This window comes from Lepidochelys olivacea, assembly GCF_965140295.1.
Source record: "Lepidochelys olivacea isolate rLepOli2 genome assembly, chromosome: 4".
In the NCBI taxonomy this organism is placed as follows: Eukaryota; Metazoa; Chordata; order Testudines; family Cheloniidae; genus Lepidochelys; species Lepidochelys olivacea.
Window position 1 is genome coordinate 136,077,269 of NC_140414.1, and position 119,053 is coordinate 136,196,321.

Sequence of the window (119,053 nt, forward strand, 5' to 3'; positions counted from 1 at the left end):
GATACTTGTCTGGTTTTAGTACATATATAGGAACACCACTGTGTCCATAGGAGTTCCCTAAGATGTGCCAAGAGTACTGGTTATTGTCTTACATCAACATTTTCCTCTCCCAGCTGCACGGAGTTTCTTAATTTGCACAAAACTCATGTATGCTGTCCCTGTTTCACGGGTGGCATTCCCTCTGATATCAGATGTTTTGTTTGTGGAACACATGCAGACTAAGGCATAAAAATGCACAGAGCAGTAAACAGAAGAGGATTTTGCTCTTATTCTGAATGTCAATAAAATGTTAAATTTGAGGGCAGCCATGTTGTACTGTGATCCTTTGAGATTCCCCACACTAAGCAAAGTTGGGCCAGGGTAGCACTTAGGAGATCTTGAATGTGCTAGAGAATTTGATGTGGCTTGGCAGTGGCATTCCCCACTCTAAATCAACATTGAACCAATTGTCAGGATCCCACCTAGGGCAGTCATGGCCAAGGGTGAGAGCAGGGGCAAACCTGAGGCTAGGAGTAGCCAAAGTGTTCATAGCCAGGTCCAGGCCAGGGTCAATATCAAGGGTCCAAATCAGAGTCAGGTTTCAGGGTCTGATCACGAGGAGAAGTCCAGGAATTCAAATGCAAGGAGCAGGACTGGTTGTAACAGCTACAGAAAATCCACACTTTCCCAAACACTTCTTGGCATGGCCCTTGGTTTTACATAGGGCAGGGTGCTAATCAGGAGCCATGGCACTCTGTCCAACCCTTGAGGTGGAACGTCTCCTGGGCTGTGTCCACAGCAGGTTATGGGAGGTGGAGTGCAAGCTAGTTGCAAGTGCTGCTGTGTGGCAGCCTGGTGACATCAGCTACCTGGGAACTCTAAGGTCTGGGTTCTAGACCTGCGGGGCCTTATCCCAATGCCTTGATATGATGCTAGGGGACACTGAGTTGCTGACTGCTAATCTTCCATAAACATCTCATGACACTTATTGTGTTAACCCTTGTGCCCTGAGCGAATTCCAGCTTACGGTTTTTCTCCCTGCAGTTCTGATTGTACATGGTATTTCCCTGCATATCCTGAAGTAAAGTGTTGTAGGTGATGCTAAACATCGGATGCACTTACCCAAAACGTAGCTCCACTAATCTCTGTGGTCTTCTCCTACTTCAGAGAGGGACGCTGATTTTCATCTGTGCCTCAATCTGGTTTCTGGCTTCTATTTTGTTTTCCACCTGCCAACAGTTGTGCTCCTATTTTTGTGCTGGCATTGAGTTGCCTGTGCAAACAGGTGGTTAGATGGCTAACGACCATTACTATCAGTACCCTGAGAGTATGCATCTGCAGGTGCAGTTGTTTGGAGGTTCAAAATTGCTCCCACAAAAACAAAGGCCATTGCTGAAAATCAGACCCTAAGTGTGCACAGTCAGTTAAACATGTCATTGCAGAATGCTGAGGGAAAACGTCTGACAGGGAAAATATACGCTGGTGACTGAAGGTGGAGGAGAAAATAGTGTTAATCACAAATACGAAAGGCGTCATGACACAGATATCACTTCATTATAAGTGGAGCTGGTCGCACCACCTACCATTAAGGTGCCTCAACACTTCCCATTGTAAGACCCTGTTTTCAGTTGCTTATAACTTTGGTAAACTTCAATCCTCTGGGCTGAAGTTTTCCAAGCTGGGTGTCTCTCTGAGACTAAATTTTTTGGAAAATTTCAGCCAAAATAGTCCACCCATTTCTGAACATGATGCAAAGGAAAAATGTTTTAAAATGTTTTTCAATATTAAAAAAATTGGCAACTTTTTCTTTGGCATTTCCTAACTGTCGAGTTCTTGACTTTGCCAACTTCAGATAGTTATTTTAAACTTACTGTTTTTTTGTGTTTATAATGTATATATTTAAACAGAACACTAAGTATGACAAATCTCAGCAGGTTTCACATCTCAAAGAAATCTAATTTTTAGTCCTGATGAATAACATTACATTGTTTGAACAGAAACTGAGTGATGTTGCAAATAGACATGAGCTGACAGGATGCAGCATCTTAGAACAAAATATGTTTCTTCCTTTTGTAACAGAGCAAAAAATAATGTAATCGGTGGGTGTATCTTTTGTGGATTCCAGTCAGAAGCTCTGTTTACTACCCAGCTCTCCTCAGATTTTAATAGGCCTCTATCTCAGGACAGGTATGAGTGGAACTGCTGTCTCTCATTTCTTCCCTCTTATTCTTCTGCTGCTGCCACCCTGTGAATAGCTTAGTGTTAAGAGATGGGATAGTAACATCAGAGGCAATTCACCACCTCAGGAATAAAAGAGAAAAGCTGGGAGAAACTTACTGGGAACACAAAACACCCGCTGGCTAGGGGATGGGTGGGCTCTGCTGCAAAATGACCACCTAAGGCCTGCAGCTACTTGTCTCTCCTGGATTTAATGGATCAGTTTAGTAGAAGAGCACATCGGAAAAGGCTCCTATAAGAAGGTTAATCCCCAGTAAAGAGTCCATTAGTGACCAGGCAGTTCCAGAGAAAGCATTACCCAGGCAATGACATTCACTGGCAAATTAAACGTTGTAGTGAGGGGAGGGGAGTATTTCTTTTTCTTTTAACTTTGTTGCTTTTCAATTTCATTCTTCTTACGTCATGAGACTGAGTCAATGGGAGCATCCAATTTACTAGCATTGTGCTATTCAGTATTCTGTATACCTCAGCCAGATCCCTGTGGTGACTGATGATGCAGAACTACGAAGCACTATTGTTACTCTAAGCATTGTGCACGTCAGTGTGAGAGTCTGTCTACATTATGCTAGGCCAGAGCAAATCACAGCGATCGCACAACAATCATACCAGCCTGAAACCAGACTGAAAATTCTCCACACAGGTGCCACAAGTCTCCCTTTTTTTCTCTTTTTTGATACAGACTAACATGGCTGCTACTCTGAAACCACACAGGACTGTATGTTGCCATTCAGACTTCAGTACCATGGACAGGTAATTGAGCACGTTACCAGACAGAATAAAGTCCGAAGGGTGTTATAGCCCTGATCCAGCAAAGCACTTAATCATAGATCTCAATGGGACTACTCACATGGTTAAAATTAAGCCTGAGGGCTATGTTGGATAGGAGCCTATATTATTAGCAGCAGAAATCTGAATGGGGTACTAACAGAGTTTAATTGCCTGGCTTTTAACTGTCCCTGTGTTGTATAGGTCTTGGAAATGAGACCAGGGGAGGAAAAAGATATAAAATATAGAAAGGCTCTGATAGTTATATGAGGCAAACTAGCTATTATTTAAATATCAAGTTATTTGTTGCTTCTATACCTTGATTTGAGTTTCTGTTTTATTGATGGCTCCATGTATTAGAGTTAAGAGCTTGTTTTAGGCCATTTTAAGAAGTTAATTCCTTAAATGAATTTCAGTACAGTGGGCTAAAGTTTGTTTGCCTTAATCACACATTTAGTCTCATTTCATTCAGTGGGACTACCTGCATGAGTATGGAGGTCAAGATTTGGCCAGATGAAGTCAACTAAAGGAGAGGGAAGTCTGGTCTACTGGCCAGAGCACAAAACTGGGAGCCAGGAACTTCTGAGTACTAATTCTGGATCTGAAAAATGATCTCCAATATTCTACTGTTGTCTAGAAAATAGTTTGTAACCTACTGGAAAAGTGGGTGTTTTAGTCCTTCTAGTAGCTGGTCCACACTGACAATAACAATTACTCTTGTAGCTCAAGTGGTAGAGTTCTGTGCTGGGGGTGGTAAGGTCTGCAGATGAGCCATGCGAGAGGACCTTAGGGTTGGATGTGATAGGACATGTTTTTCCAGTTTTATTTTTTTCAAAAAACATATGGTTATTTCATTCACACAATGAGAAAGCATCCTTAAAAACAGATTGATAGTTCAACACATTATAACCTGTCACTTATGGGGCAATAAGCAACCAGTTACAAGTATTCCATATTTTGGTCATTTGTCACACATTTTGATTGCTGGTGTCAAATGCAGGTTTGAAGACTGAGAGAGGCACTGGGTCCAACAAACAATTAAGCAATAACAAAGATGGTATAGTAAGTCTGGCTTCCTTCATTTTCTGGCAGTACGCAAAGCTGCTGCTTCCTGAGACTGAGTGTAAAGGTTGCCATGCAGTCCAGCAAACAAATTATTATAGCAGCTGATTCTCTTGGGGTGAGAAAAGCATGAGTCAGATGGAGTGCAATCTGCTAAGATTATGAGATGCGTTACCGCTCAGTGTTATGCAAGCAGCAAAAGGGAACATTAAATATTTCAAACAATGAGCTTGCAGAGACAGGCAGGATCAAAAAGGACATTGAGATTTCAGATTTCAGATGAGGGCTTCATCTAATGGCCAAAGGGCTCTCCCTAGCAGGAACCTTCTGGGAAATCTGTTTTGAGAGCCCAGTGTCAGGCTGCGTGTGTCTAGCTTTTTAATGGAAATAACAATGGAGTGCTTGAGAATGGTGCTGAATGTTTACAGGTCAGTCACAGGACAGGCAGCCCCAGTGTAAACCGCGCCACAGGAGCCTACTTTGGTGCCTCAGTCCTGACTTGCCTCTAGCTGTACGTCTACACTAAGCGGTAGGGGTGTGATTCCCAGCTGCCATACATATACTTGGACTAGCTGTCATCAAGCCAGCACTAGGATAAATAGCAGGGTAGCCTCATTAGCTCAGGCGGCAGCGAGCAGCAGCGCAGGCTAGCCGCCCCGAGTACAAACCGGTCTGAAACTGGTGGGAAACTTGACACTTTCTCAGGGTGCCCAGGACTGTGAGTCACCTGGTGACCTACCTGCCTTCGTCAAGAGAGAGATTTGCTGGTGCTAAACCGAGTGTCAGCTCCCTGACAACTCCAGTCTGCTACCCACCCAAACAATCTCCTCTGGGCTATCTAGCCCTTATTTTACCTTGTGGGTCTAATAATAGCTGCCCCCCTGCCCCAAGCCCCCTTTGAAGTGTTCTGCTTTAGTGTCCAGCCCCTTATCCTCTGGACACTCACAGAAGTACCAGGTCTTCTGTCCCTCCCCCCCTCTCCCTGCCTCCCCAGGGACAGCATACGCACCATCTTGAATGGTTCAGCCCAAGATCAGCTCTTTGTATAATACCACAGCACTGAGTTACATTTATAGTGAAAACAATCATATGTTTTTTTATCAAAGGTTACGATTTAAGAGCTAGCGAGTAAGGATAATGGAAACAGAAAGGTTACGTATAAAATATTTCATAACATGCTGTCTAGAGATTAAATTTAACAGACTAATCTCCTGTCTGAGGAAATTTATCTCACCCCAATGTGCTTTCCAGCACTTCCAACCAGGGCAAGTTGGGATCCCTTTTTCACGAGTTTAATCGCATTGCTCAATTTCACCCTCAGGTGCAGGATAAAGAAGTGTCTTTTTGCCTTCCTCTTTTATTTCCCAAAGTTCATTGTTTGCCCCCAGAGAAAGGGCAACCTTCTGTGGTTTGTTCTCAGGTGTGCTCCTTTCCTGTTGATTCAGGGGCTATGTAAATGGGGCTTCCACTGTGTTGGCTTACAATACTTCATTTACATTTCAGCAGAGCTAGACCTCTTACCACTTGTCTGAAAGAAACCTGTTTTTTTCTTTGGTGCCAGACTTTAAAAACATATTTTCAGTACCTATACACAACTCCTTAAATGTCGTCCATACCTACAGTTCTGAGGATGAGGATGACACAAGCTTTCATTGGATACCTCACAAGACATCATTTGTGGATGAATACCATGCAAGGGGTGTGCTAGATGTAGTGAGTTTGTCAGGCCTGTTCGGAGTTACTGTTACACAACCGTGAACCCTTTGAGAGTTGGCACTGAGGGGTTCTTCGCACCACAGAATGTAGTTGGCATGGCTAAGCTGGGCCTCCACTGCCACCACTCACGGCTACTTATACTCATGCTAGCTTGATGTGTACACAAGCTGGGAGTCATGCCCCTGGCTCATAGCGCAGATAGAGCCTAAGGGTATGGGTCACAGTCATTGTGTGGTTTTGTGCATTGTCCATCCCCTATTGTCCACAGTAAAACCCCTGAAGCATGTTTCTCACATTGAGTAGAGGATGAGCAGCCCTAAATGTCTGAGTGAGGGGGGTAACTAAACACCTAAGGCTGCAGCATGCCTCTGTAACCATGCCGGTTTGCAGTGTGGACAGTGTTAAGGAGCTTGGATCTGGACTCGATTCTCAGTAGTTCTCCACTTCCGTTCCTGCAATGCGCTGAACTCTTTTCTTCCTGACCCCCTAACCTGATCTATAAAGGTCCCTGTCCCCCGCATGCACCCGGAGTAGCATGCTGCACTGACCACCTCCGAACAGCTTCCTGCTACACACTATTTTTTTCACAGCAATACCCGCTTGCCATGGAGGAATTTCTGAGCGCAGCCGATTGGCCCACAGATGATATCTGGGTGCTTGTCAACATCTGGGCAGAGAACACTGGGACGTGTCACTCCACATTCTTTATGAAAATATGCTTATGATATGAATGTGACATAACTGAGATATACATTATGCAAGATGGCTCGTGTGAGATATCATTGGAAAAGTTATGATTTACTGAAAGCAATTATCCAATGTGTATGCCTGTATCATTTCTGTATCTGAAGTTAGGAATATTGACTATGTATCTGTATTTCAACTATGCTACTTTGAGTGACGCCCACCGCTAACACGACAGGTACAACAATGGAAAAGCCAGACAGGGTGGATGGCCCATCAGCGAGGAAAATAGACTGAAAAGCTTGGCCTTCCTGTGGACGCTCCATACTGCCACTGACTTATGGTCGCTGTAATCCTACAGAGTCAGGTGGTCTTGTCACCTGACACTAATTACCTGGGACTTCTTGTAACTTTCCACTGTAAGGGGAGTGGGGTCAAGTTTGGGAAACAAAGGATTCCTGCCTTATGTAAATCCTATTTAGGGGTGGGGAGTAAGGCAAACAGCACTCCTCCTCTCCATGGCCTGTCTGCCCAAGAAGAAGGAGTGCAAAAGGGAAGGCAAGGGGGGAGTCCAGACTGAGACAGGGGTCCAGTCTGAAAAGGAATATAACTGGAACTCTGAACCACAGAAACTTTGCAAACTGCCTGCAGCAATATCTAGGGTGAGAAATAATATTTATAACCAAATTCTTTAGAGAAACTAGCTTAGTTTGCATGTTTGATTTCATTTGCTTAGTAATCTGCTTTGTTCTCTTTGTTACCCCTTTTACCACTTAAAATCTGCCTTTTATAGTTAATACAATTTGTTTTGTTTATTATTAGACCCAGTTTCTGTAATTTTAAACTAGGGGAGGGGGTAAGAAGTGTGCAAACCTGCGTCCACATTGAGGGAGGGGCAAATTTCATAATGTATCTTTGGGTCTGCACTCCGAGGGAGGTGGACATTTGAGTGCTGGAGCAAGTCCCTGAAGCTGAGTCTTCCCAGAGCTGATCTGCAGCTGGGTGTGGCCCTGCCTGTGTGTGTGTTAGAGGAGGTTTTAAGAGCCTGGCTCAGCAAGACAGGTTAAAGGGGGCCCATGCTGGCAGAACAGGTAGACTCAGTGGTATCTCAGCACATCAGGTGGCTTCCCAAGGGGTCCAACCCCTTACAAACACCACTGTGATGACTCTGGGCAATGGAAGTAAGAGGAAAATCTGACACTTTCCTACTTCCATCTCCCAGAGGCATCACCACCATACTCCATTATTGGAGCAGTAGGAATATTCATATTTCCAGTGATATTTCAGAGAGGCTGGTGTGGGCGGGCAACTACCATGCAGCAAAGCAGTTCAGGGAATGAAGGAAGCATCTGAAGTTCCTACACAGGAGGTCCAGGGCTCCAGCAATCTCTACTGGCAGGGGATATTGTATGTCAGTACAGTCTGGCAGGGGATATTGTATGTCACCCTTCTATAAGGAACTGGATCAGGTGCTGTCCAACACCCTTTTGTTGAGCCTGAAGTGGTTCATGATGTCCTTGTAAAAGCAACAGTATTTGCAGTATTTTCATTCCTCTCTGCACTGTCCCTGTAGAGATCCATGCAGCAAACCCTGGCCGGAGCAGGGGAGTGAAACCGTCCCTTCCCTCTGACTTAGAACCGCAGTGCAGAGTCTCTTTGAAGTTGCCTAAACCAAAAGCTTCAGGTGCTGAGCTTTCTCCCTGTAACTTTCCCAAAGAAAGACTATCTCCACACTTTGCTCTGTCCCAGCTGAAACCCATGCCAGCTAAGCCTGGTGTGTGGGGTGGTTCAGTGTCCAGTTTTGTGGACACTGAAAATCATTACAGTACCCCTGTTCGGTTGCTTGAGTCAAAAGCATGTGTTGCTGCATGGGATTTTCAAGGAAAGCTAATGCGTGTCTTTCTCCATCCCTCTCCATTCCCCTGAAGTTTGGCAGGCACCGGGGGTGCAGGGCATTCTGGGTCAGCCAGGGTGTTGTGTGTGCTGGAGTCATAGTTTGGGCCCCCTTTCCCCATCATAGCAGGGAATATAAGCTATTTCCGTGTTTGTGTTTTCCCAGTCCTCCAAGCATATTTCAGCAAATGTATCATGCAGTAGAAACTCCAGCTAGTTCTTGTGATTCACCAGCAGTGGAAATCTACTTGGGCTACCATCATAGCTTACCAAACCCCACCATTCGGAAATATGTAGAGGGGTGATCATTAGCAGAAACATCTCTCTGGATCCCCAGCACAGTACTGGAAAGCCACCTGCCTTTTCCATTTTGGTACTTTGAAAACTGCAATGTTCTCAAGATGTTGGCCAGGCTTTAAAGGAACAAAATAGAAAATGGCAACGTGGCCCCTAGAACTAATTTCCCTACTTCACTACAAACCCTTCAGAAGTTACTAACATTGAAAATTCATAAAATCCACTTGATACAGTAGTAAGATTTTTAATAGTTAAAAACAGTAATAATTTTTTCTCACCATTATTTGTAACTGCTGCTTCCTCGTGGGAATGTAAAAGTTGGTTGAGAACGAAGGCTGTGGAGACAAATTATATACCTGGAATGCTCAACAGAATCAACATTATGGCCTTCTCCAGCAAAATCATGTTATGTGGAAGGATTTCTCAGCTATTTCCCGAGGACTTTTTAGCTTTTGACATGGTCTCCCACAGTATTCTTGCCAGCAAGTTAAAGACGTATGGGCTGGATGAATGGACTATAAGGTGAATAGAAAGTTGGCTAGATAGTCGGGCTTAACGGGTAGTGATCAATGGCTCCATGTCTAGCTGGCAGCCGGTATCAAGTGGAGTGCCCCAAGGGTTGGTCCTCGGGCCGGTTTTGTTCAATATCTTCATAAATGATCTGGAGGATGGTGTGGATTGCACCCTCAGCAAGTTTGCAGATGACACTAAACTGGGAGGAGAGGTAGATACGCTGGAGGGTAGGGATAGGATACAGAGGGCCCTAGACAAAGTAGAGGACTGGGCCAAAAGAAATCTGATGAGGTTCAACAAGGACAAGTGCAGAGTCCCATGCACCGCTACAGGCTAGGGACTGAATGGCTAGGCAGCAGTTCTGCAGAAAAGGACCTAGGGGTTACAGTGGACGAGAAGCTGGATATGAGTCAACAGTGTGCCCTTGTTGCCAAGAAGGCCAATGGCATTTTGGGATGTATAAGTAGGGGCATTGCCAGCAGATCAAGGGACGTGATCGTTCCCCTCTATTCAACATTGGTGAGGCCTCATCTGGAGTACTGTGTCCAGTTTTGGGCCCCGTACTACAAGAAGGATGTGGAAAAATTGGAAAGAGTCCAGCGGAGGGCAACAAAAATGATTAGGGGACTAGAACACAAGACTTATGAGGAGAGGCTGAGGGAACTGGGATTGTTTAGTCTGCGGAAGAGAAGAATGAGGGGGGATTTGATAGCTGCTTTCAGCTAACTGAAAGGGGGTTCCAAAGATGATAGATCTAGACTGCTCTCAGTGGTAGCTGATGACAGAATGAGTAGTGGTCTCAAGTTGCAGTGGGGGAGGTTTAGGTTGGATATTAGGAAAAACTTTTTCACTAGGAGGGTGGTGAAACACTGGAATGCGTTACCTAAGGAGGTGGTGGAATCTCCTTCCTTAGATATTTTTAAGGTCAGGCTTGACAAAGACCTGGCTGGGATGATTTAGTTGGGGATTGGTCCTGCTTTGAGCAGGGGGTTGCACTAGATGACCTCCTGAGGTCCCTTCCAACCCTGATATTCTATGATTCTATGACTAAAATATAATAATTTTTCTCTTTGAATTAACAGGACCTGCAGCTCCCAACAGCAAGCCCATTCCAACAGGAGGGCTGAAGCAGAACCCCAGAGAGGAGGGCATGGGCAGAAATAGGAGCAGGGCTATAGAAGACCTGACTGCTGAGATGGAGAAGAGGAGCCAGAAGCACTTGGATTTCTTCTGGGCAAGACAGGACCATTCCCTTGCCCAGGAGAAGACTGGCTGGCTGATTTTTGGAGGAGGAAAGGCATAATAAGTAATGGGCGCATTCTCTTAATGGAGTGATTAGTAAGGCTGGTGGCTGACAGAGTACAGCACCCATCTGTTGCCAAAGCCCCAGCTCTAACCTATCAAGTGCCTTCTCATGCTCCTCTGCCATTGGCTGCCACTATGGAACACGTACGTCCTCCTACAGAATCCCCTCTGACTGGAAAGAAGGACAATGCTGGGTCTTCTGGAATCCAGGAACAACAGCTTGTACCAGACCCCAAAACTCCTTGGAGGAGATGTACCTGCATTTCCCCAAGAGACATTTTCACCCAGTATTCACCCCTTCTGAGGAGGAGGAGAAGGGGAAGGGGACCAAAGGCAATAAATGGTGGGTGGTGTTCATTGTGCTCAAGTCATTTTTACAAAATACATTGTTCTGTTTTGCATGATATTGCAGTGACAATGTTTTTCTAATAATTTTACTTTTGCAGTTTTGTTACTGCTTTATACATTGCCCCTATTTACTGTAATTCAAAGGTGTTTTCCTCTGACAATAAAGAACCATCTGCTATCTCTTAGTATTAAAGTTTACAGTTTGTCTGTTTCCCCTCTCATGAGTATGACCTTCCTTGTTGTTTGGGCTCCACATATGGACAGTAAAAGGTGGAATCAATGTCTTTCTTTGTTAACGTGTTTATTGATCATCTAGACAAAACAAGAGAGAGAGCGAGCAGTGAGCGTATAAACAATACAGCCGCTAGCATCAACAGCAGCTAACCAACACCAACCCGATAACACAAAGTGGTTGCCCAGAAATAATTGCCTTACTTAATGTGTGCACTCTGACACGTGGGGACGGATAGCAAACATCATTAACAGCATCTCAAAATGGAACAAAACAATCATAACGCTACATAGGTCCCTAAATATTGCCCCTCATTTAGACGTACAACAGACACAAGGATAGGATGGTAGGGCATCCCATGGCATAAGCAAAAGGCTGCTATCATCTTCTCTCTTCCTGCTGTGCCATGATGCGTGCACATATGGTGTCCCTAATTTCCTTTGCCTACTAAGACCCAAGACCTGTATGCATATATTTTGGATTTGGCTGCCTGGTAAACAGTTCTCAAACCAGATCTGTCCTGAGCTCACTCGGGACAGAAACACTCTGCTGGGTGCTCACAAATGTTATGGAGCATGCAGCACGGCACTATTATTATAACTAAGCTTTTCACATTAGCATCAAAACATATCTGTAAGTATCTCCAACGAGCTTTCAGCTTACCAAAAGCTCATTCCATGACCATTCTGCAGCTACTTAGTTTGAACATGAAATTCCTTTTCCCAGGGTCATTGTCGCAGGGCAGAGGTATAAAACCTTTGAGTGCCCTGCTAAAGAGCCTGCTCCCCCCTGTTTCCACATAGGGTGGCTGGGTATATGGGCCCGGACCCTTAGCAGGGAGCCCAGCTGCAGGCCCTAATGAGGGCAGGCTCTGTGTGATCTGCTGAGCCTAGTGGAACCAGCTGGGTTGATGACTGGGAAGGCATATAAACCCAGGGAAGATCTCAGGACGGGGGCGAGCCAGGCAGGAAGATAGGAGGGTTGAGGCTCTGTCTCTGCGGGCTGACACAAGCCTCAAAGACCAGAGGACGCAGTGAGGGATCGGAGCAGGGACAGGCGTTGGGGGAATTGGGACTGTACAGCCACTGTAAATAAAAGAATACAGATGAAGCACCTGCAAGAGGCATCTGAGACCCTTTCTTTGGCCAGCCCAAGCACAGGGCACAGCAACAAGGGGAAAGAAACTTGTGCCTCCCTGTGACAGACATAGACAACAGGGAATGGTTTCATAAGCCAAGTCATGAGCAGGTATGCAAAGTCCCCCAAAATAACAGTTGGAGCAGATACACTATACAGGACAATTTTGTTTGTGGGAAATGAAGTCCCCATTTCCACTTTAATTTACAATCCTGATCTCCTCAGCACACTTGTGTCATGAACCTTACCAGTGCACCCCACTTCAGTGTTCATAAATCTGCCTCTGTGGTCCACAAGACCTTGCAGAACAATGGAATAGAGTAGAACCTCAGAGTTATGAACACCTCAGGAATGGAGGTTGTTCGTAACTCTGAAATATTCATAACCCTGAATGAAATGTTATGGTTGTTCTTTCAGATGTTTACAACTGAACATTGGCTTAATACAGCTTTGCAACTTTACTGTGCAGAAGAAATTTCTGCTTTTAACCATCTTAATTTAAATTAAATAAGCACAGAAACAGTTTCCTTACTTTGTCAAATCTTTTTTTAAACTTTCCCTGTATTTTTTTAGCCATTTATATTTAACACAGTTCTGTACTGTATTTTTTTTTTTTTTTTTGGTCTCTGCTGCGGCCTGATTACGTACTTCCAGTTCCAAATGCGGAGTTTGGTTGACCGGTCAGTTCATAACCCTGGTGTTCGTAACTCTGAGGTTCTACAGTAGTACCCTTTGCTGTTCACGTATTCACTTGCCCCTTATGGTGGGGCAAACTACTGGGACATGAGTTCCATCAATGAGTTCCATCAAACCCAAAACTAGCTATTTTTTCGGGAATGTTACTTACACCAACCACCCATGGGTTAACCACAGTGTTATTTGCCTCACAAACCACGACCACTACAGTGGACCTCCCACCCCCAGATTGGTTGGACATGGACCTATAGCTGTCCGAGATACTTAGCACCACAGGGCAATACCAACCCACTTCTCAAAAGGTATGGCTCCCTTGAATTGAGTGTTCTGGTGCTCAAGGGTTGGTGCAAGTTCCTCTCACACCTCCAGGAAGGTCCTGTTTCTCATGAGTAAGGCTATGATTCAGTCTTGGGTATTTTTAGTAAAAGTCATGGACAGGTTATGGGCAATAAACAAAAATTCATGAACTTTGACCTGTCCATTACTTATATGAAAAATACCCATGATTAAATCTTGGGGGAGAGGTGCTGGGGAAATGGGGGGAAGAAGGGGGCTGCTGCTGGCGGGGGCACCCGGTGCCAATGGCACCAGTTGCTTGGGGCTGTGGACCGTGGCTGCTCCGGCTGGCCACCCAGGGACCACAGCCAGTGGGCCGGGAACTGCTGCACAGGGCCACAGACTGCGGCTGCTCCGGCTGGCCCGGGACTGCTGCCGGGCATCACCAGAGCAGTGGCTGGTCTGGCTGTCCCTGGGGCCACTCCAGCCGTGGAGATTGTGGAATCTCCATCACTGAAGATCTTTACGAGCAGGTTAGACAAACACCTGTCAGGGATGGTCTAGCTAATACTTAGTCCTGCCATGAGAGCAGGGGACTGGAGTAGATGACCTATCAGTGTCCCTCCCAGTCCTGTGATCCTATGATTCTATGATTCCTGTGGGCTGGCCAGTGACTGAAAAGGGCCAGGGAATGGAGGTGGGAGTGGGGATTCCCTGGGGCTGGCCAGTGACTGACAGGGGGCAGGGAATGGATGGGGGTAGGGGGATTCCCTGGGGCTGCTCAGTGTCTGGCCTGGGGGCAGGGAATGGATGGGGGAAGAGGGATTCCCTGGGGCTGGTCAGTGACTGACAGGGGCCAGGGAATGGATGGGGGGGGGGATTCCCTGGGGCTGCTCAGTGACTGACAGGGGCCAGGGAATGGATGGGAGTAGGGGGATTCCCTGGGGCTGCTCAGTGACTGACAGGGGCCAGGGAATGGATGGGGGAAGGGGGATTCCCTGGGGCTGCTCAGTGACTGACAGGGGCCAGGGAATGGATGGGGGAAGGGGGATTCCCTGGGGCTGCTCAGTGACTGACAGGGGCCAGGGAATGGATGGGGGGGGGATTCCCTGGGGCTGGTCAGTGACTGAGGGGCCGGGGAATGGATGGGGGGGTGGATTCCCTGGGGCTGGTCAGTGACTGACAGGGGCCAGGGAATGGATGGGGGAAGCGGGATTCCCTGGGGCTGGTCAGTGACTGACAGGGGCCAGGGAATGGATGGGGGGGGGGGATTCCCTGGGGCTGCTCAGTGACTGACAGGGGCCAGGGAATGGATGGGGGAAGGGGGATTCCCTGGGGCTGCTCAGTGACTGACAGGGGCCAGGGAATGGATGGGGGGTGGGATTCCCTGGGGCTGGTCAGTGACTGACAGGGGCCAGGGAATGGATGGGGGCGGGGGGATTCCCTGGGGCTGGTCAGTGACTGACAGGGGCCAGGGAATGGATGGGGGGGGGATTCCCTGGGGCTGGTCAGTGACTGACAGGGGCCAGGGAATGGATGGTGGGGGGGGGATTTCCTGGGGCTGGTCAGTGACTGACAGGGGCCAGGGAATGGATGGGGGGGGGATTCCCTGGGGCTGGTCAGTGACTGACAGGGGCCAGGGAATGGATGGGGGGGGGATTCCCTGGGGCTGGTCAGTGACTGACAGGGGCCAGGGAATGGATGGGGGGTGGGATTCCCTGGGGCTGGTCAGTGACTGACAGGGGCCAGGGAATGGATGGGGGGTGGGATTCCCTGGGGCTGGTCAGTGACTGACAGGGGCCAGGGAATGGATGGGGGGTGGGATTCCCTGGGGCTGGTCAGTGACTGACAGGGGCCAGGGAATGGATGGGGGGGGGGGATTCCCTGGGGCTGGTCAGTGACTGAGGGGCCGGGGAATGGATGGGGGTAGGGGGATTCCCTGGGGCTGGTCAGTGACTGACAGGGGCCAGGGAATGGATGCGGGGGGGATTCCCTGGGGCTGGTCAGTGACTGACAGGGGCCAGGGAATGGATGGGAGTAGGGGGATTCCCTGGGGCTGCTCAGTGACTGACAGGGGCCAGGGAATGGATGGGGGGGGGGATTCCCTGGGGCTGGTCAGTGACTGACAGGGGCCAGGGAATGGATGGGGTTGAGGAGAGAATTGCCTGGCTTCCCGGCCACGAAGAAATCCCTGTTTCTTGCCAGCACTGAAGCCAGTTGCAATGGCCTCCCGCACCGGACCACACTGAGCAGCGAAGGGCAAGAAGCCCCAGCCCAGCCAGCGGCAGGAGACCGAAGCGTTTGGTGCTTTGGAGAAGAGGCGCCCCCGGGTGGCCTTAGATGTTAATGCTGCCACTTGGAGCAGGTGAGTGGGCGAGTCTCGCAGCCTCTCCGTTTCTGCAGCCGGCCCAGGATGCGTAGGCAGAGCTGGTGGGTTTTTAAAAGTAGGATCTGCTGAATCAGAGCCTGAGAGCTGTCCAGGGCTGTGTGTGGCCATGTGCTGCAGAAGGGAGGCACCCCCTGGCCGCACACTCGCTGATGGAGAAGGAGATGCTGCTATTCCGCCTGGCACACTCTCCAGGAAACAACACTGACATAACTTCAAGCCAGGAGACTTGGGGAAGGAAAGGTGAGTCACATGCTCTGACCCCCTTCATCGCCCGCCCGTTTCACCAGTCAGGGGCATTGCATTTCCTCTGTGTCTCCTGCTCTGATGTGTGTCTATCCATCCATTCATTCACTGAACCATTCCCCCCCCAAATCCAATTGCATCAACTGGGGTAACACATTTTACATTAACCTCAACGCTTTATTTGTCACCACATGAGGAGGAACGAGGAGTTTATAATCTAGCCGTGTCAATATTGCCTGGTTATTTGAGGTGTTAATTATACAGCATCTAGAAGCTGGATTACTACTGTTGTTTTTGAAAACTTGGAAGGTGAAATGGGGGTGGAGGGAAAGGATGTTAGCAACGGGCAAAGCAGATGTTTTTTCGCCAGTCTAAAAGGTACCCTAGTTACCAAAAGCCAGCCACACATGGTTAGTTCCACTGTGTTTGATGTAGCAGAGGTATTAATTGGCAGCCAACTTGCAGTTAGTACAAAGTTCAGTATGGCGAGAATACGGAACGTGATATACACATAGATATAGATGTGTGTGTGTGTGGTCCATATGTACCCAAGCACACATATTGAAAATGCAAATAGAAGTGTCTGTTTCTTACGCATTTATTTTAACTATACAGTTGTGTTCCTATCCAGATAAAACACATGTGCACACTGTGCAGCTACACTCATCCAAGCAAAAATATAACATGGACACAGCAGTACAGTTAACAATAAATGTCTGAAGTTTAGCCTCTTGCATTTGAAGGTGTAAATTAGAATATGCATATTTCTACCTTTGGCTCTGGATTTGAAACCCACTATATTGACACAGACATATTTCAGTGAGTGAGACTTCCTGGGAGCTGGTTATGTCTGAACATATTAAATATAAAATGCTGCATGCTTCACGGATCTGAAAAGTGTGCTGCTGATAGAAGATTGCCTGGTTTTTTTTTCCCACAAAAGGAAAAATATGGATTATGTGGGAAGCAAGCAAGCAAACAAAAGCTGGGAGTTGTGTTAAGTACTGATAGCAAGGAAGGCACTGATAATGGGGAGAGGGGAAGGAGGGGGCGCTGTGGGAAACCAGCTCCGAGGAAGTTTCACGCACTGAAATACATCTGTGTCAATAAAGTGGATTCCAAATCAAGAGCCAAAAGCAGGACTATGCATATGCTAATTTACACCTTCACGTTCCAGTTGCTAAATTTCAGAGCTTAACCTGCCCAGGGTATAGTATGAAGGATGTTTGAATGCCTGTGTGAACAGGGAATGTTTGGCTGTGTGTATGAACAGTCACACATGACCCCCTGCTAGACTAGAAGCTGAAGGCTGTGCTATCTATGGAAAAGTAATTTTCCCATGAGGTCTTGGATTTTGACGTACGAGTTCAGTTAACCTTGAGCTCCTCCTAGACTATTAGGAATTGAAGAGCATGAAACTGGAAAGAATATCCACTCTTATAGTTGCCATAAGAACTGAAAAATTGACTTAAATCTCAACGCCACGGTTATTTGGAGGTTCTTAATTCCTCAGAGAGACTCTTCCAGTAGCTATCAGTAGATAGAATCATAGAATATCATAGAATATCAGGGTTGGAAGGGACCTCAGGAGGTCATCTAGTCCAACCCCCTGCTCGAAGCAGGACCAATTCCCAGTTAAATCATCCCAGCCAGGGCTTTGTCAAGCCTGACCTTAAAAACCTCTAAGGAAGGAGATTCTACCACCTCCCTAGGTAACGCATTCCAGTGTTTCACCACCCTCTTAGTGAAAAAGTTTTTCCTAATATCCAACCTAAACCTCCCCCACTGCAACTTGATACACTGGCACAAGTTCCTTGTGACTTGCACTGACTGTCACTTGATTTGCAGATGAGCTTTAAAGCCTTGGCTTGAAACGAAAAAGCCATATATGGGTGGAGTCCTGGCTATCCAAGGGACTGTCTTGCTTACCCAGCATGTGATACTGTGGCAGCAGTAATCGCATGAGGCAGTCAAGCTAACAGCCCCCTAGTTTGATAGAGAGGGTGCTTGGGACAGGGTATTCTCAGTGTAGGAGCCTAGGTTTTCAAGAGTAATTAGTGATTTTGGGTGCAAAATTTGAGACATCTTAAAAGAGGCTGATTTTCACAAAGTGCTTTTCATTTGCCCTTTCAAAAATCAAGCCCCTTTGAAGTGTCTCAAACTGGACACCTAAAGTCAATAGTCACTTTAGAAAATATGGGCTTCAGGATCTGGAAGTTGCTTCCCCATGCGGGTTTGCCAGAACATCAAAAGTGCTAGGCTTTGGAGTGTTTGATGGGAGGTATCCTGGGGCGGGTGTCGGGAAGGAATTGACTTTGCTTTGTGGCTGGAGCGTTGTTCTGGCAGGTGGGCGAGGAAGCATTTCTGAGGGCTAAGTTTGATATTTTGCAGATGGGTTACTATCTTGGCTGGTGTTAGGAGGGCTTCATTTTGATTTAATGTATCACATTTTAGCATGTGTCTAGTGTGACGTGCCAGGGTATAATCCAGACTAATGAGCAGCTGTGTCACCCCTTCCCTGCAACTTGGGTGCCTTACTATGCCTTGCTACAGTAGCTCCCAGCTGCGCCACTCACAAACAACCTCCAGTATGCAAGTCACACCCTGAGTGTCTGTGTGTAACTGCAGCCTGCCAGACACACCTAGTCACAGTCTGGCTCTCACCAGCCTCGGTTATACTGCAGGGTGACCCCAACATACCCTCAGCCCTGAATTTCCCTCCAGAAATGTATGTCCTGTACTGCTCAGCCCTCTCTTAGACAGTACAAAATATTGTAAATCAATTTATTCCTTAAACGGAATAATATGCCATCTTATTATCTCAAATAGTTATTCAGGCACTTCAGTATAAACACACTGGATTAGAAAAAAACAGTAAAACAGGTTTGTTAACTACAAAAAGAGATTTTGAGTACAAATAATGAGGCATAAAAGTCAGAAATGGTTATAAGAAAAACAAAGATAAGATGTTTACTATTACCTAACTTAACAAACAATATCAGATTCAAGCAAAGTTTCTCACCACATGATTTCAGCGTCTTACTGAGCAAACCCTGTAGGTCAGGACCTGTATGCCAGAGTCCAACGAATGCTTCCTTGGTCACTTCAGGTGCAGTGAATGTGATGGGAAGGAAGGGGTGGGGGGTGCTTTGGGTATTTGTTGCTCCTTTTTATAGTTTCAGCCCCCCTCTTGAAAAACATTTCCAGCTGGGCACTAGGACATAAAGTGTCTATGTGGAAGGATGTTCCCTGATGGCTTTTTCCTCACCTGATTGAACTTTCTTTTTTTCCCTTCCAGCTTGATGACTCTCTTTACTGGTTATATGCAAATTAAGCAAAGCACATATTCCTTTGTTTAGAAGAGACCTGTTTGCCAACCTCAGTTTGGTCAGGGCTGTGGGGTTTGGAACATGTGTTAATAACTTCATGCAGTGAAATCTTATTATGTCACATGGAACGTTGCCTCATTTATTTTATCAGGACAATATCATAGAATCATAGAATCATAGAATATCAGGGTTGGAAGGGACCCCAGAAGGTCATCTAGTCCAACCCCCTGCTCCAAGCAGGACCAATAATCGACCAGCAAATTATGAGTTTTCAAACAATACTTTACAAGACATGCCTTGTACAAAAATTATTACAATAGTGTGGAGGGGGTGAACCCAGGGGTGCATTCTGTCACACCTAGAGATTCTCCAATAGTTCGGGAGGTTGGGTTTGGCTAGTTGGGTTTATGGAACTGAATTCTAGTTGCTGTGACATATGTGTGCTATTAGCTTGTGACTTCAATGTCAGCTATGGATCAGCAGTACGTTTCTACTGACCCTCTTTAAATTTGTGTGCACTAACACTTCGACATGGAAATGGAGCAATTCAACATTATCAAACTGAAACAGTTTGATGTCTCCAAAATCGAAATTTGTGGGAATTTCCATTCTGTGGTAAATTTCAAAATTTCAGTTTTTCATTCTGATTCAGAATAAAAATAAATGCCAAAATGTCAGAAATTTCCCCCAAATGGAAATTCCATTTTCCAACTCTCTAGCCATGAATATATATTACACCACCATTCTGATCACGACTGGGAGTCGAACTAGGGAACCTCTAGAGATAAGAGCATAAGCCTCTCTAGCTTGACCTCAAGGACCAAATTCCATGACTAGGAGCTGTAACAGACCCATATCATCAGAGTATCGGGCACAGAGGGGGGCACCTAGAACATACTGAACAATGGGTTACGTATGTATCCAGACTAAGCAGAAAAATCTTCTCATCCACCTTGACAAGGACCAAGATGATAATGAGAAAATTTTTTACTTGCCCATCAAATCAGATTACTCACCCCAGGTGAGTGGAATTTAGCAAGGCTGCTTTAATTCTAGATTCTCATTGCTTCTTTTTCCAGTGCTCAGTGCTTTTCCCCTGTATCAAGCTTCCCCTAATTTTGTGCTTTTCATTCACAGGAAGGCTTTTAATTTTCATGATGCCTTTCAGCCAGTGTGGCACATATATAACACTATCATTGGGATTACAAGCTCCCCCCAGTGAATCAGTAACAATGACACAGCGAGGGCAGATTGCTCAGGAGGGTGCGTGGGACTTTTTAAGTGAATGAGACATAATTATGGTTTTTATCTTTTCTTCCATAGACCTGGAATTAATTTGCTTCAAAGCCTGTGTTTTTTTCTTCTCTGCTTCAGGTCTGAACACCGGTGGAAGATGCTGATGGACAAAAATACATCGTCGCTCTCCAACATCTCCTCCACTGCCCTGTCCTGGGTAAGAGGAGATGGCAACTGGACAGGGGCAGGAATGGGTCCCCGGGAGGTGGCTGTTGGACTGATACTAACCTTCATAGACTTGATCACTCTGTTTGGGAATACAGTGGTTTTTATCTGCCCTGTGGTGGAGAAGAGGCTGCGTACTGCAACTTACATGTTTATTATGTCCTTAGCCATGGCAGATCTCCTCGTTGCTTGTCTGGTCATGCCATTTAGGTAAGAACTGCTTGTAAGGTAAGACCTGCTGGTAATACACTTATTTGATGGCATTCAGTAGCGCTTAGCTCAGTGGCTACTATGTAGAAGGCAAGTCTAATGGTCGAGTAGATGGTGCATAGGAAACAGGACGCCTGGGCTCCAGTCCCAGCACTGCTACAGACTCACCATGGGTCAATCACTTCACCTCCCTGTATCTCAGTTTCTCTACCTGTAAAATGGGAATAATGATGCATACACTCAGGGTATGTCTACACTGCAGCTAGGAGCCTGCTTCCCAGCCTGAGTAGATAGACCCGTGCTAGGTCTGCTTGAGCTAGTGCACTAAAACCAGCAGTGTAGCTGTGGGTAGCACCAGCAGCTGCCTGAATACATACCCCCAGGGTCCGGACAGGTTTGCGCTCAGCTAGCTTGCAGTGTAGATGTGCTCTCCCTCCCTCAGAGACTAGTCTGGCATTCCTTGTGAGCCTACGAAAACCACTGGAGGCAATGGGAGTTTTGTGGGCTCAAGGAATACAAGATCAGGCCCTCAGTTAGTTCCAGTCTTCAATTTAATAATTATGTTTCCATTAAGATAATATCTTGGACCAGATTGTTCTCTCATTTACACTTGTAGAAACCAGGGGCAACTCCACTGAAGTCAATGGAGTTAAACCAGAATAAAACCAGAGTGAGAAAAAATCTGAGCTCATATATTCAGAAAAATGTCCTACCTGTGTAGCACATAACACTTGTATTAGTAACCTGACATATTTTTAAAGATTAGATTATTCATCCTATTTTTATCCTAGTAATACCCTCTTTAATATTTCTTCGAGCCCCGTCCAAACACCAGTGGAGGAGGGGAGTGGTGTTCTTGCAAAATAAATGTTTTACCTACATAAACAGGACAGAACAATTGCTATCATTTTCAGCTGTCTGGATCTGCTTGTGATTTATAAATGGACGACTAAAAATTTTGTTTTGTTTAAAGCTGTCTCCAGGATGGTTTTCCTTTATTATTGTACTCTGACTGCACTTTCACTGGTGAAAACAAATTCACGGCTCTAATGATTGACATAAGGCTAAAAAGACTAAGGAGGGATTAGACAAATTGCTTTAGACCTTTTAGGCCAGATTCACCACTATGATCTGACTGCATTGCTCTCCTTTGGTGATGAAAAATGGCCATAAACCCAGTTTAACCAGCTGGTTAAACAGAGTTTGCATCTGCTTTCAGACATCAGCAATGCAAAGCAGCCAAAGTCTACAAATGAATTTGGCCCTTTTATTTAAATTTAAACCCTGATGTGTAAGAAATAAGACAAAAATGTTAAAATAATGTGGAGAATGGATTTCCCAGCAAGGAGAGAGTTACAGATTGAGCGGAAGCCTATTAAATAGTCTCAGAGGAAAACAAAAATGGTGTTAGAAGAGAGTTAAAATTATCCTTTCCAACCACATTAATAGACAGTCATAGTTTCAAACTCAGGAAAATCTCAGTTCAGTTCCCAACTAGAGCTGCTTGAAGTATTTTCTATATACTGTTTAACCATAGCTGAGATGTTTAACAGAGATGCATCAGTTGGTACAAAACTTTCATCAGGAAGATTTTTGGGCACGGGGGAAGAGTGAGTGTGATTCTATACCTGGGAGGTTAGCATACCTGGGAATGGGAGATGGGAGACCAATGGTCAAGCCCCTGCTCAAACTGATGTAGCGTGCTCTGGGCTGAAAACCTGTGCTCTAAATCAGGTAGAAGAGGGACATGAACTCGTGGTTCCCACATCCCAGGCCAATAACAGGATCCACAGGCTTCTGTTTTCATGCAAATGTTCAACAGTTTGGGTTTCCTTCCAAAGCAGAACATAATCAAATTTCAAACCATTGAATATTGCCACAAAATGCAACGGTCATCCTCCGGTCAGCTCTTGTTCCAGCCTCATCGTTGGCACCACCCTTCTATCTCTTCCCACTCTCACCTGTTGCTACACAAACTTATGTCTGCTTTGTTGGGTGTATGAATTCCAATAGCTCCAGCTTTGGTTGCATGATGAAATAACCCACTCCCCTCCTTCAGGCCCATGGGAAGTCATTGGGAATATTGGAAGTGACTTCACTGGGAGTAAGGTTAGGGACTCTGCATCATTTACATTGGGGTCCTCATTATGTGCTGTGGGGGGGGGTAGGGGGAGCGTGTCAGAGCCCATGTTTGGTATACAGGCTCTGTACTGAAAAGGGCCCCCCAGATTTGTCAGCAGGCAGTTCGTCGTAGGTGGAGGCTGGCCCAGTGCACATGGCTAGTACATGACTCAGGATCAAGTCAAAATGGAACAAGAGCAGGAAGTGAGGGGAGTGGGATCATGATTTGCTGCCCGGCCTGAGATGCTGATTGGGTGGTGTCAGCCAGTAGCTGGCAGTTAAATACTTGCTGCAGCGCGAGGAGGCTGCCAAGCTGGGCCTACACACCTGAGGGCTCCCTCCACAGAAGGGACTGGCTGTGATGAGTGCTCTGCTGTTGCAAGCTCCCCCTAGCAGTGGGAACACAAGTTAACTGAGGAACCCCTATGGCCAGAGCTGAGCTGGTGCTTTCCTGATGGTGACCATGACAAAAGGAGCCATGTTAATGCCAGCTGGCTGGAGCAGGGAAAGCAGTGTCACAAATAAAGGATAACTAATAACCGTAACCAACAGGGGTGTGCTTCCAGCAGTCTGTCTGCCAACCCCCATTTCCTCAGGCTTGTTGGTACCTCCATGTCCCTGTTGAAGCCCAGAGCGGAGAATCTGCTACTTCTGCCAGTTTAGTCTCCCTCTCTCAAGACTCTGCACTGGAAGTAGAGGGCACTGCCTCCCCCTACCTTCTGCTCTGTGCTGAGGGCCTTTCTCCAGCAAGTCTTCCTGCCAGTTTGCTGTAGGGACAAGTCACCAGGGCTGGAAGTGGAACCTGGGTCTCCCATGGTGGGGGGTTAACAAGCCCCACCTCCCCCCACAGATACCTCAGGCTCCTTGCTCCCACCCGATTGACATGTTCTTCCTCTTAATCTAGCCCTTCCTCTCCAGCAGATTTTCTTCCTCTCATTCTATGCATGACCCTTAAACACACTGTGGTTCTCTAGAGTTCCCACATTCTTCCTGTGGCCACGGGGATCCCCTCCTGGACCTTCAGGGAACTAAGAGCTCTCCCTGCAAGAGCTTCCCACTTACCCAACTACCCACATGTCCCCTCTGCCATCCATATACTGACACAGCCTTCCTGGTTAGGGTGAGAGGAAATGCTAGGGCCAGCACTGTGGACTGGGGGAGCATTTCCCAAGCAAAACGCTCACCTCCCCGAACTGGGAGGGAGCATCCCTCACCAGCAGCGGGAGAGGCTTTCTTCCCAGTAAAGGAGGAGTGGAGAATCTGATGCCACATTTCCTTGTGGATCAGCAGCAGAACTGAGAAGGGAGGGGATGGGGTGGTTCTTACCTCCAAGGAAATGGAGGTAACAAAAAGGGCTGAGGAAACTGGTGCTCAGCAAAGAGTAATCTGTCTATGCTTATGTCTTGTAGGGAAGAGGAGCAGTGCTTGTAGGCTGAGAAAACAACAAAGAAAAAACGGGGGGTGCGGGTTGTTGGTAGATAGCATTTCAAGAGGGGAAGTATTTCCATGACAACCAATGGCTTAATTATACAGTTAGAGAGAAAATAACCCATTAAGGAGAGAGACACCATATTTATCAGGAAAACTACGAGGGGAACCATATGCAGGCAAGGGTGCCATTTTAAGCACCGCAGGGGTCCAGCAGTAAGATCTTTATGTCACAGGACCACAGAATTACTGCGAGCCTCGGGGAGTTAAGAGGCTGCAAGTGCTCTGACATAGCACATCAAAGTGCTGCAGAGAATAGGCAGCACTGTTGTCAGCCAGCACAGAATCCAGCAGCTTTTGCCTCTAAAATCCCATTTCAGCTAATAGAGACTCTCCATTAGCTCTCCGCAGTAGAAGGGCTCTTGTACTATGCAAGCCAGCCACTAGGGGGAGAAGGAGTCAGCACAACACTTCTAACTGGAAAAGGGGACGGTGAAAACAAACATCAGGCCGAAAAATGTGCTCCTGAGTGGAGGAGCTGATCCGAGACTGAAGGATTCAAATCTGTTGTTTTAGCATTGAGCAGTATTACCCCTGCATTGTTAGCTGATGCTTTACGGTGCTCAAATACCACGGTGAGCTGAGTCATAGACGGAGCTTGATGGACATCTTGATTACAGGCAATGAGCACTCCAAGCATGGTAAAATAAAATGCTCCAGTTTATCATTCTAAGTGTGGTGCAATGCGTAGGGTTTCAGTGGCTTGCCATTGGCCCTGATGGGTTCCCATTGAACGTCTTAGTATTGTGCAAGGCTAAACAATTGAGCCTGGTCTTGTATCACCAACCAAGCAGGGCGGGGTGATGACTCCCCCTTGCCCACATGGGCCATCACCACAGCATGTTACCTCCTGGCGGTTAATTTCTCCGCCAAGTTCATAGAGCATACGTTCAATATAAATACATGATTCCGCATATATTACCTGTACATTGATCTCGCAATGATTGCGAAGCTTGACAGGTTGTGAGCATTCTTGTAGATCCTCACATGCTACTCTTTATGGATAAATATTCTGTAAGACGTGTTTGGTGTAGTGACTTTGTCAGGTCTGAGGTGAGAGTTGCTTGCAAAGAGCAGGGGAACCTTTGCCAAAGAGTCTCTGTGTCACAGACTCCCAGAATGGGGAAGTTCTCAGTATGCACTTAGCTCAGGTACTATGGACATCACATATGGGGCCTTAAAGGTTATAGAGACCCCCTATCAAGCTGCATGACATCTTTGGGGCAGAACCAAGACCGCCATAGACTAGCTAGCTGGCTAGCATATGCCACAAGTACAATAGGGGTGGATTTAGGTTCACAACTTCCCAGCATGGCTATTTCAGCTTTTACGCTGAATTGCAGCAAATCAGATGTGCTGCACTGTTTTGTTCATTAACACGTGCCAGAAAGAACAAGCCTATGTGATTCAGTGGAAGGAACATTCAGTCCCTCCTTCGCCAGCTTTAGTGAAAGAAAAGAGGTTTAGTTATAGAGACAAAGGGACCCTCATACAATGCTTCACTTGATTTCAGATTAATGATGCAGCAAGAAGGTAAAAAAAAGTATGGTTCTCATGTTGAAATTTCTCTGATTTTTTCAGGATCTATATTTTCCAAGCATTACAAAATAGTACTAAATATCACCACTAAGAAGGTATCAGGTCAGCTGGCAGTGTGTTCTCAGATTGGCATCTATACTATGCCTCCAACTCTTTGGCTTTCCTACAGGGCTCTGCTAACTAAGACCCCTGTTGCTCCAAAGACTTACACAGGTGATTAATTGTACACACTCTGAGTAGTTGCATCAGCTTCAGTGGTTGACTAGAGCTGCTCGCAGTGCCTGGAGTTAAGCATGTGTATAAGTCTTTGCCGTATTGGGGCTTAAAAGACAGGTTCTGCCATCTAGTACCTTGTTTCACAAATTCTACTGAAATCAATGAAGCTACTTGTGAAGTAAGGTACTACTCTGTGAGCAAAGTTGGCAATCAGCCCCTAATTCCTCTGTCCATGTCCACAAGTGCCTACTAGGACTGACTAGAAAGTGGAATTTCTATTCTGTGGGAAATTCTGAGATTTCAACATTTGTTTTTGTTCCAAATCAGATTGAAAAGGACAAATTTCTCAGGGAATGAAAATTCCCAAATATCCCAATAATCAAAATGGTCTGTTTTAATAAGGTAAAATGTTTCATTCTGGTCATGTGGAAACATTATATATATATATATAAAATGTACAAGTTAAACAAAATTAATTCAAATGATAGTAAAAATGAAGCATTTTATCTTAATGGAGCGAAACGTTTCAACGTTATCAAAATGATTCGTTTTGACTTTTTTCCCCGATCAGAAATGTCAAAATTGACATGTTCCAGTAAAACATTTCAATTTCAACAAAATTGCATTTTCAGGGGGGAAAACTGTTACATCGAAAAATGTTCAACCAGCACTAACATCTACCCCTGTCTGGATGCTTCTCCTCTTGTTAATTGGAACATTTCAGGGAATGTTAACAACATATGTGTAGCATAGAGACTGGATACTCTCACTCTCATATTATTCCTTCATTAATGGCACCTAAGATTTGGTGCTCAGTAGTGAATGGACAGGCTGTGCTCATGTCACTGAGGATATCATCATAACACCCTTTATTCTTTAGAAATAAGTGAAATTAGAGAGAAATCACAATTGGGTCAGCTAATCCATCACCCTGCCAGTACAGGATTGTTCCTGAGACCCTGAGCTCTTTGTCCAGTTTAAACATCTCAAGAGAGGGGGCTTTATAGCACTTCTCATAAGGTTGGGGAGTTTGTCATGATGTCTTTAGTCAAAATGTAATCTCCCCAACTCTTGTGTGGTTTGTATGGCGCTTGCCTGCTGCCCTCCACCCCAGACGTGGCTAGATCTCAGGGGTGATGTATAGGTGTACTTTGCAGAGCACTTTGGCATGAAGCACACTTGATTTCTTCTAAAAACTCTGGCTTGCCACGTCACTTAATTTTAAGCCCATTGTATGAGCCTGAATGCATCTATTTTAAATCAGAATAGTTCCTCCTGTGTAAAACCTGGAGGAGATTCTTGGTGTCTAGAGAATGTGCACGTTATCCAGTCTGCTGAAGGGCCGGCTGACTGGTTGGGGCACTCTGTTTGCCTGTGGGAGATGCAGGTTCTAATCCCTGCTCCGATACAAAGTAGAACATATCCAGCAGGAAAGACCTGAGGTTGAGAGCACACCTTCAGGAGTTGGGCCCCTGGGGCAAGGTAGGCAGGGGAAGGCCTAGTTAAAAAATCCTGCTTCAGGGCCACCAGGGAACTGGCTTGCACTAGGGCTCTGAGCAGGTCATTAGTGGTGGGGAGGAATCGCGACACAAGCAGCTTTGCAAATGCTGATTGGCAGCAGCTCAGAGAATCCGGAGCTAAGTGGCAGCTGAGCAGTGATGTTGAGAATGTCACCAGAACATTGGATTCAGGCCCCCAATACCTTTGTGAATCCATCCCATCATCTGTAAAAAGGGGATAACAGCCCTTCCCTACCTCACAGGGGTGTTGTGAGGATAAATGTTATACACTGTGAGGTGCTCAGATACTACTGTAATGGGGCCATATGAGACAACACACAGAGCTCCTCCTAACTCCTCAGATAAATGTTTGTACAACATCCCCTATAACAAGGCTCTGGTACTGCCTGGGGCCTCTAGCTCGTACCGTAGCACAGATGCCAATACATTGAGTGCCATTACCATTCTGAAGAGGCAGAGCAATTGTAACCTGTAAAAGTAGTTTTAATTAATACTAATTAAATTAATTAAACCAAACCCAAGCATTTAAAAAGAGCATTCTATATAGATTGCATTCCTTTCCCCTTTCTAGCCAGCAGAGCTGAAAGAACTCCACTAGGGTTAGAGCAACTGCTGTGGTTTTAGTGGTAAGAAACTACGAAGCTATATAGTTGCAGGGAAGGAGACGGGAATTAATTCTCACAAAGGCAGTGAGCTGTTCACTGTGTCACATAACATAAGTCCAATAGAAAGTTTTTGCAGGAGAAGTCAAGGTCTTATATAAAGCTGGTAAAAGTAGGAAGAAACATATTGCAGCCAGGTAAATTGCAGACCACGCAGCCCGTTGTACTCCTGCCTCAAGCTTCCTGACTGGTTACTCATTTGTTACGGGTTTCAGAGTGGCAGCTGTGTTAGTCTGTATCAGCAAAAAGAACAGGAGTACTTGTGGCACCGTAGAGACTAGCAAATTTATTTGAGCATAAGCTTCCGTGGGCTAAAACCCACTTCATCGGATGCATGCAATGGAAAATACAGGAGGAAGATATATATATATAGATACAGATATACAGAGAACATGAAAAAATGGGTGTTGCCATACACACTATAAGGAGAGTGATCAATTAAGGTGATCACTTAATTGATCACCTTAACTGATCACTCTCATCATAGTGTATATGGCAACACCCATTTTTTCATGTTCTCTGTGTGGGTATATATATCTTCCTCCTGTATTTTCCATTGCATGCATCCGATGAAGTGGGTTTTAGCCCACGGAAGCTTATGCTCAAATAAATGTTAGTTTCTAAGGTGCCACAAGTACTCTTCTTTCATTTGTTATGGTTTCTCTGACTTTGTTGGTAATATTTTGGTGCAGGTGAGTGATTTTCACTGGCTTACTTGCCTCAGTGAGGCATTTATAGGCTAAACAACATGAGAACTGGGGTTCTCATATGAATCCCATTATCCAGAAGCTAAAATGCATGAAATCTGAAGTAGCAGACCAGATGGGAAGTACCAAAGCTGCTTGGAACGTTGGAGGAGGGAAGCTATTCCAAGCCCAGGAATTGAAATATCATGAGAAGACTATGCAGTTCAATTTTATTAAATCACATATGACATCTCTTCGTCAAATACAAAAAGAAAAACACAGTCTAAAACAGCACCATCCAGATAATACATCAAAATGTCAGTTAGAACCTAATATAAGCTCTCTTCTTCAGCACAGTGCAAAAAGGGCAAAAATTGCCACTGAATTGATTACTGAAGGTGGCTGAGAAAAAACGTAAGACCTTATCTTTTGGGATGGTGATAAAAAAATCTTTTTTTTTTTTTTTATACAAAAGAGGCAAAATCCAGCATGCTGAAAAATTCTACAGTGCAAAAGATGAGGTTGATCTTCCAGTGCTCCAGTATGAGCTGTTGTGGAGAATAGCTCTCTCGTTTTGGTTCCATAAGTGTCTTCTTGTGGCACGGAAAAAGCCTGTGACAAATATAACCATATATGAAAATAAAAATAAATTAGAGATGATCTGCACTAAAACTGCAACCATGCCAAGGGATTCCATTAAAACAGCATTCCATCTTGTAGCATAAGTGGGACCTTAACTATGTCCCATATCAGGCTAAAGTCTTGGGCATCAAACTTGGGGATTACTCCAATTTGCCTCCTAACAAAATTTCAATGTGTCTCAATAGCAGTCGCCATATTTTCACTAATCTTGCCAACAGGGTGAGACATAAACTTGGGTCTTGGGTAAATAGGCTTCTACATAGCAGAAAAATAATCACTCTTCAATTGTAACAATATATTGTGCTCTCTCTCTCTCTCTCTCTCTCACCATCCCACAGCATAATTTATGAGGTGACAGGGATGTGGCTATTTGGGAAGCTGTTCTGTAAAGTGTGGATTTCTTTTGATGTCATGTTCTGCACGGCGTCCATTGTCACATTGTGCTTTATCAGTCTGGATAGATATTGCTCCGTGGTGACCCCCTATCATTATTCAATGAGGATGTCACGTCGAAGGCGAGTATACTTCTCAAAAGATCGTGGAGATGGAGGAAGGTTTTAGGATCTGTCAGATGTTCCATCATCAGTCCCAATTCCAGGGTTTAACAATTATCATAAACATCCCCGGAGGGCTAATTTGGACAGATTGCCATCTCTGCTCTTACACCTCAAATTCAAATGGGAGCTAAGAACTGCACCCATTAAGAAAGAATAATTTAAGATCAAGAATTGAGAGGAAGAATTGTCCAGTGGGCTAGCAAGGGACTTGGGAAAGCTTGACTTCATTTCCTGATCTGCCACAGACTTCCTGTGTGACCTTGGGCAAGTCACTTAGTCTCTATGTCACAGGTCCCCCATCTATAAAATGGAGATCATAGCACTGCCCTGCCTCACAGATGTGTGTTGTGAGGCTAAATAAAGAGTGTGAGGCAGTCAAATACTCTAGTAATGGAGATCATACAAGTACCTAGACACAGGCAATCAAGTCTCATATTCTAAAATAGTATCTATGTAATAAGATCCCAGGATGGTCACTCTGAAGTCTAGAATGTCTATACAGTGTGAAGTGATGGAAACAGCTACAAGCATGGCTGAGAGCTCTTTTTGTTTAGAATAGCACCAGGTTCAGTCACCACTGGGGGACGCTGTCCATCACTGTCCAATTTTTAAGTTCTCAGCCATTTTGATTTTATGAAGTACACCCAGTGGTCCTTTATGAAGTGGATTAGTTGGCCCAAATGCCACACCTGTGTGACAGGACAGGCTTTCAGCTACTAGTTTATTTATATTTAACTCCCCATAGTGCTAATTTTTGAGTCCCCAAATCCTTCAGAGTTTTTACTCAGATGTGGAACACACCCTTACTATGGGCCATGACAATTCCAGATGTGCCATTTGCAGCCACCACCCAAAATCTGATCTGTATTTGATAAGCAGCCCTTTGCACCATTTAAAGACCCCTACTTTGTAAAGAACCCCATGGCTGACCTGGCCTGGATGCACTTCTATGAATGCCCCTTTTGAATTAGGAACATGTTGCAAAATTATTTGGCTAGTAATGAGTTTTAGGCAGTGCTACAGACTTGATACATAGCTGAAGGCACAAGGGAGTCAGTGTGCCCACCTACATGTTTCAGGAAGTAGTGATGCCCGGGAAAATGTAAGTAGTGGGACCCTCCAAAAAAACGTAAGAAGGGCCACACTGGGTCAGCCCAATGGTCCATTAAGCCCAATGTCCTGTCTTCTGACAGTGGCCAGTACCAGACATTTCAGAGGGAATGAACAGAACAGGGCAATTTAGAATGATCCATCCCCCATCATGGAGTCCCTGTGTCTGGCAATCACAGGTTTAGGGACACCTGGAACATGAAGTTTCCATCCCTGACCATCTTGGAGGATAGGTCCATCAATGGCTATTAGGCATGAAATTATCTAAGTCTTCTTTGAACTCAGTTATACTTTTGGTCTTCACAACATCCCCTGGCAACGAGTTCCACAGGTTAACTGTGCATTGTGTGAGGAAGTACTTCCTTATGTTTGTTGTAGACCTACTGCCTATAAATTTCATTGGGTGACCCCTGGTTCTGGTGTTATGTGAAAGAGTAAATAATACTTCCTTATTCACTTTCTTCAATTCAGTCACAATTTTGTAGGCCTCTGTCATATCCCCCCTTTAATAATTTTTTCCAAGTTGAACTGGCCCAGTCTTTTAAATCTCTCCTCATATGGAAGCTGTTCCATTCCTCTAATCATTTTCATGGCCCTGCTCAGTACCTTTTGCAATTCTAACGTGTCTTTTCTGAGATGAGAGGGACTAGAACTGGATGCAGTATTCAAGGTGTGGGCAGGGCATGTCATGGATTTACCCTCACCATCCTAACCCAGGAGTTCCCGTGGTGAGGGCAGGTTTAAGCTCCTACCAGTATTCCATAGGAAACCTACAGTAGAGGGCTGCTGCGTGCTGGGACACTTTATGTAAGTGTGACTTTCCCCATGCCCTGGCCTTGCCCTCTGCAGCCAGCAATCTAGTTGTATTCTAGCAAGATAAGAACTCTAATAGTATGGCTGCATGTGTCCATTTTTTAAAAAGTTCATAAATCTAGATGGGAAATAGGGAGTTGTCCTGAGGGCCCTGCTAAGCTGTGTCAAAGGGTTGCAAAATTTGGGCACCATGTCTTAGAAGCGTAAAATGATGATCACCTCCTGACCCTACAACTGGTTGGAAAATTTCAGTGTGTCAATATTCTAATAGAAAAGAAAATATTCCCTGAAACAATGTTTCCCGCTATTTTTCCAACCAGTTCTATGGGTCCCTGATACACAGACTGGCCTAAATCTAAGCCTAATCCAAATAATCCAGACTTTGGAAATGTTCAAATTTGGACCCAAACAGTGTGTCTCAGGCTTCTCTATACTTACCTCTTCAGAGCACTTCAGAAGCATTGACTAATCTCCACAACACACCTGTGGAGTATCATTAGTGTCAGCTGTTTTCAAGGAAGATCTCAGAATAACTTGTACTCCCAAGTTTTTACCCTCCTGATCTTCCATTTGCAGGTGCATCGTAATGACCTGTATGGTCTGGGTATACTCCTCCCTCATTTCCTTCCTACCAGTCATGCAAGGCTGGAATGAGATACCTGGTGTAGATTTTGATGCTGGCAAAGAGTGCATCTTTGTCACCAACTGGACTTTTGCCATCGTAGCTTCTGCCCTGGCATTTTTTGTCCCCTTCATGATTATGTGCAGCATGTATTTCTTCATCTACCGAGCATCACGACTCAAGGCCACTCGCATCATGTCTCAGTCCCTTGAAATTCACTACCATCCCAACAGCAAGAGGCAGAACAACCTGCAGCTGGAAAGCAAAGCCACTCGGACAATTAGCATCATCATCTCAGTCTTCATATTGTGCTGGTTACCATACTTTGTTCTGAATATATGGCTAGCTGCCAAAGGTACCAGTTCCACCAGCCCAGTCCTGGTTGATGCCTTCAAGATCATAACTTGGTTAGGTTATTGCAATTCTACTATCAACCCCATGCTCTACGCCTTTCTGAATCGGGACTTCCAACGGGTTCTGAAGAACCTGTTCACTTGCAGGCGCAGGTCCCAGGTGGGTATTGGAGAAGATATGGTTTCAATAGCCACCTTTTCCAAGACCGCTCAAGACCCAGAATACAGCATTAAAGTCCCAATGCCTACTGGAGCGCTGAAGAGCAAGCACAAACAATAAAGTTCTGGGTTACTTGTTGCAGGATGTGACAGATGCAGAGTGTATGGGGACTGATGTGTATTTTTTTTGGGAGGGGGGGTGTCTATTAATTGAATTTTTTTGGGAAGAGATTGGGTGCAAGATTACAAATGCATTTTTATTTTGGCTGTAATCTGTGTGAAATGTGAGCAACAGGATGATGCCATATTGTCCTTTCATCTTCCTTTATGCTGTGAACAAAATTAGTAGCACTTTCTGAAAGAACAGCAAGGGACCTTGATCTTGCAGCTGAGTTGTCATAACCAATTGACTAGTTTTCCACTAAAAAAAATTACACTATATATAAATAGCAGAAAAGTTTCCTGTGAATGATTCAGTCTTTATGTTGAAAAAGTAGCCATGAAAAATGAATTGTGCTCACTGAGCGCCTTTTAGCCTGGGTGTAATCTACAACTGAGTATATGTGCACTCTCTCAGGGCAATTCAATACAGCCCTGGTCCTGCAAAAGCTTATGTTACAAGCTCAACATTACTTGCACATTTTCAATGGGACTACTTGTGAATAAAGTTCATCATGCACAGAGGTGTTGGTAGGCTCTAGCCTATGAATGAAAGTCACTCATGTGCAGAGAGACAGCACAAGACCCAGCCACCAGTGACCTCAGCGGTGCCTAGGTCTTGTGCTGGCTCTCTGCACCGTGGTAGATCCCACGCCAATTTTCTTCAGAAATAAGTGTGTAGTTGCAAAGCTTATAAACTTTCCAAACTAAGTCTGAGAGATTTAAAATAAGTGATTCATCAACAGCAAGTGCAGACAGATAGGAGAGGTGTTCATTTACATGAATTGTGTCCCAGACCTTTGGAAGGCTGCCCAACCAAATACGACTGTTGGCTGAAACAAGTATGGAGACCTTTATCATTCTATAGAACTTATACAGCCCCTGTTGTCCAAGATGTTATAAGTGGTTTACAATTGTCTAAAAAAGCTGCACAGGACACTGTATTGGCAGGTAAGAGATGTAAGAATTACTTATCCTACCACTACAATGCCATAGAAACCTCTGGCATGGAGTTCAGCAGTTGCTTAACAGTACAACATTAACAGCTGTAGAAGGAAGTGGGGCGGGGGTGGTGGTGAGAGATTCACCCAAGTTTTGAATGTGACCAGACATTGTACAATAAAACCTCCCTGCTGATGAGGTGAAACATACTGGGGCTCAGGGGTGGCTGAGAGAAACTCTCCCTGTGCCCAGTCAGTCTGACTGTGAAGCTGGGAAACTCTCAAGGAAGGCGGCACATGTGATCCCTCCTGTTTTGACTCTGCTATAGTCTGGCTCCAGAATGCCCTGAATCTGATTGAATTTTTCTGCACAGCAGCCTCCTCAAGGCAATCTGGCTTTATCAGTCAACCCGCCATTCAGAACACTTCCACTGGCTGGAAGGCATGAAGAAGGACCTTTTATGGTATTCTACACTGCAACTAAACACCCACAGCTGGCTTTGTCAGCTGACTCAGGCTCCCGGGGCTTAGACAACGGGGCTGTTTAACTGTGGGGTAGATGCTCTGGCTGGAGTCTAGGCTCTGAGACCCTCCCTGGGCTCCAGCCCAAGCCCGAATGTCTATACCACAATTTTACAGCCCTGCAGCCCCAGCCCAAGGAGACAGAGTCAGTGGGCGTGGGCCAGCTGCAAACGTTTAATTGCAGGGAAGACATATCCTTGGAGCCTTCTGTTACCATGACATAAAATTTCACTTCAGTCAGATGCTGGAGTCAATTGGATTCAGTGACAGACCTTTGAAACTCCTCTGGTCTATAGTACACCAACCTGACTCACTCATAGATCCTAACTAGAGGTACATTTTGTGGAAGAGGGAGGGGGTTAGAGAGACGGAAAAAGTCCTCATCAAGGACTACGACTTCAAGATATCAGACAAACTTGTGAGTTCCCTTTATATTTATGACAAGAACAAAAGCATCAACACACAAAATTTTTTAGTATTAAAATTATTTTCTTCAAACTTCCCCAATACACTCATCTCTAGACTAAGACCAGTCTTCAGAAATTTCAGGACAAAGGTTAATTTTCCTAAGAGAAAGTCTCAGTATCTGTCTCCTTTTGGTGTGGCCCCTCCATCAACCAGCATTTTAGCACAGCTGAAAGTCCCACCTCAGTCTTGTAAGTTAGTAAGAATCAAACTTGTCACAGTGCAAATAATAAAACTGAACTTGACGCAAAAGTAAAATAAGTTGGAGAACTGGCTTTTCTATCCCCTTCAGCCCATGTAAACCTGCCATCTGGGTTGCTTATTGTGTATAGTTTTTGTTTTTAAAGAAAAGCAACTATAAAGCTTTAAATAAAAAACTTTATTAAATCATTTAGACTTGAAAGAAGTCACAATAATTAATGCACTCCACAACTGTAGTAAGTGCATTCTGTACACCACCAACCCAAACGGATTGATTCTGCATTTTATAAATAAAAATGAACATATTTACAATGAACAATAAAAGCTTCGTATTAGGCAGTTAAATTAGCAGATGACACAAATGCCTACAGTTGATTTAAAAAAGTACAAATCTACAATATTACATAACATACTTATGACTTAATTAGGTTTAAAAATTCCAGAATTTCAAGATTTTGATATATGCTTAATTTCTTACTATGGCTCTTCATATCAGTATCTATAACCTTTTTTGGGGAAGGGGAGCGGGGGACAAAAACCTCCTTTTGCTCTCTACAGGCTTGTTAGTACAAAACACATCCCCTAAAATCTACTATGGCGTGGAAATACAATCCACCAGTTCTTCTAAAGACAGGCTATGAATAGTGACCATATGTACATCTGTGATACTTTTACTTTAAAAATAGTGCAGATTCCCAGTTTACCCACCAGGGAAAAAAATGGAGTCATGATTTTTCAAAGTTTCGAGATCACCTTCATTTCTCCAGAGAGGAGAGAGATCAGGGAATATAGTCATCAGGTTTAGAGACTAATTTATTCTATAAAAATACAGTATTTTAATTCTATTTACATATTACAGATCTCTCCAGTTTCCCCAGACAGCTAACATTTACAGTATTCAAACAAAATGGAAGCAGTGTGCTGGACCAATCAACCTATGAGGGTCAAGGTAGAAAGAGTAATGGAATGCAAAGTTTAGTTATTGGCTTGCATTGGGTCATCTAACAATAGTGAACAAGATTAACGGAGCTCCATCCAACCTGTTTTCTGCGTAACGTGAGAAATCAAGAACAACTGTTTCAGAGAACATTATGTGCCAGAGGTCCGGCCTGCTGAATAGTCACTTTGAGATGTGTTGAGTGTACTCAGGATAATTATGCCCAATTATTTGCTTGGTTGTCTTGAATGCTTAATTCCAGAGGAACTCATTGTCCGTGACCTCTGCCTAAGCAGTGATTTTGCTGGGAGTTCTAAGTCTTCAAATAAAGAGTTTTCTATGATGTCTTCTGCCTCTGGTCTTTCAGTGGGACTTGGAGAGAGCATGTGCTTTACCATAGTGTACTGGAAGAAAACAAATGATGTCCTAGGTGACATTTCAGACAGCAAAACTATTTTCAAATGGCTTTGGTATTTAATGTTCTAGCTTTAGTTTTAGATGCATGACACCCCAAAATATTTTTCTAGCAATTTGTTCATTAATCCTTTGGCACAGTGGTTGGGAGTATATAAAAGGCCTGAAATCTGGATTCACAGTGGCATCAGATTGACCCTTATGTCTAAAGGATTAAAGGCCCACTTGTCTAGTCAAATCTGGCCCAAGATCTTTTAATAAAGCAAAAGGGGAAAAATAATAATTGCACATTTACAAACTCTACAAATCTTGGGCCAAGTTTCCCTTAAGCATGCACTCAATCCTTAGATTTAAGGAACTACTGATAGCTAGTCTTAAAGGGAAACTCAATGTGTCAAAGCATAATATAAGTAGATACACATTAAATACATATTTGAAATAGTTAAAACTAAGTATTTACTGTACCTTCAGAGAAATAACGCACCTTTAATCTCACTTCAGCTCAGTACTCACAGCAGACCACACCTGTAGAAGTCAGGCTGAAGAGGTAGCTGGAGAAGGAGGCTGATCTAGTCTGAGTACAGGGCTGAAGCAGCCAGAAAAGAAACTGGAACTGAGAGAGACTCAATTTCTCATGAAGGGTTTTTTCAAATTAGGACCCTCTTCCTCTGAAGTTATCCTACTACTTTAGAGGGACAGATTTGACAACCCAAAATATGGCATGTCATGCCCCCATGATATATATTTTCTTACACAATTTTCCCCTTAACGAGATTCAACTCTTATAGTTGGTTCCCAAGGGTGTGTGAGAGAATTCATCTGCAGCCCCAGTTTCACTTATCTAGGACTGTTTCCTGCATTATGAATATGGATTTAAAACAGGAAGATGGGATGGATGGGAAAAGAGATTATGTAAGGTGCATGCTCCCACATTAGCAAAACCAGATATTTTCAACTCATAGCAATTAGACTATGTGAGGCAAAAGGTATCAGTGTACAGGTTACAGCACTGTGATTTAAAAATTACTACTACTTATTTCAGAGGCACAGTAAAGTACCTGAAATAGGAATTTGGTTTAAAAACAGAACAGCTAAAACTACTTCTCTTGTCTTTGCCACTTGGCATTCCAGTTACTTTGTAATATAGAACTAAGATCAAATATATTTACCTCCTGTGCATATTTTTGAGTAAACAATGGTGGAAACTTCAAACTTCGTACTTCAGTTAACGTCTGTAACATTATTAAAAAGGGGTCATTAAACATCTTACCCATTTAATTATTGTTCTCAAAATTAAGATACTAACTTACAAATACTAACAAAATGCACTACACAAACAAATCAGTCCGGCACAATACTTTTAATACAGCTGATGAACAAGAGAAAAACGGTAGTGTTTATTAAGACTTATGTGATTGGTTAGAATTACTATGCACTTAAACATGCAAGTCACTGCTTCCCATGGGACAGAGTTTGCACTCAGAGATGTGACAGAAGAGTTCTGGGTTTGTAATGCTAAGAAACCCAGCCGCTTCCCCATAGTAATGCTTTTCTGGTCCAGCCGAGTACTGTCAACAGAGCAGTATTATGGACAGTGTACTGCTAGGGACACTTGGAATTGTCTGTATTACACCTAGGACAATCAAGGTTAAGATCACCAGCTACAGATCTTAGAAAGCCAAATGGATATTCAAACTACTTCATACTTAGGGACTAATGAACAGATTGATTACGAGTTTTATAATTCATTAGAAACTTAGTTGCCTTTGTGCAACATAACCTATCTCTGTTACAGTCCATGCTCATAGCATACCAAACGTGTTGGCTCCCTCTAGTGGAAATATTTTCCCCAGTCAACTATAGTTACAAATTACTATGCTGCTGCAGCTAATAATGAATTTAATATGCCTTAATTTCCAGTACTAACCCATGACCCATTTGAGCATGCCTTAGAAACAGGAGATGCTTTGAATTTGACTTTGTTAAAAAAATGGGCCCCATTTGCAGCAATTTGAACACAAAATCTGAAGCTTAAAGTCAGTCAAATATTATTATCCAGGAACTGAGATGTCTAAATCCCTGACGAGTCATACCGCTGGGTGGTGATGGCCGTTCTACCACGGCCAGGAAAAACAGCTTCATGGGAAAAGGGCACTGAAATCTGGGGATTAAGCAGGATGTCATCTGAAGAATCCTGCTCTCTTTGTAGGACTAGACAGATCAGCATTTGATGTTCTAATTTAGAAGTAAGGAGAGTGATCACTTTAGATAAGCTATTACCAGCAGGAGAGTGGGGTGGGGGGAGGTATTTTTTCATGCTTGTGTGTATAAAAAGATCTTCTACACTTTCCACAGTATGAATCCGATGAAGTGAGTGTAGCTCACGAAAGCTTATGCTCAAATAAATTGGTTAGTCTCTAAGGTGCCACAAGTCCTCCTTTTCTTTTTGCAAATACAGACTAACACGGCTGTTACTCTGAAACCAGTAAATTTAACGTTACTATTTTCTGTTTCTGGAAAAGCAGAATTAGAAATGGTTTTGGCAACAAGTGACTCAAGTTAAGCAATTACCCTGGCTCTCCTTGGGGCATGTTCATATAGATTATAAAACCCCACAGCTATTAGGACTCCTTACCCAGTGGAGTGCCATACTGCAATAGGAGACAGGTTTCAGAGTGATAGCCGTGTTAGTCCGTATCAGCAAAAAGAAAAGGAGTACTTGTGGCACCTTAGAGGCTAACAAATTTATTTGAGCATAAGCTTTCGTGGGCTAAAACCCACTTTTATTAGATGTATGCAGTGGAAAATACAGTAGGAAGATACACACACACACACGCACACTTTCAGGTCAGAGTTATGTTCAGTGGCAGGCCTGTGATACAAAATTTGAACTACGTCAAAACAGTCCACTTCACAAAGAATTTAAATCTACCATTTGTGTCAATAACTAACCTTGGTGGAAACAACCACATGTCCTCTCCTACACAGACCATTATTCACCAAGGGCAGGCAAGACTCCTTCCCTGGCCCTCATTCCTCTCCTGTGAATGAATTCTCAAGGAGCAATATGCATTTTTCTAAATCAGATTTTCCAAACAGGACACTGTTAAGTGGGAATTATGATACAACAGACTGTAGCAGGAAAAAACAGTAACCCCTCCCCAATTCATGGCTAATGCAACGTGAACAACAAGAGTCACCCAATTTGCTGGAGAAGTAGGCAAGGCTGCTTTAAGGTCAGGAAGTCTGTTCTGACTGGATGGACTTCAAAAGCAGGGAAAAGCAGCAGAAACCTTCCCTGGATGTTTTGGAGGAAGGGGAGGAGAAGAAAGGAGAGAGAGCGGGCGGGGTGAAAGGAAGAAGGTGACATAGAAAATGGATCCAAGAATTGGGTTTCAACTCAAAAGCTGTAATGTAATCTCTGGGTTCTGGTAAATTCTAGTTCTATAGCTTCCCTTAGATGGCAGTAGAGATGAAGAAATTATGGCCTCATAATTAAGTTGCCCATATTTGCTCTACTGTACAAGTTCTGCATACTGCTCCATGTCACTCTGCTTGGAGGTTGACACAAAATTCTTTATCACACTGCAGCCAATTCTGTCATGTCTTACTGCTGTATCGTAATAACCTCACACAAATATGTGATAAGCCACTTTCATACAGTACATTATAAACAGAAATGGTGGAACTGAGAATAGTATTTTTGCACAAGAGCATACCTACCCTAACCCGCTCCATCTGAGTATTAAAGGGATAAAGCAGCTCAAACAGAATCAGTCCCAAAGAGAAGATATCCACTTTGTGTGAATATGTGTTCCCATAAATCTGGAAAATGCAAAATCAGGTTCATGTTACTTGCAGTGTTCTGATAGTACTGATCAGTGCATCTGAAATCACTATGGAACACACAAAACCCCGTTTAGTTCAACACACACAATCAGTTCTGTACAGGGCTGAAGAGGGTGATTCATCAGACACTCTATTCAAGTATTCAGATTTTATCTGAATAGAGAACAGTAATGGCCTTTCCTTAGAAGCATAACTGAACAAGTTTTACAAGTAATGTTTTAAAAGTAACACTGAAAATGACAATATCAGATTTCAGTTCATACTGAAATTTTACTTTGATGGGCACAGCATAAGAACCCGAACAGAACTCTGATCACATCAAGTTACAATCCTCCAAGCTAAAAAACAGATCAAGGTCCTGCACCCTTGGAATCTGCTATATATTACCAGGAATACGGTCATTATTCCTTCAATTCCTAGGCTGGATTTTCAGTGGGGCCTCAACGTGGCTTCCACGTGCACTCACCTAATTTTGCATGTGCACTTTTCCAGCACCAACCCCTGCATGTGCAGTTGGACTTAAAAAAAAAAAAAAAAAAAAAGCTTGTGTGAACTCCATCATGTGGGTTCACATAAGTCAGTGCTGGAAAGATGTGTGTACAGGCATGTATGTACACAAGTGGATGCTGAACTCCAGTTCTTGATAACCCCAATATTGGAGTATACACAATCATGGCATGAAGTTGATCCTGATCACTTAATACTTGTCTGGTACGCAGAAATAAATTAAATAAACTTTAAAAAGACATTACATCTTTTCACATCTTTTTTTCAAGAAGAGAATTAAATCCATTCATGACACTGCATCGTGCAAGAGAAAAACCTCACCTGTTCTGGGCTCATGTAAAGTTTGGTCCCAACTTGTCCCGTGTGCCTGGCATAAGCTGGCATTGGAGTAAGAACAGATTCTTCCTCCTCATCTTGGTCCATAGCAGTTACCAGGCCAAAGTCCCCAACCTTTACTATGTCATCCATTGTGAAAAATATATTGGAAGGCTGGAAAACCAATCAGATGAGAGATAAAAAGAATTACAAACATGAAACAAAAGCCTTTACCTCTCTATCTACAGCAATTCATTCAGGCAGACTATATTAAAGGTGAACTGCAAAATATAGATTTACTTAACTGAGAATCCCAGTTACTCTGGCATAGAGCATTCAATATTAACTGAAGTCTCACTTTCTTTAAAACCCTTTAACTGACAGTGGTTTGCTACTGCCTCCCTGTAGAGGGCTGAACACACTTTACAAATACCTATTGTCAACATCTCTGAGGGAAACACTCCTGGAGTAAGAGTGGGGGCAACTAAAGGTGCATCTACATGGCACACTTCTTTCAGCAGCATGTAGTATGCCTATACAGGATGCCCCCAGTAGGGGTGTAAATAGCAGTGTAGACCGTGAAGCACTGCTTAGACGAGTAAAGACACGCCTGAAGTCTGTGGGTAGTACCTGGGTATATATCAAATACGGTCTCTACTCGCCCAAGCAGTGTCTTCCTGTCTATATTGCTCTCTTTAGCAGTGCAGTCTCCTGCTGCCTCCCTGCTGCTGGAGCCTTTCCCCGCCACAGGGAAATACTCTGGAAGTGGAGAAAAGGCTCTTGCAGGAGGAAGGCAGCAGGGAACTGCCAGACTTTCCCTGCTGCCTCCTCCCTGCCAGAGCCTTTCACTGACATGTAGCTACATGCCACAGTGTGGATACAGCCTGCTTTTCACAGCAGCATGTAGCTTGACATACCCTAAACACTGTCTACATTGGTATGCAGTGTAGACATAGCCTGAGTCACAGAGAGGTTCCTGATTCCCCTTTGATCACCTGGCTGGGCTGGGAATTAAGTCACAAATCAGTGGCTGGATCAGGAATGGACATCTGTAGTGCTGACTCCCAGTCCCCTGATCTGACCTGTAGACCACACTCCCTTCTGAGTAGTTTTGACCCAAACTGCAACAACACTCTTAATTACAACATTACAAACATAATGGAAAGCTGAGAATTAAGTCCTGCTTTCCTACAGATATTATGCTGATTTAACTGCTGGAAAGCCAGACAAGTATATCCACAATGGAACAAAAAGATAATTCCTGATTTAAAATCTAATATTTTTATGGTTTATGAATGTAGTAATGAACTAGTCTCAGCTTTGCCTCAGACCCAGCTTACTAACTGCCAGAAAACACAAATCACTAGCAATAGCTACTTCTGAATTATATAGAAATGGAATGATCTCACAAAGAGCAGCTCAGGAATGCCTTACAGCTTCTGACCCATAACGACCTTTATGGTGTGTGTCTATATACATAGTGCTGCACACAGAGAAGATCATCTATATAACAATGGTTATTTCTAAATAATGTGCTGCGAGTCTCTATTCTGTTTGGTCAGTGCCCTCAGAACTTCTTACTGACATGCCCACAACACACATGGCTGCCTACCCTCCCACTACTCCAGATATTAAACACATGAAAGGAGTTATTTTAGTGGAGAAAGGGTGGACTTTAAGAAGGGGCCAGAAGAAGCAGGGATGGATGAGACATTAGGAATGGGGCTAGGTGAAGAGATGGCTAGAGGGAGTTGAGGAAGTCTACTCCCCTCAGAATTCATCACCAGAGTACAGGGAAGTGCACGGCTGAGAGGACACAGGACACGTTGATTGTCCGTTAACTGTGGAGCAGGGAACAAAACTTCCTTGGCAGAGCTGGCGCTGTGGAATGCTTTTCCACAAGAGTAAACAATGGTTACAAACCTGACCACCATCATCTCCAAAGCACACCTCACTACCTTGGCTTTTCCACCATTGCCACCTGCCCATGGTGTGGGGGACTGGGATGAGTGAGCAAAAAAAAAGTCTGTTGACTTGTGCGTCAAAAGCGTAGATAGCTCTGAGATGAACATGGTATAAATCTACAGACAGGGAGTGCCTTGTTAATTCAGTAATAATCACTCCCGGAGCTGGTGAACTCAGCTTCAGGGTTTGTTTCTTACAATAATTTCCTAAAACGAATACCTTGGCCTTGAGAGTTTTAGTGCAGGATAATTACCACCTTGTAAATGCAGAACATCCTCAAATTATCTATAAAGGTATTTATATGGCCCTCATCACCCGTGTATGAACACCTCCCAACTAAAATGAATAAAAACTCTCCCTTCCCCAACCTTCTCTTCCTGTAGGTGAGTTATCAAAATATGTATTTCAGACTGTAGTATGGAACTAGTCTTCTGCGTACAGATTCCTCCACTAGTGATTTAGATACCATAGCCTCAGGTTGTCTCCAGTTTACTGACATGCAGGAAGTTGAAGACAAGATTACACTTCCTCCTCCAAGACAATGAAAAGGAAGGAAGTGTTATGGATAGGGAGAGGGAGGGATTCTAAGAAGAAGGGGAATTGGATCCTTAAGAACAGATTTTTTTTTCCCCCCAATCCTCTCTCCCTTTACCTAGCCTAGCCTATAGCTTCAAGCAATCAAGGAGATCTGGAACTTTCAAACATTGCAAATGGCAGCAAAAACAAGCCAATGAGTAAACAAGGAAGAATGACTTCCTGAGAGGAAAAGATCAAGCAGTATACTCTCTGATGTAAGGTAACAGGTCAAAGGGAAACTTTAGAGGGATGTGGCAATCACTCAGACTCTCAGAAAACTTTTCTAGAACATTCTTTGAACAAGATAAAGAAGTTCTCAGTAGTATGATTTTTTCATGTCAGCAATGGAGCAAACTGCCTTTCTGGAAAACTGCTGCCTGGTTAGGGAACTCTGCCTGCAAGGTTTCCCATCCAGTGAGACCTTTTGTCTTGTGGTGTCATTCTGGGATTATGATGCTTTTCAAGCTCATTCTGGCATTATAATGAAAACGACAGTTTTATGTTCACGTGGCTCATTCCCTTCCAATGAAATCGAAGTGTGACATCTCTCACTGGTTGAGGGAATAGCATAAATTCCTTTTAACTTGAAATGAGGCCAGCTCTGATCAGTGTGAGCCTTAAATACCTGTATTTATAATGAACAATCCTGGAACTACACAGTTAATGAAGTGTGGTTACTTACTAAAATGGTACGAACAACCTCTTATTATATAGACAAACCACAGAATTCGGTAAAGATTTGTTCCAGTAAGTTTCAAGAACCACAGAAAAAAAAAGTGAATAAACTAACTTGTTGATTCTACCAAGAAAACTCATAAGCTTCCCTCGTAAAACAGCATCCAAATATCGTAGCTGCAAGATACATATTTTAGACACTTTTTTGGGACATTGAATAAAGAACGTTGTTAATTCAAGGGAATACCCCAAATGCAGCTTATACTAAGCAAGAATTTAGAAATGGGAGAGATTTAGAATATCTTATCCACTTCCTTGCCAGTGTCTATAAAACTTTTAGGAGGCCCCCGCAAGATTCTAACTCACAACTGCTGGTTTAGAAGAGCAGAGCTCTAACTCAAGATCTACAGGAAAGACAGTTACCTATTCTGTAACTGGTGTTCTTTGAGATGTGTTGCTCATGTCCATTCAATGACCAGCCCTCCTTCCCCACTGTCGGAGTTTCCGGCAAGAAGGAACTGAGGGTGGGGAGAGCCGGCAGTGCCCCTTATACCGTGTCATACACGTGTCACTCCAGAGGGAACCAGAGCCAATCCCCTATGGATACCTCTGAGGGAAAAACTTCCGGCACCAGTGCACGTGGCAAGCACACACACCTACAATGGAATGGACATGAGCAAGCACTCAAAGAAGAACCTCAGTACCCTTGTATTGGAGAACCAGTTTAAGCCACTGAGCCCAATGAAAGGCTCTAAGAAAGCTATAAGATACCTATAGTAGTATTATCACTATTGTGTTTTAATAACTTTTCCCCCCCATGTGGGGCAAGGTACCAATAGGTTTACAATTAAAGTATCTGAAAATTATCCTTCTGTTCCGTTTCTCGGGGATTAAAATTTCTGATTCTTGGTTTAAAAATCAATAGTAAAAGAAGTTTGCTGGTCCCAAAAATATTTGTGCTGGTTCTAACGCTGGCATATTTTTGCTGTTGTAACTGATTTTGAACTCTGTAAATGTTGGTAGTTGCACAATCCTTAAAATTCTTTGTACCCGTGATGGCTGCCTTCCCCAGCAGTTTGACTGTGTGTTGCAGTCAATGTCAAACAATTACTGTTTCCATGTTTGAGGAGCTATAACATTTCACATAAGTGGGGAAAAAATGTGGACTTTATTTTGTTCTTCCAAGTTCAATATTTACTCCAATTAATTGGGCAATGACAGCTCCTCAACTAAACAGGAACTACCTCTGATGTCAGCAACAGCATGGAACTCAGTTTCTCAGAATTCATTGGGAGAAGCAGTGACAGCGAAGTACAAATAGTATCTAAGTTTCGATATTCATCAGTAACTACTGATGGTGTACAACAGTGATTCTAACGCTAGAAGTTCTAGAGCTAGCAGCCACTAAAGTCAGGTCCGAATTTAAGTAAAGGGGGAAAATGACAATGACAATCAGAATGATGCTATTTTAATTTAAGACCTCAGTATCTCAAACCATCAGAACTAGAAGCAAACACTGTAACAGCTTCCCCATGGTGAACAGCATTCACTTCTAGTCCTGATGTTTTAATAGATATCAAACATTAAAAAGACATTACAACCCTCAGACCAGTTGTACTGGGGTTTTGGCATTGGTCCAAGAATTCAACTGTGAGTAGTTTAATTTTCAATTCTGGAGTTACAGCACTTTTTACCTTCTATAACCAGAGTTCCTAGCAAAGGGAAGAAGAGAGATACCAGTATTAGCTGGTTAACTTTGAATTGTAGAACTGATTTCAAAATGGAAACTAACTACGCACTCTAGCTCAACAACTACCTAAGGTGCATGCTACCATAAAGTAACTCCACTGGAAACAGAGTGAACTAAAGGATGTCATAATGAATGCAGCTTAACAGTGCCTGGTAGGAATAATCCTATAGTTGGGAAATCTTCATAGCCATAATTAATGGTAATATTTACCGCACCTGGACAAGTGTATTTCCAAAGCACTGTACAAACATTAACTAACCCTCATAACACCCTGTCGAGGTAGGAGATACTATCTACTACCTCAATGGGGAAAAAAAAAAACCACAGGGCTTGGCTTTACTGAAGCCTTAGTTTGAGGTATAACTCACACGCTACCCCTAACTGTATCCCATACACACACAAAAACTCAAGCTAGATTAAAGCGGTGCTTTAAACTTGAGCTAATTGGCCCATCTGGGGGTGTGGGTTGAAGCTCAAGAGGTGCTGAAGCTCAAGCTAATAATGCAGTGGGCACTCAGCTACTCCATGCTGCTAATACACTCTGTGCTACCCACGCATTGTTTTGTGGTGTGACTGTTCTCACTTGGGCCAGGTTAAGTCAAGAGGAGGTAACTGGAAGGCACATAACTTGTGCTAACATTGCAGCAAAGACAAGGCCACAGAAGGGGAGAGAGAAAGGACACCTGCCCAAGGACACACAGTGAGTTAGAGACAACTAGGTTTACAATTCAGGAGCTCCAGGCTTCTAGTGATGCACACTGTTCACTAGATCATGCTGGATAGTCAAAGGCGTAAGATCTGGATAGTGTTCCTTTACCAGTACAAACCTTGAGGTCCCTATGCATTAGTCCTTTACCATGAAGAAACTGAACTGCCTCAGCTATCTGCAGGAATATCTGCAGACACTCTGCTCTTTCCCTCTCCTCTATTGTGCATCTTCTGTTCATCCAGTCTTTGAGGTTTTCCTTCCTGCACAGCTGCATCTGGATATAGAGGTATACTTTTGGCGAGGTGGGTTTGACTTTTTCTGCAGTATTTTTAGAAAGGTCCAGACTTAAACTTGTTGGTCTTGGTGGAGAAACAGACAGAGAGCTTCCTGAAGGAGATTTCCTATTCTCAAATCCTTTTGCACTTGTTGCTTTTTCCTCACAATGGCAGTAGTCATGTGAAGCATCACTTCTGTTACCTTCCTTACTGGAAGTGTTATCGCAGCCAGAATCCTCAAATACAATGGAGGAAGAGGTCCTCTCCCTCAGCCGTACACCAGGCACAGCTGGAGGACAAAGTTCAAGGGAGTGGCCTGGATCAGTCTCATCAACAGTACTGTCCTCTATATCACAGTCTGTAAGGACACTGTCCTGCAGGTTTAACATCAGATCTGCTGACTGGTTCAAGTCCCGGTTGTCAGTGGCAGAGAACTCCACTGGAGAAAGTTGGCTCTCTGATGAATCGGACTGGCCACAAGCTATCCCCACAGAGAAAGACTTAACGTTCTGTGGTGATGTAGCAATAACTTCAATGTGCTCCTTTGTAGAGAATGGGTCTGTTCTAATTTTGAATGATGGAACTTCCATCGGACTGGGAGAACTGAGTGGCCAGTCAGTACTAAAAAAAGGAAAGTCAGATTAATACTACAGAATTGGGTTTAATCCTAAATGCATTGTCTGCAGATAATACGGATCATTTAAGGGGATCTAGTAAGATCTCTATTAGCTTTGCTAGTGGAAAGTAAAGCATGTCATAGTAATAAATTAGAAAACACAAGCAGAGTTATTAACAATCAGGATCCTTCATTATTTATATTTCTTACTGAAAGCATTGTTTTTCCCTCTATACTCGTAATACACTATGAAGTCCCTATCAATCAAAAATCCTGAAACTCACTAAATCAAAATACAGAGGTCATATAATGAAACAGAAAAGTTTAGCAGGCAGTAAACAGAAAAGTTTAGCAGGCAGTGTTCATTGTGCGTAATTATGCTTTTATTGTAACACAGAAGGGGTTAAACTGGTAGAATACCCGTTGAAATGGTGATTAAAAGATGCTTTTGTATGCAGTTTGGAAACTGAAGCCATGGTTGTAAAGTTTAAAATTACATTGTAGCAAAAGAAGAAACTTCTAATCACAAAAAGGCCCAAGTGCAAAAGTCAAGCAAAGTGCTTTAGGATCTCCCATAGGCACAAAACAGAATTTGATTAAAAGGCTATAGGACACAGACTAAGAAAAACATTTTAAACGAGACGTAACATATTTGTACATTGCTAATTAAGTCCATCAACTTTAGTTTAAAAGTTTATAACCTTGTCTATACTGGCTGGTCTCTGTATATTTCTTGAATAGATCATCAGCCTTCCCATCCCATCACTAAACACAGTATCGCTTTCAAAAGATTCAGAAATGGTATATTACCTTTCGTCTTTTATCCACAGTTCATCCATTTTTTCCTGCCATCTCTCAGGTGGTGCTTCCAGCCATGCATTGAAATATCGAACAATACCTGGGTGCTCAAGTTTAGCTAATGCTTTAACTTCACGCATCACCTTTTCACGAGCCAATTCCCTAGGATTAAACAAAAAATATCACATAAAGCAATAGTCTTACTCAGGCATTTCTGAAGAGGATTTAAGCACTGAAATTTATCCAAAGCTAGACTAGTATGAGTTGGTCTATTGGTATTATTCTGCACAGATCTGAGGAAGATCCATCTTAAATTCCTCAGCCTCTCTCCCTGCAGTTAAGAGTGCTACGGATACCGGAAGTTCAGTAGTTATGAGCACACCCACTCAGAGATCTCTTTTTCAACTAAGGAGGAGCAACATAAAAGGAGAGACTTTTCATCTCATTCTAGTCTCAAGCATTCTCTAGAGGTGGGGAAAGGGTTAGAAGGAATATGCCTCAGGTATGCAGAGGACCCTTAGATACACAAAAGCAAAAACTAAACAAAGGAAATTAAGGTTTTGCAGGGTTAAAATTAAATTCATTTTATGTCAAACTACTCCAGCACCAAGGACTTTAAACTGTAACATATAGAAGTGTTTGTGTTTAGAGTCATTGCCCCACTTAACTCCCACAGGAACAGCAGAAAAATACAACCTTTAATTACAGTAAAGAATCTAGAAAATTAGTTATGATGCATAATACTTTAAGTAGCATTTATAGAGCATCATTCACGAAAAGAGCTTTACACGAGAGTAAAGTTTATCCAGGTTTTACCGATGGGGAAAACACAGCAAACAGGGAATAGAACTCAGGCCTATGATTCCCTGACCAGAGTTCTAGTTACTGGGCCAAGTGCAAAATCTTTTTAGAAGACTAACTAACTGAAGTCAAATCACAATTGTTTCATTCAACAGCAAGCTGTAGGACAGGGTAAAATTCAGATACAGTACTTGCACAATTTTCTGAACAAAACCTTAAGTGAGTTATTTTCACTTGTAGGTTAACATATTTATGAAGAAAACAGATTTAATTGCTTAGCCCCCTCTCCCTTCCAGCAGGGCTGCTTCTGTTCTAGGCCTGGTATAGACTACAATGTTAGACTGATGTAAATTGACTTATTTGAGCATGCATCTTACTTTCAAGTTGGTCTCCTACCAATGTAAGTGACCTGTTACAGTAGGTGCAGTAATACCACTTCCCCGAATGGCATGGAGTCATGGCCAACCGGCCTAGGTCGACACAGTGCAAGTGTAGACACTGCGTGGCCTGTGTTGAGCCTAACAGTTCTCCAGTTGCTGTCCCATAATGCCCTGAAAGAGCAACTGCTAAGATCACAATGGTAAACGTGACTGCCCAGGGATCGGATACCAGAAGCCCCCTTTAAAACTCCCCACATATATTTGAAATGACTTTTCTGATAGCTCACTTCAGGAAGCACGCTCTGAAGCTCTCCCTTGTTGTGTGCAACTGTCCAACCAACCATGCCAACTACACACAATAGACGTGCTCCTGACTGGAGTAACAAGATGTACAGGATCTCCTGAGCCTGTGCGGAGAAGAGGCTGTATCTACCAAAAGCTTCCACAGGGGATGCAGCCAAAGGCTTAAACAGGGATCAGCAGCAGTGCTGCAGGAAAGCAAAGGACCATGCCAGGCGTCCTACAAAGCCAGGGAGTACAACGATCAATGTGTGTTGAGCTGCAGACCTGCCATTTTTACAGTGAGCTGCATGCCATACTTGTCAGAATCCTCATCTTGCAGACCACCACGGATACCTCAGAGGAACCCGAGACAGATACCCTGGCCATGAAAAGTAAGGAGGAAGAAGGCAGGGGTGGGGAGAGACTGGACAGGGGGCTCCAGCTATGCCACGAGCCAGGACCTATTTGAGACTCCACCACAGTCTAACCAGTCCCATTAGGCAAGTGCAGATGAGCATGACAATGGGGAAGAGAACACAGGTAAATATGTGCATGCGTTTTTCCTTATAACGTTTAAATTAAAGATAGTACCTGGCCCTTCCCCAAGTTAAGACACAGACATCGACTTGTCATTGGTTTTACTCGTATGAGAAGAGGTAGAGGTACAACAAAGAGTTGGAGTTGGCACCCGCTTTTCATTCCCCCGTTGGGTTAGGCAGGGGTGGGGAGGCCAGGCAGAGCACGGTTTATGTACACAGGGATGTCTCTAATTCATAGGTTCAGGAAAACACCCATATTTATAAACGTACAGAAAGCACTATGTAATTCTTAGCAGCACCCAAAGGTCCCAGCAGAGAATACAACTGTGTCTGACCATTAAAGTGCTCTTTCAAAGCCTCCCTCAAGTGCACAGTTCCAGTCGGGTTCTTTTAGTGGCCTTTCGTCTGGCTGCTCAAAGTCAGTGCACAGATACTCCATCTCAACCCTCCATCTTGGAAACAGTTTTCCGCCCTTTTCCTCACAAATATTATGCAGGACACAGCAGGCAGCTATAAAATCATAACCAGCGGAATATTTTTCTCATTGAGACCCAAATTAGCAAGTAAACACTGCCAGCGTCTCTTCCATCTACCAAAAAGCATACTGAGTGATTCTATACCTGCTGAGCCAGTTGTTAAATCTTTCCTTGGTGCTGGTGAGCTGGCCAGCGTATGGCTTCTCGAGCCGGGTGAGCAAGGTGTTGGTTGAGTCCTCCAGGATCACTACTGGCACTTCAAAATCTCCAAAGGTCTTAAAGACGCGAGCGTCAAGCACCCACCCCAGCCAGCCCACACTGATATTGGTGAAGCATCCCTTGTGATCCACCAACAGAAAACCACAGAACCACCACAGAAAAGCAACCCTTTGTGTTGATGTACACTGGGGGAAGGTTGGCTGGTGCCCAACTAGGGATATATGTGCTATCGCCCCACCACAGTTTGGGAACCCCACTGCTGCAAATTCATACACATTGCTCAGAGTCACAGTGATGCGCAGTAGGAGACAATTAATGACCCTGCACACTTGCATAACAACCCCACTCATTGTGAGTTTTCCCAACTCCAAGATGGTAGCACTGACTGGTAGCAATCCAGTATTGCAAGTGTTCAGAGTGTGATTGCCACCTGCTTCTCCATGGTCAGTGCAGCTCTCATTCTGGTGTCTGTGTTCTCAAGGGTGGAGGCCTACTCAGCACACAGATCCAGGAATGTGGCCTTTTGCATCTAAAGGTTTTGCAGCCACTGCTCATTGTGCTAACCCTGGATTTTGATGCAATCCCTTAAGTCTGTGCTTGTTTCTCAGGCCCAGAAGTGGAACTTCAACGTCTGCAGCTGCTCCATGAACTCCATCAACAACCTTGAATTGTTTTTCACTATTTCCCTTGGCAAATCATCCTTGAAGAAATCTTCACATCCCCCATTGTTGCAAAACTTCCTAAGGATGTGCAAATACAGGAGAATCGTGTCTACTGTATTTGAAAGTTTTAAGAGAATAATACAGAGCTCTGCAGGCTTCAGGCTTCTGTCAGAGATTACAGACCCCAAACAGTGCTGCAGGGGTTCATGGAATATTTTTTTTTAGAAGGCATGAAAATAATAAGGATGACATTATGGGATGCAGAAAGCTGCATGCTGAGAACTTGATTGTTTCCTCCAGAGATCCCTGGGTGAATCATTACTATCTCACAAAATAGTGCAAAAATGTCTCAAAAGGCATTGCGCCAGATGGCGGAGCATGGCACATGGGAATACCTACCCGTGATGCATAGCACGTTACATCGACACAAGCACTCCTGGTGAGCATGAGCAGCACCACTGCGAGCAGCCAAGTATGCATGCGCCCGAGTGGCATACAAACTTTGGCAGCTGTACACCAACATAAGTTGCATCGACCACAGTTTGTAGTGTAGACATAAGCCCTAATTCGAGATTTCCAGAAGCAGAGTCTCTCATCTCACACTAAAAGGAAGTGCTGCAAGCTCTGTGTAAGGCAATTCAGAAGCTTGGCTTGACCATCTAAGGCTGAAAGAAAGGCAAGGGTTGTGGAACTAGAAAATGGAAAGGTTGGATAGAACAAAGTGGGAGAGTGAGGGAAGAAAAGAGAAGGAAAAGGTGAAGCAAAAGAGGTAGGAGTGGAGGGGGAAAAGCAAATTAATAGTGCTGCAAATAATAAGAGGTCCAGTTTCCATTCCTCATGGAACTTAAGAGAATTCCTACTCAGCACTGGCATCTTTCTGAGCATCCCATTGCAAATGATGCCCTGACAGTACTTCACACAAGCTGTTTAAAGGTGTCACCACTCTGCTGTGGTTAAGTCTGTCAACCATCTGACACCAGGAAAACCTCAAAATTATAAAAAAAAGTGCATCACTCATCCTAACCTACTGATGCTAGGGTATCAGTTCAACAGCAAATAATTAACTGCAAGACTGTACCCCATAATAAGTTGTCTTTTCTAAATATAAATAAGCTCATTCATTACCTATTAGGTAGACGGATCCTTTTGATAGCATAGTTGCAGTCATCTACTTTGTTTCTGGCTTCGAAAACAACTCCAAATCCTCCTCGACCCATACACTGAATTGGTTCAAAATCTGTTAAATACCTGGACAAAAAAATTTACTAATTATTTACATTTTGAATGTCAATTATTTCTGTCTAAACTACGACCTGCTGTGGGCCCTCTGGAAGTCATTTCACCTCTCTGTTTCTCCATTTCCCCGTCACATTTCACCTTATCTATTTAGATTGTAAATACTTTAGGGATAGGGGACTGTTTTATTATGTGCTTGTACAGTGACTAGCACAATCCCAATCTCAGCTGCAGCCTGTAGGTGAGACTGTAATACAAATTATACAAACTTTACACAATAAGTCATGTATGCTTCTTATAAAGATTATGGACATTTAAAGGTGTGTCTTCACAGTAAAAAACAAAAAAAAACAAAACAACAAGGTGTTCTTAATCCATGTTCGCTAACCCAGGTTACAACACTAGTGAAGACATGTAAACTCATCTTTTAACCTGGGGTAGCAGCTCAAATTCAATTCTAAGATCTCCTATAACAAGGGTGGGCAAACTTTTTGGCCCGAGGGCCACACCTGGGTATGGAAGTTGTATGGCGGGCCACGAATGCTCACGAAATAGGGGGTTGGAGTGCATGAGGGGGTGAGGGCTTCGGCTGGGGGTGTGGGTTCTGGGCTGGGGATTAGGGGTTGGGGGTGCAGGAGAGTGCTTCGGGCTTGGACCGAAGGGTTCGGAGGGCAGGAGGGGATCAGAGCTTGGGCAGGGGGTTGGGACACAGGAGGGGGTTAGGGGTGCAGGCTCTGGTTGGCGCTTACCTCAAGCGGCTCCCAGAAACGGCATGTCCTCCCTCCAGTTCCTATGAGGCGGTGTGGACAAGCGGCTCTGTGCGCTGCCCCGTCCACAGCCGCTGCCCCTGCAGCGCCCACTGGCTGTGGTTGCCGGCCAATGGGAGCTGCAGGGACAGTGTGTGGAGCCCCCTGGCTGCCCCTATGAGTAGGAGGCAGAGTGGAGACATGCTGCTGCTTCTGGGAGCTGTGTGAAGCCCCGGCATGCGCAAAGCGGGGCAAGCCCTAGACCCCGCTCGCCAGCTGGAGCTCAAGGGCTGGATTAAAATGTCTGAAGGGCCGGATGCGGCCCCCAGGCTGTAGTTTGCCCACCTCTGCCTTATAAAGCTTTAACTTGAGTTGCTAACCCAAGTTAAAAGCCCCATTGCTGTCTTCACTGATATTTTAATCCAAGTTAGCAACATTTTTTAGTGAAGACTTACCCTTAGTTTATGTTTTCATCCCAATAAACATAGCTTTACCACCCTGTCATATAACCAAGGTGGTACTTTTCATTTTTAACTCCTACAGAGTAGTCTTCTTAAGGGCAGCCCATTTCCTAAAACCTCATTTGCTGCAGGTCCTCCTCAAACTATCCATTTATTATGCCATTTTTCCTAAATGCATCTCCTTTTAGATACAATCATTCCTTTTACTCACATCCCCCCCTTTCCTCCATTCCTCGTATTCTTTTAAACACTTCAATTCCTACCTTTACTAGGTTATGACTGAACTGGAGGTATTCCAGTAACATAATCTCTTATTTCCCTTTCTCTATATTTCTCCAATCTGCAGATGACATGATCCCATATGCATCCCCTTTCCAAACACCCCTCCTCATGTCAACAGCGGAATTGCTTATAGCATTAAATACTCTCTCCCCTTCTTCCACATGTGAAGTGTCATCTTCAGTTCTCTCCCAACTTTATTCACAAACACAGCAATAGAGAGGTAAACACTGAGGTTATTTTATCACACCACATGACAACAGATAACATTAGTTCAACACACACATGCAACTGGTCATATGATCTCCCAAAGACTGTTTAGAGTGACCTTATCTGCAGTCTGACCGATAATGTAGAGATAAGGCCTTAGAGAAGTAGTTGTATTAGTTGTCAGTCTTCAGGTGTAACAGAAAAATTAAAGTAGTTAAGGATCACTAGCCTGCTTTTCTAGATAGAACTAGTTCTCAAACTAAGACACTTTATGTATTTTGTTGAATTGAGGATACTTTGATCTCTCACCTTGAAACATATCCAGAGTACTTAATGTCATTCCAGCTGTTATCTTTAACCTCTCCACTAGCCGACTCATATTTACTGTCAGTCGGACACTGTGTTTCAGATTCCTTCCGCTGCTGACAAGGATCATAGAAAACACAAAAAAAATCCTTTACAACACTAAATAAAGTTGAAACTAGTTGATATTGTCAAATTAGGAGATGAAATCATTTCAATATAAAGATTTCCAAAGATTACCAAAATAGGTAAAGCAATGTAATTTACTTTCTGCAGCTGCTAAGTAAATCCCACATAGTAGCCAACAGCTTTCAAAATCAGTTCAAAATCAAAGCAGGTTTTCATTCCCACAATTTCTTTAATAATTTAAGATCTGTCAACTACTTATACTTGCACATGTAAGTCTGGAAACCAACAGAAAAAACCCTGAATAGGATTTTAACACTTTTTTAACTGATTTGATTAAGCAACAGGATTAAACAAGATACTTACTCTGTTGTGAGGATGGGGATGGAAGAGCTTGCGGACGATGTAAGTTGTTGCTACAATGCAAAATAAGATGGTGCCAACTATTTCTTTCCACCAATGCAAAAGCAGAACTGGATCCTTTTTGCGGATATTCTTGTAGTTCATATTGTCAACAAACCTAACAGTGATCTGGGTGCTGCGTTTGTTCCTCTCTCTTTTGTAGTACGGTAAATAGTAACCATTGTCTTTGTTTAAAAAAAAAATAAAATAAAAAATAATGTAAGTTTGTTTATCCCAACTTATCAAGCAGTTCTATTTTGGACAAATGTGTCTGTCCTTACAGATGTGAAATACTGCACCAGAAGTTGATCTTTCAAGAGATGTGGCTACTTACAAAAACCAGCACACTGTTTGCTTCCACATGGCTAAACATTAAGAGATTTTTGTAATACTGATCAAATTTAAGCTATCAGACTTCTATACAAGTTCAATTATCCAAGGTCAAATTCCACAGCAAGCAGGGTCTCTCCAGCAGAGTTGTTAAACTCTGGAAGCATACATGCTTAAAGACTTCAGTGCATGACGTTTTTCACATACAAAATTTTATACTCCAACATCAAACCTCCGAAGACATAACCAACATTTAGACAAGAGAGTTTTCTGGTTTACCTAGTAAATCAAGTTGCTATCATACTTAACATTTAAGAGTTATCTAATGCATTTATGACAGGTTTCAGAGTAGCAGCCGTGTTAGTCTGTATTCGCATAAAGAAAAGGAGTATTTGTGGCACCTTAGAGACTAACAATTTGTTAGTCTCTAAGGTGCCACAAGTACTTCTTTTCTTTTTGCTGATGCATTTACTGAGCTTTACTGGTAAACACTGTCCCAAGTTCTGAACAGTGTGCTTCAAGTGGCAATAGTTACCAGTTAATGAACAAAAACCCCATCACTGTTACCACATACCATATGGATACTGCAGAACTGAAAGGGCTCCGTTACTGTACTCTTCATGAGAAAACTTGTCATTGCTGAGACATTTATCAAATTCATCAGACCCCACCAACACAGGAGTCCTGGATGGAGAATCTAGGCAGAGACAGGAAATTCTTTTTTAAAAGCTAGGAGTGTTATAACAACTCACTACACTCCCACCATTTCCTGACTAAACCTCATTCCATTACGATTTCCATTGTTCAGCAATAGAAACTATAAATACTTTAAAGAACTGACTGATTTTCATGCAAGCAAAATGTTAAGGATGAAATCAATCTTTAAAAAAGCCACCACTTCACACAAAAAACCCAATCAAACTCCCCCCCCAAACCCACCAGCAGCTCTTAAACAAGTCAAGTAAGTGCCATTCATGTCGCTATAATCATTTATTTCTTTTCTGACAGGACCAGAACGCCTATTTGGTTTACAGGCAGTGGAAGGTTTGATTATTAAAAGGAGTCTGTCAATCACTATGACAAATCAACGGCAGTTCACCTTCAACACAAAGATTAAAAATTTTAAGGCACAGAACAGAATCAGTTTCCAAAGGAGAATACAATCTTCCACTTAGAGACATCAGACTAATTCTGCAGCTAATGGAAGTCACAAGAATTGTTTTCAGAGTAACAGCCGTGTTAGTCTGTCTTTGCAAAAAGAAAAGGAGTACTTGTGGCACCTTAGAGACTAACCAATTTATTTGAGCATGAGCTTTCGTGAGCTACAGAAAAGCTCACGAAAGCTCATGCTCAAATAAATTGGTTAGTCTCTAAGGTGCCACAAGTACTCCTTTTCTTTTTGCAAAGAATTGTTTTGTCACATTCTCCTTTGAAAAAGACAATTAGCAAAACTCTGGATCGTCACTTACGAATTAAAGGTTTCCACTTGATTGTGGGCAGCGGGATAATTGCATTGTCGTTTCTGGATTCCAGAGCCTTTGGGTTGGTTGGGAACTTCTCAGAAATTCTGACTGACGACTGAAGGTAAAGCTGACCTCTGTACATTCCTGAGTAATAAACCAGAGAGCATATTTGACTTCAGATTTAGTTCTCCCCACCCCGCAGCACAAAGTTGCACAACTAGGAACACAGTTTCAAGACTCCTAGTGTTTCAAGAGAAAATGAAGGATTTAAGATGAACTTTTTACATACTACACAATTGACTCTTCTCTTCAGAATCAGAAAAGAATGTTTTAGCCATTTACCGCTCATTCCTTGCTTTCCACACCAAGAGAGGCTGGGAGTCATGCAGAGCCAATGACAAGAGTGTCACTGGGGATGAGGGTTCCTTTTAAGTATACTCCTGGGAGAATTCTGCACCAAAAAATTAAAAATGCTGCAAAATTTATTTGTCAAAATAACAGAATGTAATCAGGCCAGTTTCAATTATTTTGGTAATTTATTTCAAAGTATCTGTCAGCAAATTTGTCTGTAACAATACAGACCAAAAAAAGATTCTGGTAATTTTTTTTGACAAATAAATTCCTTACTAGGCATATTAGTACAGAACTGTGAGTACTTAAGTTAAATGACAATACAGAACTGTATTGCCTGCACTGTTCAGAAGCAGTGCAAAGGCTTGGGGGAGTCGGGGTAACAGAGGAGCTGAGGGAGAGGGAAGGAGCCTGGAGTGAACCTGGAGGGTTGTTAGGTGTGGGTGGGAGAAGCATGGAACAGTTTTTTTATTTTTGTATTTTTAGGGGGTGGGGGGAGATTGTTAGGGAGTTCGGAAGCCTCCCGCACGCAGACCCTTGCTGACCCCAAGCCTCTCCCATTCAGTCAGGCACATCTGCCCCTCTCCCAGCACCCCACATCCCCATGGGTCTACGCAGCCTCCTTCCCTATCCTCATGTGTTCCTGCAGCCTTCCTCCTCGTCCCCCATGTGGCTTTGCACCCCCACTCTCATTTAGCTCTGGGGTCATTGCTGTCACCCCACCAGCTCCTGAGCCTGCCCCCAGTCTGTCCCCCTCCCACTCCCATTAGCCATTCTGAACCCCAGTCTGTAACGCCCCAGCAGCCCTGTGTGCCCCACTCTGTCTGTCCTAACCTGGCTCTGCAGGCAGGGTCTGTAATGAACTTTTACTCCTGGGGGAATTCAACGCCAATGTGCATGCACAGAATCCCCTCCCCCCACACCGAAAATACGTTCCTCTCCACAAGTGCTGCAGTCTGCCTTTTGCCCATCAGAGGCCGCTGTGGCACCAGAACAGCCAACAGCATGAACACAGCCGGCTGTTCTGGTGTTACAGTAGAATCTGGTGGGCAAAAGGTGGAACTGCAGCACTTCTTGGGCAGAATGTATTTTATGCAGAAAAATAAAATTCTTTGTGACACATGAATTCTGTGCCTGCACAGTGGCGCAGAATTCCCCCGGGAGTATAAGTAGATGAAAAATTTCAGAGGGTCCTCACCCAAACTAAAAACAAATATCACACACTTAACCCTGAGAGAGGGTGCTATCAACACTGTATTGTCAGGAGCATAGGTGCTGACTTTTGTTTTTGCAGGTGGGTGCTTTTGAAGAGGTGTGTTTGGAGAGGGTACTCTGCCAGTTTTTTTTTTGGGGGGGAGGCTATTTTCAGCATATTTATACATTTCTTTCATATTCTACTTATTGAATGTATTTCTATCATTGGTCTCCTTACTATTTTAATATTTGTTATGAACTACATAATTACATTCTCCTGAATTACAGTTGTGACAAAGTTCCTCCTCTACCTTGGTGGGTCTTGTGCTTATTGGCAGATTTGCTCACCTCAGAGATTCACGGAAGCTCTCAGTTTGGCCGTTTTTGTGAACCAACAGTCCAACACCTCCTGTGTCTGACCATGAGTTGGGAGGTTTGGGGGGGAACCCGGGCTCACCCTCTACTCCAGGTTCCACCCCAGGGCCCTGTGGAAGGAAGCTGCCTAGAGTGCCCCCTGGAACAGCTGAGCGACAGCTACAACTCCCTGGGCTACTTCCCCATGGCCTCCTCCCAACACCTTCTTTATCCTCACATAGGACCTTCCTCCTGGTGTCTGATAATGCTTGTACTCCTCAGTCCTCCAACAGTCCGCGTTCTCACTCTCAGCTCCTTGTGCCTCTTGCTCCCAGCTCCTTACATGCACCAAAAACTGAAGTGAGTTCCTTTTTAAACCCAGGTGCCCTGATTAGCCTGCCTTAATTGATTCTAGCAGCTTCTTGATTGGCTGCAGGTGTTCTAATCAGCCTGTCTGTCTTAATTGTTTCCAGAAGGTTCCTGATTGTTCTGGAACCTTCCCTGTTACCTTACCCAGGGAAAAGGGACCTACTTAACCTGGGGCTAACATATCTGCCTTCTATCACTCTCCTGTAGTCATCTGGCTCGACCCTGTCACACAGTATATTAAAATCATTGCAGTCATCTAAAAGTTGTCTTCACTAATGTCCCAGTTTAAAAATGTTACGTCTCACTGTAGCTTTCTGAATGAAACTGTCAGCAATCTTATTTACATGGAGGTTCCCTGGTATTGTTTTGATGCACGTTAAAGACAGCTACATTATTCAGTTGCATCTGTCCCATTGATGACTGGAGATAATTTTTAAGTCTTCTGAAGCTGGAGAATGAGTTCAGGATGATATAGGCACAGTGAGAAGGATTCTTATGAATTTGCAGTTCTCTGGAAACATAGTGCTTCTAAAGTACTGTAAATGACTCCAGGATCTCTTTCTTGATGGGTAACAGCTAATTTAGGCACCATCATTTTGTATGTATAGTTGGGATTATATTTTGCTAAGTGCACTACTTTACATTTAACATTGCATTTCATCTGCCATTTTGTTGCCAAGTCACCCAGTTTTGTGAGACCACTTTGTAATTCTTTGCAGTCTGTTTGGGACTTAACTATCTTGAGTAATTTTTGTATCATTTGCAAACTTTGCCACCTCAGTGTTTGTCCGTTTTTGCAGATCATTTGTTAATATGCTGCACAGCACTGGTCCCAGACCACTACAAGCCTCCCAGGGGACACCACTATTTACTTCTTTCCATTCTGAAAATGGACTATTTATTCCTACATTTTGTTTCCTAACTTTTAACTGGAGTGCCTGGGAACGCTTTCAGGATCATCTAACAATCCTTAATTCAATTTAATTACAAGCCTTCTATCTTAATTACCCTGCCTCTGATTACAAACTAACTCCCTACCCCAGGGGGAGAAGTTATTCGCAGCACAGAAATCAGATTCCACACTCAAGCTCTGACTCCTGGGTGCTGAGCACCCTCTATTTTTTTTCCTGTGGGTGCTTACGCCCCGGAGCACCCACGGAGTCAGAGCTTATGGTTGGGAGAAACATTTGTATCTACAGGTGGGGAGTCAGGCCATCATCACAACTAAGCATTATTTAATGTGGAACAGCATAGCGTCCATCACCGCAGCACCATTATTAACTCTAACAGGTGCAGAAGAAGGATGGGTGTCCCCTCCATTTCCTATTCCCCACCCAGAAGAACTTTGGCACAGCTACTCAAATGAAGAGCATAAGCAGCAATTGGTAGAATGATGAAAAGGACTCCTTACCCTAAATCAAGAGACAGTACAAAATTCCAGACCCTGGTAGTCCAAGGAGTTTGAGGAACTTTTTGGTATTTGTGAATCAAGCAGCTTGATGAAGGAACCAGAAATCCATACTAGCAAGTGTTAAGTAATAGAATATAGACTTTACAGTTTGTGCTGTTTTGAAGAGAAAGTGTTTGAAAATAGGTTTCTTCATATGCATGGTAACTAGCCGAGATGAATTTTAAAAATATGCTCACTGTTCTCTTCATTCTAAAACACAGGCCATCAGAACTGCCCTTTAATTGTTCTGGGCTCTCTGAGTTACTAATCAACTACACATACTTTCCCTTTTAGAAATATTCATCATGCTATTCACTTTTTGTCCAAGTGCCAGCAACACAAGCTGACAAAGCCCTAGCAATAACACTAATAAGAACATTGCTGTCACCTGTTAAAATGGGGGGAGGGGTTGGGGGTGGAAAGAACGCAAAATCATAGTCCTCCTCAGATTTATATTTGTCTTTTTTGTAGATATTGCAAGATGACATGGTAGTTAAAATGCCATTGGTTTGTCTATGGAAATGCTGTCACTATAGACTACCATTAGAACAGTAATACTGGTGTTATCCCTGCTGAGAAAAGAGAAGGAAAATAAAAGGCCTAATATGAACAGCCTCAGGAGGCCACAGTGCATTTACCTAGAGTGAAGTCAGTGGTAAGAAATTTAATAGTGCTAAGGGGAAGGAAAGCTGATGGCACAATACTCAAGGCTGTTACAAACCATATCAAATAAATTCTGACCACTGGATGAGACTTAATTTACAGAAATTTCAGCTAAAATTTCATATATGGTAACTAAGTCTCAGGAGTCAGTGCAGAAAAAAATCTTAATGTGACTAAAACCAATGGTCTGAAAGAAGAGAAGTCTATATCAGGCAATAAAACTGTCTCCCATTAACTAAATCCCAGTTTAAAAAAGCTTTAGAACTCTATTAGTCCAAAAATACCAAGACTATACATAAGCCCACATTTCAGAGTCAAAATGAAAAATGCATTTTATAGGTGAATAGACTTAAATAAATAAATAAATAATAAAAAAAACCAACTACCCTGTTATATTTGGTCAAAATATCAAATGAGTTATTCATGTGACCACTGGGGGCATACTGCAGCTTGTACTTAGAACAGGGTGAATACAGCAACTCCTTCAACCACAAGTTTTTCTCAAAGTTTTAACCACGTTTGATATGATTGTGTTCATGCCCTTTGGTGTTCAGTTTCCATGAATGTGCTAGCCAAAGGGATTACTGACAAGGATGTTGTGCTGAAGCTGCAGCAAGTTTTACACAAAAAGCACAGAATATTCATGGAATACACATTTCAGATTTGTAACAGTATTTTTGCCCTGGAAACCAGATTCATCCAGTCAGGGCAAAAAAGGTAGCACGGTAGCTTCTTGGAAAGTTCATAGGGCAGGGATTCAATTATCCAATTAAAATAAGGGGGCAGGTTACAAGAAAGGCATAACAAGAATCAACAGCTGGAAGTTAGATGCAGAAAATTTGAACTTTGAAATAAGGCACACATTTACAACAGCGAGGGTAATGAACCAATGGAACAAACTACCAGTCTCCTGAAGTCTTCAGGTCAAGACTGGATGCCTTTCTGGACAATATTCTTTAGTCAAACACAAGTTATTGGGCTCAGCACAGAAGTAACTGGGTGAAGTTATCTGGCCTGTATTATACAGTGGGTCAGACTTGATGATCTAATAGTCCGTTCTGGCCTTAAACTCTGAACCTATAACTTGAAACTACCTGGTTTACTGAGGTTTTTAGAAGGCTGAGAGAAAGATAATGCTCAACAGAAGGCATCGCAGTAGACATCTCACCTAAATAGACACTAGACTCTGTGGCTCCTCTGGCAGCTTCCACAAGATCCTCTTCATCTTCTAGGACCTCGCTGTTAGCCGTGTAACTTGTATCATCAAAAAGACTAATGGAAAAGACTTTCCCATCTCTAACCAGCCAAGCAGAAGCAATTGGAGTGCAAAACTGAAGAGTAAGGAAGGAAAGGGCAATTTAAAATAACTTCATAGATTTACCAGAGATTTGTTCTAAATAACTCTTCTGCTTGAAAATCCCTGGTTCAGTTCATAGCTGCTCAATAGCTCAAAATATAGAATTTCAATACAAAATACTACAGGGAGATATACATTTTTTTTCACCTCAGCAGATGTGCACTAAATCAAAATGCATGAGATTCTCCTGTAATGCTGCAGAACTTCAGTTTCCATAACATTTAATACTTTCGCATTTCCAGTACCTGATATTCCCATTCCAGATGTCCTCCCTGCTTATTAAAAGCCATAACCTTCCAGTCAGCTACTGAGACCTTTATCACCATATCCTTCATCACAGCCTCCTGCTCCTCCACATCCGAAATGATTTTAGACTCTTCTTTGTTTATACTTGATTTAAAATTGCTCTCAATAAATCCCACGCTAGTTTCGATGTCTGGGACATAGCGCAGTTCAAAGTGACCAACACTAAAATTCCACCTTAAAGTTAAAAAGAAAAAAGGTTTCTAGAAAAGAGGTTTAAAAGGAAACCCCAGCCACCCATCTTAGAAATCTGTAAATGAAACTTGATATGACATTTCACTAGCATCTCCGCAGTAAATTCAGTAATCATCCACTGAACTAAACTGCACCTCTAGAGGGAGTGTTAACACACTTAATTGTGCTATTTCCAGAATGCAAGACACAAAACAAGTGTACAGTTTTTTCAACCAAAGATGACTTATTATGAGTTGAGAAGTTGAAGAAATTAAAGAGACATCAAAGTCTGATGGGGGAGGGAGGAAGGGGAGGCAAGCATTAAGGACTATATCAGTCAGTTAAATAACAGTCTAGCTGTTTACCCAGGAAGACCTTATCAGATAAGAGCAACAAATATATTAGATTTTAAGAAATGGTACTTTAAAATAAACTCTTTAGGCATATAGCAGCTTTTCTTAAATATCAAGCAGTTTACAACTTGTGAAATTTTATGCTGGTTGCAGAGATGGAATTCTGGGGACAAAGAAAGCTACGACTTCAATTTATTGATAAGGACATCAGTATAACTAGAATTGCTCATCCCCTAATCTAACCCATCTAGAAATAAGGCTGATTTTTTTGTAGACAGACTATATCAGCAATGTGGGTCGAAATAGCTCTGTACCCTGGATGCCAGAGATCCATTAGCTTTATGGTTCATATAAACAAAGGCAGAAATATTGAGACCTATTATCATGAATGGAAAGACTGTGCAGAACAATGCTAGAACGGTCAAGACACTCATAGTTTGGATAATAGTTCACACTGAATGACAAAGGGGGGAAATATTTATTCAAAAGTAACAATAAGTTTGGGTGCCCAAAGATATATAAGACCATACTGTAAACTTACCATGAACCACAGACTGCCGATTTAAAATGCGTATATTTATATATAAAATATGTTCAACTTTTATCTTTTTCTGCTGAAATTTATACAATAAAAGCTGCTATTCTGGGCCAAAATCAAAGCTACCATATAAACACTCCCTACAATGTTGCCAGGGAAAGAACTGCTTTTGATCTCTCACTTACACATAGAGGGACCTAGATGAATCAGATGTCACAATGACTCCGGGGAGCAATGAAAGAGGAAATGTGGCAGCTGCCTTACACTTTAGCACTAACCCTATCCTGGTCAATGCTAATCACAAAAAAGCCAGAAAATCCCAGCTTCCAAATCAGAGTTATGGGGCTGCAAAACTGCTCAGATTCAGAATGGGGTCTCTATTGCCAGAGCCTAGAACTGCTAACTGTCTGGGCATGCTGCAAAGTCCATTCCCCACTTTAGGCTTTTGAGGTAAAGTTGGACTTTGGGCATAGAGGGGTTTTATTATCCTCAAATTAGTTGGTGGATATTTACTGTGTCGACAGTATAAAGAACTGGTCAACGCCTATATTTTGTACTGTGTATTTTAACTGTATGGAATAAGTGCTTAAAGAAGTTTGTTTAAGTGTAAATATAGAAAGTGTAGGTGAGGAGGGTGGACAGCCATTTTTGACTTGATTCTGATCAACGGGGAGGAATTGGTAGAGAATCTGAAGGTGTAAGTGATCAAGAAGTGATGGATTTCATGATTCTAAGGAAAGGAAGGAGAGAAAGTAGCAGAATAAGGACACTGGACTTCAAATAAAGCAGACCTGAACAAAGAGAACTGGTCTATAAGGTCTGATGGGAAGGAAACCTAAGGAAAAGAGTTCATGAGAGCTCACAGTTTCTGAAAGCAACAGTATCAGAGGCACAACTACAAACTATACTGAGGTGAAGGAAAGATAGGAACAATATTAAGAGGCCAAGATGGCTACATCAGGAACTCTTTAATGACCTGAAAAATCAAAGGATCCTATAAAATGTGAAAATATGGACAAATTGCTCAGAGGTGTACAAAAGAATAGCACAAGTAAGTAGGGACAAAATCAGAAAGGCTAAGGCACAAAATGAGCTACATCTAGCAAGGGACATAAAAGGTAACAAGAGGGTCAATAAATATATTAGGAGCAAGAGAAAGATGAAGGAAAGTGTAGGTTCTCTACTTAACGAGGAAGAAAAGCTAATGAATGATGACATCAAGAAAGCTAAGGTGTTTAATGCCTGTTGGCTTCATTCTTCACTAAAAATGTTAATTATGACCAGATGCTTAATGCAATATTAACAAAGAGGGAGAAGGAACACAAGCCAAAATAGGGAAAGAACAGGTTAAAAAATATTTAGATAAGTTAGATGTACTCAAGAAGGTGGGACCTGATGAAAGTCATTCTAGGGCAGTGGTTTTCAAACTGTGGGTCACGACGCAGCAATGTAAGGCACTAGGTCGTGGAAGCTCTGGTCAGCACCACCAACCGGGCCGTTAAAAGTCCCGTTGGTGGTGGTGCTGCCCGGCTACAGCAGACTAGTCCCTACCTGTTCTGACATTGTGCTGCACCCCGGAAGCGGCCAGCAGCAGGTCCGGCTCCTAGGCGGGGGGGGGGGGGGAAGGGGGATGGGACAGGGCTCTGTGAGCTGCCCTCACCGCAAGTACTGGCTCCGCACTCCCATTGGCCGGGAAGGGTCCCTGCGGGCGAGAGCCGTGCTGAGCCACTTGCACGCCTCCACCTAGGAGCCAGACTTGCTGCTGGCCACTTCCGTGGAGCAGCACAGTCTGCGGTGCCAGTACAGGCAGGAAGCCTGCCTTAGCATTCCTGCTGCACTGCTGCCCGGGAGCTGCCCAAGGTAAGTCTGCCCCCAATTCCCTGCCCCAGCCCTGAGCACCCCCGAAACCCGGAGCCCCCTCCTGCACCCCAACCCTCTCATCCCCAGAACCTGCACCCCCAGACTCCTGACCCGCTCCTGTGCCCCAAGCTCCTGCCCCAGACCTGAGCCCCCCACAACCCAGAGCCCCCTCCTGCACCCCAAACCCCTCAACCCCAGCCCCACCTCAGAGCCTGCACCCTCAGCCCAGAGCCCTGACTCCCTCCTGCATCCCAAGCCCCTCAACCCCAGCCCTACCTCAGAGCCTGCACCCTCAGCCCAGAGCCCTGACTCCCTCCCTCCTGCATCCCAAGCCCCGCCTCAGCCTTGAGTTCCCCCAAACCCAGAGCCCCGTCCTGTACCTCAAACCCCTCATCCCCAACCCCACCCCACAGCTCTCACCCCCCAGACTCCAACCACCTGCCCCAGCCCTGAGCCCCTCCCACACCCCAAACCCCTCATCCCCAGCTCCGTTGGGTGCACAACTAGTTGAAATATCATTCTCAAAAAGTTATTGATGGTTCGCTTTCCAACTGGGAGGGCACATCAAGTGGGGTGCTGCGCTATTCAGTTTTTCATTAATAACGTGGATAATGAAGTAAGAGTAAGCTTATAAAATCTGTAGATAACACCAAACTAGGAGGGGTTGCAAGCACTTTGGAGGACAAGATTAGAATTCAGCGTGATCTTGACAAATTGGTGAACTGATCTGAATTCAACAAGATGATATTCAATGAAGCAACATGAGAAGTACTTCACTTACGAAGTTAAAAATCTACACGTCTATGATATATGATCCCATATAAAATAAGTGCATTGGCATGGCTGCATTAAGAATTATTGTGCACTATTCTGGTCTCCATGGCTTTGTAAGAAGTACAGAGAAGCTGTAATATGCTGTAAGTGATCAGCCAAAATAAAGGGATTTGAGAATAGGGTTTAAAGGACTAAAGGAATAAGTGTTATTTTAAAAAGAGTTACCTTGAAAATGACAAGCGTAAACACTGAGTATAAAAATATACAAAAGGTTATTAAGGTAAAGAGGTGGGGAAAGAACACTGAAAAATAGCAATAAAACAAGGAGCGACTTGCTTAAATTGGAAAAGAACACATTTCAATATGTATACTCAGAAATACTTGTAATAGTTAGGATGAACAGTGTGGCAATGTTTCCATAGTGTGGCATCTTTCACAAACTCATTAGATGTATTCAAGTCCAAGGAAAAGTCATTCCCATTTGATATAGGAAGGGTAGACTAAATGTCCAGCTCCTTTCTTACTTCATCACCTATGACACAACTGGAGACTGAGGTTAGAGAGATTTCCTCAAAAATGTTAGAAAGCACAGGGTAAGAATCCAAATGACAGAAGTCTGGCAGGTCTCTAGTGGGAAAGCTAAAACCCCATTGTCATAAAAATAAAGGGAAGGGTAACCACCTTTCTGTATACAGTGCTATAAAATCCCTCCTGGCCAGAGGCAAAACCCTTTCACCTGTAAAGGGTTAAAAAGCTAAGATAACCTCGCTGGCACCTGACCAAAATGACCAATGAAGAGACAAGATACTTTCAAATCAGGAGGGTGGGGAAACAAAGGGTGTCTGTCTGTCTGTCCGTCCGTGTGATGCTTTTGCCGGGAACAGATCAGGAATGCAGTCTCAGAACTTCTGTTAGTTAGTAAGTAATCTAGCTAGAAATGCATTAGATCTCCTTTTGTTTAATGGCTGGTAAAATAAGCTGGGCTGGATGGAATGTATATTCCTGTTTTTGTGTCTTTTTGTAACTTAAGGTTTTGCCTAAAGGGATTCTCTAGGTTTTGAATCTGATTACCCTGTAAGGTATTTACCATCCTGATTTTACAGAGGTGATTCTTTTACCTTTTCTTTCATTAAAATTCTTCTTTTAAGAACCTGACTGATTATTCATTGTTCTTAAGATCCAAGTGTTTGGGTCTGTGTTCACCTGTACAAATTGGTGAGGATTTTTATTAAGCCTTCCCCAGGAGAGGGGGTGTAGGGCTTCGGGCAGTATTTTGGGGGAAGTCTCCAAGTGGGCTCTCTCTCTGTTCTTTATTTAACACGCTTGGTGGTGGCAGCATATGGTTCAAAGACAAGGCAAAGTTTGTACCTTGGGGAAGTTTTTAACCTAAGCTGTTAAAAATAAGCTTAGGGAGTCTTTCATGCAGGTCCCCACATCCGTACCCTAGAGGTCAGAGTGGGGAAGGAACCTTCACACTCAAATTCCCAATTCAATAGAGGTAAAAGCATGTCAAATCCTGAAGCAATAAGAATTAAAAGATGTGTGTTTGTTCCCACTCACTACTGTTACACTGTCTTAAGAATAGCTCTAAGACCACAAACTGTACTCATACATACTTCTCATTACCACTACGTGGCCCGACAGCACGAACTGTTTTCTGGGTTCGATGCAGGAGAAGAATATCTTCTTGTTCTGTTTCATCATCATCCCAGCGGCGACAGCCTATAGCTGAACATATGTACTTCACCTAAGGGAGAAGAAAAGAAATTCACGTAAGCTTGGAACATCAAATGTCAACACGAATGCAAACTAGGTAGCTCAATGACGACATTCAAGTCAACAAATCTTTGGAGAATTTTTCAGCTCCTTATGAGCAAAATGATTTAGAGACATAGGCCAACATTTAAAAAAACTACTAGTCATTTTGGAGTTCTTAGTTTTTGGGTGGCCAATCTGATTCAGCCTGAGACACCTTAAAAAGGCCTTGTTTTCAGATGATGGGTACTCAGAGACCTGCGATTTTCAGAAAGTGCTAATAAGTCTCTGGACTGGGGACCTAAGAATCACTAGTTGCTTTTTGAAGTCTTGGTCTTAAATTCTTAGCAAATTCTTATGTGACTTATACAGAAGTCACAACTCCACCATAATCAATACTTCCCCATTTCTCTCATCATACCCTGACATAAATAGAAAGATTCAGAAAACCCCTTCCATAAGACTCCCAGAGCCCAGTTCTGATGTCACACTACTTTCACATTAATGTAGCTCCAATGACTTCAAACCAGCTACTCCTGATTTATACCAGTGTAACGGATCAAGCGTTGAGACAACAATTTTCTGTCTACAGAATAGAAAACACTCCTTCAGTACTGCCTAGTCAGCCTGGAGAGTGATTCAGAGTATCACAATCTACCTGCTGCAGTAGTGCACCGACTTTAGTATTCCTAATCCTAGGGGAGCTAGACTGGAATTATTTTCCTAATTCAGGTCTTCCAAGTGGGCAATTTTATTTAGGACGGTGGGTGGAAATCTCCCCTCTAGGAAACCTTAATCCCTTCTTCAGTACCATCCTGCAAAATGCTATAAGTCACTCTAACTCTGTGGCCAAGGAAGGCTTGGCACTGTTTCCTGTTCAGAGCAACTCTGCTGCTCTGAATTCTAGCCAGAGGTCAAAGTAGAAACCCAAAAAGCTCCTTCCTCTCCAAGGAGGCGGCAAACATCATCTGAAGCATATACAGTCCAACTGTATTCAAAGGGATTCAAAGGGAACCCATGCACTCCTCTACTGCTGCAGTCCCGGGTCTTCAACATCACTATCTTTAGCGACTGCTGTATACCATTCCCTGAAGGTGTACTACATTCAGCCTGCTGCATTAAAGCACCTGGTTGATTTGAAGAGAGCTGGCCAAAAAAGGGAAAAAAGCCAAAACCTAGTTTATTGAAAAATGTTCACAAAATGTAGAAGGTTCAGTTCAAAACAGAACCACTTTATTTTTTTCAATTCTCCATCCAGCTTTTTCACCTCACAAAAAGACACGCTCAAGATTGCTTTTAGCTAAAATTTGGTTTTTCCTAAGCAAACTTTAGGTAATCATTTGACCAATATTCGATCAAAATTTTGAAGACATAGAAAGACACACTTTTTTTCCATAAAAAAATATTTCAACAATGCGGACAATTTTCTGTGCATTTTTTTTAAAAGTTGCTTTTTGATAAATAAAATAAAATATCTTCTGTAGCAGTCAGTGAGTAGTTCTATTGGTTATCTTATATGACTTTAGAAAGTGTAAATAATAGTTCTTATAACAAGTACTAAAATAAACTTGCCAGAAATAAGCACGTCTGGCCCGATATTGATGGGTCTTTCTCTCTCACACCCCCTACACACCCTTGCTTTTCAGCTTGCTCTAAATTGTTTAGATTTCCTATTCAGTAATCGAAAAAAACAGACTGAAATTCATGTACCATCTAATTCTTTCTTGAAAATTTGGGAGGCTGAATGACAGAGTATCCATCAAGGATAAGTTTATTCCAAACCCAGCCACCAGCTGGACTTGTTGACCAAAGAAGTTGCAAAGCTAATCAAATCTTGTGTGCGCCACGCAGTTTTACACTAGAATTAGATCTCAAATTCTAAACCCTCCTGACCCCGCCCCCCCATTCCATTTTTAGAAACTGTTCTCAAAAATACATACACAAACACACCGACTTCCCCACTGTCAAATGTTTACCTTCCCCGAGTATGAGCTCAGCCCATATGTGGTCAGGGACTTTCCCCCAACCAAAACCACGTCATCTCCAAATTTGTAGGATGACTCTAGCAGCGATTCAACTGTGAAAGGAACAGCTTCCATGCTCTCTCGATCACGATCCCACTGGAAAAGATCTCCATCCAAGGAAGGAATGATCATCTTATTCCCAAATACCTAAAAGCAATAAATAAAATTGAGTACAGAACACACACACACACAATGCCAGAGAGCCAGAAACGTTTTTCTCAGAGTCAAGTATGGTGTTAGATGACAGCATATCTTAAATTTTTTTCAAACTATCAAAAAGGCAATCAAGCTGTCAGAAATAAAGTTAACTGAGCGTTTGCTCGTACATTTAGACCAAAACCAAAAACTATTAAACTTGCCCTGTTCAATTTCTAAAAGGAAAAAAAAATGGTTAGTGCTTTGTGCCAGGTTTTAAGGGATTGCTAAATGTATAATAATAACGTTCAGTCAGTTGACGGGACAGCATTCATCTAGTTTGTGTAAAATATGATGCTAAGGGAAAGCAATGATGATATTTCTATAGGAGGGTGATCAGCCATTACTACATGCATTTTGTGATGCTTTCAAAAGAGAGTTATGTTATATTATAGATATCACATTGCCTTTGTCCTCTGCTCTTTTAAGAGCCCATTGGCTGATACCTCTGAACCCCACCTTTCCTTGCAGTATGGTTAGGAGACTGAATCCCATGAAAGGGAAAATTGTGAAGCAATATGGGAACCCTCTCTAATTTACACCATTGTGCCTTCATATTTATTGAGCTCCAGAAAGTACATTACCCTATACACCAGTCACAGCAATGTTTAGGCCCAGCTGGGTTAAATTCAGAGTTTGGGGTTTATTTCTGAATTTCTTGCTTCCTACACCTGCAGGTCTAACCCCTCCCCCTGGAAACACACAACCATCACACACAATACATACTTCTACAAATAATAAACATTGTTCAACTAAATTTAAAGTATTTCATTTTCAACATACAGCAGATCAAATAATCCTCAAAGGAGTAGAGAATTCAGTTTCCAGTACATTTAGATTTTCATGGAGATCATAGGTCAGAAGTATGAGTCACTGTCAAAGAGTACTTGGGGACTTATTAACAATCTTAACATCCTGATAGATCTCAACTAATTCTATGGAGCCGCAATGGCTCTGCTGTGCCAAGAATAGCTGGAATCTAATTTGCAAATTTTAACTCTTCAGTATGTGGACTAACATGACAAATCTTAATGCTATTTCAGAACCGATGTCTCTTTTGTCAATGCCCAACAACATAATCTCATTGAATTCACATACTATGAAGTGCAAGTGCAAGGAAAACATCTGGCATACCAGATTAGTGATCTTCCAACAGAGCCAAGGAAGTCCATACTTTACATTCCATATTTCCAAGCAGATAAAACATTTTACAGAATAAATCTAACAAAATACTTTTCATGGCTTCTTATATATTGTAAAGCTGCAAAAAACCAAGCCCAATATATTTAAATATCACTCCTTTGCAGATCACCCTTAAGGGATTTGTCCAAGGCTATAATGCAATTTAGTTAAAGAGCCAAGGACAGAGCCTGAAGTCCTACCTCCCTAGCCTTGCCACTAAACAAAACAGCCTCTAAGGCAACTTCTACATTAGAAAGTTTTTGCAGAAACTTCCACTTGGGTTACCACCAGTTCAGCTGCAGACAAGACTCTGGTGGTTTCTAGCATTTGCTATATATCAATTAATTTTAGCTTGCAGGTTTACGAGGCATAAACAAAGCCTCAGTAAAATTAAAAAGAGTAAAAATGAAATAGCATGATGCCAGCCAGCATTTTATACGGTTTCACTGTGCTTTAATTATTTTTCTTCATTTATATCTGGGTCCACAGTTCAAATTCTAGCATGACCAGAACTTAACGAAATTTAACCAAAGTGAAATTCACAGTAGGTTTTCCCATTCATGAGCAGCACAGCAATTAAGTGATCACACTGATAAAAAGAAAAGGAGTACTTGTGGCACCTTAGAGACTAACCAATTTATTTGAGCATAAGCTTTCGTGAGCAAGTCCTAAACAAAAAATACCCCATTTGAGAGTTTAGGTCTTTAGAACTGAGCAAACCAGAGCAGCTTTACTTTGTGTCTCAACTGCCATGCATCTAGAGACCCTCCAGTTAGGAAAACAATATTTAAAAAAAAAAAAAAAAAAAAAGCAGAACTTTGCCCAAACCTAGACATTGTAGTTTGTGAGATCTTTCCTGGGCATAGTTATTTACTAAACAACATTTAATTGGCAGAGGTAATTAAAATAAAGTCCTGCTACTATATGAGGTACACTACAAAGCAGAGTAAGATATGTTCCCAAATTCAAGAGTTTAGAATATAAAACAGAAAAGACAAAAATGGAATATCCAGTCAGGTATGGAGGAGCGAGATGCATGAAAAATATTGCATTTTGATTTACTGCTGGTAAGTAATTAAAAAACCCAATATGGTAACTAAAGCAAGAAAACAAGTACTTATACAATATAAATCTATAGCAACATGTGGTTAAGTAAAGTAATCAGAGAATTAACAGTTGAAAGTTGCTATTTAAAATCATTAAAGAAGATTGCTCTCATGAAATACAGACAAAGATTTTGCAAGATATCTTTCTCAAAATAAGACTAACAGAAGATCACCTGTTTTCAGGAATCAAAGTTGCATCTTGAACAGAATTTGAGCAAATTTTAAAAGTTAGATTTTTTCATAGTATAAAAGAGTTAAGAATTACATACAACACATCTGTTTCATAGCATAAGTTTGTTCATTGATATTTACAACGCAGTAATTTTTTGGTGAAGGATTCTGAACTATTATTTGATGGCATAAAGCCTTCCAAATGTACAGTTTATAAGAATGGAGTAAATCACGTGGCCCATCACTACCTGAGAATTTATGACATTCTACTTTCACCCATCCAACTAACTACAGCACTGAAGAGTTCTCTTGGGTTGGTGTTACTCTCTCTTTTGCACACGCAGACTTGAATATTAAGGCATTTAAACCACTTTCTCCCAGAATGTTCAAGTCTCAGGACATTGATAAAGAGCAGGTGAGAGACTGTTAGGTCTGGTCAGCAGGTGCCTGAAAAAAAATCAGTTGGCCAGACTGTGGCGCCATTATGCTGGTGAGGTCTTACTCATGCACTTACAGTCAATGGGACTACTCCCGTGAGTAAGTGCTCAACAGTACGTTTGTCCTTATGTATATTTACATCAGTATGAAACAGTTCATGGAATAAGAAATATGAAGACTGAATGACAGATACTATGTTGTTATGTTGCAAGCTCTCCTTTTTAATCAGTTATTCAACAGAACTAATGCTGAAATAGCTTCTGTACTATCATTGCAACTAACTTGAGAGATCAGAACAAATTTACAATATTACACCATCTGTTTAACAGAAGTAAATCTGAATATAGGACACTTTTGTCTTTTGTTTGTTTTTTCAGTGTATTTATACCCAGCAGTTCTGAAGCAGGTTTGAAAGAAAGCTTTCGAATTTCTCTCAGTTTATAATACCTTCAGTTTAGGAATATATACATAAATGAGAGAGAGAGAGAAGAAAGAAAATTTAAGCCATTTCACTTGCTAGGTCTCCACAAAAACAAAGAATTAGTACCAGAACTCATAAGAGTCATCTGAATTGTTACCCAGTATAACTGAGGAAACAGAAAGGGACTATTCCTTGAGAGCAACAAAAATCAGCATCGGCATGCAACTCAGGTAAAGAAATGACATCACCCTCTATCTCAAAAGCATTACCTCATCTCCTAATCCAAGGAGTGAGTCACACAGGCAGTCAGCTGCAAATCTCTTGGCACAGCAAATGTAGGTTACCATGATGCACTTACGCATTCCTCTGATCTGTCAATGTAAATAGCTATTTGTTCAGCTTCACTGGTTAGCAATATGGCACATAATTGTTAAGTGGCATGAGTTTCAGAAGTAACACTTTAAATACACACTCTTCTGACTACAGAGTTCAAATGAGAGTTTTTAAGTTGAAATTCATACATTGGCTGGCAGTATCATACCAAGCAGCCAATTGGAATCAGACTCTGAACAATCACCAAGCAGGCTGGTGAGGTAATGCAATTTCTAAAAGCCTTAACAAAAGCAAAAAGGCATAACAACAAGAAATGGCACATGCTACCAGGGAATTCATTGTCTAGACTGTTGACTGGAAAGGAGGGCATCACATGTGAGATTCCAGTACAGGTTGGGGCAGGAAAGGAGTAAAGCTACTATTTCATTTTAGAAAGGGGATCAAATGAATAGACTTAAAAGGAATCTAAAGTGCTAAAGCTTCCATAAATTATTTAATAGAAAAAATAATGCCACATTTCATTCTATGACCAAAGTCCTGTTGTAGAAAGCAAGTATTAGAACATGTTCATGTGCAAACACAGAGCTGTGTGAAATCTGGTGCCAGAAAAATGTCAAATTTTCCTGTTTCAGAGTTGCTGAGCTTCCATAGGATACCAAAAATATGGAAGACATTTAAAGTAAAATGTCTTAATTAGGGTAATTTTGACTATTGCCCACCAATTTTATTTATTTATTTATTTTAATTTCAGCATACTTTGTTGTGATCACGAACAATTCCGAGGAGTTCCAGCTCCTGATTGGTTGAACTTAACCCCTTATGGTCAATAATGTTAAAAATGCTGTATGATTCTCTATGGTTGTTAGAGACAAGGTGGATGAGGTAATATCTTTCATTGGACCACCTTCTGCTAGTGAAAGAGACAAGGACCAGGTCTACACTACAGACTTATATTGGCATAACTACGTCGCGCAGGGATGTGAAAAATCCACACCCCTGAGTGATGTAGTTATACTGACCTAACCCCAGTGTACACAGCACTATGTGGGCAGGAGAGCTTACTTCTCAACATAGCTACTGCCTCTCACAGAGGTGGATGAACTACTCTCTCGGTTTTGTTCAATATCTTCATAAATGATCTGGAGGATGGTGTGGATTGCACTCTCAGCAAATTTGAGGATGATACTAAACTGGGAGGAGTGGTAGATACGTTGGAGGGCAGGGATAGGATACAGAGGGACCTAGACAAATTGGAGGATTGGGCCAAAAGAAATCTGATGAGGTTCAATACGGATAAGTGCAGGGTCCTGCACTTAGGACGGAAGAACCCAATGCACCGCTACAGACTAGGGACCGAATGGCTAGGCAGCAGTTCTGCGGAAAAGGACCTAGGGGTGACAGTGGACGAGAAGCTGGATATGAGTCAGCAGTGTGCCCTTGTTGCCAAGAAGGCCAATGGCATTTTGGGATGTATAAGTAGGGGCATAGCGAGCAGATCGAGGGACGTGATCGTCCCCCTCTATTCGGCATTGGTGAGGCCTCATCTGGAGCACTGTGTCCAGTTTTGGGCCCCACACTACAAGAAGGATGTGGATAAATTGGAGAGAGTCCAGCGAAGGGCAACAAAAATGATTAGGGGTCTGGAACACATGACTTATGAGGAGAGGCTGAGGGAACTGGGATTGTTTAGTCTGCAGAAGAGAAGAATGAGGGGAGATTTGATAGCTGCTTTCAACTACCTGAGAGGGGGTTCCAGAGAGGATGGCTCTAGACTGTTCTCAGTGGTAGCTGATGACAGAACAAGGAGTAATGGTCTCAAGTTGCAGTGGGGGAGGTTTAGGTTGGATATTAGGAAAATCTTTTTCACTAGGAGGGTGGTGAAACACTGGAATGCGTTACCTAGGGAGGTGGTAGAATCTCCTTCCTTAGAAGTTTTTAAGGTCAGGCTTGACAAAGCCCTGGCTGGGATGATTTAATTGGGTATGGGTCCTGCTTTTGAGCAGGGGGTTGGACTAGATGACCTCCTGAGGTCCCTTCCAACCCTGATATTCTATGATTTTATGATTCTCCTGTCAGTGTAGGAGCATCTTCACTTAAGACAATGGTCCCCAAACTTTTCACATCATTTACCTCTCTCTGCGCCCCACCCCTCCTGGAGCCGGGGCTAGGAGCCAGGGGGGTGGACAGAGGTCTAGGGGCCGAGGCTGGGGCCGCAGCTGGGAGCAGATCTGGGGCTGGGAGAGGAGCTGCAGCCAGGGACTGAGGCTGGGAGCGGGGCCAGAAGCGGAGCCAAGGCCGGAGGCAGAGAATGGAGCTGTGGCTGGGAGCCAGGGCAGGGGAAGCTTCGGCTGGGTGGCACTCCCTCCCTACCCCCCGCGGGGGCTGGCCTGGGCTCTGCCACACCCCCTGAATGTTCCTCCCTGCCCCCTAGGAGAGTGTGTCCCACAGTTTGGGGACCCCGACAAGTGCTGTGGCTGTGCTAATGCAGCATTTTAAGGGTAGATTTCGAGCTTACACAGAGCTCTTCTTCAGGTCTGGGAAAGGTAAGCAGAGTGTCACAGCTATATACAAGATGGAACACAAGGAGTTCACACATGCTGTAAGAGGCCATTCAAAGTGAAGTGGGCAGTTAACACCTCTGCAGTCATAGGACAAAGGGGGGTTAGTGGGTTATCGCTCTCCTTACAGTAAAAAGGAAAGGAGTACTTGTGGCACTTTAGAGACTCTCTCAGATGCCACAAGTACTCCTTTTCTTTTTGGGAATACAGACTAACACGGCTGCTACTCTGAAACCAGATTGTTATAATGAGGCATATATCCAGCATCTTTATTGAGCCCATGATTTTTAGTGCCAAGCAAAGCTATGCATTTAAGATCCTAGGCTCATGTTGTGCAGGTTTCTTTTGAAGACAAGGACTGAGAGGTCAGATATGGAGTGATCACTTTGTGAAAAATATTCACCCATAGGTGACAGGGCATTTTTGGCTTATCATTTCTCAGAGATTTCATTCAGGCACAAACAATGGAAGATACCAAATTTTCTCTATGGCTGAGTCTACAGTAGGATTTCTAGCAAAAAGTTTCCCACATTTACTAACAATGGATCAGCTTCACTAGTGACAGAACTAGTGTCGATAAAAACTCCATTGGCTACAGGAGCCTTAATACCATGTCTCAACTAGTTCAGATCAGTTCCAAATAACATTGTTTGAGCCACGAACAGCAATCACCATTTTCTACAGTAGCATTAACACTGTCCACAAGGGACTTTTGTTGAAAAAAGCCCATAAGGAAGATAGCGTAGCTACACCTTCCACAGAGTTTTTATCATCAGAACACTCATTCTGTGGGGTCTGCCTTTTTACTGACCCTCACATAGTGTACTGACACACCTCTCAGTGAAACCAGAACCGTAAAACGCCGCATTACCCCTCTGCCTCAGCAAGAAGCAGCTTTGCTGCTGCTAAACTGCTCTCTGACACTTGAGGCTGTCTGCCTTTCCAACAAACCCTTTGAGACTACCAGTCAAAACCTTGCCTTGCAGGTAACTATCAGCAAACCACAGTTTCTGACCTCCCCAGAGATGTCTCTCTGCAGCGTCCAATCCCACTCACTGGACACACACAGAAGTTTGCTCCCTCCAGAGAGATCGCGTACACACCAAACAGTTAGGACAGCGAACAAGTCACTCTGTACTTCAATAGGACAGCACAGATTATTCTTAATGTTACTATAAACTAAGCATATTAGTAAAGAACAGATTTAAACAAGAGTGATATTAAACAAAACAAAAAGACAGGTATGGTTACAAACAAAAACAATACATACTTTCTAGTGACTAAAATTTAACATTAGCAAGCTACAATCTTTTCCTAAGCAGCTTTCTCACATCAGGGTACCAGCATCCCTAGACCTCTGGGCCAGAGTATCCACCATTCACAGGCTCAGAGGTTGCTGTTCCCTATGGCCCCTAAGTGACAGATAACCAGAATGTGTTTTTTACTCCCCCTTATATTTTCATAACTTTGTTATCTTTGTCTCAAGAGCCAGGAAGACTTCCTTGGGGTGCAGATTCTCGCCCTCACAGTGCTTACTAAACTGTGTCCTCAGTTGTTTGTTAGCTGGATTGCTTTGTTTACCTTATATGTAAATGTACTTTCATTGTCCTCTGCCTGCAATCAAGCCAGACAAACAGGTCACATTCCTTTGCCTCGGGCAGACTTGATTTGTGCACTGCCTTCAAAATAAATTTCCAACACACCTACATAATTCTTTATACACAACACGTACATACATCATGCAATGACCAATGCATCACCAGTTTACATAGGATACCTTACAAGATACTTTTTGGATACCTATTATGATAACAGTGTATTGGGAGTAGTAAGTGTGATATGGCCTGATATGAGTTACAGTATAGTGGGCATTGAGGGCTCTTCCGGTACCACTACTATATACCTTCTAGCATTGTAAGGCCTACTTCATAATGGGCCCGACACTGCAAAGTGTTGAGCAAGTCCTGGATGTGCTCAGCACTTTGCAGGACTAAGTCCAATCAGAAGTTCAGGTCTATCCTGACATTCATTTGCTGCACGCTATTTTGCCAAGTGCATTCTCTGTGAACGTATCTGTACTAGGGACAAATTTCCCACTGAGTGGAGCTGATTACACCACCATTGTTTCATATTTTCCTGCCTGTAACACATTAAGAAATTTGCATCAAATATCCTTCTGCCTCCTATAAAATGTACAAGGCCAATCAGGAACTAGGGATCCAAGTATTCTCAGTACACTTTGCCAGTACATTCTCAGTACACTTTATCATCAAACCATTAGGTCACCTTGCACCTGATAGATTCTATTTCTTTTTAAAAGAGGACAACTGGCTGACAACAGACAAGACAAAGGTTATGCTAATGAGGCAGAACAAATATTTTAAAGATGTTTTCAGGCAGACTTTGTACATACAACATGCATAGCTGAATGACAGGCAGATATGGAATTTAGGTGTCACTATGCCAGTGGTTCTCAAACTTTTGTACTGGTGACCCCTTTCACATACCAAGCCTATGAGTACGACCCCCTTTGTACATGGAAAAACACTTTTTAATATATTTAACACCATTATAAATGCTGGAGAAAAAGCAGGGTTTGGAGTGGAGGCTGACAGCTCACGACCCCCCATGTAATAACCTCGCAACCCCCTCAGGGGTCCCAACCCCCAGTTTGAGAATCCCTGCACTATGCACTGCTCTTGACGCTGAAGGTACAATGTCTTAGATTGTTATATGCCCCATATTATCTAGGAAGTCTCCCCTTTCCTGTCAGAAGCAGGTTTTGTGATACAAGTTCCTTAGCATCATAGGAGTCTTCATTATACAAACTTTCCATCAGAAATGCCTCCATAACCCCCAAGGTAAGTTGTAATCAATTCCCAGTATTTCTCTAGAAATTGACTCAAAAGCAGCAATGCAAAATGGATATGCTTCTTAATACAGCACAGGTAGATGTACAAGAATCTGCGGAAGCCACCAATAAGATGACTTGCACTTTAAGATCTTAATGCTGGTATAAAGTACCAACATAAGTACTGGATCATCTTTCAGCCCATCTGGTTATTCCTCAGTTTCAAGTTGGTTCAGGGCAGGTGCAGGGACTTAAGTTGTAGTACCTAAACGTGTAGTTTTCCTTCCCCAACTGTCAAAACACCCTGTAGTTATTTTCAAAAATGTTTATTTCCTCTCTGTTTGGAGCCATTAATGTCTATTTCCATGCACCCTCTAGTATGGCAGGGAGCAGTGCCCCAGATTTTTTTTTATTTTAAACGGCTATTTTATGTACAGTGTCCTTGGGTGATGTATGTTTTAGAAAGAAAAATAAGATATAGGACCCAGTTCTGACGACCCAGATCTTTACTTTGCAAACAGCCCTGCAAAATAATAATAATCAAATCAAGCAACAATATAACCAGAACTCAACATTTCTGAGCTCCCAAGTACAGATCTGCATGTGACATCAGTAGAACAAAACACCGAGGTAGTGATATTTTGGTTTTATAGACTAGCTTCTTTTGTGCCAAAGAGAGGTGGCTGATTGGCTGCTTTTGTTTTTCCTCTTAGCCAGATTATATTTTTAATTATCTGTCAATAATGCTTAGAACCTAACACAGGCATTCTTATGCTTATGGGCTGAAAGCAAAATAAATGATAAGTGAGCAAAAACCAAGCTGATTTGTTGTGTTTTGAGTGTCTGAGCTCCAACAACTATGACAGAGACTACTGTTCTAATTTCAGAGCTCTCATAATGCTAATAAAGGATATTTAACAACAAACATGAAGGGATCTTTCTGTGTGGAATGGTGAGAGTTGGTCAAATTTAGTATCTGTAAAACCTGACAATATCTCTTCACATACAAGGTGAAGCACAGCTTCTGTCATACACAAATTATGAGACATTATATACCAACTAAGGCTAGAAGTCTGTAAATAGAGGACAAACATCCTTCTCCAGAAAAGAAGAATTTTTGAAACATTCCTATACAGAGTTTATTGGATTCAGCCTCCCAATAGGAGTTGTGGGGGGCAAACAATTTTAAGAAAGCTCGACAAATTTGAGTGCAGTTGTATGACAGGGTTGCTTGTGATGGTAGGGGCAGGGTTTGGCAGCCTTGGGGCTCACCTCCAGTTTATGTCTTATGTTTTAAAAACTCATATTTCAGGGTCTGTCCCACCTTTTCCAATGTATTCTTTGGTGTGGGGGGGGGAGGGGAGGAGGAGTTTGGTCTCCTTTCTCTGATGCTGCAGAGATGGCCATGGCTGGAGATGGGACAGTGAACGGGGTGGGCCAGTGTTCTGTGGTGGCACTGAGCATTCTCTCTCAAGTGGTTGGCTGGCTGGATCTTGCTCACATGTTCAGGATCTAACTGATCACAATATGCAGGGTCAGAAAGGAATTTCCCCCCAGATCACATTAGCAATGACTGGGAGCAGGTTTCAACTTCCTCTGCAGCATAGGGTGCAGGCCACCTACCAAGATTAGCGGGAGATATATGTAAATATAAATATATATATATCTCACTTGATCTTTTCCCTGCCATTGCGGGGGCCTCGAGCACTGGTGCAAATTGGTCTCTCCTATTCTCTGCCTGTGGGACATAGTAGTACAGATTCCTGGGGACTGTAATAATGTTGATTGTTGGGTTTAGGGTACAGGTGCTGCATGGTCATAGTGGCCTGTGACATACAGGAAGTAAGACTGGATGATCTGGCCTTAAACTCTATGACTCTAATCATTAAACTGGAAAAACTAGCTGACTCCACTTCTCTTAAGTTATGTATTTTGATGTAGGAATAAAATACACTTCTGCCTTGGGCTTAGTGACAAAAAATGACTGATTCTGAAGCATAGTAACCTATGTTCTAATTCTCCAAGGCTGTATCACCAATTATTCTACTACCTACAGTGACAGTACACTAAGAGCTAACCTTTGCCCAACATATGAAACAAAATGGAACCTTGATTATCCAAAATGAAACTTTTAATTGGACAGAGGTCAGATAATATGGACAAGGACCAATTTAAGACAACTCCTTAAATGCTCACTCGTAGAGAGCTTAAACAATAGTTCTACCCCCCAAAAAGGTTTATAAAAAAATAACATTATGGGTTTCCATATTCTTCAAGATCCATTGGTTTCCATAACTAGTTTGGAAGAAGAGAGGGTCCCTACCCAACTGTTAACCTCAAAAATGGACTCCAGGCTTTTTAACCATCTTGCTCCATTCTTTTCATGCATCACCAGCAAGAGGTTCCACAGTCCAAACTACTCTCTACATTATACCTATGGAATCCAACTTTCTTCAGATTACTCTCTCAGCGACACCTGGGCAAACCCAATGGCTTTCTTCCTCCTCCAACTTCTCAGTTTCAGTAGTCTTAGGCATGATCTCTAACCACAGCGTGTAAATGGAAGAAGTCAGAAAAAGGCACGAGTTCAAGTTGTCAGGGACGTCACATTAAGCTCTGCAGGCTGCGTATGGCAATGTTATCACCTCTACAACAATATGATCCCTCCATTAGCTTTCATGCTTCCCCCCTCCCCCTAACTGGAAACACAAGTTCTTGTGTACAAACTTTAGGAGGAGGTCATTGTTTCTTTCCACCACCACCTCATGCATCAATTGTTAATAACTGCCACTTAGGGTGTAAAACCAATACACCAAATTAGATATGCACAAGTATAATTACCCCGAAAGTTCTTAATCCACCTATATTTTAGAGCAACCGATCTCCCCTTCCTAAGACCTGAATGCAAAAACAGGATTTATGGTTGTAATAATATTATGTCACAAAATTCCAGGACATCTGTTTACAATATAATTTTTTCAGGGTTATTCTTCATTTGTTGGGGTATACGGTCTCTATATGCCTTTGGACAACACATACCTGAGACCAGCGGAAGCAACCCTTGCCATTCTATCTGGCAAAATCAGAACCAAGATCACAGCAGGCTCTTCTGCAACAAGGCCTCCAAAGTGTAAGCAGATTCCACAGTGTCAAGTAGGAGCTGCTTGTGTAGTAGATGTATTCTATCCCTTCACAGAGGCTTTAAGATGCACATATGCATAAAAAACAAATTAGTGCAACACTAATGACAATTAGTCACCTGTATTATTTTGCCCTATTTCTTCCCTTTTTGCTAAAAACCGAGATAAGAGAATGGAAGTCCGTGCTTTATATGGCTGTACAGTACAATAACTTTATTGCATGATATTCCTGTGTGCTTGGTTGAAATAAATCCATTTCTAGGTTCTCTTCAATGAATTTTAAAACAATAAAAATCAGTCTAAAACAAAATCATGCACGTTGATGGTTGCATTAGTATTCAGCAGGTACCACAGTAAAGTGCTGATGCTCACAATCAACATGACTGACAACCTGAAGTGCTCTGTTTTTGAAAACAAATGTATCTCATAGTCATTTGTTGAAGGCTGTTTGCACACAGTGACATGAGTCTGAATAGCTGAAAAAAACCTCACTTTACCCAGAATTTCAGTGAGGATCTTTAGGCTAGAAATATCTAGAAGTGATACTGTCAAATCTGCAGAGACTCAACATTTAAGTATATGAAAAGTAGGTTTTACAAAACATGACACAGAAACAGGTCAAACTTTTAAAAATTCTAATTAAAAAAAGTTGAATGTAAAACCATTCTCATGAAGCGTTTGCAACTGAAACATGCTAGAACACGTGAGTTAAGTGAAATTCACTCATTTTAATTATCCACATGGAGCATAATGTAAGTAGTTTAACATCCTTTCAGTTTTAATAATCTGAGCCATTTACATCACAAGCAAGGAATATTTTTAACACGACACTGACTTTTATAGAGAACAGCATCTGAAATATTTGAACAATTCAACAACTAAATGTTTGAAGATGTGTCTGCTAGTTTTGCCAGTGTGCTATTTGAGTTTAACTTCAATAATTTTGTACATTCATGAAATCATAGAAATGTAGGGCTGAAAGGAACAGCCCTCTGTGCTGACGCAGGTCCGAGTAAACCTAGACAATCCCTGACAGGTGTTTGTCTGACCTGTTCTTAAAAACCTCCAATAAAGGGAATTCCACAACCTCCCTTAGAGTAAATTTTTTTTTTTAATAATATCTCCCTTGCTGCAGATTAAGTCCATTACTCCTGGTCCTACCTTCAGTGGACATGAAGAACAATTGATCACCATTCTCTTTATAAAGTCCTTAACTTATTTGAAGACTTATCAGATCCCTCCTCAGTCTTTCCAAGACCCAGGGTTTTTTTAACCTTAACTCAAAGGTCAGGGCTTTAAAACTTTTTATCATTCTTGTAGCTCTCCTCCAGACTCTATCCAATTTGTCCACATCTTTCCTAAGGTGTGGCACCCAGAATTGGACACTATATTCCAGACAGGGCCCTGCCAGTGCCAAGCAGAGTGGAATAATTACATCCTATGTCTTACATACAACACTCCTGTTAATACACCTCAGAATGATAACCTTTTTTACAAGTGCATCACCTCGCTGGGTCATATTCAATTTGTCGATCGTTATACACTCTACCAGGTCCGTTTCCGCAGAACTACTGCTTAATCCATCAGTTATTCCCCATTTTGTAGCTGTGCTTTTGATTTTTCCTTCCCTAAAATGTAGTACTTTGCACTTATCTTTACTGAATTTCATCCGTTGATTTCAGATCAATTCTCCAATTTGTCAAGGTCATTTTGAATTATAATCCTGTCCTCCAAAGTGCTTGCAACCTCTCCCAGCTTGGTTTCATCAGCAAATTTTATAAGCACAGTCTCCACTCCATTATCCAAGTTGTTAATGAAAATATTGAATGGTATCGGATCAAGACCTGACCCATGCAGGAACCTCTTCAAGTATGGTCTTTCAACCAGTTACACACCCGTCTTATAGTAAGTTCACCTAGACATGATTTCCCTAGTTTGCTTATGAGAATGTCACATAGGACTGTGTCAAAGGGTTTACTAAAATCAATACATCATGTCTACTACTTTCTCCCTATCTACTAGACTAGTAACCGTGTCAAACAGGGAAATTAGGTTGGTTTACATGATTTAATCTTGATATATCCATGTTGACTATTCCTTATTACCCTATTATCCTCTAGGTCAGTGGTTTTCAGACTGGGGTACTTGAGAAAAATCTTTAATGGTGGACAATGCATTTTGTTTAGTAAGACTTAGCAATCATAGGTCTATTATGACCCTATCTCAGATGGGGGTATGCAGTAGACTACATTTGGAAAGGGGTACACAGCCCAAAGAGTTTGAAAACCACTGTTCTAGGTGCTTACACACTGTTTAATAATTTGTTGCAGTACCTTTTCAGGTATTAAAGTTGATGTTTTAAGTTTAAGGATCTACACTGGGACGAAGTTAAACAATTTATTAAGGCAATTTAGTTTTCCTTTGTCCAGGATGCTTTAAAAAACCCAAACTTCCTCACTCAGGGGGTGGCAGAACAATCTATTAGTTCCAGACTTTTGCACCAGGTACTAGAGTTAATAACTGCTCCTCTCCATACTCTAACCTGACATAGTAAACATGAGAATCAGCCAGGCAAAGGTCACATTTGAAAGTGATCTATCAAATAAGCACAGAGAGCAGTTCCTTATTTTTAATACACAACAGTTTTATAAGATTCATATAATCCTTTCAAGGGCAGTTTCACCCCTGACGTTTCATGCAAGAAGTTTTAGGTTAATATAGTATATCGCTTGCCTAGCTATTGGCACTCATACTATTGCAAAGTGTAATACACATACAGTATTACCTTCTAGATTAAGCTACTCTAATCATCTTCTATCAAAGGAGTCTCAGAAGAGAAACAATGAAAAAACCAAGAACTAACCGTGAAAAGATGATCAGAAAGTGTTTATTTAAAAGTAACAGTTTATTAGGAGATTACCTTCTCTGGAAACACAGAGATAGAAAAAACTTCCAGAGTGAAATCTTAGTCCCATTAAAGTCAATGGAAGTTTTAACAACATCTTCATTGGGGCCAGGATTTTACCCAAGGAATTTTTAGAATCCAAAGTAATTGACTGAAAAAGAGAGGCTTATATTAATTTCAGTGGGAACCAGACCAGTCTTTAAGTCACTGGTGTCCTTAAATGTCTCACTGTGTTACTTATTTGGGGCATTTAGCACCAACTGCCATTCTCTGAAACTAGAAATTAAAGTTTTGGTTTTAAAAAAAATAAATGTTATCTTTAAACTCTGAAAGTCCTATATTTGCAAGGTATGTCACAACCTTAAAGGTCTCTAAAAAGTAAGATGAAGAGTTTTACCTACCAAGACCCCATTTAGGATTTTCTATTTCTTCAGCAGTTGTTGACATTACTGATATTTTGGGGAGAGATTTATGATCTCATCTGTATTGTACCGGTCAGTAAATGTCCTTAATTCAGCAAAAGAAATACAAAAGTTTGATAATCTATCTTGGCAGATAAGCAAGAGAATTAAATCATTTTCAAGTAGGATATTTTGACGTACTCCATGGTATAATGAATTAATTTCTAGTTCTGGAAGGGAACTAAATGTTGGACCTTAAAAATCATGACACCTATCATCATGTCTTTCAAGCACAAACTTTGTGCTATTTTAGCTGCTAAAAATCATATCAGCATTGGAAAGGGGACAAGATACAAGATGGTAAGTAAGCCAATTTTTTAAGGCCTGGGCATCTTAACTTATTAGTTGTTTTGTTGTGGAATACTGACTTCATAAAAATTCAGAAGTTCCATAGATGCAATTAAAGTGCAGCAGACCTGTTGACAGTAGTCAGCACATACAGCTCATCTGGTGCAATAAAATTCAGATAGACAATTAATACTTTAGGTATCTGGCATTTGAAGTCAGTAAGAACCCGTCACAGTTTCAAGGTTAACTGCACCTTTGACCCCCTGCCCCCAACCTCCTACCACTTGGTCTTCCTTAAGGGTACCCATATCTCTCTACCTCCAGATTGGGGGTTTAGGCTTTCAGACCCTCTGCATCTCACAGTGATCTCCCCAGCGGGGGTCTAGCACCTGCGATTAACCTGTCTCCAGGCGCTACAACAGCATATACCAGTTACCAGCCAGCCTTCACATAGCAAAATACATTTATTCTTAAGGTAAAAACATTACAGAGAAAACAATACAAACCAAAATTTAAACACTAACCATACCAGGAGTCATGCATCAGTCTTATGAGGCCCTAGTAGGCCAAAAGTCTCTGCAACCCTTCCATGAGAGTTGGGTGGCTCTTTTGGACAGAAGGTACTGTACATTTGATGGATCAGAAACAAGGCCCCGCGTCAACTCAAACCTAGCCTCTTTATGCCAGAAGTCCTCACTTTGTCTGCTGATCTCTGGAAAACCCAGTTGAACCAGTATATGCAAACCTCCCTGGGAGTGATACCTCTCTGGAGGCGTTGTTAACCTGAGTGATTCTCCTTAAACACCCTCCACTGTTTTTAATTCCTGGAGAAGCTGTGGTGACCTTCCCACCAGGAGCTGCTTACAATCCCTGGCACACAGTGATAGATCACCTTTCATAAATTTAATACAATATGGTCCCCAAAGATATTGCACATGGCAGAAATATCTGTCATGCAATCAACCTACAAGATTCACCAGCCAGATACCCAGGAAAGAATTATCTGAGTTACTACAGAAATTTTTTTCCTGGGTATCTGACTGGTGAATCTTGCCCATATGCTCAGGATTTAGCTGATCGCCATATCTGGGGTCAGGAAGGAATTTTCCTCCAGGGCAGATTGGAAGAGGTCCTGGAGGTTTTTCGTCTTCCTCTGTAGCATGGGGCATGGGTCACTTGCTGGAGGAGTCTCTGCTCCTTGAAGTCTTTAAATCACGATTTGAGGACTTCAGTAGCTCAGACATAGGTGAGAGGTTTTTCATAGGAGTGGGTGGGTGAGATTCTGTGGCCTGCGTTGTGCAGGATGTCAGACTAGATGATTATAATGGTCCCTTCTAACCTTAATATCTATGAATCTATGAAACATCTGGATTTACCAGCAAAACAGGCTAAAGAATGAATATTAGTACATCACTTCTTCAAAGGACCACCTAGAAACAAAACATTTTATTGGATAGCAGTAAAAAATGAGTAAGAACCTGTCTTACTCATAAGCAGAATGGATGTTTAGTGCTCTCTGAAATCTTGCTGCTCCTTCCACTCTGATCTGAAACGATTTACAATAAGAATCCCACTTACGCCTTTTTTTTTTTGAGAACTTCTTTAAGATGTAGAGAGACCTAAAGAAGACTGTTTCTCTTTAAAAATAAATGGTTTGGTTCTGTTTTTTTATCGTAGAAATACCAAGAATATCAACGCTTGTGTTCCTTTATTTTGCTGGGAGACTTGTGGTATATCTCAGAGGATGCATATTGCTAGCTTTCACAGCTTAACTAGAGAGGCAGAGCTGAGTCTTTAACAAAGACTATCTTGCTCCAAAGTGTTCACCATTTAAATCAAACAGTAAAAACACAAACTCAAGTTCAAACAGTCTGAATAACAATGATTTGCCCTCTTAGGCTATCTCTACCCTACATCACTTACACCAGTGCAGCTGCCCTGATGCAGCCACACCGCTGTATCGCTTCTGGTGAAGACGCTCTAAGCCAGAGGTGGGCAAACTACCTGCAGTACTGTCTTGCCCGGCCTCTGAGCTCCTGGCCAGGGAGGCTAGCCCCTGGTCCCTCCCCTGCTGTCCCCCCTCCCCTGCAGTCATGCCACCACGCAGGCAGTGCTCTGGGCGGGGCGGCTGCCAGACATGCTGCTCTGAGCAGCATGGTAAAGGGGCTGGGGGGTTGGATAAGGGGCAGAGGGTCCTGGGGGGCGGTCAGGGGACGGGGAACAGGGGACAGTTGGATAGGGCAGAGGTTCGGGGTGGGGGGCAGGGGACGGGGTTAGATGGGCGTTGGGTCCCAGGGGACAGTTGGGGCAGGGGTACCAGGAGGGGGCAGTCAGGGGACAAGAAGCCCGGGGCTGGGTGGGGGGTGGAAAGTGGAGGATACGGGGCGGGGGCCAGGCTGTTTGGGGACATGTGCACAGCCTTCCCCACCTGGCCCTCCATATAGTTTCGCACCCCGATGCGGCCCTCGGGCCAAAATGTTTGCCCACCCCTGCTCTAAGCTAATGGGAGAGAGCTCTCCCGTCAACTTAGCTACTGACTCTTGCAGAGTAAGAGAAGTTATGTCGGTCGGAGAAGCTCTCCCACCAACACAGCACCATCTACAACTGGTGCTGAGGTCGGTATAACTTATGTCGCTCAGAGGCATGGATTGTTCACCCCGAGCGACGTAAGTCATACTGAAGTGACTTATAATGTAGACATAGCCTTAGCTGCTCAGCTTTCATTCCTTGACTCTTGCGATATCAAAATCACATTAATCATCTAGTTTCCAAGAGTATGATAGCTGGCAAAGCCCTGAACGACTTGCGTAAAAACAAGGAGAATTTCTCCCCCCTAAACCCTTTAAGCCTCTTTTATTATAGTGGTATGACAGCACTATTACAGTTCAGATTACATCACAGCTTCTACTTAAACCTTTGCTTAGTTGGATTCATATGAAATTTGGTGTGCCTCGGATGGTGCAGTATAGGGTTAGCGACTCAAATCTGAAGTCAGTTGAGCTAGGGAACATGGAGATACAAGTCCTGAAAAACAGCCATTCCTTAAAAGGTTTCTGGGAGCGTTGCACAGAGCTAGAGGTAAGTCTACTGATGTAATGCAAGTCAAAATGGTCTCAAGGTAGCGTATGGCACCCACTAAATCTTTGGGGGACCCAAACTCATAATGGTAAAGAAAACGTACATTTTTTTACAGTGTGCATGGCCAATACAGAAAAACAGCTAGAGGGTTTCCATTCCCACCATTTTATATGCTTTAAAGCGCAATTCTTGCACGTGTTCTAAAAACCAAACAATTACTCCTATTGCTTTGGAATTTGATGTGCCTCATGGGTGATCCAGATTTGGGGTCATTTGACCAAGGGAATCCCGAGTTACAGGACTCCCGATAAAATCAGTTTCCTCCTGCTGCCTTGTACTGCTACAATGAGAGATACTAATGACTGGATGACTCACATACCTTGTTGAGACTGATGGCTGTGGACTCACCCTTCAGTTGACCTACCCCATGGTAAAGTTAATCACAAGTCCCACCTAAGTTAAAAAAAGTTTTGAGAGTGTGGCCTGAGGTTGCAACAATTTGAGAGTCATGGGTAGTAATTTATTTGGGGGAAGGAGGAGATGTAATCAAACTCTTTGGGGAAAAAAATAGATATGTGAATGCTTCCTGGAAGGGGTTTGGGGCCGCAGAGAGGGGAATAAATGGGCATGGAGGTTGGGGGCTCAGGTGAGGGAGGCTTGGGGGACTGGAGGGGTGGGACAGTAGGAAGGGGAAGGGGGATGTGGGGGTGAGTTGCAGGGGGAACTGGGGAGAATAGAGGGGCAGGGACATCTTTCAGCCCCACATTCTCCCTTCCTGGGTATATGCACAGATCTGGGAGGACTCTTGACCCTCTAGGTGGGTCTAAGCCCCCCTTACTGCTCTCTCATGATCTAGGATATGGGGGGCCTTGCCCTTCTGGGTGCTGTCTGAGCCACTCTCGCTGCTCCCATCTACAGGGGTTGGATCTCCCACCTATCCCCCTCATGAGAGCCAGGTTCTGGGACAGCTTGCCCTTTTGGGACAGTCTGACATCCTCGTCCCTGCCTTCCATGTGAGGCAGAATCTGGGCAAGTCCTGCCTCTCTGGGTGACTAGTTAAGAATGGGTATACTTCATGTATACCACAGTCTCCAAAGCACTCTAAGGGGGATGAGAACACCCCCTGAGATGAATGGAGCAGTTCACATGTCTCAGGGCTATTATTTCCAGTTGTATTTCTCCTTGGGGTGGTCTTATTAAGGGCTTGTCTACATTTACAATGCTGTGATGCTTCAGTGAAGACACTACCTATGCCAACAGGAGGTCTTCTCCTGTCATCGTAGGTAATCCAACTCCCCAAGAGGCGTTAGCTAGGTCGACAGGAGAATTCTCCCGAATGCTGTCTACACCGGGGGTTAGGTTGGCTTAACTGCATTGTTCAGAAATGAGGATTTGTCAATAATTTCCTAGCGTAGACCAAGGCCTCAGTTGAGAGGAGCCCTTTTCCCTCCATCATATCTCTATCCTTCCTCTTTAAAAGGACGGTGCTTCTAAGTGTTCTAAAATCTGCATACTTGTATAGATTTTCTTGAAATTGGCAATACCTCATGGGAGTGCAGAGTAGGGTTAATAACCCAAATTTGGGTCACTGAGTCAGGGTTCTAGAGATATAAGCCCTGAAAAAAAAAATAGCCTTTTAGCAAAAAGCTTTTAAACGTGGTGGCATTTGTTTTTTTCCCCTTGCAGAGTTAGAGATGAAATTCTTGCTGTGGGTCAAAATGATCCTAATTAGTCAATGTTCACCCAAGGTAGCGCAGGGCACCTACTTAGTCTTTGGGGGATCCAAACTGTGAATAGCGTTTAAGAACATATTCACATTGTGCAGATGTGCAGTCTGGAAGGATTACAGTGCACATGCACCAAAACAGAAAAGCCCCATTTTATCCTTGCCTGGGCAATTTAAGGGAATGTGTCAACGCCATTGCCCTGGCGAATACTCTGCCACTGTCATTTCTAGGCTGAACCTTTGTACACCTATGCAACAAAAATTTAATAACTCCTGTTGCTTGCTACAAGTTGTCTCTGTTACAACTTGTCTCTGTTACAACATGTTTTTATTTTATGAGAGATTTCTGTAAGCATAGCAGAATAGTCAGCAGCCAGTCTGACAAAAAAATTTGTTATACCAGATGGGGAGGAGCCGGAGACAGAGGAATTTTGTGGAGGGTGGGAAGGAGTGAGGGGTTGGGAAAATAAAGGTGGGTGGTAGGTTGTTTGAGAAAATCTGTATTTTACTAGCTCCTGGGAGAATAGTGGGTGGAGGCTTGTGGGGGGCAAGTGTCTACTTCTTGATCTCATGGCAGATTAATGTGGTATTTACAAAGAGACATGCCACAGAGGTTTGGAACTGACAGCACAGGTACCTTGACCACTGAGGGAAAAGACATGTGCGGTTGCCAGTGTGTGAATTCTGGGCAAATCCTGGATCACAAGGTTACAGAAGTTTGTGGGAGAGCAAGGAATACACCATGACATAGGAAATGCTGGCTATGGACTGATTTGGCTCAGTATGCAAATTGCAGAACATGAAAAGTACAACTGCTTAAAGGACTACTAACATGTACCAACACCACATCTTTTCCTGTTCTAAAAGGAAATTCCACAGCAAGAAATTCCATTAATGTAGAGTTAAGATTGGTTGGTGGATGTTGTCTCCTTGCAGAACACTGAGTTGAGCCAAACTCAAACTTCTGAAAACCAAGAAATGCACAATTCATGCTGCCTGTGCACCATTAACTCTGCCTTCTTTCAGCAATATCCCAATACACCCCAACAACATACTTTTACTCTGCCAACACCACAGTTCCTGAAACGTACAAGTTCTTCACCTCCTTCTACAGCCCACTCTCTCTCACCCATCAGGTTCCATTTAACACTATTAAAGAACAAAAAGTTTTACTATAGTTTTTTTTGCCAATTAATCAGTATTAAAACAGCAAGAGAGGGTAAAAACCCTTCCCTCCATCTGCAGGTCACCTTTAATGCTCCACTTTATTACTAGGCCAGCCTGCTGACAGAATAGACTGTGTTATGTAGCATGTGCACAAAAGATCACATGGTGTCTTAGAGAAAAAAGGACTTCCTCTGCTGCTCCCAACAGAAAAGAATACATCATTTGTTACAATGAGCAAAATTATCTTTTTCTTTTTACGTAGATCCATGGACCACTTTGAACTATACATAACTGAAAACTGCATACAATTCCTATAGATATCATGCCATACAACATATCTGAAGAGCTATGTTTATACTAATTTTCTCCCTCCTTTAAAAATTCCCACTATTGCCATGGTGGAGCTACCTCTGTGGTAGCAAACTGTGGGCAATCTTGAGAAAAAAAAAGTTTAGTGCAGACAAAGCCTAAGAAACAAACAAAAATCAGGTAACAGATATAAAAGTCTTACCTCTGGTTTACTGAGGCTGGATGACACAAGAGAACCAGATCCCACATCCAGATCCCATTGCTTTCTGCCACTATTCTCAGGGTCAAGAGCAGCAATTCGTCCATCCAAAGTGCTGATAATTACTAAGGATCTGCCAATCACAGAAACATTCGAAGTCAGAAATAAAGCTGCTATAAATATGCCTAACTATATTTTCTGACTTCAGATTACATTATCTTCAATAAATCATAGTGTTTACATTTTGCATTGTATCATTTAACTGGGCAGCTCTAGAAGAGCTGTAAGTTTGTAGTTGGATCTCAGAAACTTGTTTCATATGCCATGATGTAACTTCTAATCATTTCAAGAGGTCACTTGGAAGCAAAATAAGTTACAGTCACTGTTAAGATTGATTTATGTTTTCACCAGTCTTCCTATTTGAAGTTCATATGATTTGTATACCCTAACCAAAAAAAACCCCAACAACCCTCATATGGTTTTCAAAAACAAATAACCCACTAGGTCGCATGCAAGTAATACTGCAGCACAGACTGAGTAAATTTGCAAATAACTTGAGCAAAGCATGGAAACAAATTTGGATGTCAGAAAATGTCTCATAAGAAAGCAATTGTTTAAAAACAACATAGCAGAGCAAAAGCATTCATTCATTTGGAAATGAAGGATATGCCTACACAGCAAACGGGCTAGCCTGTTCTAGCTTGCCTAAATCCAACAATAGCTGTAAAGACGGCACAGCACTGGTATCTTTGCAAGAAGAACAATTTAGCAGGTTTAAAACAAACAAAAGGAAGTATTTCTTCACACAACGCACAGTCAACCTGTGGAACTCTTTGCCAGAGAATGTTGTGAAGGCCAAGACTATAAAAGGGTTCAAAAAAGAACTAGATAAGTTCACGGAAGATAGGTCCATCAATGGCTATTAGCCAGGAAGATGCTAGAATGGTGTCCCTAGCCTCTGTTTGCCAGAAGCTGGAAATGGGCAACAGGGGATGGATCATTTGATGATTACCTGTTCTATTCATTCCCTCTGGGGCATCTGGCATTGGCCACTGTCGGAAGACAGGATACTGAGCTAGATGGACCTTTGGTCTGACCCAGTATGGCCGTTCTTAGGCTATATCTACACTACGAAATTAGGTTGAATTTATAGAAGTTGGTTTTGTAGAAAGCGTTTTTATATAGTCGATTGTGTGTGTCCCCATAAAAATGCTCTAAGTGCCTTTAGTCAGCAGAGTGCATCCACGGTACCGAGGCAACCGTCGACTTCCGGAGTGTTGTACTGTGGGTAGCTATCCCACAGTTCCTGCAGTCTTCGCTGCCCATTTGAACTCTGGGTAGAAATCCCAATGCCTAATGGGGCAAAAACATTGTCGCGGGTGGTTCTGGGTACATATTGTCAGGCACCCCCTTCCTTCCCTCCCTCCGTGAAAAGAATGGCAGACAATCGTTTTGCACCTTTTTTCCTGGGTTACCCGTGCAGACACCATACCACGACAAGCATAGAGCCCGCTCAGCGTCACCGTATGTCTCCTGCATGCTGGCAGATATGGTACTGTATTGCTACACAGCAGCAGCTCATTGTCTTTTGGCAGCAGACAGTGCAGTATGACTGGTAGCCATCATCGCTGTTCTCCAGGGTGCTCTTTTAGCCAACCTCAGTGAGGTCGGTCAGGGGTGCCTGGGCAAACAAGGGAGTGACTCAGCCAGGTCATTTCCCTTTTAAGTTTAGTCTCATGGCGATTCAGTCCTGCCCGCAGTCCTACTGCACCGTCTTCTAATAAGCACGCAGGAGACGACAACGGCCAGCAGTCATACTGCACCGTTCATGGCGTGGAACACCGATTCTGGGCCCCAGGAAACAAGCACAGAGTGGTGGGACCACATAGCATTGCGGGTCTGGGATGATTCCTAGTGGCTGTGATACTTTCACATGCTTAAGTGAACTTTCATGGAACTTTGTGACTTGCTTTCCCCTGCCCTGAGGCACAAGAATACCAAGATGAGAGTAGCCCCCACAATTCACAAGCAAGTGTCAATAGCCCTGTGGAAGCTTGCAACACCAGACAGCTATCGGTCAGTTGGGAATCAATTTGGAGTGGGCAAATCTACTGTGGGGGCTGCTGTGATGCAAGTAGCCAATGCAATCAAAAATCTGCTGATAACAAGAGTAGTGACCCTGGGAAATGGGCGTCATAGTGGATGGCTTTGCTGCAATGGGATTCCCTAACTGTGGTGGGGCTATAGACGGAACCCATATCCCTATCCTGGTACCGGAGCACCAAGGCAGCAAGTACATAAACCGAAAGGGGTACTTTTCAATGGTGCTGCACACACTGGTGGATCACAAGGGACATTTCACCAACATCAACGTGGGATGGCCAGAAAAGGTACATGATGCTCGCATCTTCAGGAACTCTGGTCTGTTTCAAAAGCTGCAGCAAGGGACTTTATTCCCAGACCAGAAAATAACCGTTGGGGATGTTGAAATGCCTACAGTTACCCTTGGGGACTCAGCCAACCCCTTAATGCCATGGCTCATGAAGCCGTACACAGGTACTCTGGACAGTAGTCAGGAGCTGTTCAACTATAGGCTGAGCAAGTGCAGAATGGTGGTAGAAGGTGCATTTGAGCATTTAAAAGTGCACTGGTGCAGTTTACTGACTAGGTTAGACCTCAGCGAAACCAATATTCCCGTTGTTATTGCTGCTTGCTGTGTGTTCCACAATATCTGTGAGAGTAAGGGGAAGACGTTTATGGCGGGGTGGGAGGTTGAGGCAAATAGCCTGGCAGCTGATTATGCGCAGCCAGACACCAGGACAGTTAGAAGAATACAGGATTGTGCGGTGCGCATCAGAGAAGCTTTGAAAACCAGTTTCATGACTGGCCAGGGTACTGTATGACACTTCTGTTTGTTTCTCCTTGATGGAACCCCCCCAGTTTCACTCTACTTTCCTGTAAGCTAAGCACCCTCCCCTCCCCGCTTCGATCACTGCTTGCAGAGGCAATAAAGTCATTGTTGCTTCACATTCATGCATTCTTTATTTATTCATCACACAAATAGGGGGATAACTGCCAAGGTAGCCCGGGAGGGGTGGTGGAGGAGGGAAGCACTGGGTGTGGTGCTGGAGAAGGGAAGGACAAGGCCACACAGCACTTTAAAAGTTTAACACTTTAAAAAACTTATTGAATCCCAGCCTTCTGTTGCTTGGGCAATCCTCTGGGGTGGAGTGGCTGCGTGGCCAGAGGGCCCCCCCACCGCATTCTTGGGCGTCTGGGTGAGGAGGCTATGGAACTTGTGGAGGAGGGCGGTTGGTTACACAGGGGCTATAGCGGCAGTCTGTGCTTCTGCTGCCTTTCCTGCAGCTCGATCATACGAGTTTGATTCTCCAGCAGCCTGAAGCATTGACTCCTGCCTTCTTTCAGCAAGCTGACGCCACCTACCATCTTCAGCCCATCACCTTTCCTCGCGGTCATGTTGTGTTTTCCTGCACTCTGAGATTGTCTGCCTCCATGTATTTTGCTGTGCTCTGTCAGTGTGGGAGGACAGCTTGAGGTCAGAGAACTTTTCATCACGAGTGCGTTTTTTTTGCCTTCTAATCTTTGCTAGCCTCTGGGAAGGAGAAACATATGCAGCTGGCGGAGGCGAAAAAAAGGGACAGTGGTAGTTAAAAAGACACATTTTACAGAACAATGGGTACACTCTTTTACAGTAAGCCTTGCTGTTATCACATAGCACATGTGCTTTCATTACAAGGTTGCATTTTGCCTCTTGAGGGTATGCCGGTTTGGTGTGAGATCACTCACACAGGGCCGGGCAGCAGAATTTGGCTTGCAGGCAGCCATGGTAAACCACAGTCTTTTGGCTTCTTTAACCTTCATAACGATGTGGGAATGGTTTCAAACAGCAGCACGCTTATTTCCCATACGAAGTAGCCATTGGGTTGGCCATTAAAAATAGGTTGGCAATTTAAAAGGAGAATTTTTTCAAATATTTTGGCATTTTGTCTTTTTGAATGGAGTTCTACCAGCGCAGATTCATCTCCCCATACAGCGATCAGATCCCGTACCTCCCGTTCGGTCCATACTGGAGCTCTTCGACGATTCTGGGACTGCATGGTCTCCTGTGATGATGAGCTCTGCATGGTGACCTGTGCAGGTGAGATCGCCATGCTGGCCAAACAGGAAATGAGATTCAAAAGTTTGCGGGCCTTTTTCTGTATACCTAGCCAGTGCATCTGAGTTGAGAGCACTGTCCAGAGCTGTCACAGCTGAACACTCTGGCATAGCTCCTGGAGGCCAATACCGTTGAACTGCATCCACAGTACCCCAAATTCGACCCAGCAAGGCCGATTTCAGGGCTAATCCCCTCGTCAGGGGTGGAGTAAAGAAATTGATTTTAAGAGCCCTTTAAGTCGAAAAAAAGGGGTTCGTCATGTGGACGGGTGCAGGGTTAAATAGAGATAATGCCGCTAAATTCGACCTAAACTCACAGTGTAGACCAGGCCTTAGCCACTGACCCTGGGTATGCACTCTGTTCACTAGCCCTCTCTGAAGTCCACACATGTATTGTGATGTATTTACTGCTACTGAATCCCGATAACACTGGTATCAAGATAGCTTGAATTTAAGCACTGGTCATAGATTCACAGATTATCAAGCAATCTGATCAACTAGTCTGACCTCCTGAATTAATTCCTTGTCTAGTGGCCAAGGCACCGACCTGGAACATCGGGAAAATCTGGTTCATTCTCTTCTGCGCTACAGAACTCCTCTGACTTTAGCCTACATTTGAGAATGTGAGCAAAGGCAGTGCATAACTTCTGCTGTGTATACATACCCTAAAGCTAAGGGAGAAGAAAGCTGCCTGCCTGCCTGCTTAAGTGGTGTATCTAACTGACAGCACATGATAGTAGTGGGCAGGCTGTTGGTTTCTAGAATATACGCCTAAATGGACTGGGACCTGCCAGATGGAGAGGGTGTATCCGCATGAAATAGTACCACAGTTAAAATAAGAAGTGGTGTTTTGGCTACAATTTTTTTTTTTTTTTAAAACTAAAAGGGAGGGCTGAAATCTGTTGACCTTTTGGACATGCTGAAAAGCTTGCCTATTTTCACAGGCTTCTGGGGAGTCGAGAGCATAGATAAAAGGGGTGTTTGTTGGGAAGAGACACTTTTCTTAGTTTTCCGGCTGGCTACTGTCAAAAGTGGTTGTGAAAGGAGGCTGCTGGATTTACAGATATTTTCATTAAATTGTGTTTTTACTGCTAGTCAGGAGCACCTAAATTTGATATATTAACTGCAGTCCAAAAATGAAAATTCAGACTCAGATCAACTGACACCACACAATTTTGGAGTTCAGAGAGGAACATAATGCATTTTAAGGGATAGGTCAGTATTCCTTTTAAAAAATGTCCATAAAATATATAAAGCATGATTCTAAAAGATATGCAAAAGGGCAGTGTCTTATACAGTACTGGTAAAACATCAACCACAGTAACAGACCATGTGCAGCGTTGCAATTTTAAATTTAAACACATTCCACCACTGAAAAAAAACACATCCTTGTAAAGAATGTATTACATTGTTATTAATAATCTGAACAAATATTGTGTGACAACTATATACACACACACCCACCCCTATTCCAACAATATAGCACCACATTTTTCAAGTGTAATGTCTGTTTTTTGAATCAAGAAACGTAGATTTTAATGACAGGTTTCAGAGTAGCAGCCATGTTAGTCTGTATTTGCAAAAAGAAAAGGAGGACTTGTGGCACCTTAGAAACTAACATTTATTTGAGCATAAGCTTTCGTGAGCGACAGCTCACTTTATTTCCACTGAATGCATCCAGTAGCTGTAGCTGACGAAAGCTTATGCTCAAATAAATTTGTTAGTCTCTAAGGTGCCACAAGTACTCCTTTTCTTTTTGTAGATTTTAATGTACTAGGAAAGGCATCAATTCTTTTGTCAAATATTTGAGAACTACAGCTTCACTCAAACTTACTAGCAGTTTTATAAGCTGAATGTGATAATTACTGCTATAAAGGTACAGGAATCACAAGCAGGCTAATAATATAGTTCAGTGTATCCATACTCAAGCACTCTAATGGTCACACAATTGTACATTATATTGTAGCTCTCAGTGTAACTGGGTTCTGCTAATGACTGTGCTTGTTCAAAACCCAAAAGCTCAAAGCACACTTAACAATCAAACAAAACACAAATGACTATTCAAAGTGTATCTATTTAAATTAGGGCTGTCAAGTGCTTAAAAAAATTAATTGTGATTAATCATGCAATTAATTGCACTGTTAATATTTAATATTTTTGGATTTTTTCTACATTTTCAAATATATTGATTTTAATTGCAACACAGAATACAAAATGTACAGTGCTCACTTTCTATTTTTCATTACAAATATTTACACTGTAAAATAACAAGAGAAATAGTATTTTTTAATTCCCCCATTATAAGTACTGTAGTAGGATCTCATTGTGAAAGTTGAACGATCATGAAAGTAGAATTATGTACAAAAAAAACTGCATTCAAAAATAGAACAATGTAAAATTCTAGAGCCTCCAAGTCCACTCAGTCCTACTTCTTGTTCAGCCAACCACTAAGACAAACAAGTTTGTTTATATTTGCAGGAGATAATGCTGCCTACTTCTTGTTTACAATGTCACCTGAAAGCGAGAACAGGCGTTCACATGGCACTGCTGTAGCTGAGGTCGCATGATATTTATGTGCCAGATGCACTGAAGATTCACATGCCCTTTCATGCATTAACCACCATTCCAGAGGACATGCGTCCATGCTAATGACAGGTTCTGCTCGATAACAATTCAAAGCAGTGTGGACCAACGCATGTCCATTTCCATCATCTGAGTAAAATTCCGCCAGCAGAAGGCTGATTATCTTTTTTGGTGGTTCGTGTTCTGTAGTTTCCGCATCGGAGTGTTGCTCTTTTAAGACTTCTGAAAGCATGCTCTACACCTCATCCCTCTCAGATTTTGGAAGGCACTTCAGACTCTTAAACCTTGGGTCGACTGCTGTAGCTATCTTTAGAAATCTCACACTGGTACCTTCTTTGCATTTTGTCAAATCTGCAGTGAAAGCGTTCTTAAAAACAAAAACGTGCTGAGTCATCAGAGACTACTATAACATGAAATATATGGCAGAATGCGGGTAAAACACAGAGCAGGAGACATATAATTCTCCCCCAAGGAGTTCAGTCACAAATTTAATTAATGCCTTATTTTTTTAACGAGCATCAGCATGGAAACATGTCCTATGGAATGGTGGCCAAAGCATGAAGGGGCATACCTGGCAGGTAAATACCTTGCAACGCCGGCTACAAAAGTGCCATGTGAACTCCTGTTCTCACTTTCAGGTGACATAAATAAGAAGCGGGCAGCATTATCTCCCATAAATGTAAACAAACTTGTTTGTCTTAGTGGTTGGCTGAACAAGTAGGACTGAGCGGACTTGGAGGCTCTAAAGTTTTACTTAACTGCACTCAAAAACAAAATAGTGTAACAAACAAACAAAAAAAAATCTACATTTGTAAGTTGCACTTTCACAATAAAGAAATTACACTCCAGTACCTGTATGAGGTAAATTGAAAAATACTATTTCTTTTGTTTATCATTTTTACAGTGTAAATATTTGCAATAAAAAATAATATAGAGTGAGCACTGTACACTTTGTATTCCGTGTTGTAACTGAAGTCAATATATTTGGCAATGTAGAATCATAGAATATCAGGGTTGGAAAGGACCTCAGGAGATCATCTTGTCCAACCCCCTGCTCAAAGCAGAGCCAATCCTCAATTTTTGCCCCAATCCCTAAATGGCCCCCTCAAGGATTGAACTCACAACCCTGGATTTAGCAGGCCAATGCTCATACCACTGAGCTATCCCTCCCCCCCGATAAGAAAAACATCCAAAAATATTTAATAAATTTCAATTGGTATTCTACAGTTTAACAGTATGATTAAAACTGTGATTAATTGTGATTAATTTTTTTGAGTTATTCGTGTGAGTTAACTGCAATTAATCCACATCCCTAATTTAAATTTCACCTTGATCAAATCAACACCAAGAAAGAAGATTAAACAATAATTGGCACCTAGTCAGTGCCAAACACTGCCTTCCCACCTAAACCATTGCTTTTGCTAACCATTTCCCTTGCCCAACTTGCTTTGTTCCTATATAAGCAGCTATTTATCTTTCCGCATTTTACATACCCACACTACCTTCCTCCCCAGATACAAACTTCAGCCTTCCCAAAATTATCTGGCTATGAAGCATTTTTACCAGCTTTATTGGTTTCACATGTCTTCCTATATCATGAATTCAAGCCTCTTCACTAGAAAGAAGTAACGACAGCTGAGAAGATGCACCATGATGAGTTTTCTGTTTGTTAAAGGAGAGAATTCATTCAAGTCTTCATTCAAAACAAAAATACTCTGCACAATCTACATATGCTTGTTTTAAAACCGGGGTTTTTACCACCTATTTGCTGCCCCCAAACTCTTTTGAATGCCATTATACATAATCAAAATGTTTTCCACTAGATAGCTACAATACTGTGGACTTTACATGACAAGACTCACCTACTAAGCAAATACTTCCTTCCAAACCACGATTATTTTGTTTGAACAGACCATAGTCACAAGACCAGCTCAGCCTTATCCAAGTCTTACAGCTAGCTACATTTAGAGCTGGAATCAAAGGATTAGCTACAGGAGAAGTGAATGTTAGTCTAGTACGGGGTAATCAATAGACGTACCCTGGGCCAAATCCAGACCGCCAGACGCTTTTGAATGGACAACAAAAATCTTTTTATTTCTTACTATTGTCATTGTTATTTTTTCTGAAATCTGGACTTTGACTAAGAAATATGGACCTTGACAAAAATAACTGATTACCCCTGGTAGTCTTTGGGGGATTGTTTCACTTTGAACTAAAATGCTGCCTTGTAAATTATTTGAGATACTTCTGGACCTAATCTTTAGCTTGCTATCAAACAGTATTCCTGGGACTTCACAAGTTTTAAATTCATGACCAGTAGAAATTTGCTGGAATGTTTTCCTAGTTCTGATATCAAGATTAGTTTTAAATTTACCATTTCAAATATTTTATGTATTATACAATCTTACTATATTTTGCCCACCCTTTGGTGGTTGTCAGGTTAAAGTGACACTATTAACTTAACATCTAATCAGTTTTTGAAAAGGTTTGAGGTACTACCCATCTGCCCTAAGAACCCATCATTTTTTATAGTTTCGGAATCACATTTTCGTATTTTAAAAATATTTTTCTCTCCTTTTTCTGTGTGAAAGACCCAGAGTAAACTAACTATTCGCAGGAAACAGTGAAACTGATTATAAATAAAGTGCTGACAACTTCATAAAGTAAACTAAAAAAAAATGAAAGTTTTCCTCTAACCTTTCTAGTAATCTTAGTGTTACCGATAGCATTAGGTTAAAACATTGACACGAGATTTTTAAATCGGCAGTGTCCTTTTCAAAAGGACACTAGTTGCTTTTCTCAAGAAGATTTATAAACCGGGTAGATTACTTAGTTTTTCAGAGTTTCTCTGAAAATTTTTCTTTAGTCACACCTATAATTGGTATTACATCAGATTGTCACAGCATACTATGCCAAATTCTTAAAGCAATATTCACACTTAAAAGTAGAACATGCTTAGTGAAAAGCAGAATTGTTAACGAATAAGATGACTATATTTAGCCATCTCTCTTCACAAGTCTTGTGTTGACTGAAGACGCTTCAAATAAAACTGCTACTCAGTTACATGAGCACACTTGAGAGGATGTGGGTATCCTGCATGCATCACTTGATTCAGACATCTGATCAAGTTTGTTAAATGAATGGAGGATCCACTGTGCCTGCATTCTCCCTTTAGTTTGTATTTTAGTTAAGTCTGAGAACTTTTGAAATAAATGTGTTCTAGAAACACCAAACCCTATCACTTGCAACATCAGCAGCACAAAGTGACATGTCAATACCACCTTCCATCTGCTTGATACAGTAGAGTACCCTAAAAAACAGCTAAGGACTGCACTTGAGAAATATTATACAAGTACATTTGAAATTTAATAAACTATGTCAAAGTTTGTCATAATGTTAAACTCTTTCCATCCAGCCGTTTGTAATAATCCTTTTGGAATTACTAATTTTCTGTCCTTCATTCACAGATACTTAAGTGCTCCTAGCATTGATTTCTCCTTTTAAATTAATACAGAAAAATCCACAGATAGATTTTTCACACAGATGAAAAAGCTAGTCAAATCTGGAGCCTAACACCTCTAGCAGTATCTATTTATGGACAGAGTGCACTACGTCTACTACCATGCTTTCAGATAACCCCATTACAACTCTATTCCACTAGCAAAATACGTAGGACCTCACCTGCCCAGTAACAGAAACTGAATTAAGGTTCTGACTACAACACAAGATAGACCCATGCAAGGGGACATGTAACCAGGACAAGGAACAACTGCATTGTCACTGGGTCCACAGCAGTTGTATCTGCAGTATAGACAAGCTTCAATGTTTTTGTTTAAGGAAACTCAAAACAAAAACAACCCATCTCTACACTGAACAGTCAGGTCAGCCCAACACTTGAGAATTAGCATCCCTTCTACTGCTCTTTAAACAAATCAATCAAGCCATATTTGGAACTACTAAGAGTATCTTCTCAAGCACAATATATAAAAGATACTGCAAGCTGACTTTAGAATACAAAGTCAGCAAATAGCAAAGTGCTCCTCCAATTTTATAACCTATGCACCTAAACATCTATGTATAACAACATTTTTCCCTTGTGTCCTTGAACTTTACAATTTAATAACCCTCCGAATATTTACTGTATCTTGGGAGGATAGGAAAAACCCCTCACAAGCTACAATATAGAATGCTCATTGTATTGATTTACTAGTTATTGCAACACCAATTTATTTTAACAACTAAAATAAGTTAGCCTGAGTTCAGCTACCCTCGGCAGTGCCATAGTCTACTGCTCAAGAGTAACTGAACAAGTGTGAATCCAGATAAGAGTCTGCATCTTTCAGGTACAGGCAACTAACACAAAGAATTAACATTTATGGTAATTCCTCACTCCTACTACAGCTACATAGCAATTTTACCAGTCATCCAGTAATAGCCTATTCTAGTGCACTAATCAGAGAATGGCTGTCTTTAGTCTTTGGCTTCAAATTATTAGGTTGAATATTTTATACAGAGAGATAACCCAAGATTACTTCTAGTAGTTCAATGTAAAATGTATTTTGCAAATTTTAAATTGAAGAACAGAAGGCTGCTTTTTCCCCTAGCCAGAATGAGAAGCGCAGCAAGCCAGGTTATAATTTTTAATGAGCCAACGCACAAAAGAATGACTCTTCACTGTTTAAGAGGGAGAAAATCTTAAACTGGCACAGGATGTGGGTTAACCAGACAGTTACTTGTAGAAACTGAATTATTCTAGAGTCTATGAACTCAAGGCTTCAAATCTCTCACTTCAAAACAAAGTCTGGTAGTGTACTTTGCTTCATTAGAAGAAAAAAGTGATACTTGATCATATTCTTCCCCTTTAGCTCCTGCAATGACATAATTCCTGATCTTTCTTCAGCCAGATCAGAGATGTACTGGAGACTGCTCAGTGTTACTTTTGTATTTTAATCACCTCTTTATTAGAATCATCTGTTCACCAATGATTTTTATCCAAGTTTGCCCCAATAAGTTGCAGAATGGGGGGAAACAAACCAATGGAAAAGGTAGTCTGTTTTTCATCATTTTCTCTGTTGTAATGCACACCAATGTGTATATTATTACACATGAAAGGAAAAGACAAATTAAGCTTTAATTAGAATCCTTTTCTTCTCCAATGTAGAACAGGATGACAGAAAGGTGCACAATACACTTTAACGACCTATTATATGCAGGTGTTTGGGAGAGGACATAGGATAAATAAAAAGACTTAGTAAACTACAGATCCAGGAGCCCAGACACTTTAAAACAAGGCACAGGGTGGAACCGCTTCCCAGTAATAAACTAAGGAAGGAGCCAGACCCACGGCTATCACTTTCCCACCCGCAATGACAAGCCAGAGCAGACAAACAACGGGGACTACTCCTCCCATGTAATGAAAACAAGGCCAGGGCAACAACAAACACCCTTCACCCCGACAGGGCGTACGGGGAGAGAACACTAAACCTACTTGGGGGTTCTACCCAGAAACTTCCCCACCTAGTCCCCCTTCCTCCCTGCACCCCCAGCCCCCCCCATCCTGCCTGCAACCCCCCCCCCTTCCTGCACCGTCCCACCTAGCCCCCTTGCCCATCACATTCACCTCCCTTGCGCGCTCATCTCCCTCCTCTCGTCCCTTCCCCGGCAACCCACTGGCAGAGTCCCCGCACTTCGCCATCCCCCATGCAGCCCCCTCGGTGCCCCTGCCCCGCCACCCGCTCACCTGCCGCCGGGCCGGGTCTCCTCCTCTTCCTCCTCCTCCTCGGGCCCCTGCTCCCCGGGCCCCGCAGCCGCCACCCCGGCCTCATCGTCCTCCACGATCCCGTCGGGCCCAGCGGGGAGAGCGGCCGGGGCCGCGGCTGCCCCGAGCCCGAACCCGACCTCGCCTCCACGGGCATCGCCGCGAGCCGGCTCGGGGGCCGCCGCCCCCAGCAGCACCAGCACCGCCAGGGCAGCCAGAGCGCTCCGGCACCGCGGCGCCCGCATGGAGCGGCCCCCTCAGCCCGGCCCCGCCGCGCCGGCCGCTAGGACATGAACACTCGCTCCCGCCACCAGGAGAACTGGGCACCGCCACGCCGCAACCAACCCTGCTCAGCCCGCCCCCTCCCGCCTGCCCGCGGCCACGTACCGGCGTCCTGCGCACAACCGCACATGCTGCTTCCCCCCCCCCTCCGCTTCCGAGGGAGGAAACCCATTTGACAGACTTGGTGTCATTCGAACCAGTACCTGTTTCTGATTGGTCTATCTGGCTCGACCGGGCGGGCACAGTGACGATATTTGTCAACACACCTGCTGACCAATGAGACGTGTACGCAGTCTCGCATACTAAATCAGCCTGGCCAATGGAAAGAAGTCACTTCCTTTCCTTCTCTGTGATTCGGTACTCCGCCTTCAAACCTGTTCCTGATTGGATAATTTGGAGACGGCAGATGCAGCGCGACGATTGGGGTCGGCTATCTCCGCCTCTTCCTGATTGGGCAACTCTAGTGTTTCATACGTGGCCGATTTTGAGTGTCGAAAGGGGCAGTCTCAATGGAGCCATCTGGGGCAAACCAAGAAGATGAGAAAATGGGGGGGTGTTTTAAAGGGACCGCGGCGGAATGGACTCGCCCGCTCTCAGGGGCTGGGGGAGCTGCAGAGACACAGTCAGGGCGGGGGCTTGAGCTATGCGAGGGCTACGTGACCCAGGATCTCCTGATTCTGACAGGAGGGGCCCTAAAGGATCCTGGGATATGGGTGACACCTCGGCCAGGAGCCAGGTATATGGTCTAGAGAGGGGGAGCTGCTGCTTCTGTTCTCCCTGCTTCTTGACACCACCCCTGGGGATGGTCCGGGACATGGAGAGGCGGCAAATTCAGAACGGAGACCGGGAATTACTGTTTTCACCCAGCATGTGATTAGGCTGTGGAACTCACTGCCACAGGAAACTGTGGAGGCCAAGAATTTAGGAAGATTCAAAAAGGGATTGGGTGTTTATCTAGATAAGAAGAAGATCTAGATTTATCATAATTAATAATGTTTGTACTTCATGGTCCAAGAGACACAGACAAGGTTTTCATCTCGGGGCCAAAAGACCAAAAACATCAAGACACTTGATCACAGCCTTTGATAGACCAAGGGACTGCTTACACTTGATCTTAGCTCCAAGGAGCCGAAAAGCGCTAAAATAATGTCATGGATGGGATCTTAAACTTCATGCTTTGCAGCTTCGACCAATCTCTGATTATTAGATGGTAGGATGAGCATTCTGTGGTGGGCAGATTACCCTACCTCTGCCTGCTCTAGCGTTTTTACACCTTCCTTCTTCTGGTCGCTGTCAGAGACATGATACTTGCCTACATGGCCCTCAGATCTGATCCAGTATATTGATTCGTATGTTCAACAGTGAGGGACCACAACACATGGCGCCATGACCCCTCAGCCTGATAATACAAGGTATTGCTGTGACGGCACTGGCCATGGCCATGACATTGAGACGTAGCATCAGTGCAGGATTTCATGGCACTTTGACAGCACAAGGCATCACCTTGACTGTGTGGGGCATTGCTGTGGCACTGACATATAGCGCCAGAGCAGGGCATTGCAGCACTCCCACAAGAGCATCAGTTTGATGGATGCTGGCCTTACAATGCTCTGTGTGGAAGAAGTCTTTATTTCTTACCTGTCTGTACGGTGCCATACACATTTGATATTATATATAAATAGTTAAAATGGTGTATAAGAGCTATTATTATAATTATTTATTTATGTGGCTGAGATATGTTGTGAAGTTTAGTTTTTGTCAACATGTTGCACCCTGGCGTGATGCTTTTTAGTGTAGTGATGTGTAGCATGATGTCATTCAGTTGTTTCCACAGTATGCATCCGATGAAGTGAGCTGTAGCTCATGAAAGCTCATGCTCAAATAAATTGGTTAGTCTCTAAGGTGCCACAAGTCCTCCTTTTCTTTTTGCAAATACAGACTAACACGGCTGTTACTCTGAAACCTGTCACACTGTGATGGCTGTTGAATGTATTGTTGTAGTGGAATGATATCTAGCTGCACTGTCAGCACATTACCTCTTGACATGATGATTAGACAGATTTTCATGGTATGATGTCATTGCATTGCCTTGTGGCATGATGGCATTCAGACATCTCAAAGCTATCTGAAAACTCTTAGACACATCAGCACTGCACTGTAACTTGGCATACTGATATTTAGGCCTTGTCTACACTACCGAGTTTTCTCGACAAAACAGCAGAGGTGTACACATTACAATGCTACTTTTGCCAGCAAAACTCTTCTGTTTTGTTAACAAAATAAAACCACCTCGATGAACTGCATAGAGCTTTTTGCACAAAGTTTTATCGACAAAGTGTCAGTGTAGACACTGCGCTTGGTTTTGTCACTGTAAATGGCCTCCAGGAGGTGTCCCATAATGCCCATCCTGACCGCTCTGGTCAGCAGTTCCAACTCCGCTGCCCTGGAGCCAGGTAAACAAGCATCTGCCCATCCCCTTTAAAGGCCTGGGAATTTTTCAAATTCCACTTCCTGTTTGCTCAGCATGGAGAGCTCACATTGCACCTTGATCATGGTGGCTCCACACGGCAAACGCTCTCCCCCTTGTACCACTGTGGAGCCGTTGGATCTGCTGAGTATATGGCAAGAGGAGGCTGTTCAGTCCCAGCTGTGCTCCAGCCACAGGAACTTTGATACCTATGGGCAGATTTCTCTTGGCTTGTGTGAAAAGAGCTACAAACGGGACATGGTGCAGCGCCAAGCGAAGATACAGGCGATGAGGCAGGCATACCAGAAGGCAAGGGAGGCAAACCATCACTTCAGTGCTACACCGAAGACCTGCTGCTTCTACAAAGAGCTGGATGCTATCTTTGGTGGCGATCCCACCTTTGCCGCCAAGAGACCCATGGATACTTCTGCGGAGCTGGAGGTGGCAGAAAGTTGACTGAAGCCCGAGGATGAAGTCGTGGACGAAGAGGCGGAATTGGAGGATGTTGTGGAGCCCACGGCAGGGTCGCCAGGTAGGGTGGCAAGTCAGGAACACTTCTCCACTCCAGAGGTGTCTAGCTAGTCCGAGCAGTACATCTCCAGTGAGCAAGAAGCAGGAGAGGAGACCCCGGTAAGTGATCTTTTTGAGTTGATGCTGCTTGGTTATATGGCATTCAGCTTTCTTTTGTTTTGTGTACTGTAGAAGTGGGTGAAGGGACAGAAATGTGAAAGACTAGCTGTGTCTGAGTGTGCTACAAATACCCCTGTGCAGATAAGCAGCGCAGCGGAACAGTGTGTTGATGCACACCAAGATTTCGTGGGAATCCTCCAGAGAGATCTCTAGGAAACTTTCTTGGACGTACTTGCCAATCCTCTGCCAAAGGTTCCTTGGCAGAGCTGCTTTGTTCTTCCCCCATTGAATGAAACTTTCTCATGCCACTCGGAAATCACTTGTGCAGGGACCAAAGCACTTACAGGCAAGTAGCATATGGACCAGGTCTGAAGTCACACGTGTGTAGTAGATGCACCCTTACATCCTTGCTTACCCTCAGTAGTGAGATACCTGATTCAGTGATCCACACCTGTGGAAAATGATGGCAGAATATGGAGAATTTGGCAGAATGTGTCCCTAGTCGCCTGCACCGATACCCGTGAATTATCACCATCCCTCTTTACCCCAGGTGTTACCAGATTTGCCAGTTACTTTGGGGTATGTTCACTTATTAGGGTTACTCTTCTGGGGGTGGAGATTCTGTAATTCTATCAATGTACTGCGTGTGTCACTTGTGTTCTCATACAGAGCTCTACTTCTCCCTTCTGCATGCCCCTCCCAGTGGAGCTATCTTGCAGGACCTAGGTTCCCCAGGGGTAGGTTCCTCCAGCCCCAGAGTCAGATGAACACATGCACACATTAACAGAGCATGTCTGAGAGGACTGGGTCAATCAGCACTCCCAAGCTGACCCCTTAAATGTCCCTGGACTCAGCAGGCTGGGTCGAGCAACACTTTCAAGCTGTCACCCTCAGATGCCACAGGCACCGCACCGGAATAGAGTACACCTGAGCAGCTGGGTCGAGCAGCACTTTCGAGTTGCCATCTTCCTATGCTACAAGGTCAGCACAGATCTGTCCCCACTTTCATGTTACAATTGTTCTGGTAGTAACCCACTTGATGAGAAAACCCTACATGATTTTTGGGCGCTGCAGGGATCTTTACCTTAGGTAAGAGGAGCATTACTGCAGAGCGAATGGGGAAGCCAAAAACACAAAAGAGAGAGAGTGAGAAAGGGAGGGAAGCAACCGGCGTAACCATAAAAGTTATTTATTGCTAGGTAATAACCATACAACAAGGAAAGCCAAACAAACAAAACAGTTACAATATTAAATGACAGGTTTCAGAGTAACAGCTGTGTTAGTCTGTATTCGCAAAAAGAAAAGGAGGACTTGTGGCACCTTAGAGACTAACCAATTTATTTGAGCATAAGCTTTTGTGAGCTACAGCTCACTTCATCGGATGCATACTGTGGAAAGTATAGAAGATCTTTTTATACACACAAAGCATGAAAAAATGGGTGTTTACCACTACAAAAGGTTTTCTCTCCCCCCACCCCACTCTCCTGTTGGTAATAGCTTATCTAAAGTGATCACTCTCCTTACAATGAGTATGATAATCAAGGTGGGCCATTTCCAGCACAAATCCAGGGTTTAACAAGAACGTCTGAGGAGGGGGGGAGGGGGTGGGAAAAAACAAGGGGAAATAGGTTACCTTGCATTATGACTTAGCCACTCCCAGTCTCTATTCAAGCCTAAGTTAATTGTATCCAATTTGCAAATGAATTCCAATTCAACAGTCTCTCGCTGGAGTCTGGTTTTGAAGTTTTTTTGTTGTAATATTGCAACTTTCATGTCTGTAATCGCATGACCAGAGAGATTGAAGTGTTCTCCGACTGGTTTATGAATGTTATCATTCTTGACATCTGATTTGTATCCATTTATTCTTTTACGTAGAGACTGTCCAGTTTGACCAATGTACATGGTAGAGGGGCATTGCTGGCACATGATGGCATATATCACATTGGTGGATGTGCAGGTGAACGAGCCTCTGATAGTGTGGCTGATGTTATTAGGCCCTGTGGTGGTGTCCCCTGAATAGATATGTGGGTACAGTTGGCAACGGGCTTTGTTGCAAGGATAGGTTCCTGGGTGAGTGGTTCTGTTGTGTGGTATGTGGTTGCTGGTGAGTATTTGCTTCAGGTTGGGGGGCTGTCTGTAGGCAAGGACTGGCCCGTCTCCCAAGATTTGAGAGTGTTGGGTCATCCTTCAGGATAGGTTGTAGATCCTTGATAATGCGTTGGAGGGGTTTTAGTTGGGGGCTGAAGGTGACGGCTAGTGGCGTTCTGTTATTTTCTTTGTTAGGCCTGTCCTGTAGTAGGTGACAATGTCACTTTGAATGGGCTATCACCAGCAGGAGAGTGAATTTGTGTGGGGGGGTGGAGGGTGAGAAAACCTGGATTTGTGCTGGAAATGGCCCAACCTGATGATCACTTTAGATAAGCTATTACCAGCAGGACAGTGGGGTGGGAGGAGGTATTGTTTCATATTCTCTGTGTGTATATAAAGTCTGCTGCAGTTTCCACGGTATGCATCTGATGAAGTGAGCTGTAGCTCACGAAAGCTCATGCTCAAATAAATTGGTTAGTCTCTAAGGTGCCACAAGTACTCCTTTTCTTTTTTCAGTCTAAAAGGTATTTTTCATCTAAATACCATCTTCTTCTTAGGGTACGTGCAACCAGGATGTGCATGTGACCAGGCATGTGGCCAGGATTCATCACCGAATTTGGTCCACTGGTTGGAAAGTATCGTGATGTTTCAGGACTATATTTAGGTAGATATTTCTATAACTAATAGGGCTGGGCAGTGAAAGAAATAATGTGCCATCTTGTGGCCTGTCCATGTTGCGACAAGTGAAAAATACATTAATGTACCTTGAGACTCTCACTCCAAGGGTGATGTAAATTAATACTGTTCAGAGTGATGATAATTAGCAGAGTGCTTTCCATCCAGAAGAATTCAAACATAATCTAGGGACTGCACAGATAAGAATCACTTTACCCACAACCACCACTGAGAGCCTGTTATGTGTAGAGTGAAATGCAGCAACTTTTCAAACAGTACAACGGATCAGAACACAGTATAACAGAGACAAAAGCTAAAGAAAGTTGTATCCAGCTGATATATTTCTGAACCTGAGATTGCAGGGTAAAATTTTAAGTAGGCAGAATGAAATGACCTACACGGGCATATGGCAACACCACCAAGATTAAAGGGATACTAACAGTTTGAAAAGTAGTCAATTTAAAAAAAAAATAGAAGTATTTTCAGATAGTAAGCCTGCCCTTGAATCTCCCTTGTCCATTTGTGTAGAAATACAGTCACATTAGTTTGTTTTTTTTTTAAATGTTTTTCTCGTCCCTGTTGTCATGTGAAAGATCAATATGATTAATCATTAATTTGACCTGCTAGGTTGTGTGAAAACCACAAACTGCCTGGTCTTTGCTAGGATTTTACTTTGCATTATTTATCACATGAAAGCTAACTCAAGAGAACACACCTTTTTTTCTTAGGAACACCAGGCCAAAGAGGGGAAGCAATGCCAGGACTACCTAGGGACACAGTGAAACTGACTATACACAAAGTTACGTGACGTAAGCGTGAGGAACAAACAGAAAAATAATTCTTTTAGTTAAAGGAATCACAGGTGTCACTTGAAATGCCACTCAGAAATAAAAATATTCAGACACAGAAGTGTGATTTTTCAGTTGACAGGGTCCCTTTATACACACTACTCTTGCAAAGTGGCGAGTGGTCAAGAACTTCATTCGAATCCCTTCTAAGCTCTTTGGGGGCAGGGACTACCTTAATGTTGTGTTGTACAACACCTAGCAAAATGGGGATCTGGTACATGACTGGGGCTCCTTCGTACGCCTATAATACAATCCAAATAAATAAGTAGTATACAGAACAGTCCTGATAAACTGAACCTTAGGCCTGGTCTACACTTAAAAGTTACACTGATACAACTATTTTGTCTAGGGGTGCGATTTTCAGACCAAAATGATTACACCAATAAAAGCCCTAGTGGGGATGCAGTTATACCAGTATAAAGGTGATTCATACCAGTATAATTGTTCCCCTTCCCATATGGGAATAGTTCTACACATACGAGCACCTTTATATCAATATATGTCTTCACTTGGGGGGGGGGGGGTTGCACTGCTTTGATTATATCAGTGTAGCTAAAGTGGTATAACTTCCTAATGTTGACAAGTCCTTACTTAACCAGCATTGGGCCATGCCCCTTTGGCTTGTAATTTGTCTCTTGAACTGGGGCTCCCTCTCTTCACTGTGCCCGGGGTTGCCCCATCCTGGAACACATCTGTCGGTATCTTCTGCTGAAGGGCCCCTGTACCCTTTCCAACCCCATCACACACATCTGTAGGCTTGGCTTGGGGAATGAGCACAGCTTGACTAGTGGAGTCAACCAGCCTTGGGGAAGCCCTCTGGCAGTTTCTGTAATATGGAGAGTAGGCTTTGGAGCTGGTGCTCCTGGATAGAGAAAACCTACATGCAGACTTCAAAGCCTGCATCCGAATCCCTGTACCATACTGATGCCGAGCCATTCCTGGCTACAGGTCATACGGTTTGGGCATCTCAGGTCTTTCTTAAGGCACTTTCCCTAGTGAAAATGGTCGAGCGTTACCACATTGTCTCAAGAAGTTCTGTTCAAATGTAATAGGCTTAGATACCTCCCATTTTGTTAAAGCAGCAGAAAGCAGGGTTGGTGCTGGGTGAGTCATTTTCTGAGTGTCAGCCAAGCACATGATCTTACAAAAGGAACTTTAGCCACTTTCAAATAGAGATGGGTTTGGCTGGAACTCAAGCGGGGGAAAAGTTCAAAAACAGCAAGTCTTCCCTTGTGCTTGTGTCGTGCATTGGTTTGGGCCCAGTCCCATACAATGTATAATTTGTACATTGGTATAAACGAATCTAACCAGAGCTAAACAAATACAATTAAGCTATATCTGTACAGTAGCTTTTCTTTCACAACACCACCACATTTATGCATCCATGCCTAACTTGCTGCATTACGATATTGGTATTACTGCATTATGATGTCTGGATAGCTACTCCATAATGCCTCTGCAAGGGGTAGAGTTGGGATGCTCCTACAACATGTGGGTCCAGGCGCTCTGAGATGCCCTACCGCACAAACAGCTCGGAGGAAGGAGTGCCACTTAGATGGTTACACAAACATGGTCAAACAGGTCTGTCCACACTGAAAAATAAAGTGCACCTACTAATCACAGAAGGATAAACCATGTCCCAGCTTAACTGCTAGCAGGAGTGACACATGGACACTAACTGAGTATAATATTGCCAACCCTAAGATCAAAAATCATGCATCTGACCTCCAGCAATCCTGAGACTGGTTTAAAAATCATGAGATTAAAAAAAAACCCACAATACAAGTGACATAAGAACATAAAACTGACATAATGGATCAGACCAATGGTCCCTCTAGCCCAGTGTCCTGTCTCTGATGGTGGCCAGTGCCAGGTGTTTCAGAGCAATGAACAGGACAGTTCTGAGTGATCCACCTTCTGTCGCAGCTTCCAGCAGTTGGAGGTTTACGAACACCCAGAGCACGGGGTTGTCCCCCTGACCATTTTAGCTAATAGTCATTGATTAACTTATGCTCTGTGAACTTATCTAATTCTTTTTTTGAACCCAGTTATACTTTTGGCCTTCACAACCCTATGGCAATTAGTTTCACAGGCTGACTGTACATAGTGTAAAAAAAAAGTACTTCTTTTTATTTATTTTAAACCTGCTGCCTATTAACATTGGTTTCTTTTTATTTGCCTTCTGGGTTTTGAACCTTTGGGATTCATATTTTTAAGCTCTTCTCTGCAACCACACTAGAAACTTGCTTTTTTTTAAAAAAAAAAAAAAAAGAGAGAGCTGAGAGTCTAGTGTAACAAAATGATCCCAGGAGCTGGGGCTTTAAGGAAAGCACTCAACAGCATGAGACTTGTGATAAATTCAAGTGAACGGACAACCCTGTGAGTCTTAGAGATTATCTACACTTGAAACACTGCAGTTGTACCACTGTAGTGCTTCAGTATAGCCACTGCCTATATTGGCAGGTGGGATTCTCCTGTTGGTGTAGTTAATCCACCTCCCTGAGAGGTGGTAGCTAGGTTGATGGAAGAAGTCTTCTGTTGACCTAGCGCTGTCTAGGCTGGGGGTGAGGTCGGCTTAACTATGTCACTCAGAGGGTGTGGATTTTTCACACCCCTGGGCAATGTAGCTGGGTCATCCTAACTTTTTAGTGTAAACCAAGCCGTAACTATGTTCTCTGGTGAGGTTACAAACTCAGGCCTTTGTCTAACCTTGGGAATTTGCCCTGATCCCAGCAGTCAATGGCCAGCCATCGATGGAGTCGCACTAGTTCAAGCCCTAAGCATAAACAAGGAAAGCTGCAATTTGCATAGGAGATGCTCTCTCCTGCTTGAAAACAGGGTAACACCACAGTCCTGGCTTTCCTTGTCTACACTTGAGCCTGATCTACACTAAAAAAATTAGGCTGACCTAGTACGTCCCTCAGTAGTGTAAAAAATCCACACCCGGGAACGATGTACTTAGGCTGAACTAACCTCAGGTGCAGACAGCACTAGGTCAGGGAAGAATTCTGTCACCCTAGCAACCACCTCTTGAGGTGGCTTAACTACAGCAATGGGCATCAACACAGGTAGCGTCTACACTGAACTGCTCTAGTGACACAACTGCACTACAGCTTATGCTGCTGTCGCTTTTCAAGCATAGCTTTGCACTGGTGAAGCTACATCACAAACTATTTGCTTATCATAAATACAGATAGTTTAGGAAAGATTATATCGGTCAGCATCCACTCAAATCCAACCTATCCTGCACTTCAGTGAAGATGTTGATTGAAAAGGCTGGCAGATGTCCTTTCTCTGTAGCTGTAGTATTTGTGTTCCTTCAGCACAATACACATTGAGACATTCTTGAAGCCAGACCCTTCAATGACTGATGCAGGGATAAAAATCAGGCCCCAGTATTTTGTATTTTGCTTCAGTTTTCTATCACCATCAAGACCACAGTTCAGCACAGCACTTAAGGACACGCTTAACCGCAAGTCCCATTGAAGTCATTGGGATTGAAGCACCTGCTTATAACTAAGCCTGTGTTTAAAGAGCTTTCCTGAATCGGTGCTGACACTCCAGAACTGAAGGCATGCTGCTGTTGTCTCAGGGAGCAGTCACACCTGTTATGGATAGCAGCAGCCCAAACACCAAGCTCACTAAATCAAACATGGAAGAAAATGATTTTTGGTAGCTGGCTTTTTCTGATAGAAATTGCATTCCATGTGTGGATTTGCACTATAAAATAGACTATTCTGCAGGCAGCGCACAATTCACTAGAAAAGGTCTCTTGCAGCTAGTAGAAAAGTCCAGCCTTTTTCACATACTGACTCCTTAATAGCAAGTCACTGACAGCTTGCATAAAGGAAGGCTGGCTTGGATCAACCAAGTTTGATATCTGGACAAAAGAGGCTCTGCTGGAAGAATGCCCCATTGTTTGAAGACCGGCACTCCAGCATTGCCCGGTGAGCCATGACAAAGGGGATTATTTCGAGTCCCTAAAAATCACAGCAGCATTGTGGAGAGTTCTCACCACAAGCTCCGAGGTACGTCAAGAAGCACTGAGGCACATCAGTGAAGTATAGAAAGTTAAAAAAGCAAGAGAGGCTTTTTCGTTATCAGAACCAAAGTGAATGGATGTTCTCTAGTCACTTGTGGGCTGAATTTTTCAAAAGTGCTGCTGAGCACCAGCAGCTCCCATTAACTTCAGTAGGATTTGTAGGTGCTCAGCACCTCTGAGAACCAGGCCACTTTTATTTAAATGCCTAAATATGGATTTAGAAGCCTAATTTTAAGCACCCAAGACTGAAAATTTTGGTCTATGAAATTTTGTCCTTAAATATCAATGACCGCCTCCCCTCTAGTTTCCTGGATTCTTGGCCAGGATTTAAGAAAAACAACAACAACAAAAAAGATTCCCTCCTCCTGCGCACCTTCACTGCCTGAAAACCCATATTAGACTTTATAGCGAACCCCATGCATCCTAGGACGGGGCTGTACAACTTTGGTCAACAATGTGTGGATACAAGTCCCAACACGTTCAGGAAAGCTTATAGTCATGTGCCTCACTACGGCATCTCAGTGTTTTGATATAAGGATCTCCCACTAAGCTGGGACACAGCACCCCGTCTTGGTGTCTAGACCCTATCTGCACTGGAAAAGCAGCAACATGTTAAAACTTCCATCTCGCAAGGTTGTATTGCCAAAATGGTTGGAGCATATAAATTTATTTAAAACAGTTTTTAAAACATTGGTAGACTAAATGGTGATCAAACTAGGGAGTGACCTAGGCTAAAATTGTTCAACAGTTCCTAAGGGATTTAGATGCCTAAACAATATCAACTTTCAATATGATTTAGGTGCTTAAATCACTAAGGCACTCTTGAAAATGCTACCCCTAGTCTCAAGTATTTTTAACGTAGATTTAACAAAGTTATGTCATGTTCCCACTGGCAGGAGGAGATCTGAGACTTTTGGATAACTGGCTGTTCAGATAAAAAGAACTAACTAATTAACTAAAGCCTGGTCTACACTTAAGAAATCGGATCAACCTAGCTACATCACTTAGGGCTGTGAAACATTTTGCAGCCTGAGCTCTGTAATTAGGTCGCCTAACTCTCAGTGTAGATGCAGCAAAGTCCAGGGAAGAAGTCTTCTGTGAACCCAAGGCACTGCCTCTTGGAGAGGTGGATTAAAACTACCCAGATGGAAAACCCCCTCACAGGGCTGTAGGAAGCATGGACGCTGCAGACCACTACAGCAGCTGAAGTGGAGCCAGGGCCTAACATAGGGCTGCAGGGGGCCCACTGTGGTTCCAGGGACCTCGGATTTTTCAGATAAAGGGAACTGAGGGTAAACTGGAGTTTGTTAGTCTCTAAGGTGCCACACGTCCTCCTTTTCTTCTTGCGGATACAGACTAACAGGGCTGCTCCTCTGAAACCTGGCCGTGACAGGGATCCACACACAGCGGTCCAGGGTACGGGGAGAGGAATGTACCCACCAGCAGCGCGGAGGGGAAGGAGAAGGCGGCGGAGTGTAGCCACGCGAACTCATGCACGGCCTTGACACCCTTATTCCTTCCTCGCAGCACCAGGGCTCCCCGGCAGCGCAAGGGACAAGCGCCACAGGCGCTGGGCCGCTCGCCAGGGGGCAGGGTCCCCCGGGCCG

At 43.1% G+C, this 119,053-nt stretch overlaps 2 protein-coding genes across 2 annotated transcripts; one reads left to right on the plus strand and one right to left on the minus strand.

Annotated features, from left to right (window-relative positions):
* Nucleotides 1-15,600: 15,600 nt before the first annotated feature.
* LOC311520083 (histamine H2 receptor-like) lies at nt 15,601-33,412 on the plus strand. Its single transcript, XM_084627327.1, has 4 exons — nt 15,601-15,770; nt 20,477-20,773; nt 29,986-30,162; nt 32,704-33,412. Exons 2-4 carry the CDS (start codon nt 20,496-20,498, stop codon nt 33,380-33,382), a joined length of 1,134 nt encoding a protein of 377 aa, XP_084483453.1. The 5' UTR covers nt 15,601-15,770; nt 20,477-20,495; the 3' UTR covers nt 33,383-33,412.
* Nucleotides 33,413-35,750: 2,338 nt separating this feature from the next.
* Nucleotides 35,751-106,748, minus strand: EIF2AK3 (eukaryotic translation initiation factor 2 alpha kinase 3). Its single transcript, XM_084626176.1, has 17 exons — nt 106,397-106,748; nt 93,901-94,030; nt 71,322-71,516; nt 69,207-69,337; nt 63,834-64,068; nt 63,400-63,562; nt 57,857-57,994; nt 56,962-57,084; nt 56,022-56,242; nt 55,536-55,648; nt 53,420-53,542; nt 48,948-49,097; nt 47,365-48,142; nt 41,578-41,745; nt 40,624-40,725; nt 38,070-38,132; nt 35,751-36,890 (listed from the first exon to the last, which is right to left on the minus strand). The coding sequence occupies exons 1-17, from the start codon at nt 106,657-106,659 to the stop codon at nt 36,714-36,716; spliced, it is 3,273 nt and encodes a 1,090-aa protein (XP_084482302.1). The 5' UTR covers nt 106,660-106,748; the 3' UTR covers nt 35,751-36,713.
* Nucleotides 106,749-119,053: the final 12,305 nt, after the last annotated feature.

Coding starts and splice junctions, on each gene's coding strand:
- LOC311520083 (XM_084627327.1), top strand. CDS start 20,496: ATGCTGATGGACAAAAATACATCGTCGCTCTCCAACATCTCCTCCACT. Junction 20,774..29,985: donor TGTCTGGTCATGCCATTTAG/GTAAGAACTGCT, acceptor ACCATCCCACAG/CATAATTTATGAGGTGACAG. Junction 30,163..32,703: donor ATGAGGATGTCACGTCGAAG/GCGAGTATACTT, acceptor TTCCATTTGCAG/GTGCATCGTAATGACCTGTA.
- EIF2AK3 (XM_084626176.1), bottom strand. CDS start 106,659: ATGCGGGCGCCGCGGTGCCGGAGCGCTCTGGCTGCCCTGGCGGTGCTG. Junction 64,069..69,206: donor CCACGTAGTGGTAATGAGAA/GTATGTATGAGT, acceptor TTTAACTTTAAG/GTGGAATTTTAGTGTTGGTC. Junction 41,746..47,364: donor TAATGCATAGGGACCTCAAG/GTTTGTACTGGT, acceptor TTGGTTTTCCAG/CCTTCCAATATATTTTTCAC.